Here is a 121,896-nt window from a genome sequence, read left to right as displayed (position 1 = left end):
AGAACATGAAAAATTGAGTTCCTTTTAGGAGGAAAGACTTCCCAGATGGACTCAGGGGAGAAACAAACAAAAAAGCAGGTAGCGTTAAATCGTGAGATGCCATTTTTTAACTTGTCAGATTATGGAAGATCAAAAAGGCTAGTGTTTATGGGCTGAACTGTGTCCTCCCCCAAATTCTTATGTTGAAGTCCTAATGCCCAGGCCCTCAGAATGTGACTGTATTTGGAGATAGGGTCTTTAAGGGGTGATTAAGTTAAAATGAGATTGTTAGGGTGGACCCCGATCCAATAGGACTGGTGTCCTTAAAGAGGAAAAAAAAATTTTTTTTACAGGAGGAAATTTTTTTTTTTTTTTTTTTCAATATATAAATTTATTTATTTTTATTTTTGGCTGTGTTGTGTCTTCGTTGCTGCCGTGGGCTTTCTCTAGCTGTGGCGAGCGGAGGTGCACTCTTCATTGCAGTGCACGGGCCTCTCATTGCGGTGGCTTCTCTTGTTGAGGAGCACAGGCTCCAGGCGTGCAGGCTTCAGCAGCTGTGGCTCGCGGGCTCTAGAGCGCAGGCTCAGCAGTTGTGGCGCACGGGCTTAGTTGCTCCGTGGCATGTGGGATCTTCCCAGACCAGGGCCTGAACCCGTGCCGCCTGCATTGGCATGCAGATTCCTAACCACTGCACCACCAGGGAAGCCCTACAGGAGGAAATTTGGACACGAACCCATGTTACCTGAAAACTGGGTTCACCTCTTGGTGGGTGTCGAGCCAATAGACATAACCAAGCCAAAGATGGGGAGAAGGAGGATTTACTATGACTTTCAGCAAGTAAGGGGAACACCGGGGACCTTTCCCAAAGCAGTGTCTCCTTGAACAGTGAAATTGGGGAAGTTTTAAGCTCAGGGTACATGCATATTCATGAAGGGGCTTGAGCAGAGGAGACTTCAGCATAGAATTGGGGCAAAAGTCCACAGAGTCCAAGCTTTAGTTGACTGAAGTCAAGAGGGTCCACATCATCATTCCACCCTCCACCTGGTTAGGGGCCTTAGTTCCTGCAGAACTCAAAGATACATTATTATAGGGAAAAGAATCTGAAAAACAATATATATATATATGTGTGTGTGTGTGTGTATATATATATATACATATCACTGTGCTGTACACCTGAAACTTACATAATATTGTAAAGCAAACTTTGATTAAAACTTTTTTTTAAAAAGATATCATGTCTATCCCTTGAGGAGGAACTAGGACTCTGCTGAATCACTCTACTACTGTTTGACTGCCTTTTCTCTGTTCCTGAATTCCTTTGTTCCCTTCAGATCATTAATTACTGAGACCTGTTCAAGGGCAAGCATTGCTGCCAGGCTTAGCTCACAAAATGGCTTAGGCCAAAATGGCTTCTCTTATGTCAAGAGAGCCATTCCTGGTTCTCTTTCTCTGGGGACCCCCTAACTTATCTGCTTACACAGGCACAGAGGAAAGACAAGGTGAAGACACACGGAGAAGACAGCCAGCTAGAACTCAAGGACAGACCTGGAACACATCCTTCCCTCGTGACCCTCAGAAGGAACCAAACCTGCCAACACTTTGATTTTCGACCTCTGGTTTCCAACACTGACAAAATTAACATCTGTTGTTTTAAGCCACCCAACCCATGGTACTTTGGTACACTGGCCATAGGAAACTCAGACACTGAGGGCATGTGGTGTAAATGGATAACATCTCTTTGCAGGAGTAGCTGATATCTCTGTTCATCTTTGGATAGATTACCCCAAAAGATGACCCTGTCTCTAGGTCTCAGGGCCTTCGGCCTGAGAGGTGACCTCAGGAAGCCCCTATGAGGGTCGGAACTTGAGACAGGGAGGGAAGGAGCCCTGCAGGGGTTGCCAGCGAGCAGGCGACTTTGGGCAATCTGGGCTGGGTCCTGCTGGGGACCTCAGGGGGGCAAACATAGCGCACAGCCTGAGAGTGGTCTCACCCAGGTGGTGAGGGGCTGCACTACATACCCTCCAGCTGTCCACAGTCATTGGCTCCTGGACTGTGTTCCTGAGGGGAACCCCAGGCTGGGTCCAAGTGGCTTACAGCAAAAAAAACAGTTGGTGCGAATCATGAATTCCAGGCTTGGCACCGGCATCAACTGTACTGTTAATACATCCCTGATCTTTATCCAGCAATTTCATTCCTAGAAACTTATGCCACAGGCACACTAGCTTATGAACCCAAAGAGGTACCTACAAGGAGGTTTGTTTCAGAAAGTGCCAGGAAACTCAACTCTGTCTTAAATAAAGAGGATAAAATGACTCGTGTTGCTGGAAGTTGAGGCAGTTCAGCTTCAGGTAAAGCTGAATCCAGCATCCCAGACAAGGCCACCAAGAATCCAATTTCTCTGCTCACCTCTGCTCTACTTCACCCTGGGGTTGGTTCCTATCTTGCAGTCACAAGACAGTGCCAACGACCACCCAGGGTTGGGGTTTCTTCTCCCGGGGCCAGTGGAAGAGGAAGGGTGCGTCTCAAAGCTCTCCCTCGAAGGGGTTAGCAAACATCTTTACTGTCACAGGCCCAGATGAGATCGTGTCCACCTCTATACATTAGAGGATGCCACAGTGGTGGAGGAGAGTGGGGAGAGGTTGACCTCACCCCTCAGGTTCAGGAGGTGGTGTGAGAAATGGGACCGACCAGAAATTGGGGTGGACGTGGTGGGGGGGTGAGCTCAGGAGCCCCAAGGAGCCACTACCACGTTTTCGTGGCAACAGCTCACTAACAACCTAGCTACCCATCAATAAGGGATGGGTGGATCTCATCACAGACCATCCCCCAGAGGAACACTAAACTGCTGCTAAACAATGAGGCCTGTACACAACAGGGACCGACGTGATAGAAATACAACTGGATGGGGCTTCCCTGGTGGCACAGTGGTTGAGAATCTGCCTGCTAATGCAGGGGACATGGGTTCGAGCCCTGGTCTGGGAAGATCCCACATGCCGCAGAGCAAGTAAGCCTGTGAGCCACAACTACTGAGCCTGCGTGCTGCAACTACTGAAGCCCACGTGCCTAGAGCCCGTGCACCACAACGAAGAGTAACCCCCACTCGCTGCAACTAGGGAAAGCCCACGCGAAGCAACGAAGACCCAACGCAGCCAAAAATAAATAAATTAAATTAATATATTTAAAAAAAATCTGTCGAAATAACTTCAACCCTGTTTTTGGTTCATGGGGGGTGAGGGTCAGAGCCGAAGAAGAGACATGGGCAGGAGAAAAAGTCATTTTAATTTTTATTAAATATACTCTGTCACAAATCTTTAAAATATATAAACATTATATATAAACAAAGTGTCTTCATGGCGTCAAAATGTAACTCTAAATCAGGCCAGGCTATCAGTGAGAGGGGTGACTGCCGAGCGTGCAGGTCCGACTGTGTGCAGGGCTGGGGGGTCGGGGGCGGTGCTGCCGAGGCTCGCTTGGCTGGGGCTGGCAACCCTGGGGGACCCTGCCCGCTCCTGCCCAGCCTGCAGCTCAGAGGAGGGTGCTGCCTAACCACCTACTTGGTCTCACCCGCCTGGGGTGGACCTCCAGTCCCGGCTGTTCTTGCCTGGGGGCCCTCACGTTCCCATCCTGTCTCCCTGTGATGGACGCCCCTGCCTCTCCTGAGCACTGGGCAAGGCTGGGAGAGAAGGTGGGTCGGATGCTTACCCAACAAGACAGCCATCACAGGCTGCTTGGGCCCCCGGGAATGAGAGTCTGGGGACAAGACTGGGGCTGGTTGGTGGAAACATGCAGGAAAGACAGAAAGAGGGGTCTTCACACCCATGGGACTAAGGCAAGAAAAACAGATACAGGACAGAATGAAGGGAGGAAATGAAAATCACAACTGGAAATGCATGTGTGGCAACAAAGATACCCTCTCAGATCCTTTCACACATCATGGCTACTGAGCCCACTGTGAAGACTGACCCTCTGGTGGTCCCGGTCCTGGAACCAGATTGGACTTGTCAGGGTTTACTGTGTCTAGACCCAGGGCCAGCCAAATTGCAAAACAAAACCAAAAAAAATCAAACTCCAAATGTCATTAGGAAACAGGTGTTTCCAAGTCCCTGTGATTCCCGGTGGGCCCTGGGGGGCCTCCTCTGTGAGGCCAGATCTCTGGGCTACCCTGACTCTTCCAAGCCTCCTGCACCCAGGCCAGATGCTGTCTCGGGCTCTCACTTTGGGAGAATCAAGGCGGCCAGCTGCCTCCATGTACTCCATTCACGGGAGATCAGACAACCTCACAGGCCTTAAATTGCCCCACGTCCCAGCCAAATAACTGCTCAGGTGGGGAGCCAGGGATGTGCCAGATGCCATGGGTCCCCCCCATGAGCCCCCATGCCTATGGGCGGAGGGTCAGGGCCTGAGGCCCAGCCTCCATTAGTGCAGCCAGTGGGGCGGGGATGAGAGCTTCCTGGCAGCCCAGGCAGATGCTTCAGGCTGGGGCTCAAACCCAAACACATGGCAATTCCTCAAACCCTGTTGCCCGGAGGAGGCGTGACCCTCCTGAGAACATTACAAACTGGGGCGTGAGGGGGCGCAACAGAGGGGAAGACCCAATCCCAGGGGCCTGGGATAGAGTCTGGGATCGGGGTAACACTCTTAGAAGGCTGTGCCCAGCTGTAGACTCTGGGGACAGACAAGGAGTCGTGTTACCAGGGAAGTGGTGAAGGCAGGAAAGGCGGGGGCAGGCAGGGCGGGGCGAGAGGCTGCATTTGTAGCCACAGCTGAGCAGGAGGCTGGTCTCATGGGGACAGGGCAGGAGGCCAGGCCTCAGCCCCACACTCTCTGGGGCTCCCCCTGCCAGAGGACAGACTCTGAACGGACATAGACTCGGAACAACAGGGGCAGGCGGGGTCTGGCTCTGAGCCCAGGGGGGACCAGGTCACTAGAACCAGGGGCCTGTCCAAGGACACAGAGCACACCAGGAAGCAGTGCTGGCCCCTCGTCACTCAGGGCGTTCATGGTAACACCTCCCGGGGCGGCCCCGGCCCTGCTGAGTCGGGAAGAGGAGAGCACGGGAGCTCCGCCCCGTCCCAACAATGCACTTCGAGGGCCACTGGCTTTCCCCTCAGACCTGTGCGCACTGAGCCCAGGCCCCCCAGCTTGTTCCACAAGGCGCATCCACGCACCTCCTGGGTGGAACCCAGCGCACCCTTGCTCGCTGGGCTCAGAAACAGAAGGGGTCAGCGGTCCACCGCGAACTGAAGCTTGAGAGCAGCCGACCCCACTGGCCCCTAGCTCTGCAGGTGCCGCAGCAGGATCTGCATGAGGTCAAAGGTGGTGAAGCTGATGCCCACAGCGATGGGACCCTTGAGCCAGTTCATGCTCAGGCCTTTGTAGAGGCCGCGCACCACGCCCTCCTCCCGCACGATGGTGTGCATGGTGCGCGCGATGGACGTGCGCTGGTGGCCCGTGACGCCGGCCGTCTGCATGCGCCGCCGCACCACGTCCAGCGGGTAGGAGGCCGACTGCCCGATGAGGCCCGCGCAGGCCCCGAAGATCATGCGCTCAAAGGGGTAGGGCTGCGGGCGGCCGCTGTACTCTGCAGGGGGAGGCGGGGGAGGGGCTGTGAGGGCGATGGTGGGGGGCGCACACCCAACGGCGCACGGGCACCCACCCGTGCACCCCGCGCCCCGCGCTCACATGCGCCGGCAGTGTCACAGCTGCATTTCAGGACCTGACCGGCTCTCCTGGGCCTTCCCACCCGGGCCATAGCTTCCCTACTTCCTCACCTACTGGTCCCTCGTTTTTAATCAAATTTGAGAGAGAAAAGATTTTTACAAGACAGAAAAGCACAAAGAATCATATAACCAAGTCCTAAGACCAAGAACGAGCTCACACCCAGTCACTCTTGTTTCTCGTCTAGTAAAGAAAGAAAACATCACTCAGTGGGAAGCAGCCGAATAGCACAGGGAGATCAGCTCGGTGCTGTGTGTCCACCTAGAGGGGTGGGATAGGGAGGGTGGGAGGGAGACGCAAGAGGGAGGGGATATGGGGATATATGTATGTATAACTGATTCACTTTGTTATACAGCAGAAACTAACACACCATTGTAAAGCAATTATACTCCAATAAAGATGTTAAAAAAAAAACTGGGGAAAAAAAAAAAAGAAAACATCACTCAGGTCTGGAACCCTCTCCACGGCCCAGCCTGTCCGACAGGTGCCCTCCCCTGGGTGCTGTGAGGGCGGGTGAGCTGGAGGGAGGAAGGGGCAGCAAGGGATCACAGGGGTTCTTTAAAAATGTGTTGCAAATTGGAAACTAGGAATTAAAAACAGGGAGACGCCCTATTCACTCAGCAGCACTAGGGGTGAGAAGGGGGAAGGGCGCCAGGGCAAGAGCCGTCACTGGAAGAGCAGAGGGTGGAGAGTAAAACCAAAAAAAATGGGGTCTCACACCCACACAAGGAGAGGAGCTCTTGATGTCAGCTGATCACAGAAAACCCACAAATGGCCTCACGGCGCCCCAGCGGGGGACCCCCCCTACATCCACTGCTAAAAGGATGGGTCAGAGCTGCACTACCCGGAAGTGCAGGAGGTGACTGCTCACTCGCTTCCCATAACCAGGAAACAGCACAAGGCTTGTTCCCCCTACACAAAAGCGCAGGTAGAGGGTTTCCAATGGAGGTGAGGGGTGGAGCCCCACCCCTAATAAGGAGGCTCAGGGGAGTGGGGCTGGGGGTTCTGGACAAGGGATCTCAGCTTTACCTGGACCGTTTTCCTTCTTTAACAAAAAACATCCTGGAGCAAATAAGGCAGTTTGTTAATGACTGATCGGACGGGCGGGGGTGAGGGTGGGGGGGGCAGGTATGGGTGGGGTTACAATGTTCTTTGTACTTTTCTAGTTTCTCAAAATTACCAAAACACACGAGGGCACTTCCCCTCCGTCTAGGTTTTACCCGTAGGCGTGTGTGCGCACCAGGGACCTCCAGCCCTCTGGGTGACACTCTGGACTTCACAAGGTTGCTCTCAAAATGAGGCATTAAAGGTCAGAAGTCCAGCTTCCCCAGGGCTGGCCTGATATGTGTCTTCTGATCCAGACCCTGGGCCCCCGGCCTGCCCCTCCCAGGGGAGTCTAAGTCCTCTAAGTCCTCTGCCTCCACCCGCCTCCAGCTCTGTGTGACCCGCGGAGGTGCTGCCCTGGCTCCACACTCCTGACCTCTGTGCAGGCTCTTGAGTGTCTCGTAGGTGAAGAAGCTCAGGCCGGCGTAGGGAATGACCCCCAGCACGGTGGGAATGAATCCGTGGTAGAGGGTCTTCAGCCCCTCTTCTCGGGAGATGCGGATGAAGACGTGAAAGATGTTGCTATACCTGCAGGACAGAGCGGGGTGCGGGGGGGGTGCGGGGGAGGCCTCAATTCACTAATTCTCGCCTCTTCCCACGTCAGCGGGGACAGGCCTGGATGCTGACCAACAGAACCTCACAGAAGTTCTGGCATTCGAGGGGGCCGTGCATGCCCACGGCCATAGCCACCTTCACCACTGGGATCACGCTGCCGTGCTCAGCGCTTGGCTGTGTCTGACTCCACATGAACACTTCGGGTTGGATGGAAGCAGAAACTGATCCCCAAGCTAAGAGACCCAATTACGGCCTTTCTGGAACAGCTGTGGAGCCGCACACCTGGCCCGCCCTGCGGTACCAGGGGAGGGGGAGGTAGCAGAGCCTCAGCCCAGCTCTGTCTGCAGCTGGATGTGGAGGCCCAGACCCAAACCCCAGGGGCCCAATGGAGGGAGCCCACCCGGGGACCCCACTAGACACAGAGCCCCCGCTGCTGGTGAAAACATCGCCGTGCGTGGTTGGACTCACATTTCCTTTGGGGTCACGGCCATCCGTGCCCTGACCAGGTCCAGGGGGTAGGTCAGCGAAGCGGCCGTCGTTCCAGCCAGTGCACCAGCGAGGAGGCGGGGCCAAGGGGGCAGGGCTCTGAAAGAGGGTCGCGGGGAAGGTCAGAGACCAACGCCCCGGGTGCCCACAGGTCTGGGGGGCAGGAGGGATGGAGGAACGGGCACCGGCTGCAAGGAAGCCAGCCAAGTTGAAGCGGGCGGCGCGGGGGAGAGTCTCTGGGTGGATGCCATTTTGAAGTTCCCTTGGCTGCCTTGCCTTTCCCCCTCCTCGTACGAATGAATGAGCAACGAGCACCTTCCCTACCCGCTCTGGGGCACAGGTAGGATCAGTGGCCGTCCTGGGACTTAGGTTCTGAGGGGAGACCGGATAAACAAGAGAAGTTCTGAAACGGTGAGCAGGTGGAAGACAGGAGAACAGGGTGATGTAATCGCGCTGAGAGGGGTTTTTTTTGGGGGGGGCGGGAGGGAGGGCTCACTCTCCGCGGAAGCCGTAGTAGCTGCCCAGTAGGCGCTTGTACTCCTCGTGCGCGCTGAACTGGATGGCAGCGTAGGGCACCACGCGCACCATGGTGGCCGAGTTTCCGCGCCACAGGCTGAGGAAGCCTTCGTTGAGGTAGGTGAAGTAGAGGACCCGGAAGGCCTCCTGGGGGGAGGGCAGGGGAAAGGGGCAATGTCAGTGCCCTCCACCTCCGCCTGAGCAGTGTCTTTGCTGGCAGAGCGCTAGACCTCCCCGCCCACCTTACGTGGCCCAGCCCTGCGCCTGGGGGGAGCCATCGTCCCCCTCCCCCGCATTCTCTGGGCTCTGCGCTAGGACCCCAGCACGCCCAGCCCCAGTCCTCCGGCCCTGGGAACTGGAAAGCGAGCCAGGGGGAACCAGGCTTGCAAAGCAGGCTCAGAGCCCCACAGAGGGTGTTTTGTTGGCGTCTGGTAGTCTAGCTTTTAAAAATACTCTTCTTTTCCTTTATTAGGAAGGTAACACCTGCTCCGTGTTTAAAAATAAATCAAATATGACAACTGTGAGTTTAGACTGTCAAGTCCCCTCACCGCTACCCCAAGGATAGGGGGGGTCTCCCGTCAATTCCCAGGGTGGGCTGTGTCCAGGCAGAGCTCAGGGTGCAGACGGGAGGCCTTGGTCACCCGGGGGCCCTGGAGCTGGCCTGGGGCGGGGGTGGGGGAGAACCAATGGGAAAAAGCACCTTGAAAAACGTTTCCCCAACCTCTACCACCCTCCTCCTCTGCCACTGCCAGCCCAGCAGGGCGGAGGTGAAGGTCCTAGAGCCGGGGCTCCTGACCTAGTGGCTCACCTTGGCAGAAAATCTTTTTGAGGACACTGGAAAAAAACAAAACAAAACACAACAGAGAGCGTGAGATATGAAGGATGGGACCCTCCCGCCAGTCTGCATGACCCGCTCCGCAAGGGTCTGGTCTGAGCATGGGGAGTGAGAGCCTCCCCTGGGAATGCCTACCCCCCCCGCCCCGACCCCTACAAGGGCTGAGGTGGGGGCCTCCGCAGCAGAGTCAGCCTCCTCCCAGGAGCCTCCTTACCGCCCCCGGCCCACGTCCAGGCCTCTCTGCACACCGGCTTCTCCCCAGGAAGGGGAGCCCAGCTGCCACCTGACCCCCAGGACAGTGAGGATCTCTGTAGGGGCCTGTGGGAGGACGCACCCCTCCGGGGTTGCCACCCAGCAGTCCCCACCCCTGCTGGACCCCAGTTCTGCCAGACCCCTTTGGGGGAGGCATCCCAGCCACCAGCCATGCGGGGGTCAGCCAAGGGGCTCTGGCTCCTGCAGGACAAGGCCACGGGGGTGTCTGACATCTGCAGCCTGCCCTCTCTTCTCCACGGCCTGGCCCAGGAAACCCTAGTGCCCACTCTCCCGCTCTCCTGGGCGGCCTGGCTCACCCCCCCATCCCCCGTTTCCCAAGCATCGGCTGTGTTCCCAGGATAGCCTTGAGCTCCCGTCTGCGTGGACGTATGCACACTACCTGCCTTCGGAGTTACACCCGAGCTCCCTGTAGGGCGCTACGCTGAGCATCTGTTCCAGGAACAACACAGCTGCGTGTGTGTGTGTGTGTGTGTGTGTGTGTGTGTGTGTCTGTGGTGGTGGGGAAGGGACGTGTGCTCAGCTGCAGGCCCGTCCTTTCCCACGTCAGCTCACTCCTCCACCCCCTCCTCCTCAGGGAGGAGGTTGATATCAAGGCTCCTGTTATATGGATGAGGAAACTGAGGCCCAGCAGTCCTCTCCTCCCAAACAGCTGAGGGGTGGGGGTCCCAGATTGTGACCGTCCTCCTTCCCAGCACCCCTCAGGCACTGGCCACCATCTGCAGGACAGAAAGACCTCATCTTCAGGGGACCCTGTGCCTGCTCAACCCTAAGAAGGGAGGGAGATGGATTCTTGAACTGTGTCCTCCCCAGAGATATATCCATGTCCTCACCCCCCGCGCCTGTGAACACGACCTTAGCTGGAAACAGTCTTTGCAGATATAATTAAACTGAGGTCATACTAGAGGAGGGTGGGCCCTAATCCAGTGACATGGGTCCTTATAAGAGGAGAGGACCCAGACACAGAGGGGAAGGCAGAGACTGGGGGGAAGCGGCCACAAGCCAAGGATGCCTGGAGCCACCAGAAGCTGGAAGAGGCAAGGAAAGGTCCACCCTCAGGGCCCCAGCAGGAACCAATCCTAGAGACACCTTGAATTGGGACTTTTGGCCTCCAGAAAGTGGGAGAATAAATTCCTGTTGTTCTAAGCTGCCTGGTTTGTCATACTTTGTGACATCAGTCCTAAACACTAACAGACTTTCTAAGTGGAATCTACAGAGGCGTTTTAAAAACCACTTTGCAGAGCAGCCTGGGGGGCCGTGGAGGAGGAGGAGGATTGCTTGGCAGCTTCTCTATCACATGGGATAGATGGACAGGCAGCGTTTACCTTGGAAGATTATTTTGGTTCGGTCCAGGGGAGCTACCGCCGTTTTGGCAAGAGCGCCAGCCAGGGCCCCTGACAGGAGGGAGTTAAGAACTTGCCTGTGATCACTCTGCAAGAAAACACATGAACACGCGGTCTGTCACCAGAGAGGGAGAGGAGGCGTCTGTTCTGCTCGGGAGTTTCCTGAGCGTCTTCCTTCTCCCCCTGGTCCAGGGCTGACAGACACACAGTGGTCAGAGTGACACAGCCCTGCTAGGCCCTGAGCATGCTGGGCACAGGCTAAGCCATGGTGGGTCCAGCAGCCACAAAGCCTGGTGGGACACAGTGAAAACCTCCTGGGCCACAGGGACCAACCACGAGAGGTCATGCCCTGGCTGGGCTGTCCCGTGAGGTTCCAAGTTCTCGGAGATGGCCTACGACGGGACAAACTCCAAACATAAGCGTCACCCCTGACCTGTCCTACTTTCAAGCCTTGGTTCCACCCACCACCTGTGTGTGAGGGATTCTCCCGTTGCAGTGTTTCAGGGTGAAGGTTCCTGGTGGTCTGGGGAGTGGGTGGGGCATATGAGGCAAGCAGACCCTGACTGTTCAGTGTGTCTCCTTTCCACAACTTTCTATCAGGACTTCAGGGGCTGGCTGGCATCTGTGGCTCTTCATCCAGCCAAGGCAAGGGCGATGGTGACAGATGTGGCTGACCAGCACTGTGCACCCCTGTGGCCAGCCTCAGAGCCAGTGCTTTCCCAAGTCTTCCTGCGGCTCCCCAAGCCCCGGCTCCCACAGCCCTCCTTCCCTAGAGGCCCAGGGAGCCCTGAGTTGTCACACAGGAAGCCGCCTGCTCATCGGGTTGGAGCCTCCATCCCCGCTGCTGACTCAGCCACTGAACTTTCTGGAAGTGCTCTTCTGGACATACCCCACATGTCCTCACTCTGCAGCGTGCAAGGCTGGTGCGGAGCAGGTGGCTCAGTGACCCCAGGAATCTGTGAAGTCCGCTCGGACCAGGTGCCCTCAGGGGCCTGGAGACACATGGAGCGGGGTAGGGGCATGTACAGGCCTTCACCACTCCCCTCACGGGGCTGCCAGTCCACGGGGGGAGCCAGACATGAACTAACTCTTCAGACAAATGTGTGAAGAATCACCAACCTGGGAGGGGCTATGAGGAGGGGGCTCGGGGCTCCAGGAGAATGCGGGGTGAGGGGTAAGGGACCAAGGTTGAAGGATGAGGTACACCTAACTGCAGGGCTTGTGTGTGTGTGTGTGTGTGTGTGCGCGCGTGTGTGACACTCTTAGAGGGGGAGGAACGCAACACTCAGAGGCCCCAGTGAGAAGGAGTGGGGGGCCCTGGGGGACCACAAGGAGGGCAGGGTGGCTGACACAGGGAAAGGGACGGGCACAGGGAAGACAGAAGAGACGAAAGGTGGGTGGGGCTGGACCCCACAGAGTGTGGAGGCCTGACAAGGAGGCTGGTCTTTGCCTAAAGAGAAATGGAGAAGTGTGGAAGGTGAACAGGCTATTTTAAGTGGAACCAGAGAAGAGGCAGCTCCTGTGAAACCCAGGATGGAGATGGCAGAGGATGGGACCAGGGGAGGCTGTGAGAGAGGCCGGATGAAGGGGCATTTGGGGGTACAACTGGTAGCCTGGGTCCGAGTGGGCATGGTGGAGTCCAGGGCTACGCCCCAAGTTTGCTCAGCTCAGCAGCTGGCTCAGGGGGAAGGGCTGGGTCTGTCCACACTCCTGGCCTGAGTCTGGGCCCGGCACTCCCTTCACCAGCCCAGCTGACCTCTCCCTAAAAGAACAGAGTCCCGCAGCAGTGTTTTCCCCTCTCACTTTCTGAGGCCGAGCTTCACCATGGGGTTCCATCTTCTTGCTTCACAGAGGCCTGTCACTGGGGACCCCCGCCCTTTCTGGGTCACACAGCAAGGTTCTCGTCCTTTGGTCCCATTGGCTTTAAGGGTTGTGGACATCTGATGCCAGAAGGCTCAGTGGTGTTCCTGGCACCAGCTCCAAGGCCCTGTGCCTCAGTTTCCTCTCTGTGAATCAGTGTGGTGACAGCTGACCTCAAGCCACCGTGAGCACAGGGAATGCCCTATGGGGAGTCCACGTGCTCTGTGGGCACCAGAAGTGGAGCCGATGTGTCCATCTCCTTCACTGGGTTACTTCCTGTGCAACCTGTGGCGCTTACAATCACAAAGCCAGCTCTGCACATGGGGAACACACATCCTTAAACCTTAGCTCTCAATACGGTGCTCCAGGAACATGCTGTGAGTCCATTTCACATGCTTAGTGGAGGAGGCTGCTGCTGCCTTCGGCAGACGCTCCCAGACTTTTTTTTTTTTTTTTTTAAAGAGGCATCGGGGCAGCACATAGCTTATTTATTTATTTATTTATTTATTTATTTATGGCTGCGTTGGGTCTTCACTGCTGTGCGCAGGCTTTCTCTAGTTGATGACAGTGGGGGCTACTTTTCATTGTGGTGCGTGTGCTTCTCACTGTGGTGGCTTCTCTTGTTGCGGAGCACGGGCCCTAGAGCACGCAGGCTTCAGTAGTTGTGGAGCACGGGCTTAGTTGCTCTGCAGCACGTGGGATCTTCCTGGACCAGGGCTCAAACCCATGTCCCCTGCATTGGCAGGCAGATTCTTAACCACTGCGCCACCGGGGAAGTCTCCACTGACCCTTTTTTTTTTTTTTTAATTTTATTTTTTTGGTTGTGTTGGGTCTTCGTTGTTGCACATGGGTTTTCTCTCGTTGCAGCGAGCGGGGGCTACTCTTCATTGCAGTGCATGGGCTTCTCACTGCGGTGGCTTCTCTTGTTGCAGAGCACGGGCTCTAGGTATGTGGGCTCAGTAGTTGTGGCACACAGGCTTAGTTGATCTGCGGCATGTGAGATCTTCCTGGCCCAGGGCTCAAACCCGTGTCCCCTGCTCCAGCAGGCGGATTCTTAACCACTGCACCACCAGGGAAGCGCCCCCCAACTGACTCTTAAATGACCACAGCTGGCTTATTCTTTAAAGAGCTTGGTTGGCATAGGCATCACTGAATGGTCAAAGTCTCCATACCCATCACATGGAGAGATCCTGCAAATGAAAAAGGAGGCAGGCAGCCCGATGGTGAGGAAACAGGTGATCCACAGATGGGATCCACACCAGCGGTGAACATCACGAGAAGATGCCTGGCTCCTTAACCAAAGAAATGGGACTTTGCAGAGTGAGCTCCCTGCACTGGGCTGGCCAAGCAGGCCAAGACTGACGTGGGTTGTGGCAGCCAGTGCAGAGGAAAACCGGCGCTGTGTGTGCCCCAGTGCACGCCAGGCACGGGGGCCTTTGCTGGGCATGTCCGCTTGGCGGGACCCATTGGGCCAGTGGAGGGAAAGCCATGTCTCCCTCACGCTCTGCCGCAAAGTTCACTAAACTGTGAGGGATGGGTGCCTGCTCTGGGGCTTGCACCCCCCTGCCCCCAGCATGGTGACGGTAGCCCCAAGAATCAGTCCTCCTGCCTGCCTGGCGTTCCACAGGGAGACTTAGAATTTGGGGAAAGGTCAGGAGGGCCAGAGGATGCTGCTGCTTCGGGCTTTGAGTCCATGGACTTTGAGAACTGCCTGAGCCAGCCTGGCAGTGAAGGTGGGTTAGTCCATGTTCTAGGTTCAGCTGAGAGAACTTCTACTAGCTTCTATGGTGAACAAGCACAGGGCCGATCCAATTTCTTTTCTTTTTTCTTTTTCTTAAATATTTATTTATTTGGTCACGCCGGGTCTTAGTTGCAGCGGGTAGGCTCCTGCAGGTGCAGCTCACGGGCTCCTTAGTTGCAGCACATGGGCTCCTGAGTTGTGGCATGTGAACTCTTAGTTGCAGCATGCATGTGGGACCTAGTTCCCTGAATAGGGATCAAACCTGGGTCCCCTTAATTGGGAGCGCACGGAATCTTCACCACCATGCCACCAGGGAAGTCCTTGATCCAATTTCTTTATGAGGGAATAAGGCTTTTGTCTTCAGTTGAAGGGCGTAATCGGAGATGAATTTCAGAGCTGAGGGTAAACTCCTCCCTGGAGTGAGGAGTTCCCCTGCAGCCCACCCCACCTTGGGCTAATTCTTCTGCGTTGGCAAATCTGAGTGAGAAAAGGGGCTCAAGGACACCTTCAACATCCCAGCCAAATTTGGGCGAGGTTTTGGCTTCTTGCCAAGCGGTAGAGCAGCTGGATCCACAGCACAAGTGGGGCTTAAAAATGGAACAGGAGGCGGCCTGCATCACCCCCTCACCCCCCGGCCTCACCCTCGGCGTGTTAGGGGGTGATTTGTAATGGGGTGCGAGTACAGAAGAGGGACTGGGTGAGAATGCCTAATGGGGGGGCCAGGGTACTTGCCTTTGAAGACACATGAGCGGGCAGGACGGGCTCGGCATCCTCACGCAAACGCACCACCCCTTCCTTCACACCATTACCCATTCCAGGCCTGCTCAGGACAGCGGGAGTCTCAGTCCTGGGGAGCAAGAAGGAACGAGGTGAGAATCTGGCCTCTTCCACCAGCCTGGGGCCTCTGATTCATCCTCAAGCGGCCCGATGCCAGCACTGCCCCAGTGGCACGCTTCTCCTAACCTGCCTTCTGTCTCTCTGCAGGATAAAGACACCCGAAACTGCATCTGGATGCCACAGTCCCCTGACCTGACTGCTTAATCATTTACAAAAGCTCTTCTCATCAGCTCTTCTATTTCATCCTCACAAATGGACCTCTGAGTCCTCTGTTTTTTTACCCTAGTACCAACCGCCCAGATTGGCTCAGAGAGGTTAAGCTGACAGCAAGGTCACACAGCAGGAGGCAGGGGCGTGGCAGGGTGTAGGGTGTGGAGGCTGGAGGGCTCCACCTGCCCTGGAGCCCAATGCCCTCTGGGCTTATGCCAGCTTGGACCTGAGACTCCGTCCACAGAAATACTTTTAGCAAATTAATCTTTGTCCTACTGTTTGGCTGCCTGCCCTTTGCGGACAAGTTATAGTAAAGTGTCCTAATACTTGAGGATTCCTCCCTGGAAACCTGTAAGCAGGTAAGTTAGGGGGTCCCCGGAGAAAGAGAACCAGGAATGGCTCTCTTGACATAAGAGAAGCTATTTTGGCCTAAGCCATTTTGTGAGCTAAGCCTGGCAGCAATGCTTGCCCTTGAACAGGTCTCGGTAATTAATGATCTAAAGCAAACAAAGGAATGCAGGAACACAGAAAAGGCAGTCAGACAGTAGTGCAGTGATAAAGCAGAGTCCTAGTTCCTCCTCAAGGGATAGACATAATAATAAATATATCTTTGAGTTCTTTGGGAACTAAGGCCCCCACCCAGGTGGAGGGTGGAATGATGCTGACCCTCTTGACTTCAATCAACTAAAGCTTGGACTCTGTGGACCTTTGCCCCAATTCTATGCTGAAGTCTCCTCTGTTCAAGCCCCTTCATGAATATGCATGCACCCTGAGCTTAAAACTTCCCCAATTTTGCTGTTTGGGGAGACACTGCTTTGGGAAAGGTCCCCGGTGTTCCCCTTACTTGCTGCAAGTAATAATAAACCCTTCCTTCTCCCCTCCCCATCTTTGGCTTGGTTGTGTCTATTGGCTTGACACCCACCAAGAGATGAACCCAGTTTTCAGGTAACACAGGCTCGTGTCCAAATTTCCTCTTATGAAAGAATGTTTTTTCCTCTTGTAAGGACACCAGTCCTGTTGGATCGGGGTCCACCCTAACAACCTCAAGTAATACATCCTTCCTTCTCCCCATCTTCGACTTAGCTGTGTCTATTTGCTTGACACCCACCAAGACGTGAACCCAGTTTTCAGATAACAAACCTACCTTTAACCTCCTAGTACAGGCGCACTCAAAGCTCAGCCAACCACAGGGAGGGGACCAGGAGGAAAAAAGGATGAAGGACTGGTGTCGTGGAGATGCCACTGGGCACCGGTATGCTTGGAGGTATCCCTTGCTTTAAAATCACCCAATGAATCAATATGCTTTCCTGTAAAATGATGCAAATGAGGCAGATGCCCCCAAGCCAGCTCTGGAAGCCCCTCCTGCCCTCCAGGTCCTCCCAGGCACCCGCTGGTATGGAACATCCTAGGAAGCACAAGCAGGATTCTGTTCCAAGTGGCCTCTGCCGCTGTTTCCTACCTAAAATGGTCCCTGGCTCGGGAATGAATAGCTGCTTCTAAGACGGGGCCAGAAACTCAACGATGAGCCTGGACCACCCTGAGGTGTCAGGCAGGAACCAAAGTCAATGGGACTGTGAAAATAGGACACAAAGGCAAATCAAAGAGCTCCTAGTGGCCAAAGCAGGAACACTGTGAGCAACAAAATCAATAAAGCAGTGTTGGGTTTTTGTTTTTTTTTTTGGCTGCACCAAGGCATGAGGGATCTCAGTTCCCCAACCAGGGATCAAACCCGTGCCCCCTGCAGTGGAAGCACGGAGTCTTAACCACTAGACCACCAGGGAAGTCCCAGAAGTGTTGGATTGTAACCAAAGTGTAAGATAAATAGCCAAGAGTCCACATGGATATAAATAAATGATTGAATAAATAAATAAATGAGGGAGAAGAGACAAATCTCCCAGGCAGAAGAATCCCAAATAAGTTACGCAGAGGCTCAGTGCTGGAGGAAGGGAAGCGTAAGCACGACCCCTTAGGTGTGGGCCATGTGGCAACTTCCTTCCAAAGGGCACAGCACAGAAAGGGGGGAAGGGAGTAACGTTACAGTGAGGACACCTGACAGACACCACCTCAGCCACGTGATCAAGGTAACACCACAGTGATAAGTCACACTGACAGCACGTGCCCTGGACACGTGTGTGTGTGTGTGTGTGTGTGTGTGTGTGTGTGTGTGTGTGTGAGAGAGAGAGAGAGAGAGAGAGAGATAGATGAGAAAGGCACTTCCCCTCTGAGGTCCTCCTCTCCAAAGCCCAGTCCAACCATGAGAAAAACACCAGACAAATCCCAACCAAGGGCCAAGGGCCACAGAACACCTGACCAGTTCTCATTAAAACCATCAAGGTCGTCGAAACTAAGAAAGTCTGAGAAACTATCTTAGCCCAGAGAAGCCTAAAGAGATGTGATGACTAAAGGTAACGTGAGGATCCTGGGACAGAAAAAGCACATTAGGGAAACACTAAGGAAATGTGAATGAACGATGGACTTCAGTTAATAATAATGTATCGGGCTTCCCTGGTGGTGCAGTGGTTGAGAGTCCGCCTGCCGATGCAGGGGACGCGGGTTCGTGCCCCGGTCTGGGAAGATCCCACATGCCGCGGAGCGGCTGGGCCCGTGAGCCGTGGCTGCTGAGCCTGCGCGTCTGGAGCCTGTGCTCCGCAACGGCAGAGGCCACAACAGTGAGAGGCCCGCATACGGCAAAAAAAAAAAAATAATAATAATAATGTATCAGGATTTGTACATCAGTTGTGACAAATGTACCATACCAAAGGAAGATGTTATTAATACGGGAAAATGGGTGTGTGCGGTGGAGGGGAACTCTGTATTACTTTTGCAATTTTTCTATAAACCTAAAACTGCTCACAGACAAACAAACAAACAAAGAGAAACTAGGCCTTAGGGATCTTTTCCAGCTGGTGGCTGGGGTGTCAGTCTGTGGAGGACACTGTGACTCTGTCACCCTCCATGCGTCCGGCTGCTGCTCAGTGGCACCCCCAACACTATGGACCCTGGGGGACTGTCCTCACACCTGGGCACCCAGATGCAGATGGTGCAGCCTTTCTTTGTTTCTTCTGGCTGTGCTTCGCAGCATGTGGGATCTCAGTTCCCCGACTAGGGATCGAACCCGTGCCCCTGTGCCCCCTGCAGTGGAAGTGCGGAGTCCTAACCACTAGACCGCCGGGGAATTCCCGGTGCGGCCTTTCTTAGGGCTGGGTCAGGTGTGGTGAATGTGGATGTGTTCTGCAAAACTGCCCTCCTGAGAAAGGATCCAGCCCTTTAGTCCCGGCCTCATACAGTCTAGAGTCTGAGCACTCGCCTCCCTCCCTCCCTCTGACTCCTGCTCTAAGCTCCCCAGGAGGAAACAGAGTTTCCCCAGGCAGGTGGTGCAGGCTCAGGCCCAGGCTGCTCGTGTTGCCCTCTGAACCATTCTGCCACCCCTGGCCCGGGCCCAGGGCCTGCCCTGGGAGCTCTGCAGACGGCTCAGACAGGGCCTCGGTGTGGTGGACGCAAACAGAAACAAAGGCACCACACAAACCAGTGCATACCTACAAGAGCGTGTCACTGCAGGTGACAGAGCACCAAGGCTGTCACGGGAAGGCACCTGCAGGGGGCTGAATGGTGGCCCCACCACCACCCCAAGACATGTCTCCCTGGAATCTGTGAATGTGGCATTATTTGAAAAAAGCCTTCACAGATGTAATTAAGGTAAAGATCTAGAGATTCTTACCCTGGATGAGGGTAGGTCCTAACAACAATGACAAGTGATCTGATAAGAGACAGAAAAACAGACACAGGCAGGGAGGTCGTGTTTAGACAGTGGCAGAAATTGGAATGATACACACAAGCCACAAGCCAAGAAACACACAGAGCATAAAAGCTGGAAGAGACAAGGAAGAATCTTCCCCTAGAGCCTTAGGAGTGGCTCTACAGGAGGATTAATTTGGGATTTCTGACCTCCACAACTGTGAGAGAATAAACTTCTGTTGTCTCAAGACAGTTTGTGGTGATTTGTTACAGCGGCCAAAGGAAACTAAGATCCTTTTTGGAGGAGAAGCTGGGGTGCCTCAGGCCCCCCAACCCCAAGCAGAAGGGGCAGCCAGAGTCTGCAAGCTGCTTCCCAGGGCCCGGTGCCTCCAGGAAGCTCCCCAGGATTGCAGGGCGGAGAGAAGGAGATTCCTGTCCTGGGGCAATGGTGGGGTTGGGGGTGGGGGAGGTCTCAAGTTTTTGCCTCTTAGGCCAAAGGTTATTTTCCTAGGAAGTAAAGAGCTCTTTGCCCTTTCACAACAAAAACAAAAAAAACTCAAGACAAAGGCAAAGAAACAGCTGGGTCACTGGGAAGGAAAAAAAATAACTTAAAAACATGACAGGTACCAGACTGCACTCATAATGAGAAAAGTGGGTTTAACCTTTGGTGGGGGGCTGTTGGCATGTGTGGGGACAGTAATGCAACTGGTAGATGAGACTGAGGCAGGTTGCAGGGAGCATCTCTCTGCAGGTGATTTGGCAGACGCTTTGGAATGTGTGCTGTGCCCCCAGACAGGTGAGCATGAAGCCTCGTGGGCCGGTAAGGCCACAGCCAGGTGCTGGTCCCAGTGAAGGTATGAAGGTCTGGATGGGAAGCTATGGTGGAGCGAGGAGAGGGGGACAGGGAGAATGTGTGACCTAAGCCCTCACAGGAGGACGCCACCCAGCCTGTCACTAATGAGTGAACCTACCTGAACCCAGGTGGGAGGCTGTCCCGATGCAAAGACTGGAAGCAGACCAGGTGTTTATAGAGTGCTGTCAACAGTGATGGAGGGCTTCCCTGGTGGCTCAGTGGTTAAGAATCTGCCTGCCAATGCAGGGGACACGGGTTTGAGCCCTGGTCCGGGAAGATCCCACATGCCTCAGAGCAACTAAGCCCGTGCGCCACAACTACTGAGCCTGCACTCTAGAGCCCATGAGTCACAACTACTGAGCCCATGAGCCACAACTACTGAGCCTGCGAGCCGCAACTACTGAAGCCCGTGTGCCTAGAGCCCATGCTCCGCAACAAAGAGAAGCCACCGCAATGAGAAGCCCGCGCACCGCAACGAAGAGGAGCCCCTGCTCACTGCAACTAGAGAAAGCCCGTGCGCAGCAATGAAGACCCAATGCAGCCAAAAATAAAAATAAATAAATAAATAAATTTATTAAAAAAAAAAAACAACAGTGATGGGGACTCTCCATACAGGGGAGGAGACAAGGGCACGGAGGGAGACTGACTGTGGATGCACATACTTTCCAGCAGTTGGCATTTTGCCTCCCCCCACTCACCTCTTCAAGTACAACAGAGGACACAACCCACGTACGGCTGACCCAACCCCCGCTGTGCCCTTCCCAGGTCAGAGCCCCTCCCCCTGCACTCAGGCACCCCCGCCATGCCCCCTACTGGCTTCCTTCCCCCAAACTGCCACAAGGTTCTGAATTTATCCCCCAACCTGCCCCAAGAGGCCTCCCTCACTGAACTGGGGTTCCCACTGCCCACACAGCATCCATACTCAGGACAGTTGCCAGGCTCCCTCTGCCACCAGTGTGGGGTCACTGTGCCTGGGACTTCTCTGTGCCCAGCCCCCCAGGTCGGGCCCCCTTATCTGTGCCCAAGAACATGGGCTCTTTCGGGTGTTGTCTGGAGTCCATCATTGGTCAGATGGTGACAACAGCCCACGTGGCTGAGGGTGAGGCCCAGAGTATATGGCGGGTGGCCTCAGCTGGCGCTTGAAACTCTGAGGCCGGAGCCCCCTCCCTCCCGACTTCCTCCAGGCCCTGTGGCCCCTGCTGCCTCCCTCTCTCCAGGGCAAGAGGCCTGGGCTCTGCACCAAGGCAGGCATCTGGGCCAGATGGTTTCTTCACATTCTTTTGTTTCTATTGTACCTCGTCCCTTCTGTTGTTGCCAGTAATACCAATTTTTTTAAAATTATTTTTATTTATTTATTATTATTATTTTTTGGCTGCATTGGGTCTTCGTTGCGGCGTGGGTTTTCTCTAGTTGAGGCGAGCGGGGGCTGCTTTTTGCTGCGGTGCGCAGGCTTCTCATTGCAGTGACTTCTCTTGTTGCAAAGCATGGGCTCTAGGCATGTGGGCTTCAGTAGTTGTGGCACGAGGGCTCAGTAGTCGTGGCTCGCGGGCTCTAGCGCACAGGCTCAGTAGTTGTGGTGCACGGGCTTAGTTGCTCCGCGGCATGTGGGATCTTCCTGGACCGGGGCTCGAGCCTGTGTCCCCTGCATTGGCAGGAGGATTCTTAACCACTGCGCCACCGGGGAAGTCCCTCTTGTTCTGTTTTTGTTTTTTTACTCCGCTCTGCAGGGCATGCGATGCAGGATCTTAGTTCCCCAACCAGGGATCGAACCCGTGCCCCCTGCAGTGGAAGCATGGAGTGTTAACCACTGGACCACAAGGGAAGTCCCTGGCACATTTCATCTTGTAAGTTTCAAAACCAATGACAAGGTAGGTCTCCCATTCTGGTCCTCATCTCACAGTCGGGGAGGCATAGGCGGTCAGAGGTTCTAAGCTTGGGTCTACTATCATGGCTTGCCCACAGCAGCCTGGCCTCGATGTGAGGCCCTCTCCTACATTTCTCACCAGCACCACGGACCAGGTCCTTCAACCCAATCCCCTCTCAGGACCCTCTCGTGTTCCCCAGCCCCTCGGCCTTCTCTTGGGTCCCACAAAATCCAGGCTTGTTAGTTGCCTCTGCTCATAATGTTTCGTCACCTAGCTAACTCCTTGCTGGCTTTCAGGTCTCTGGAAGCCTTCCCGGCCCCCTGAATTAGCATCCCCAGCCTCTGCTCAGGACCAATCAATTACAGTGCCCCAATCACTTGGGGAAGGTCTGAGCCCCATCCATGTTCCGTACCCTTCTGAGCCAGTGTTTCTGCCTCCTCCACACCTGTCCCTGACCCTGGCACAGATATTTACAGATTGTAGAAAAATTGTATTGTAAGGCTTCAAGTTTGTTCCATTCCTGGAGGCTGTGCTGGTGCTGGCATTCCAGGATGCTGTAGAAAACGTTCGTGTCTTACAATGGCTGGAAGCACGGTGCTATGGGTGGGTTGTTTGAAGGAGGACAGGGATCTGGATTCAGGACAATCTAGGTCCTAGCTTCCCCATGTTCTCCCTATGTATCTTCGGGCAAAGGTCCCCTGAAGCCTCGGTCACCTTTCTGTAAAACTGGGATGATCTAGGACCAAGCTCACAGCCTGGTAAGCATGTGCCAAAGGATGGCAGAAAGCAAAATGAAGACATAATGTTCACTTCTCTGGGTGCTTGCTAGCTCTGAGCAGATGCCCCCATCTTCCAGCAGGAAGGCAGGTGAGTGAGAGAGCCCACAGGGGCTGCGCATATGGACCATCTGGAGGGGCTGGGAAGTGTGCCCCGACCCTGCTGGCCTTGTCTTGTCTGAAATAGCAGAGGCTGCTGGACAAGCACCTTCCTCAATAATGCCCTGACAAGAATTCTGGCTTCACAGCTGTAGGGGTTACATGAGGTCTTCCGAAGTTCATGTCCACCCAGGACCTCAGGAAGTGACTTTATTTGGAATAGGGTCTTTCAGGTATTATTAGTTTAGGATATCAAGATGAGATCACCTTGGGGACTTCCCTAGTGGTCCAGTGGCTAAGACTCCATGCTCCCAATGCAGGGGGCCCGTGTTCGATCCCTGGTCAGGGAATTAGATCTCACATGCCGCAACTAAAAGACCCTGCATGCCACAGCTAAAAGATCCTGCATGCTGCAACAAAGATCCCATGTGCTGCAACTAAGACTCTGTGCAGCCAAAACAAACAAATTAATTAATTAAAAAGATGAGATCAGGGCTTCCTGGTGGTGCAGTGGTTGAGAGTCCGCCTGCCGATGCAGGGGACAAGGGTTCATGCCCCAGTCCGGGAAGATCCCACGTGCCGCGGAGCGGCTAGGCCCATGAGCCATGGCCACTGAGCCTGCGCGTCTGGAGCCTGTGTTCCACAACGGGAGAGGCCACAGCAGTGAGAGGCCCACGTACCACAAAAAAAAAAAAAAAAAAAAAAGATGAGATCATCTTGGATTTGGTGGACCCTATATCCAATGATGGGTGTCCTTATAAGAGGTCTCACACACACATACACACACAGGGAAGAAGGCCATGTGAAGATGGAGGTGGAGATTAGGGTGATGTGGCCAACAAGCCAAGGAACTCAAGGACTGCCTCTGGCAGCTGCCAGAGACGGGGAAAGATTCTCCTTCAGGAGCCCCAGTAGGAACCAACCCTGCTGTCTTAGTCAGTTCTGGCTGCTGTGACAAAACACCACAGGCTGGGTGGCTTATAAACAATAGAAATATATTTCTCACAGTTCCAGAGGCTGGGAAGTCTAAGGTCAAGGTGCCAGCAGCTTTGGTGTCTGTTCAGAATGCTCTTCCTGATTCACAGATGGTGGCGTCTCTGTCCTCACATAGCACAAGGAGCAAGGGAGTTCTCTTGGGCCTCCTTTGTAAAGCCATTAATCCCATTCATGTGGGCTCCACCCTCATGACTGAATCATCTCCCAAAACCCCACCTCCTAATACCTTCACACTGGGGATTAAGTTTCAACATATGAATTTTAGGGGAGACACAAGCATTCAGTCTATAGCACCGGCCAACACCTTGATTTTGGACTTCTGAACTCCACAACAGGGACAGAATAAACTTCTGTTGTTTTAAGCCACCCAGCTTGGGGTTATTATGGAAGCCTCAGGAAACTAATACAGCAAGAGTCTGAGTCCAAGCCCCCCAAGTGTGTACTGTCCCTTGGTTAGTGACCTGCCCATGACCCTGAGGTCACTGCAACTCTCTCTGGACCTCACAGGTTGCCCAGCTGGCAGAATTTCAACAGAAAACCTGGCTTCTCCTGATCTTTGTTGAGACCCTGGAACCCAAGCACTCAGCTGCAGCAAAAGGTATTCAGTGAAGAAAACAAATGTTGACAAACATATTTTAAAAATAGCACAGGGGGCCTCCCTGGTGGCGCAGTGGTTGAGAGTCCGCCTGCCGATGCAGGGGATACGGGTTCGTGCCCCGGTCTGGGAGGATCCCATATGCCGCGGAGCGGCTGGGCCCGTGAGCCATGGCCGCTGGGCCTGCGCATCCGGAGCCTGTGCTCTGCAACGGGAGAGGCCACAACAGTGAGAGGCCCGCATACCGCAAAAAGAAAAAAAAAAAAAAAAATAGCACAGGGACCAGGGAGGGGCCACTGGGGGAACATTCTACTTCTTAAACTGGGTGGTGGTTTTGTTATTCTTTCTACCGTCTTTCTCTTCATGCACACATTACATACTTTTATTATTAAGAAGTATTTCACACTTCAAATAAAAAATACAATGCATTTTTAAAAGAGCTGGCTTGCAAAACCCAAACAAGCTAATAGCTCTGATCATCTCAATATTCCCCTAATGTCTAATTGCCAAAATAGAAGAGAAGAACCAAAAAACAGGATGACACATGGGAAAAGACCTGCCCTCAGTCTGATGACGCCCTCCACCTGGCACCAATAGTGGGAAATCACCGACAACTTAAGAAAATCTCAAGACAACTTCTTAAATAGATTTAACATCAGACTTGTCTCAATCTCATCTGACACCTTCATTCTTTATCCCGGTGCTTAAAAAAAAAAAAAAAAAAAGAGCAACAGCCAAAATCTCAGACCTCCCCCCCATCCTGGGACTCCAAGTGACGCCTGCATCTCCTTCTCTAGAAGGACCGCCTCCCCTCCACCCCAACCCCCAAGTTTTCCTTCAGAGCTTTGCAGAGGAGGGACTCAAATATTTCTTGGACTGAGCTTTAGACTCTGGAAGAGAAACAGAAATCTAATGTTTAATCACCACCCCCATGGGCCAGAACACCTCAGAGACAAGATAAGAAGACTGGAGAGACCAGAACACTTGATAATAACCATCCTGGCTGCTGGGGGAGGAAACAGGCATTCCAACTTCACAGCTGAGAGAATACTGATGACAGCACAGCCTCCACAGAGGAACATTAACCATTTAAATGGACATGCCCTTTGGCCTGGCCACTCCTAGGAAGTTGCTGCAGTTGGAGGTTAAACTCCATGAAGACAGAAAGGTTTCCACGCGTCTGTGCACTGCTGGAGCCCCACACACGTTTACTACATATTTGCTCATGCAAAATTCTATCTATCCATTGCAGTTCGGTTTGTAAAAGCAAAATACCAGCAACAACTTAAACAGCCATCAGTAAGGGACTTGTTTTAAAATCACTCACCCTTTTGATAAAATTTGATACAAATTTACCAGTGGTTTAAAAGGGGTGGTGAGGGGGAATATGCACATCTTCCCCACAGCCACAGACTATCTCTGGAAGGGAACATTATCATACAGGAGAAACTATTAACAATGAGGGCCTCCAGAGGGGGATGGGGAAGTAGAATGGGGAGGTCTGCCTGTTTTTTTTACTGTTATGCCCTTTTGTACTGTTTGATTTTATTTATTTTTTTACCATGTACATCAATGACCTTGTCAAGGTTTATTCATATATTCACACATGTGTGTGTATATATATATAATATATGCATGTACATACGTATATATAAAATGTGTGCATGTGTATATATGTACATATATATATGCATATACATACACACACATTTTAAATGACTCCTTTTGAATTTGGACAGAAAACTCCAATGGCTTCAGTTTCCACTGAAGCTGAAGGTGACAAGACCCTCCAGAACATTCCAGCACCATCTTTGCAGGGAGAGACAGGATTGGGATAAGAAGTACTATGCAAGCATTACAGGAAACGGCATGTTATTGCTTTTTTAATAGTAAAGCCACCAGCCTCTTTCCACAATGCACACTTGCAAATCACCCTCCAGGGAACTTGAAAAGTTCCAGAAAAATCTTTATCCCCAGCACCATGCCAAGCTCCAGTTTTGCAGTTTGTGTCTAGGCGGCTGAAACATTAGCTCTCTCACTCTGAAGAGTGTTGCCTTACTCTCTCGGTTTATCAGCTTTAAGGCCCCAGGAGCTCTCCCGGGTCAGTGAGGGGCCTCAGTCTGTAAGAGCTGGGCCAGAGGGCGGAAGCCCAGCAAACCCCACCACCACCCCAGGTGACCCTACCAGCTGGGCCGGCGGCACCCTAGGTGTTGAAGTCCAGCGGCAACAGGGCCCCCGTCTCCATTAGCCCCAGGGCTCTGAGACACGTGTTCAGAAAGCGACCGGGGCCGCCCTTTCCAGCTCAGCCTTTCCGGACCCAGTCAAAGACAGGACTCCTGAGGAACAGCTGCAGGGAGGGTGGGGGTCCCCTCCCCTGCCAACCCCTCAGAGATAAACACAACAGATGGGCAAAAGTGGGGGAGGTCCGCACAGAAGGGTCAGCAGCAATGCTCAGGAAGGGGTGGGCAATGTCACCCCAATTCAAATCGCTTTAGGTTTGTTGCTGGTAAAATGGAGATAATTCCGGTTTTGTCTGGCCCATGGGATTATTCTAAGCCCAGAAATCACTTTATAGACCGTCATAAGGGAAAAGATAACATCTGGGTGCGCTTTTCCTTGCGGGGGGGTTGGAGGTTGCAGTGATCCTGAGATAGCAAGGCTTGGGTGAATATTGGAAAACCTGGATTATGGAGGGGGCACAAACACAGGTCCATGTGGAAGAAAGTACGGGTGGGTGCACAGACTGGGGGTGTTCGAGTCAGAGGGGGCTGCCAGGGGTACTGGGCAGGCAAGTGCATGTGTGGAGGGAGTACCTGAGGGCACTGACCCAGATTAGTAAAGGTGGGGGGCAGTGAGAGGGGCCCAGACTTGGCTGTGAGAAAAGCCAGCGAGGGGATAGGAACAAGCACAGATGTGAGTGGGGGACGGTGAGTTTGGGGTCACAGGCTTAGGTGTTGGGTGTGGAGGTGCAGGCCCAGGTGTGGTGGCGCGGGGACCGGGTGTGTGTGTCTGGGCGTGAGGACGCCCTGTGGTGTGGGGCTGTCATAGAGGGAAAGTCTCAAGCGACGTGTCGGTGGGTGTTCATGAGCGGGGGCACGGTGTCAGGTGTGTGAGGGGGAATATAAGTGCGGGCACAGAGTCAGGTGCGTGTAGGGGTGCAGAGTCAACTGCGCGGGGCGCCTGGGGGCGCGGCCCCAGGGGTGTGGGGGATGTCAGCGAGGTGGACAGTCTCAGGTGTATGAGGGGAGATGTCAACGAGAAGGGATGTGGTGTCAGGTATGTGTGGGCTGACGGAGAGAGGCTCCGATCCGGCTGTGGGAGCCCCAAGAGGGCACCAGAATAGCGGTGTTGGGGGCGGGGGGGGGTAGGCTTTAACCTCTCCCAATCCCCGCGATGCTGCTGTCACGCCCCGCCTCGTCCGCCCCCGCCCCGGGCCCATGACAGCAATGGGCCTCGCCCTAGGTCGGCCCGAGGGGCGCGGGCCCCCTCGACCCCTGCGCCGCCCCGCGCCCCGCGTGCCCCCTCACCGACTGGGACGTGTCGCTGCCGCCGCTGCCGCCGCCACCTCCAGCCGCCACAGCCCCGCCTCGCGCACCCTCCGCGCGCGCCGCGGGAGGGGTCCACGCCGTACTCCGATTGGCTGCGTGCTGGCCAACCATCTCTGGAGACAGCTGAGATTGGTAGACATGAAGCGGACGGGCAGCTCCTGGAGCCAATCATTGAGGAGTAGAGGCGGGGCTATCCGGAGACACAGTGTGTCCCCAGGGTGGTCCTGCTGGGCGCGAGGTACTGGGAGGCTAGGGCCTGGAGGCGGGCGAAGATTGGAGCTTTGGAAGAAGACGGGCATCCCTGGTGACCAATCGCTACGGAGTGAGGGCGGGGCTCCGAAGAAGCTGGCGCTACTGGCACAAGAGGAACGGAGGGCGTAACCCGGAGAGCGACGAAGATTGGCTGCGATGCGAAAGACGGGCAGGGCTGACGGCCAATCGTAGAGGCCGTGCGCCCTGGGCAAGACTTGGAGCAAACGAGGTGCAGAGTTTGGCCCTGAGCGCGGTGGCCGGAGGTGGCCTCGGGGGTCGCGCGCAGGGTCCCCTGAGGCTGTGGCAAAGTCAGACCCTCGGGCCACCCAACGCAGAAGCAGGACCTCCAACTTGGGCCCTGAGCTTGGCCATCACGGCTGAAGGACTCGTGGATAATTCTTCATCTCCTCACTACCCGCTGTTCCCCTGCAAATGATACGGAGAGGGCAGAGACTCGCTGGAGGTCACTCAGCTGCAGCTCCGGGTAGTGCGAAGATGTGGAAATAGGTGGAATCCTACTCACCACTCACGCACTTTGTGATTTTCCGGAAATGTTTGACTTCTCCGAGTTCAGGCTTTCTCCTCCACAGGATCAAATGACCTCCCTGTCGGGACCACCTCCCTGCCAAGCCTTTGGTGAATTAACCAAATCCTAACCACAAGTCCATGAGGTCAAAGAGACCACTGGCCCCACTTTACAGAAATCAGAGCACAGAGAGGTCAAGTTCCTTGCCCCTGGTCACAGTGCAGTTCAGCAGGCCCAAAGTAGCCTGCTTTTTTGGAAAAGGGGTAAGGCAGTGTCAGGGCACAGCCACTGGGGCCCTGAGTGACTAGGGTCTGAATACTTGTCCAGCCACTGTCTGACTGCATAACCTTGAGCAAGGCATTTATGAGCCTCAGTTTCCTCATGGGACAATGATTCCTACACCTTCATCTTTCCTCTCTGGGGCTTCACCCCTGGGAGAATTTATATTCCAGCCCTCACCTTGACCTTCTGGTGAAAGTCTTTGACCCTCTGCAGGTCACATCTGGCCTGTGAGCCCCAGCTTTTCTGTGAGGTGCGGGGTCATGGGATTCTTTGCAGATAGGGAGGCAGCTGCTGTCCAGTGCTAGGCTGTGTCATTGGCACCTCCCCCAAGCCCACCCTGTTCTCTGACTCACCAAGTGCTAGGGCAGAGAGGATTACATATGTTCCCAGATACTGGCTCTTATTTCCTCTAGGTGTGGGCTGGGGTTGGTGGAGATCAAGTTCAGAACCAGGGAATCCTGAGAGGGAGCAAGGCTGAGCTAGGCCCCAATATTAGCTCACATTTCAGGGCTGTGCAAGCCCCCTGCTAAGTGCGTAATCTATAACTTCTCAAAGGGCCCCTGTGAGGAAACAATGGGGGGCTCACAAGTGGGAGTCACTAGCCTGCGGCTACCATCTGCCTCCTGATATTCTCAGGATATTCCCACCTGAGCCTCCTCTCAAATATCTCCCAACTTGGTTGGCTTCCCTGCAACTTCCAGGCCCTGGTCTCCATTCTGCCCTCTGGAGAAGAGGAGGAGCTGAGTGCTGAACACCTACTGGGTGTCAGGTTTTTGATAAGCCAGGCACTTCTCAAACACCATCTCATGACCTGACTTCCAGATAGGGGTGATGGTGCCCACTTTGCAAATGGGAAAACTGGGCTTCGTGCAACCACTGTTTCTTGCTGGAAGGGCCTGGGGCTGGGTTTGAATCCCTGCTCTTCCTGACTAGCTGGCCACAGGACCTTCAGCAAGTGACTCAAACTCCCTGCCTCAGTTTCTCCAAGTAGCTCCCAGAGTTGATGGGAGCATTAACGAAATGAATGGAAGCAAACCACAAACATGTTGGTCTACAGCAAGTGCTTGCTGAGTGTTGGTTGGATAAACTGTTCTTTTCGGGGCTTCTGTTTCCCTCTCTGTAAATAGCACTTGATGGAATGTAGACACAGACCAACTATGGGCGTGGTTTGCCACCCAAAGTGGGAGATATTTATACTGGAGGAGTCCCCACCTGCAGCACCCACCTGCCAGGTCCTGTGAGGGAGGCAGTAAGCTCCTGGAAGGTCTCACAGTACCCCCAGGGACAGTGCCAACTGAGGCAAGTGTCAGGCAGTGGCCCAGCACTGGGCTGCCTCTCCTGATGGTGCCAGTGGCGCTGGCTGGGCTCTGGCTTCTGTTCACTCATCAGCAAGCTGGTGCTGGCCAACCTCCCTGCCACGTCCCAACAATGGCAGGCAGTGCCTCTTGGCATCAGCAACTGACATGCCCCACCATGGGCACCTTGGCTGTACCTGGCAAGGGTGCCCAGGGGATCCCAGCTTTTCCCTGTCTGCCTGGCTTCCCCTGGACAGGACACTGACTCTCTGCACCACCAGTTCCCGCTACTTCTCAGGAATCCCAGGAATCATCTGATACGATGGCCATGAGCCAGGCCTGGGCACGGTGACAGGGCTTAATCAACCGAGGCTAGAGAGCCATTTGCCCAAGGTCATGTTAGCAACGCTGGCAACAGAGGAGGGGCACGGAGGCAGGCCGAGCCAGGTTCTCATCCCATGTCGGCCCTTTGAATGCCGACAAGTCTGTTTCTCATCTGGAAAATGGGGTTCACAGGCCCTGCCTCTCAAATGTGTTCACAGTGAAAAAGCAACAGTGTTCCTTTCCCAGGATGCTGGGCCCTTCCCTGGCTGGAGGGACACATCCTTGACAGAGACGACAGTCAAGACTAACTGGTTCAAAGGCAGCCTCGCTCAGCCTCCCAGAGGCTCAGAGAGGTCAGGCCCCTCCTCGAAAAGCACACAACAGTAGAGGCAGAACTGAACGTGCTGACCCCTCCCTTGTAGCGGTTTCCCCCTTAGCCCATGTTTCCGTGTCAAAAACAAGGACAGGACGGCAAGCACTCCTTAAAAGAGTGCTCTGTGCCAGGCATCGCCTGAACCAGGCCTTGCCGTGGCCCTGTGCAGGGACACACTTAGCTCATTTCCAGGTGAGGAGGCAGAGGCTCACCTGAGGTGGCAGAGGAGGGACTGGAACACAGGCCTGGCGGACCTCAGTGAAATGTGGGGTCTTCAGCTGGAGGCGGGGCCTCACCCAGCCTGGGGATGTCCAAACAGGCCCTGACCCACACCCACTAAAGACACCCTCAGGCAAGGTGGGGAGGACTGATAAGCAGGAGCCACCCCTCCTGGAAGAAGCCTGCAGCTGTAGGAAGGCTGGTTGAAAGCCCAGGGGAGGGGACTGGGGCTGCAGGGGCAGAGGCCGTCCCTCCAACCACCCTGCGTACCTATTAATTTATTCAGGTGTACATTCAAAAACCTTCATGGGAAACTGAAGCAGAGCGGGGACCCAGGAGCCTGCCCATATGGAGCTCATGGGTGGGGGGGAGGGGCAGACAAAGGAGAAAAGCCTACAAGTGAGGTGACCTTAGATGGGGTCAGAGGTCAAGGACACAGCACAAGTAGTGATTGGCCGGGGCCTGTGCACGCGCCAGGGCAGAGGAACAATAGGGCATCTCTGAGAAGGCAATGTGTGATCTGGAACCTAGGGCCAGGAAGGAGCTGGCCACGGGGAGGGCTGGGGAAGGATGCTCCATGCAGCGTACATGTGCAAAGGCTCTGAGGTGGGGAGGCTGGAGTGACTGGAACTGTGATTAAATGGGAGCATGGGGAAGATGCGGGTGGGAGGTGGGTAGGGCCTGGAGGACAGTTTGGTTTTATGGAGAGGGCAATGGGGAGCCACAGGCAGGTTGAGAGCAGAGCTAAGGCAGGAATTACAGGGCTGGCACCTCAGACTTCCCCAGAAATGGACTAGTAGCACCCCCACCCCCACGAGACAGATGAAGAAACATGATGCTCACGGGGCCCCAAGGACTGCTCCAAGGTCACAGGAATGACCCAAGGTCACATGGGCGGCCAACCTAGAAGTCAAGTCGGGGCAGCCTGGAGCAGGTGTGGCTGAGTCCCCAGTGAAGAAGGTCAGGGCCGGGTGATGGGGTCAGAGGTTCTCATCAGCCCCACTGAGCTGGCAGCCCCCCGCCCCCCATCCAGGGGTGGAGGAGGTCTGCACACCACAGGAAGGTGGGACCAGGGTGATGCTCCCCCCATAGCTATTCGCATGGGCCAATTTCCATAGAAACCAGAAGCCTTCTGGGCAAGGGCCTGAGTTGATGTCAAGGACTGAACTCAAGACATTCTTCAGCCTAGAGGAGGTGAATGACCAGCAGTGGGGTGAGGACTCTGAGAGGTGAGAGGAGCTCCTAATGTATGAGCTGGAGGTGTCAGGCATGGCGCCTGGAGCCCACCAGGGGGCCTGAGGCTGCCCTGACCCTGACTGGGCCATGCGGGACGCACGAGCTGCCAGGTGACCACAACATGACCCCGAGGGTGAACACAGAGAAGGAGAGCTGGGGTCTGCCAGGCACCGCTGCCTGGCGACCCCTCCAAGACACTTGGGGAGGATGGACACTGGGGGCAGCGACACTGATCCCCACTTTACAGATGGGGAAACTGAGGCTCAGAGAGGGAAGCCAGGCTGCCCAAGCCAACCAGTGAGCGAGGACCTCAACGTGGCCAGGCGGGACAGTGCAGGAGGGTTCTCCTAGGGCAACTCGGGTGCTAAAGCTAGACGATCGGGTGTCTCCCACGTACCCAGCTCTGCTCCAACACCCTTCGGAGGGGGCTCTATCCCCTCCCCTCTCCCTGCTTTACGGAGGAGCAAATCAAGGCTCAGAGAGGTTAGGTCACCAGCTCAAGGCCACAGAGCTGGGTGGGGGCTAGACACTGAGCGCTCCAGCCCCCGAAAGTCAATGCACATTGAGAACAGCAACCTTGGCACCCTTGGACCCCAAGTCTGACAATGACCCCAGCAGCCCACCCCTCTGAGGGTGACAGTGAATCGTACATCCCAGGCTGCTCTCAAAACCCCTTCACTTTCCTCAGTGAACCCATGACCTCCCAGAACATGCACCCCTCTCCCCTGTTCTTTGAGGCCACTGGCTGTGGCTCCCATGCTGCATGGTGCTACGGAAGAGACCCTTCCATTGATCAACCAACAGTCTTTTATTACCAGGCATCACTGGCTGGCCTGGGACACCTGGAGACAAATGAGCCTTGGTCCCTGCCCTCTGTTCAGCACAGCAAGGCATCTGTGATCCATTTTACAGGTGAGAGAAGCAGTAGCAGGGATGAGCATGGACTTGTAGGAACAGAAGTGGGATCCCTGCCCTGCTTTGAGATTGGCCAGTATGGTTTCCAGGTTTCAGACAGACCTCTGGCCCTAAGCAATGCTGAGGGGGCGCTTCTACTAGGAAAGGGCAGTGGGGCTGGGTGGCACAGGACGGATGAAGCTGATGCTGTCAGCCGGTGAGCAGAACAGCATGCGGGGAGGCTGGGACCCAGGGGCTGCTTTCTGCTGTGTAGGCACCTCACTGATGCTCCCTTCCCACCCCCTGGCCAATGCTTGGTACCCATCAGAAAACACCTCCTGTTAAGGGGGGAGGAATCTGGAGGCAGAGTAGTAGGACATGATTCCCGCCCCCACCCTCTCCCCAGCTGTTCCTGAGTCACATGACTCACCCAGTCACAGCTCACACTGAGCCTGGGGTCATGGTGCCAGGTTACCCTTCTGGCCAGTCCACAGCTCTTGGAGCTCGACGTGGCAGCCCAGGTCCCTCAGGGCGGCCTTGGCCACGTCCTCACAGTCGCGATGGGTGGCACGGGCCCGCGAGATGAGTGCCTCAGCCCCTAGGTCCAGAATGGGCTGTGAGAAGGTCTGGCTTCGGGCCACCAGGTTTCGGATCAGCATGCAGGCCTGTTTCTAGAAGGGAGAGCAGAAGGCAAGTGGCTGTGAGCCAGCAGGTAGGAGCTGGGGGTGGGGTCCACTCTGACCTCGGAGTCCTCATCATAAGACAACATGGCTGCAGCCAACATTCAGCAGGTGCCTACGCTATGATTCATCAGGCTAGACTCATGCCTCCACTTCATCCTCTTGGCAGCCCTGGAGGCAGGGCTAATCACCCCAGCTCCCAGGGGAGGAGACTAAAGCTCAGGGTAGCCAAGTGCTTGGCAGGTGGGGCTGGTCCCTCAGGTGCAAGACCCAAAGTCTCAGCGCAACATCCCCTGATGCTGGCAAGAGCCTGGCCGGGCGGCAGGGGAGGAGGGCAGGGAAACAGTGGGAAAAGTGGGGTTGCGTACAGGGTCCATCTGTCAATTATACTGTTACTCATTCAGTCGGCATTTGTGCTCTGTGTCTCTGCTGGGGATGGGTGCTGAGAAGCACCCCAACATGGCATCCACCACCAGTGGGAGAGCAGGTGAGAAGCAGGTGAGGTGTGAGGGCCCGCCCAGCCGGGGTGGTCAGGAGTGGACAAGGTGATGGGCCAGCCAAGGGCACAGCATCCTGGAGGAGGGAGCAAAGGTCCCCAGTGGGACCAAGCCTGGTGTGTCTCAGGACCAACAAGGAGGCCCCTGTGCTGGGAGGGTATGAAAGGTGGGAGGCAGGGAGTGCCCTGGGGGCTGCTGCAGGGAGGAGTGTGGGTTTCTGGCAGGGCTGTGCATTGCCCTGTCTACACTTCACCTCTGCTGACTCCCCAGCAAGGCGTGGACAATGGCCCCACATGCAAAACACAAAGCAGCAGCCTAAGGTGGGGCAGGGAACCTTTCCCAAACCCCAGCAGATCCCCAGCTGCTGGTCCCCCCAACTCCTCCTCCTCCTCCTCAGATCCCTCTAAAGAGACTGTTAGGAAAGGAAAAGAGCAAATGCAAGAAGAGCAAAGAAGACAGCAGCGGGCAGAATTCAGCACATTTCTGGAGGATGGGAAGTAGACACAGGACATCAGGGGCTGAGAAGGAAGGAGACCCTGGAGCCTTGGGTCATGATGGGGATGGGACGGGGACAAAGAGGACCTGCACCCTCCCCCTCCCGCCCCCAGCAACGTGCACGCTGGCCTCTTGCTCCACCTGCCCACCAGGCTCCTGTCCCCTCCTCCCATCCCCCACGCCTACCTGCACGCCAACCTCCTGCGGGTGTGCCTTCATGGCCTGCAGTGCAGCCAGGGCCCCGCCGCCCTCCACGATGACCCGGCTGTTCTCTGGCTTGCGCAGTGCCAGGACACACAGGGCCGCGCAGCTCTGCTCACACACCTGCGGGGTGGGTCACAGGGATGGCTGAGAGGAGGCGGACAGACCCCCGCTGTCACCCGCTCCCCAGGTGAGTGCCCTGCCACCGCACCTGGACAGACCGCTGTCGGTCCACGTGTGTACTAGACCAGAAGTAACAGAAATGACACCAGGTGCATCAGCCAAGCTTAGGGGTGACGGTCACACCCCAGGCCCCTTGCTCGCCCCACCCTGGCCCTCACTCACCCTGCCCCCAGCCTCTTGCTCGCTGACCTCACCCTAGGCCTGGCCCTGCTTCGGGAGACGGGAAAGACCATTATGTAGATACGGATACTGATCTGGGACTCCAGCCATGCAGCCCCACCTTGTGTGTCCCCCTGCCCTGGGGGGGGGTACCTGGGGACTGGCCAGGTGCCGGGTCATGGCAGACACAATGGTCTCTGTCCCGCCAGCACGGACAATGGCATCCTTCACATCATCGTTGCCTGCGATAGCCCTCAGGGCGTTCAGCACTTGCTTCACAAGGTCCTAAGGAGAGGGCAATGCACGGGTCACACCTGGCCACACCCCTCTCCTGAGAGGCACCCAGGCATTAACTGCTTGGTTGCTGGATGGTGGGAGGGGGTCTCGAGGGAGGGTCTGGGGCTGTTTCAATGTCTGCTGTCTGAACACAGGTGGGGCCACCCCGGGGCGTGCAGCTGGCATGGAAGAGCAGGGTTATTCATCACTTGCTGTATAGAGAAGGCAGGGGAGGCTCGGGGAAGTGGACCCTGTGGTTCAGGCCACCTGCGTCCAGGCGAGGCGTCTGGATGATTTCAACCCCTGCCAAAACACACACAGAGGGGCGTGTCGCTGGCTCAGGCCAGCGAGCAGAGCACGGGTGGCCTCACTGAAGCATCACACACCTGAGCTGGGGTCTGGACCAGCCCCCCCCACCAACTAAAGGACAGTGAGAGAGAGTGGGTGGGTTTGTTTTCCCCCTAAATTTGAGGTCCTTCTCATGGGTCATGAGAAGTGAAAACTGATCTTTGGATCTGGGCTCAGCAGACAGGGCCAGAGTGTTCTGACTCAAGCCTGGCTGGCTGATCGGGGCCTAGAGGGGCAGAGTTCACTGGGAGGCCTGGAGCATTCCCCAGGTGTCGAGAGAAATGACAGAGTGAAACTCAAGCGAGGGGACTTCACACCCTAAGACAGCTCTGGACGCCCACCTGGTGGTCACTGCAGTCGGCCAGCAGGGCCACCAGGACGCTGAGGCCCCCGAGGTCGACGATCTCCTGGCAGAACTCGTTTCGGACAGCCAGGCGGGACAGGGTGCTGCAGAGATCACTCAGGATGCTGGGGTTGTCGGGGAACGCTGTAGATGGAGGAGGAGGAACCGCTGGGGTGAGGAGAGAGAAAACCAGCCCACGCTCCGAGCCAGTAGTCCTGGGAGGAATCCCGAATCCCGCTCCACCAGCGAAGCCTGGCCCCTCTGCCTGGCCGGGTAGCCGCCTGTACCAGGAGGGCCCCAGGGACCACAAGGCGCGGGGGTGGGGGCGGGGTGCTGCCTGGGCCTGCAGTGCCCCCTGCTGGCTGCCGGGGAAGACACAGGACTGTGCCCCAGATAAATTCCAGACCAACTGATGATCTCGGCTAAAAAAAGAAAACCATAATAGTGCTATAATAAGACATCCGAGACTATTTTTATGATCTTGGGTAGGGAACGACCTTTCTAACTGCAACAGGACACCTAGAAGCTGCAGAGGGACATATGGATAGAGTTGACCTGAGCAAAATTAAACACAGATGCTGAAGACAAAGCTCAGAGGCACCAGGGAGGAGAGGCATGACTGAGAATGAAGAGGGGAGGAGAGTTAGGGAGTTAGCAGGGGGGCACGGAGAGCCATGACACAGAGCTCAGTGATGGTCATTTATAGGGCCCCCCTGGCCAGGCCACAGTCCCCAGTGACTCCATGAATACTAATCCGGGTGTGCTGTGGAGGCATTCTCTAGATGTGGTACATCCACGACCAGCTGACTTCAAGGAAATGACCCTTGACGGTCTGCGTGGGCCTCATCTAATCAGCCAAAGACCTTAAGAGGGAAACTGAGGTCTCCCTGAAGAGGAAGAAGCTCACTGGCAGAGTACAGTGTTGGTTCCTGCCCAAGCCTCCGGCCCACCTCACAAATTTCAGATTCAAAAGCCCCACGACCACATGAACCAATTCCCTGCAATAAATCTCTCTCTCTCTCTCTATATATATATATACACATATATATGTATACATATATATACAAAAATACACACACACACACACACACACACCCTACTGGTTCTGTCTCTGTGGTAGCACTCTCACTGATAGGAGCTCCTGCAAATAAACAAGGAAGATGCAAAGCACCCCTTGGAAAAGCAGCCCAACTTTGCAGCTGGTTTTCACCCTCTCTGGAGGTGTGAAGGGGAGAATGAGGCAGGCCTCACTCCCCCACAGACAGGGCCAGAGTCGCACACACAGGCCTGGCAAGACAGCCGGAGCCACAGGACAGGCTGGAAAGGGGAACTCATTCTTCTAGCACCTTCTGTGCACCAGACCCCAGTCAGGCCTTTTCCAGTGGGTGCAGTGGACAGAGGTCAGGGGCTTTGGTGCCCAAACGTCACTGTTGTGACCTCCCTTGGCTGCCTCATCAGGGTCACCCCAGAGTCAGGCACATGGACATGCACAAGAATGGGCGGCCAAGTATGAACCAAAGTGTAAACCTCTGCCTGGGAGCGGCCACAGTGAGTGCCAGCAACACTCCCCCATCTTTGGGAAACAGCACCCTTATTTTTCCCTTTGAGGAGCCCTCTTTTCCACTCTCAGTCTGTGTTGCTGGACAGAGCCAAGCCCCCTCCCCAAATGGTTTAGAGATGAGCGTGGGATGTGGTCTGGGCCAATGAGCGCTGGCTTGGAACTCTCTTGGAGCAACTAGGAGTAAGGACACTGTTATGCTAGGGCTGCCATGCAGGTGGGACCAAGCTGACAAATACAAGTGGTGCCCAGAGCCAGCCAGACCTGAAGCAGTCCTAAACCCTGACTCACTCTTGCCACACCTGCTCCTACCTTTGGCGGCCTCAATGAGCACCTTCAAGCCTCCATTCTCCTGCACGATCATCTTGGCATGGTCATGGGCACGGCCGAAGGGCACACGAATGTCATCATCAAAGGTCATGATGCGTAGAGCCCAGCAGGCCTCCCTGACCACGTCGGCACAGCAGCTGTGCCGGGCAATGGCGCCAGTCAGCAGGGGTAGCACACCGGCCTTCACCAGGCTCTGCCGGTTCTGCTCGTGCTTCAGGCAGGCGTGGCGCACACAGCGGATCCCCGAGCAGGTCACGTTGGCCGAGTCAGCATTCTGGGCCAGTGTGGCCACCAGGAGCTGCAGGCCCTGCGTGTCCAAGAGGTCAGGCTGGCCATCAGTCAGGGCTGACAGGGCATTGAGGGCCTGGAGCAGGAGACCCTGGTCACCTGCTGCGGCCAACTTCCAGGTGGCGAGGAGGATGGGGTAGGCCCCCTTCTCCGCTGCCAAGAAGCGGCATGCCTTTTGCTGCTTGCACTGCTCGCAAAAGCGGGCGAGGTGTGCTGACACCTCCTGGGGGTGAGAGCGGGCCATGGACTCCTGCAGGTCATCCAGAGCCTAAGGGACATGGGAGAAACCTCAGTGTCAGCTCAGTCCAAAGACGGTCACAGCGACAGTGCTGCACCCCTGTGGGATTCCCTCGTGTGGGATCTGGGCCTTGGTGGAAGTTCTGTGGGGCTAGTTCCAGCTGTGGCAGCTTCCACACTTGTGCTTGTATTTGTTTATTTTTTAAATATTTATTTATTTGGCTGTGCTGGGTCTTAGTTGCGGCATGCAGGATCTTACAGTTGCAGCATGTGGGATCTTTAGTTGCAGCATGCAAACTCTTAGTTGTGGCATGTGAGATCTAGTTCCCTGACCAGGGATTGAACCCGGGCCCCCCCCGCATTGGGAGCGTGGAGTCTTAGCCCCTGGACCACCAGGGAAGTCCCCACTGAGCTTGAGAGGCCATGGAGGAAGGGAGGGAGGGAGGGAGAGGGAGAGAGAAAGAGAGAGGCCCTGCCATCTCAGTGTCCCTGACAAGGAGCCACACACACGAGTACAGACATTAAACATTCTAGCTCTAGCTGCCATTGCATGAGAGGCCCCCAAGTGAGACCAGCAGAAGAACCATCCAGCTGAGATCAGTCAACCCAGCAAAATCATCAAAAACAATAAAATGGCTATTGTTTTGGGTTGTTTGTTGTTGTTTTTTGGCCATGCCACGTGGCTTGCAGAATCCTAGTTCCCCGACCAGGGATCGAACCCGGGCCCACAAAAGTGAAAGCATAGAGTCCTAACCACTAGACTGCCAGGGAATTCCCCTTGGGTTGTTCATTATGCAGTCATAACTAACTGACATACCCACCAATGGCTAGCTCTCTAAGGAAGGTGAAAGCCACCTTTACCAGTCCTGCCCATATCATATACCTCCCGTTCATCTCTCTCATTCACTCCACAAATATTTACTGAGCACCTGCCAAATGAAACCATGCTGTACACACGGTTGGTTTACCTATGTTCAACTCTAAGCCCTTGGGGAAAAAGCTTATAATGAGAGAAGACAATTTGAATAGGGCACACGAGTCTAGTAGCCACTCAATGCCATGACCTGAGGACCTGTCTCAGCTTGAGCCCAAGATGAATCCATGCCCCTTGAGTTTATGACATCATTTGCATCCAGCCCTGGTGAGGGTGGGTCTACAGATACCATCCGCCCGAAGTGCTTTGATTTGGCCTCAACTGCCATGAAAGTCAAGAATGCCTGTCAGCCAACCCTCGCTGAGCTCTGATTTGTGGACTTAACTAAACATATGCTATGATGAAACAGAATATTAAGAAATAGGTTAGGGCTTCCCTGGTGGCGCAGTGGTTGAGTCAGCCTGCCAATGCAGGGGACACAGGTCTGTGCCCCGGTCCGGGAAGATCCCACATGCCACGGAGCGGCTGGGCCCGTGAGCCACGGCCGCTGAGCCTGCGCGTCCGGAGCCTGTGCTCCGCAACAGGAGAGGCCACAACAGTGAGAGGCCCGCGTACCGCAAAAAAAAAAAACAAAAACAAAAAAAAAAGAAATAGGTTAATTGGCCCAACATTGTAAATCAACTCTACTTCAATAAAAAAGAAAATTTTTTTAAAGGTGAAAGAAATAGGTTAAAACCTATTTGTGTGTGTGACTTGAATAGACATTTCTTCAGAGAAGATACACAAATGGCCACTAAGCACATGAAAAGATGTTCAACATCACGTCATTAGGGAAATGCAAATCAAAACCACAATGAGACACCATCATGCCCATTAAGGTGGCTACTATGAAAAGAAAAACAAACAGAAAATAACAAGTGTTGGTGAGGATGTGGAGAAACTGGAACCCTGTGCACTACTGATGGGAATATAAAATGGTGCAGCTGCTGTGGAAAGCAGTATGGTGGTTCCTCAAAAAATTAAACCAAGAGATCCAGCAATTCTACTTCTGGGTATGTACCTAAAAGAATTCAAAGCAGGGTCTCAAAGAGATATCTGTACACCCATATTCACAGCAGCATTATTTATAGCAGTCAAAAGGCAGAAACAACCCTAGTGTCCATCAATGGACGAATGGATAAACAAAACGTGGTGTAGCCATACAATGGAATATTATTCAACCACAAATACTACAACATGGATGAACGTTGAGGACTTTATGCTAAGTGAAATAAGCCAGTTCCAAAAGGACAGATACTGTATGATTTCCCTTAGGTTCACATCCATGGCTGTCTCCCCCTCCTCCTCCCTTTTTTTTTGGGGGGGGGGTGGTCCGTGCTGTGTGGCTTGTGGGATCATTTCTTCTCTTTGGATCTCAATTTTGCCATCCTTTAAATGGGGATGATAACCCTACCCTCACAGGTGTCTTTGGGTTAATAACTGAAATGGCATGAGGAAAGCACCTGGCACAGAAATGAGTCCACAGCCGGTTCTCAATAAACACTGGAATCTTCTGCTGTTTTACCAACAGTTTACCAGTTTGATGGATGACCTTAAATAAAGGACTAAACCTCTGTGAGCTGTACTTTCCTTGTTTGGGTCCCTGGAGAGCAAGGGCAGGCTCTGGGCCTCCGTTTCCCCATCAGAAAGCCAGAGATGACACCACTTACCTTGCAGGCCAGTGTGAGTGCTAAGGATGGGCTGTAATGTGTCAGTAAAGAGCCGGTGCTCAGTAAGTGACAGCCTTACTATGTATGACTGCACTCTCTTTTCCTGGGATTCCTGTCCAATTTTCTGAGCAAATTCAGTGGTTGGGAGGCCAGAGAGGCTCCTCCAGGGGGGCGTCCACCCCAAGGCTCCCAACACCGAGACAAACATGAATGCTATCCGCCCTTACATCTGGAGTGCTACCCACTCCCTGTCCACTCTAACAGCTCCAACCCCAGAATGTGGCATGTGGGTGGGCGGACAGATCACAGTGGCCCCTGAGAGGCCCTCTGACGTGGACTCAAGGAGCCCTGGTTGCACAGTCAGGCTTGCCTGTGCTTGCTGAGTAGGCTCTGACCTTCTGAATCTGTGTCTGCCATCTGGGGACCAGGGAAAGGGTGCCCCCGACAGAGTTATGAGGTGATGCAGGACCATGCATGTAAGGCCCAAGTGGGCTGCCCTCTCCTACCTGCAGGATGTCATGTGTGGGCTCCTGGGGTCCATCCGCAGAGACTTTCGGCGTCATCTTTACAATGTTGCCCAGATCAACCCCTGCGGGGGATGGGGAAATCAGGAAACAAGTGACAGCCATCATCTCCAGAGGCCTGCTGGAGTCACACCTCATGTCCCTTCAGCTGGGACCACTCTACTCTGGAGGCCTTCAGGGATCTGCCCAGCTCCCCCCCCCCACTCCCTCCCTGCCTGGGCAGGGCCCAGCAGCCACGCCCACACGGTGGTGTGGGGTGTGGGGGTCTTTGTACCTCGGCCCCGTCCAGCCAATGGGAGCAGAGGAGTAGTGAAGCTCCGCACCAGCACCGCAGTGAGGGACACACTCTGCCTGGTGGGCCGAGAAGGGAAGGGAACCCATGGCCTTCTCCCTTGGGGCTCCCATTGTTCTTCACCCTGGCTGCATCCCCAGCCTCATCTGCACCCCCGAAGGAAGCCCTCACTGTGCAGAACCTGTCTAGGTGCCCCACCAGCCCCTGTCCAGTGTCTATACGCTACTCCGTGCCCGGGACACCAGCTTCTGACCTCGAACGCTGGATCCCCAGTCTCCCTTGCCCTCTGGCGTCTGACTGGGTTTGGTCAACGGGAAGCCGGACTCAAGATCAGGGGCACGAGGAGTGGGAGGGCAGGGTGTTCATCCCCAGCTTCCTGCCTCTGCCTCTATCAGACGACCCTCATCCTTTGCCTTGGCCTGTCATGGGAAGGGGGAGGTCCCTGCTGTGGCTAGCAGGGTCTAACCCTGCCCACATTATTGCAAAGAGCTCCCTCTTAACCAGTCTCTTCCACGGCCTGGCTGGAGCATGCCACCTGTTTCCAGAGGCTGGTGACCAACACCCCTTCTGCCTCCATGAACTCAAGCTGGGGTGCAGGTGGGGCAGGGAGACAGGTGGCCCTGTTTCTCGGGAGGTGGTCAAGAAAAGTCTCTTCAAGGAAGCGACAGTTAAAATGAGACCCACCTTGAAGGACCCAGCCCTGCAGATGTCAGGGTAAGGTCCAGGCAAGTAGAGAGTGGGCTCCAGCGAGGTGGGAGTGGGTGGCCAGCGTGCCTGGGGCAGAGTGTAGACAGAAGATAGTGGCCAGGGCTGTCATTGCCAGGAGGGATGTGGTCATGGCAGGATACCACTCTTTTCACATTAAGAGCCATGGACTGGAGGCGACTCTTGGGCAAAGAGCCAGACCAGCGCTGAAACCGAGCCACACTGCCCTACCTTGTGATTCAAACTGCTCCACGGCCTCTTTCACTGCCTCCTCTGGCCCCATCTCAAACTCCTCGATGTTCTCCCGAACGGCTGCATCAAAGGTCTCCTGGGTGATGCGCTTGGAGGCCATCTTCATCTCCTCTGTGTGGGGTCAAGGGCACCCAGTAGTTGCTCCCAAGCTGAGAAGGTGAGAAGTAAGCATCATCAAGGGTCAGAGGGCAAATGAGAACCTGGCTACCACTTAGGGAGCATCTACCAAGGGGCCAGAGCCTATAACCACCCTGGAAAAATTCTTACAACCTGAGTCACAGGAAAGCGTGATCTCCCAACATCCACAGAATATCTAAAAGTACAGACAAGGGCAGGTAGTTCAATATATTTTATCTAAAAAATGGGGAATGTTAATACAATGTATGTCCTTATAGTAAAAAGTAGTAACAGTAAAATAAATATAAAATATCTTGGGCTTCCCTGGTGGCGCAGTGGTTGAGAGTCCGCCTGCCGATGCAGGGGACACGGGTTCGTGCCCCTATCCCGGAAGATCCCACATGCCGCGCAGCGGCTGGGCCCGCGAGCCATGGCCGTGGAGCCTGTGTGTCCGGAGCCTGTGCTCCGCAACGGGAGAGGCCACGACAGTGAGAGGCCCGCGTACAGCAAAAAAAAAAAAAAAAAAAAAAAAAAAAAAAAAAATCTTAATAATATTATGTTGTACGTTGTATGATTATAATATACTATATTATAATATAAACAATATTATTCACATATTACTCTATTATATAGTTATGTACTTCAAATGTACTTATCTAATGAAATACTGTTATGATAGTATACCACTGCACTAATAAAATATAAAATGGTGTTAAATAATTACTTATTTAATTAAATAACAACAATAAGTAATGTTTATTACTGTTACTATAAATATCTATTATTATTACTAAATAATAACAAATAAAAAGAAAAGTAAATCAAAAGCTAATAGAAATAGTTACCTGTAAGGGGAGGTAGAGAAAAGGATGGTGAGAGCAGGAATAGAAGCTGCATTATTCTCTCTTAACATACCTTGTTTTACAGGTTTGAATTTGGAACTCAACTAAATGCTTTATGTGATTAGGAAAAGAAATACGCCAAAATAACCAAAATAAAAATAAAAGCAATCCCTAAAAATCAAGAGCAAAATGAAAGCCACGAACCTACCAGTATTTCTACGTGGATCAGATCATTTCATGCAATTTTAAAACACAGTGATATGACTGTATGTTCTTACTGGGATCTACCCTAAGGATAAAACTGCAAAAGAAAATCTTCAACAGTTTTCAGTAATCATATTATTGGAAACCACATTAGAAATATTATTCAGAAACAATTATAGATGTAGCAAATAAGTAATAATGTTTATATCATTAGGAATGAGCATAAAAGAAGAAAGATTCTAACATAAAATCAAAGAAGTGAAAACTCAGAACTCCTAAATTTGAACTGGAAATATGATATGAACTCATGATGCATTTTCTCTTGAGCAAATAACCAATTTTCTATTAATATGAACTGAAAATGCCTGGAGAAAATGATACCACAGCAGCAATGAGCAGCACCCTGAATACCAACTGTGGTCTCTAACTACCATTTCCCACCAAAGAAGCCAGGGCTCTTGGAGTAAGAGTTGATTCCAGGTCTGGGCAGGAAATGGGCCAGAGAAGCCAGGAGCATCAAGTGAGACCAGAAAGCAAAGAAGCTTCTGAAGACCACTGGGGTCATGCTGTGCGGTATGGCCAAAACTTTAAAAAATGAGAAATACATCACTTTTCAAACTTATAGTAAAGTTGCAAGAATAGTACAAGGAGCACTGTATAAGCGGAAGGATCTCCTAGCTTCACCATCTGTTAACATTTTGCCATATTAACCTCTCTCTATGTGAGGGAGTGTGTGCCTACGAGTGTGTGACATGTACATCATTTGAGAGTGTGTTCCAGTCATGGGACCCCTTCCTCCTACAGATGTCAGCATGAAAAGGACACTCTCTTATACATTCACGCAAAACTGAAATTTAACACTGATACAATGCTATTTTCTAACATATAGCTCACGATGGACTTTCTTGATTGTTGTAATATCGTCTTTTAAAACAGTTTTGTTTTTTTCTGGTCCCGAGTCCATTCCAGAATCATGCACCATAGAAAGTACAGAAAGTGCGTTAGGGGGACAAAGGCACATGGGGGCACTAGGACTGTGGCATGGGAATGTGCAAATTTGGGCTGTGAGGGAAACAAGCCACCCATGCCCTCACTTCTCTTTGTGGAGGCAGCACAGGATGTGACTATTCCATCTGTGTTTGTGCATATGCTTGGGCTGGAGGTCGTGGGGAGGACAGGTTCCAGAGCCAGCCAGGGGGGCTCAAATCCCTAGCCCTACACTTAACCTCACTGTTGGTCAATTCTCATGTGTGACACAGGGACAAACACAATCTACCTAGAGGGCTGCAGTGAAAATTCAACGCATCAATCTCTACAAAGCACTTAGAACAGGATTTGGCACAGAGCTCAATAAACATCACCTAGTTGTTCTTTTCCTTTGTTGCTTAAGAGGTAATTCAGCCAGTTTACTGGGGGGTGGCAGACATAAGGCATCAAACACCTCACCTCACTCCCTTGCAGATATCCCCTTCTTTATTCTCCAGAAGAACAGGGAGCCTGTTTAGGGATTGCTAAGGATTTCCAAATCAAAGGTGGAGGAAAAGAGTAAGGATTTTCTGTTTCAAGATAAAGAATTTCTCACTGGGGAGCCCAGGCTGGTGGTGGTGGGGTGCTCCAGCTCTGAGGGGCTGGATGCTGCTGGAGGGACTCTGCTTCTGGCTCTGCCACCAGACGTTGCTTCCGCTACTCTGGCCACGCTTCAGACTCAAGTGGGCCATTGATGAGTGGCCACTCGGTCATAGAAGCACAGTCCTAAAGGGAAATGTCATTGTGCCTACTTTAAGGATGAGGAATCTGAAGCTCAGAGAGGCAGCAAGAGGCCTGGCCAGGATCCTATCCTGTCTCATTAACACTTTCCCTCCACCTACGTCCTCTGCGGAGCTTTCACCAGCCCTTCCAGGCCGCCTCCTCATGGGAGCCTTCCCTAGCTACTCAGACAGAGCCTGTGTACTCTCGGTACCCCCCCCCACCCTCCCCACCCCAAGAATCTCCCTCTGCTCAGCCCTGAGATCCCTGAGCTGGGGAGGTCAGTGTCTGGCTCTGGAACCACCACTTAGGACAGTCCTTCAGGGTCCCCTGGGTCCAGCACAGACCTGTGGGAGGCAGGGACAGGGATGAAAGTACAGCTCATGAGAAAGATGGTGCCTGGGAATGGTCATCTGGGAGCCACCTGGGGAACAGCCCAGGCCAGGAGAGGAAACAGCATTACCGACCCCCACGCTGCGTCCAAGGTATGCTGAGGGGAAGGGAGTTATCAAGGCTCTCATCTGACAGCCTGCTTCCCTCTCTAAGCCATGGTTCTGCTTATCAAGAAAAGGTGCCCTGACAAACCGGGGACCCTGAATGATTCATCTTCCTCCCCCTGCCACACCCACCCTGGTTTAGGTGGCCTCACCTGCTTCCTCCCTGCCATACCCCGTGTCTCTGTGCTCTACAAGGCAGCCACAGGGAGACTTGAAAGCACAGAGACCGCCTCATTCACCTATTCAAAATCCTGCAGTGGCTTCCCAACCCTCTCAGAACAAAACCCAGTTCCCTTACCAGCCCTTTCCCTACCTACACCTTCTCACCTGGGCTTCCCCGCCTCTTTCTCATTCTTCCCAGCTACCCAAGGGACATCCTTCATAACCACTTTGTTTAAAGCAGCCCCGCTCTCCTACCGCATCACTCTCATTTAGTATTTTAAGACTATCTCAACATGGAGCGAAATGGTTCATCTATTTATTTGCTTTTACTGTCTAGTCTCCTCCCCAATGATATTTAACCTGCATGAGAGCGAGGGCCCGTTTTGTTAAACATTTTCCCTCCCAATGCCTAGGATGGGGCCGGACATGCAGCAGGCAGTCAGTACATACACAGGTGGTGAAAGAATGAATAAATGAAAAAAAGCGAAGGGCAGGGAAGTGGGTGATTTTGTCCCTGGGCGGCTTCCGTAACAGTCTTGCATTACCCAAAACCAAGTCCCAGAAGGGCGCGCCACAATCACTAGTCCGACCCCGTGGCGTCCACTCCCTGCCTCGCGCGCGAGGGGGCTCGGCGGCCACCGCTCCTCACCCGGTCTCTGCGGCCACGTGGGGAAACGGTGAGGTTCGCGGCTGTCACCGGCTGCGCCGCCTCTGGTCCCTTTCGGCCGCCGTACTGCGCAGGCGCTTTGGCGCCGCCTCGCCTCGGCCTCCCTCAGCCCTGTGAACTGCTCCCGGGGTGACCAAGGGTGACCGTAAGTGCATGTAAAGCCGAGGGAGCCAACAGGTGTGCGGCGGTGGCGTCTTTGTCTCCTTTTTCGGGCGGTTCCCGTTGCCGCCGCTCCAAGCAGAAAAATTTTTTGCCTCAGGAGTGTCCGCCCTGAAGACGGGGCAGTGCGCCTGCGCAAGAGGGTTTGGCGGCGGCTGCCTGCGCCTGTGCATCAAGGCTCGGCGGCGGCCTGCGCCTGCGCGGCGCGGCGCTGCGGAGACCGTTGGCTCATTTGCATGTCCCCGCCTCGCGCGGTGGCGGCGGCGGTTGAGGAACCTGAGGCGGCGGTTGGGGGCGGCTCCGCGTGCGGTGGGCTCGGGGTGAGGCCCGGGCCAGGGCGTTGTCGACGGTTGGGCCCCGGGGTGGGGGCTTTGGGCTGGACCCCGGGAATCCCGAGTCTCCACGATGGCGCCGCGGGCTCGGCCCTTGGCTGCGCGGCGGCCGCGTCGCGTCCGGGTCGGCCTGGGGGCTGTCTGCGGCCTGCCGGGCCCGACGCCCCCTTTTCTTCGTCCTCGGAGGCCGGTAGGAGGCAGGCCGTGCCCGAAGGGGTTCATCCGTTCGGTCGTTCATTCATTCAACCTGAGCCGGGAGAGACCCCTCTGGTGGGGCGATAACGGCGGCGGGGCGCTGAATCCGGCTCTTTGCCATTTTTTAACTGGTTCAGTCCCCACAGCAACCCCCATCATGAGCTGCCCATTCCATAGATGGGGAAGCGGAGGCACGGAAAGTTTAGGTCACTTGAATTGATCCCGGGCCACCTGGCCAGGAGACCCTGCCCTTCGGTAGTAGAGAAAAAGGGGGCCCCGGGAAAAGGGCTGAAGGATAGTAAAAGGGGGTGATGGTTATAAGAAATGACTATAAGGCAGGGGCAGACTTGGGTTGTGAGGCTGGAGGTTTCAAGATGGAAGGGAAATCTTGGTGGGTAAGGACACTGCCACTGGATTGCTCAGTGTTGCTTCTCAGTCTTTTTCTACTCAGTCTTCAGGGTTTTGTCCCCACTTCCAGTGCCCTGTTTGCCAGGTTTCAGTCTGGGCTGGCTGACCTTGGATGGGTCACTTAGCCTGAGTCTCCCTTTTGCATTTTGTGTAATTTCATTCATAATAGGACCCACTTCTTTATTGGGTTCTTGCAAGAAGTAACCGGGATTGTGGGAGTCCCTCCCCTGCAACAGGACCTGGCACAGAATAAGCTCTGTCAGTAGGTCATCATCACTGGTTAGGGATTTCTCCACTCACTCGTTGAGACACCTCTCTCAGAGGGAAAGTTAGCTCTCAGAGCCTCTTCGCCATGTCTGTGAAAATAGGAAAATAGAAATGGGAAAGATCACATCTTTCCTAACCACCATTTGCAAGGGTTATGCTCGTACTGCCCTACATTGTTGTGTTTAGTTATGTGTGTTGCTTCATGTAGTCCTTCAGCAACCCCGGAGGTAGGACTCCTTTAATAGAGCTTCTTTTAAAGGACTCTGGGAAAATGGGCTCAGAGATGCAAAAGAAATTGTCCAAGGTCAACATGCTTGTCTTGCTCCTTCTCAGCCAATACACACCTGTGAGGTCATGAGGGCAGAGCTCCCCTTAAAATAATCCGGCCTCCCTCTGAAGTACCGTGCCAGATTATGGATTACTGCCTCGTTACTTTGAGGATTAGGTGAAACAGATCAGGCTCTGTGAGCATTAGTTGTCATTCTTAGTGTCTTTCGTTTCCCCTTCTCACTACAGGTCAGAGAAACATGGCAGCAAGGAGAATTGCACAGGAGACTTTTGATGCTGTATTGCAGGAAAAGGCTAACCGATATCATATGGACCCCAGTGGTGAGGCTGTAGGGGAAGCTCTTCAGTTTAAAGCTCAAGGTAAATTAAAGTGCCTGTTTTTTGGGGGGGGATGGAGCGTGTGTTTAGGGTTGGGACAAGACCCCGACCTGCAACTCCTCAGATCCTACCTTCTTATTTGTTAAGGGGGGAGAAAATTTTCTCTTGGTCCACCTGTCATGTCACATGATTATGTAGAAGGAAGTATTGTCATTATCTCGAGGTTCTTCTCCCTGGGCACCTTCCCCCACCTAAAGACGGTTCTTAAATAAACCTCCTGGCTCCATCCCCACCATCGCTACCCAGGTTTGAGCTCTTATCAGTTCTCACCTGGATTATTGCAATAATCTCCTCCTGAAAGGTCTTTCAGCTTCTGGCTTCATTTCCTCAAATCTGCCTTCCCCACAGATCTCTTAATGCCAACCTTGCTGGGCCAAGTCCCTGCTTGGAACCTTGGGGCTCCCCATTTTGGGTTTACATCCTCAGACAAGTGCAGGAGCAGCCAGGTAACTGGTATGTGCAAGACAGGAGGGCCTGGGGGGCCTGTGGAGCTGCTGAATGTAGGCCCTGCCTGAAAACATTCCTTTTGCAAAGTTTTGAAACATCATGCCAGCAGAATTAAAAACGGTGCCCATGGGGCTTCCCTGGTGGCACAGTGGTTGAGAGTCCGCCTGCCGATGCAGGGGACACGGGTTCGTGCCCTGGTCTGGGAAGATTCCACATGCTGCGGAGCGGCTGGGCCCATGAGCCATGGCCACTGAGCCTGCGCGTCCGGAGCCTGTGCTCCGCAACGGGAGAGGCCACAACAGTGAGAGGCCCGCGTACCGCAAAAAAAAAATGGTGCCCACACAGATTGCGGACAACTTGGAGGTCCTTCACAGCACACGAGGCTCCTAGCCCTCATCCCCTGCTTTGGGCCTGTTGTTTCAGTTATACCGTGTGCCTCTCTGTGTTTTGAATCCCTCATCCCAGCTCTGCATGGTTAATTCCCTCAGGCACTAAGACCCAGCTCACAGGTGCCTTCCCCCAGGAGGCTCTAGTAGGCCTGGAGATTGATTTTTCACTGTGTACTTGCTCCTCTGCCATGGGCTGGCCTCCTCCAGGCCTCCTTTGGGCCTGTGCTGTTTGCTGCTGCACCAGCCCTTGAGCCAGCTGAGGTGTAGAGGAGGCTTTCTCAGTGTTGGCTGGATGCGCCTAAGTGCTTGGGGTAGGGATAACTGTTATTATGTGCTTTGGACCTGGAGAAACAGGCTTAGAGGCTGTCTCCAGATTCTGAGTTTTCAAAAATGAGTAGCAGACAAAACTATTCCTGTTACGAAAGATGGGAAGAATTAAGTAGTTAAGAATAGGATGTAAAAAGCCTCTTTGCTGTTTCCTTATCCTTCAGAAGTAACCATATCTGTGGTGTTTTGTGCATCCTTTAATTCTTTTAGCCATATGTGAATCCTGAATACTTAATGTGTTTTTATATATACATACATATACGTGTGTATATGTATGTGCATATATATGTGTATATACATAAACGTGTGTATGTATATGGGTATTTGAATCTTGGTTTACCTTTATCTAGAGACTCAAACACTAATACATATCTTAAGTTACCTCAGGGAAGGTTGGGGGCAGGGGAGACTGTGAACCCAGTAGGGTGCTAGATGGTTCTGGAACCATCTCTTTTTCACAGAGCTGCATGGTCCATCGGTCAGCCTTTCTCTGTGCGCGTGCTCTACTCTGCACTTTTCCAGTGCCTTGTAAACCAAGTCATTGGAAGATCCTGTTGTGTAGAATCCAGCCACTGCTTTACCTCTAGTGCTACCACCCTCACCAGGCCACCAGTAACCATCACTGTCTGGATTATCTTGGCGGACTCCTTGCTGGAACATCCACATCCACTCTTGTCCCTTGTGGTCTGTTCCCCACAGCAGCCAGTGAGGTCGTCCCTCTGCTCCAACCCTCCCTCACCCTCCACCCCCATGGCTTTCTGTCTCGTTCATAGTAAACCCCAGAGTCCTGTCAAGGGCCTGACTTGATCTGGTACCCACCCCGTTCTGTTTGCATCTCCTGTCATAATAGTTCCCTAATTTTGCTGCACATTAGAATCATTTGGGGGCTTTTTAGAAACCCTAATGCCCAGGTCAAACCTCATTCTAGTTAATTAAGTCAGGATGCCCCAGGGACTTAAGTGTGCAGCAGAGTTTAGGTTCTGCCTTCTTACCACTTTGCCCCTCTTTCCCTCTGTTCCATTCTGGCCACATTTGTCCCCTCCTCGTCTTACCTCAGGGCTTTGTCCTCACACTCCCTGTGCTTGGTAGGCTTTCCCCACAACTGCCGGTTCTGACCCCCACAGCAGGTCTCTGCTACTCAGATACATTGTTTCAGAGTTGCCCACTTTGACCAGCCTGTCTAAAAATGTCCTTCCCTCCTCACAGTTCCCGCCTGTTTATCTCTTATTGGCACTTCCTTACACCTCAAGGGCTTTTTATGTTTGGCTCCCTCAACTGACAGGTCCAGGAAAGTGGGGTCTTTGCTATCTCCTTTCCCTGTTGTAACTTCAGGGCCTATAACAGCGCCCACATGCAGTAGGTGCTTAGAAAGTACTGGTTGGACAAATAAACTTGGATTTATACAAAGCCCTGGCTTCCTGTGGCCTCTTGGCCCATCACTACTTCCTGGCATCTCTCTCTCCCTTTTCTTACATTTGACTTTTTGACTAGGTAATAGATTCTGATTCAAAAGCTAGAAAGTAAGAAAGGCACTCTGTGCAAAGTCTCCCTGAGGCCCACTGTTCCCATATGCCCATAGTTCACTTCTGTTGCTGGCTTCTTACAGTTTCTTTTTTTTTTTTCTTGGCCACACCACGCTTCTTATGGGATATTAGTTCCCCACCAGGGATTAAACCCAGGTCCTTGGCAGTGAAAGCGTGGAATCCTAACCACTACATTGCCAGGGAATTTCTCTTACAGTTTCTTTATGTACAAATGAGCAAATGCAAACATAGTTTCCTATTTTTCTCATTTCTCCACAGAGGAGGACAAAAGTACACAGTGTTTAGTTTCCATTGTGGCCTCTGTTGTTGTGGCTTGTTTAGCTTCTGTCTTCCCTCCTATCTGCTTCAGTCTCTGTTTTTCCAGGAACTGGTTGGCCTAATGGACCTTTCTGAGGGAGCCTATCAGCCAACTTTGGGTCAGATGCTCAGCCAAGGCCCAGCCAGCTGTGGTGGGTGCAGTGTCAGATATGGCTCCTGCCTCAGTGGCACTGTGGGCCAAGAGTTCCTCATAGGAAGCAGGGGAAGCAGACATCCTCTAGAAAACCCATCTGCTGTGTGATAGAAGTAGAAATACACAGGTGTTCTGGTCGCAGTAAAGAAGCCCAGGTTACTTGGGGACCAAATACCCTTCCCTGAGTCTAAAAGAGGGCTTGTAAAACAGAGCCAGGGCAGGAGAACTGAATGAGTGAGAGGCACTCCTGCCCAGCCTCGATGGACTTTCATCAGGGCAAATGCAGGCCCAGTACTTGTAGGTCTTCTGTTTTGTTTTTTTTTTTACTTTTTTTTTTTGCGGTACACGGGCCTCTCACTGCTGTGGCCTTTCCCGCCGCAGAGCACAGGCTCTGGACGCGCAGGCTCAGCGGCCATGGCTCATGGGCCCAGCCGCTCCGCAGCATGTGGGATCCTCCCGGACCGGGGCATGAACCCGCGTCCCCTGCATTGGCAGGCGGACTCTCAACCACTGCGCCACCAGGGAAGCCCGGTCTTCTGTTTTTATAAGTAGTAAATCTATTTTTAAGTGAAACCACACACGTTTTAAATGTTGGCAACAAATATGGGCTTCTAAAATGCACTCTGACTGATAAAGCACCCCTGCTGGCTGGTGGTCTGTGGATCATCCATTTGCAGCCTGTGGTCTAAAGTACGTTTGTGTTTCTTTTTGGATTGTTTATTTCAGATCTTCTAAGGACAGTCCCAAGAGCCAGAGCAGATATGTATGATGACATTCATAGCAACAGCAGATACACTCTGGGCGGATCTGTAACTCATCCTCGAGACACTGGGAGAGAAGGCCTGAGAAGTGATATATTTCCAGGACCTTCCTTCAGATCAAGCAACCCTTCTGTAAGTGACGACAGCTACTTTCGCAAAGAATGTGGTCGGGACCTGGAATTTTCCCACCCTGACTCCCGAGACCAGGTCTTCGGCCACCGTAAATTGGGACATTTCCGTTCTCAGGACTGGAAATTTGCACTCCGTGGCTCTGGGGAACAAGACTTTGGCCATTCAGTTTCTCAAGAATCCTCCTGGTCACAGGAGTATAGTTTTGGTCCTTCTGCATTACTGGGGGACTTTGGCTCCTCCAGGCTGATTGAGAAAGAGAGTTTGGAGAAAGAGAGTCGGGATTATGAAGTGGACCGTCCAGGAGAGGCAGACACTGTGCTCCGGGGCAGCAGCCAAGTCCAGGGCAGAGGCCGAGGTCTAAACATCGTTGACCAGGAGGGTGCCCTCCTAGGAAAGGGGGAGACTCAAGGCCTGCTCACGCCTAAAGGAGGGGTCGGGAAACTTGTCATGCTGAGAAATGTGAGCACAAAAAAGGTACCCACTATAAGTTGTATCACTCCCAAAACTCAGGGCACTAACCAAATTCAGAAAACCACCCCAAGTCCTGATCTGACCCTGGGGACAAACCCAGGGACGGAAGAAGTCCAATTCCCCACTCAGAAAATCCCTTTGGGGCTTAATCTGAAGGATATTCGGCTCCCCAGAAGAAAGATGAGCTTCGATCTGATAGATAAGTCTGATGTTTTTTCGAGGTTTGGGATAGAAATAATCAAATGGGCAGGATTCCACACCATAAAAGATGATGTTAAATTTTCCCAGCTTTTCCAGACTCTCTTTGAACTTGAAACCGAAACCTGTGCTAAAATGCTCGCCTCATTCAAATGCTCCTTAAAACCAGAGCACAGAGATTTTTGCTTTTTTACTATCAAATTTTTAAAGCACTCTGCTTTGAAAACACCCAGAGTTGATAACGAGTTTTTAAACATGCTTTTAGACAAAGGTGCTGTGAAGACCAAAAATTGCTTTTTTGAAATCATAAAGCCCTTTGATAAATACATAATGAGGCTACAAGAGCGGCTGCTGAGGAGTGTCACACCCCTGCTCATGGCCTGCAATGCCTACGAGCTGAGTGTCAAGATGAAGACCCTCAGTAACCCCCTGGACTTGGCTATTGCCCTGGAGACCACCAATTCTCTCTGCCGGAAGTCTTTAGCTCTTTTGGGACAGACGTTCTCCTTGGCCTCTTCTTTCCGGCAAGAGAAAATCTTAGAAGCCGTCGGCCTCCAAGATATAGCTCCCTCTCCTGCCGCATTTCCAAACTTCGAGGACTCTACTCTGTTTGGGAGAGAGTACATCGATCACCTGAAGGCCTGGCTGGTCAGCAGTGGTTGTCCACTCCAGGTCAAGAAAGCCGAACCCGAGCCAACCCGAGATCAGGAGAAAACGGTTCCTCCTACCAAACCTGAAATTCAGGCTAAGGCTCTGAGTGGTCTGAGTGATGGTAAGGAAAGCAGCAAAAGTTTCTATTTGTTGCGATTTGCTTGCTTTTCATGTTTTCTTGTAATGTCTCTCATTCTCTTTGATATTTGTACATAAAACTCTTTTAGCCAGTTGGAAACAAATCAGAATTTTAGTAGTTAACTCACAGTGACCCAGTATACATGCCTGCCATTCATTCTGTAAGCATGTAGGCATGCATTAGGAATCTTTTGTCTGTTACAGAAGTCCTTAGACTTTCTGGGTCACAGACTCCTTTGGGAATCTGATGAAAAGCTGTGGTCCTTGCCAGGGAAAATACATATATGTTTGTACACAGTGTTGCACTTTCTGGGGTGTTTGTGTCATCCTGCAGCCAAGTTTTAAGAAGGCTTGTTCCAACAGCACCCCTTCTCTACCCGCGCCCCCGCCAAGTTATTACTAGAAGGGAGAGTAAATGCTGGGCACAGGCTCTTAAGAATTCCCCAGGCTTCTAAGGGAAAGAAGTCACAAAACCCAGCCCCTCCTTTACTGGGATTAAGGGGGCTATAGGAGAGGCCCCAGCTCAGCTCAGCATGGGGAGTCGGGAAGGCCATGTTTGAGCTGTTTTGAGGGATGCGTGGTGGAGGCACCTTTTCACCTGCTCGCTTTTCTAGACTAGCTAAAGGTTGAGAGATCACTTAGGTATACCTGGTAACCTGCAGTTAACGAGTTGGCTTACTGGGGAGGGGAAAGACCTAGAAGAAGGTAATAGAAATAGAAATGACTGGCTGGTGTCCCTTGTCCCTCCCCCTTTGCTCTCAGGATGGACGTTCTTACAACCCAGACATCCCAGAGGTCATGAGCACACATAGTGGCCATGTGGCCATTTAGGAAGTCCCCTTTCCCTCTGATACAGTTTTCAGCTTCCATTGCCCCAGCCAAGTTGGGAAGTCTCATTTGTCCCTGAGTCTCTTCAATCCTCTCCACCCTCATGGAGCCCTGACTGTGACAGGCACTGGGTAGGTCACTCCACGGATGGACGGCCACACCTACTCCCAGAGAGAGAGCCTTCCAGTAGTGGGCTCAGGGCTGAAGCAGGACCTCTCCCCACATCCCCCAAAGCAGTGGGGTGGAAAGTCAGTATAACAGCGATACTGAAGAACTGTAAGGACAAAAACGTCCCCCATAACCTAAAGTTGCCTGCCACCGTTCCCTGGTTGTGCTGCTATGCAGGCATGCCTGTAGCTGCAGTCTTGCTGTACTGAAAACACTACAATCTGCTCTTTTACAGGATTATCAAAAGCTCTTTTCTGTGTTTCTGTGGCATTTGCAGCATCATGGCTAAATGTGAATTTACCTCACCTCTCCCTTGATGTTGGACTCATGGTGCCTTTTACTAGAGGCTTCTGAGGCTGAGCAGAGCTCGGTTCCCATGAGATTGGCATCTGCAAAGCATTGGCTCCTTTTCTGGTCAGCAGGTAGACAGCACCAGCGCCCACGTCTTATGGGGCGCTGCCCTGCCATTACTTCAGTACTGTTAGAAATGCTGGGATGACATCTTTGGTTGCATTTATTATTGCTGTTATTTTTGTTAAAAATGTTTTTGAATCCTCCCTTAAAGGAGATACTCACAGAATGATTGCTGGGCCAAAAGTAGGACCCACTTTCTGGCCCTTACTATGGTCATCTTCTCTAGAGATGGTTGCAGTGATGCACAAATTTCATTGTCTTTGAAAGCTTCTGACTTTGAATCTCTTATTCTTTTGTAAAATCATATAAAACTAGCAGTTCTATAAAATAAGAGCCAACAACAAAAAAAGGGAAAGTAATTTCAGAGGGGAAATGACAGGACAATTGAAGGATTGACTCATCCTGTGTTAAGAACTGACATTGATGTTTAAAATACCATTCCACAGAGCAAACTGGAAAACCTCTCTAGTTTAGGGGTGATTTTTATTGAATGAATGAACAAATAGACCATTTGTGCTATTAAAACTAGCAAATATCAGAAAACTAAACAATCTTAGTGTGTAAGGACATAATGCTCTTCTGCGTTGCTAGTGGCATTGTAAATTACAAGTCATTGGAGAAAATTCACACTTTAAGAAATCTTTTCTTTTCAAACGTTCAGCAGATATTTTCTGTGAACACCTACCTTGGAACTACTGACTTTTTTTGTTTGCAGTGTGCGGGCCTCTCACTGTTGTGGCCTCTCCCATTGCGGAGCACAGGCTCCGGACGCGCAGGCTCAGCGGCCATGGCTCACGGGCCCAGCCGCTCTGCGGCATGTGGGATCTTCCCGGACCGGGGCACGAACCTGCGTCCCCTGCATCGGCAGGCGGACTCTCAACCACTGCACCACCAGGGAAGCCCTACTGACTTTTTTAATTGGGAAATTTTTCTTTGTAAATTTATGTATATGTTTTATGATTACAAAACACATGTGTGTTTAACTTTTATAGATAAAGCAAACACACAAAATGAAATCCCTGATAAATCTACCACCCATAGATAACCTCTGTTAACTTTCTGGTATATTTCCTTCTAATTTTTTTCTGTGTGTCTGTATTTATGTATCTCTTTTCCTTTTTTTCGTATTGCAACTCACAGTTTAGATATACTTTTTACATATTTTATACCTAGATACATTTTATGTCTTTTGTGCTCCCCTTAATATTGTGAACATTCAAGTTAAGATGTATGCAAAAAGTGGTTTGGAGTTGCTACACACCATTTTCTCCTATAGAATATGTATATATATTGCTCTGTACAGTCATCGTAAGTTTGTGACTATTTCTCTCCTAGCGATTATGCTGTTATAGCTTTTGAGAGGATACTTTGCATATTGGTTTCGAGAATAACAGGCCCCTTTCCTCTTTTCAATGCTGGTCTGTCATGAACGAGGATTTCAGTTCCTGGTGCCTGCTTATGCTCCATCCTAAGCCTTCAGTTCTGTCCTGGTCTTCCCAGGACCCATGTGGTCCAGTGTGTTTCTCAGAAAAGCCCTTCTGTGTGTTCCAGAGGTCCCCCAGCGAGCAGACCACAAGGTGGTGGACACCATTGACCAGCTGGTTACACGTATTGTTGGAGGCAGCCTGTCTCCCAAAGAAAGAACTCTTCTCAAGGAGGACCCTGCTTACTGGTAGGTCTTTAAATGTTGCTCTTCAGAATTCCTCCCATTAAGTACATGGCAATGTTTTTGTTGCTCTGATGATGTCCAGAGAAGAGGGTGAGATGTTTATTTTGTGCTGTGGTGTAGTCAGTGGGAAGAGCATGAGGGTGGGTCAGGTTCATGTGGGTTCAAGCTCCAGCCTGCTGCTTACCTGCCATGTGGCCTTCTCTCATCTGGACATGGAGCACTTTGTCCCTGCTGTGCTGGTTTGAGGATGAGGTGAGAGGTGTATGCAAAGAGTGAGTGTAAGATAAGGAATATATCTCAGCAGTTGTTTGTGATTTATTGCTACTGTTTGTTAAACTTTTTCCTTTTGCCTTATTGCCTCTTCACTTGAATAGAACTTTTTAAAATTAAGGTTTTCACCGTAAATACAGTATTTGCTCATTAGAGAAGGTAAAGAAGAACAGAAAATTGGGCAAAGCCACCTGTGTGCTTACTGGCATTCACTGGCATTTTTGGGTATTTGCTTCCAGTCTTTCTGCTCATTGCAAGCTGTTTGGTTTTTAACACAGTTGTGATTATGCTGTGATATACCCTACTCCTTTTAGATAACACAGGAAAATGCTCGTATTCCCTACTTTTTGTAAACATTTCAGATGGCTATGTTTACCAGTTCGCAGAGTAGGTGGTCAGTTTATCTAGCCATTCCTCTCTTGTTGGATTTTTAGAATATTTTTGATTGTACACTATTTTTAATTTTTTCTGTGAATAGCTTAATGCGTCACATTTTTGTGTGTGTTTAGGATTATCTCTAGATTAGATTGCTGGAAGTGGAAAGGTTTTATACTTCGTTAACTTTTTAAAAAATGATCAAAGTGGCATATGCCCTTTGTAAAAACAGAGAAAAGTAAAGAGGCAAAGATGGAGTTACTCAGAGCTCTCCCACTTTTCCCCCACAGTGTGTGCTCTGTAGTTGTGTCCTGTGTTTTTTTTGTTTTTTTTGCAGTACGTGGGCCTCTTACTGTTGTGGCCTCTCCCGTTGCGGAGCACAGGCTCCGGACACGCAGGCCCAGTGGCCATGGCCCACGGGCCCAGCCGCTCTGCGGCACTTGGGATCCTCCCGGACCGGGGCAGGAACCCGCATCCCCTGCATCGGCAGACGGACCCTCAACCACTGCGCCACCAGGAAAGCCCGTGTCCTGTGTTTTAAACTTAACATAATTGTCCTTATTATCAATGAACGCATACTATTCCTTCTTACACAGTATACTACACTCAACCATTGCCCATTGGTGGATTCTTAGATTCTAATAACGTTATGATGAATGTTGTTTTGCTTTTATTTATGTCTACATTTCTGGCAGTTTATTACGGTAATATCTGGGAGTAAAATTGCTAGTTTAAAAGGAAAGCTCATTTTAGAGGCTTTTGATCTGTGTCAGTGTTTCTCAACTGCAGCATTATTATTATTATTATTTTTTTTTTTTTAAAGAAGATGTTGGGGGTAGGAGTTTACTAATTAATTTATTTATTTTTGCTGTGTTGGGTCTTCATTTCTGTGCGAGGGCTTTCTCTAGTTGTGGCAAGTGGTGACCACTCTTCATCACAGTACGCGGGCCTCTCACTATCGCGGCCTCTCTTGTTGCGGAGCACAGGCTCCAGATGCGCAGGCTCAGTAGTTGTGGCTCACGGGCCTAGTTGCTCCGCGGCATGTGGGATCCTCCCAGACCAGGGCTCGAACCCATGTCCCCTGCATTAGCAGGCAGATTCTCAACCACTGCACCACCAGGGAAGCCCAACTGCAGCATTATTGATGTTTGAAGCTGGATAATTCTCTGCGGGGGGACTGTCCTGGGCATCCTTGGCCTCCACTCACTAGATGCCAGTAGAAGCCTCCATCCCAGCCAAAAATACCTTCAGACATTGCTCAGTGTCCCCTGGAGAACAAGTTGTCCCTGGTGGAGACCACTGATCTTTATCATCAGGTTATTTTCCGTGATTGACACCCTCACTGCTACTCCATACATGTGCCATGCCCTCACATGAGTGTTTTGACTTAAAGATAATTTCATAGTGTGATGTTTTACCTTATATTCTTTTGTTAATTAAAGAGATTATGTGTTTACTCATAGGATTTCTAGTTGTAGTTCCTCTTTTTTGAGTGGTCTGTTCAGGTCTGGTATAGTCAATGTTGTATCCATACCAAACTCTCTATTTTTGCTGTTGTACTTACTAAAGATGCTTGAAAGGTGTAAATTTCTGGGTAATGGCACCAGGGCTTTGGTCCTAACCAGCACGATTTTTCAGGAGAAGAGTTGGAAATTGTTATGGTTTTATTTTTACAGATTTTTTTTTTTTTTTTGGCTGCACTGGGTCTGTGTTGCTGCACTCAGTCTTTCTCTAGTTGTGGCGAGCGGGGCTACTCTTTGTTGTGGTGTGCGGTCTTCTCATTGCGGTGGCTTCTCTTGTTGCAGAGCACGGGCTCTAGGTGCGTGGGCTTCAGTAGTTGCAGCACACAGGCCCTAAAGCGCGCAGGCTTCAGTAGTTGCAGTGCTTGAGCTCAGAAGTTGGGGCTCGTGGGCTGTAGTGTGCATGCTCAGTAGTTGTGGCTCACGGGCTTAGATGCTCCGTGGCATGTGGGATCTTCCCGGACCAGGGCTTGAACCCGTGTTCCCTGCATTGGCAGGTGGATTCTTAACCACTGAGCCACCAGGGAAATCCTTTACAGAATTCTTGAATTCATCTAGATTATGTTCCTGTGTTGAATAAGATAGGCATGTAACTTAAAAGGTAAAAAAAAAAAAAAAGAAAGAAAGAAAAGAAACTCAGTAACCTAATTGCCCCAATATCATTTATTGAATACTTTTTATTTAGCAAATACTTTTGCTTTCTGTGCACTTGGTATCATTCTAAGCACTTTACTGCTTTAAGCATTAGCTGGCCGAACCCTCATAAACCTTTTGAGTTAGGTATGTTGTCATCCTGATTTTACAGACAGAAAACTTGAGGCTCAAAAGAGACCTCTTGCCTCAAGGAGGCACAGCTAGTAAAAGACAGAGCTGAGATTCATATTCTGGCTCTGTGGTCTCAACCAGCGCTCATACTGAAGGAAGGAGGCTAAATAGCCTCAGATTGACAGATGAAAGCAGAGACCAAATCCTCTGGGTAAGATGTCATCTAGACTTGGAAGACCCAGGGGCAATTTCCAGGTGATTGCCGAGGTGATTGGGCTGGAGGGAAGGGGGACCCTGAGAGGACTAGGAGCATGCCTCTCTGCCACATGACCTCTGCGCACTACCCAGCAGGTTCATGATCTCTGACAGTCGGGTGGCGGAAGGAAGCATAGCCAGAGCTGGGCATATGTGTGGCGGTGGGAGGGGGTTGCAAATCAGAAATGAATATTGAGCTCTAAACCAAGTATTTGAGGGAAACTGGCAGCATGAAAGAGGGCCACCCAACCCAGCAGATCTGGCACCTAAGAAGTTACTAGAAGGAAAAGAAGATTGTCTACAAGTACAAATGTGTAATTAATAGTCTTGGGTGGATAATAGCATATTGTATCCATGAAATAGGAACTGCTTGTTATGGAAAAGAACCAATTAAGGATCTTGGAATTGACAAATGTGATTGTTGAAATGATCTCAGTGGTCGGCTGATAGAATTGACCTGGATGAAGAACAGATTAGGGAGCTGGACTCAGAGACTTGATCACCTGTGACTTCCTTCAGAAAGAATTACCCAGAGACTGTAAGAGGAAAGAGTGTGCAAAAAACAGTGTTAAAGAACTAGTAAACACATGAAAGAATGCTCAACATCATTAATCATTAGAGAAATGCAAATCAAAACTACAGTGAGATATCATCTCACACCAGTCAGAATGGCCATCATCAAAAAAATCTAGAAACAATAAATGCTGGAGAGGGTGTGGAAAAAAGGGAACACTCTTGCACTGCTGGTGGGAATGTGAATTGGTACAACCACCATGGAGAACAGTATGGAGGTTCCTTAAAAAACTACAAATAGAACTATCATATGACCCAGCAATCCCACTACTGGGCATATACCCTGAGAAAACCATAATTCAAAAAGAGTCATGTACCAAAATGTTCATTGCAGCTCTATTTACAATAGCCCAGAGATGGAAACAACCTAAGTGTCCATCATCGGATGAATGGATAAAGAAGATGTGGCACATATATACAATGGAATATTACTCAGCCATAAAAAGAAACGAAATTGAGCTATTTGCAATGAGGTGGATGGACCTTGAGTCTGTCATACAGAGTGAAGTAAGTCAGAAGGAGAAAGACAAATACCATATGCTAACACATATATATGGAATTTAAGAAAAAAAAATGTCATGAAGAACCTAGGGGTAATATAGGAATAAAGACACAGACCTACTTGAGAATGGACTTGAGGATATGGGGGGGGAAAGGTAAGCTGTGACAAAGCGAGAGTGGCATGGACATATATACACTACCAAACGTAAAATAGATAGCTAGTGGGAAGCAGCCGCATAGCACAGGGAGATCAGCTTGGTGCTTTGTGACCACCTAGAGGGGTGGGATAGGGAGGGTGGGAGGGAGGGAGACGCAAGAGGGAAGAGATATGGGAACATACGTATATGTATAACTGATTCACTTTTTTATAAAGCAGAAACTAACACACCATTGTAAAGCAATTATACTCCAATAAGATGTTAAAAAAAAAAAACTAGTAAACAGGATTTTGGTGTGTATATTTGAATTCTTAAGTTAAAGTAGTACTTGTATGTGATTTACCAAAAAAATGAAATAAACACAAATGGCAAAATGTTTCTGCCATGATATCGATGGCAGAAACCATGGCTGTGTCTATGTGGCATGCAGGATCTTAGTTCCCTGACCAGGGATTGAACCTGTGCCCCCTACAGTGGAAGTGCAGAGTCTTAACCACTGGATGGCCAGGGAAGTCCCCAGTTCCACTCCTTGGAGACAGTTGCTTTTAGTTCATTAAACTACTTTTAACAGTTACTTCTGTATCTCTAGAGATGATAAGCCTATGTTGCTCTTTTGTTTTGTTTTTTATGACCACACTGCAGGTTTCGTGGGATCTTAGTTCCTCAGCCAGGAATTGAACCCGGGCCCCGAAAGTGAAAGCACCGAGTCCTAACCACTGGACCACCAGGGAATTCCCCAAAGCATTTTCCTTATAATGAAAAGTGTATAATTCAATCCTCACAGCAACATGATGAAGTAGCTTATTATTATCATCTGTCTCATCTTACAGATGGAGAAACTGAGGCACAGAAAGATTCAGTAAATCTCACAGCTAATAAGTGGCTACACTGGGATTTGAACTATGCTCTTGATGTTATGCTCCACTAGAACTAAGGGAGATGGGTTTGTGACATGTCCTCACACAGCATGCACTTGGCATTAGAACCGACCAGGGGAAAGGGACTTACATCTTGGGTATCCAGGTCACCTGGGCACTGACTCCACTTTCTGCCCTGGATTAGGGGCTGCGTTTGACTTGAGAACTGGAGCTTCTGTGTTGGTCAACCTTCCCTTATGTGGCAACCCTTGCTTGTTAGGGTGCAATCTTGCAGGATGCTGCTGTTGGCCCAACAGAGTGTCCAAGGCAGCAGAGGAGCCAGCACACAGGCTGTTTCCTCAGATCCAGCCAGACCTTGACTGTGCAGTGAGCATCAACAGGAGCTTCATATGGAGCTGCCCACCAGGGACATGCCACATCACACGGTGCTGCCAGCGTTCTGCTGTGCGCTGCCACCTCACAGCCAATCAGCTTCTGTTATTGGTAATTGGGAACCTCATCTAATATATGATCTCAATGTCAAGCAGTCCAAAAGCCCCATGAAATATTGCCACACTCACCAAACAGTACTCGTTCTTTAACACAAACTGAGATTGAACGTTCACAAAAGCCTTGTTATGAATGAGGTCGTGGAGAAAATTACAGAATATCCCAGGAAAGGAAAATCACGTGGGCCACATTGTGCAATGCATAGAAGTTGAAACCAGCAACAGCCAAAATAAAACAGGCTTCTAAATAACTTTTGTATGAAAGAGAATTAGAATTGGAATTAGAAACTCTTCAGAAGGAAGTAGCAGGGAGAGCATTGCATATAGAATGCAGCCGTTAACAGCAGTTGGGAGAAAGGTGCGACCTTGTGTGTGTATCAGAAATAGAGTGAAGGTAAGCATTCAACTCATGAAGCAAGAAAGAAATGGTGCAAAAAGCCCAGAGACTACAAGGAAAGGATTAATAGAGATGAAAGAAAGTGCTAATGAAATGGTCAACAAAGTAAATAATGTGACCTTCCCCTCCTAACCCAGTCATTCCCCTTTCTAACCCATTCCTTGAGCAAATCCTTAAGTTTGCTTTATATTCTTTCAACCTATGTGAAAAAAACAAATATACGTGGATGTCATGTACACAAAGCAGTTTCATATGTATCCGTGTTGGTCGTCTTCTCTAGTTTGCTCTCCATGGGCTGTATTACGGATCTCTTTCTATGTCAGTACATGTAACTCAAACTCCTCCTTTCTGTACTGTTCTCATTAAGACTCTGGCACGTGATTTCACAGCAGTGGCACACTGGCCTTAATGATGTAGTTAAAAGGTCGCTGAGTGCCCACCATTTGAAGGGCGTCATCTCCTGAAAGTGATGTCCAGGAGCAACACCTGCCACTCCCTGACAGCAGAGCACTTCCATGGTTTCAGGGTAACTGGTTTGTGTTGTGAGGCCACCAGGAGCTGGGAGCTCCTTCATGGCTGCTGATGACGGAAATTGAGGAGGAATCGACCAGTGTTCGGTCAAAGCTCCTGGTCACCCTGTGGTCACTCTGAGCAGGACAGATGACCAGGGCCCAGCTCTGGGTCTTTGGTGGAGCTGGGCAGAGCCTCTCCAACAGCAGGGAGGCCACCAAGTAGAAAGGGTTTGCAGAAGTGTATTTACAGTGACAATTTGGTTATGCTGGTGTATTCACAAATGTTCTGCTATTCCTGTTTTGTTATATAGGTTTTTATCTGATGACAGTAGTCTGGAGTATAAATATTATAAGCTGAAGCTGGCAGAAATGCAGCGGATGAGCCAGACCTTGCCAGGAGCAGATCAGAAGCCGATGGCGGCAGCGTGTGCAGTCCGGGCCATGCTATATGCCCGGGCGGCCCGGAGCCTCAAGAAGAGGCTCCTACCAGGGCGGCGGCGGGGGCTGCTTCGAGCTCAAGGACTCCGGGGCTGGAAAGTGAGGAGAGTGACCACCGGGACCCAGACCCTCCTCTCCTCAGGCACCAGGCTGAAACACCATGGCCGGCAGGCTCCAGGCTCCTTGCAGCGAAAGCCGCCCCAACCAGATGGAAATGATGCTGCCAAGGACTGCCCACCAGACCCACCCAGACCCTCATCTCGGGACCCCAGCCCAGAAGCCTCAGGCCCATCTCCCAAGCCAGCAGGAGTGGATGTCTCCGAAGCCCCTCAGACCTCTTCTCCCTGCCTGTCTACTGATGGTGGGTGCTCACTCCTGTCCTCCTCCTCTGGGCCCCAGCCCCAATGCTCATCTATCCCCAGGGGTCTCTGCAGAGACAGGTGGCTTCAGTGGGCTGGGCTGGGCAGCAGGCAGCAGCAAAAGGGACCTGGCCAGGATGGCACACACACGGGCACTCTCTCTCTTGCTTCCTCAAGGGGCTGGCCCTAGACTCCTGCTGCACCCTTCCTCTTATCCTGAGTGTGGAGCTGACACGAGGTGCTGCCTGGTGACTCTGTGCTTCCCTGCAAGGTCCTCCTGCTGGCCAGCAGGGTGTGCCATGTGCCCGTGCTTAGGGCTTTGAGCTCCTTGATCCATTTCTCTCTATTCTTGCCCGTTACATGTTCCATGAGGCTGCCCGTGTTCTCGTTCTGCTTCCTCTTTCCCGCTAAGGTCTCTGTTTCCTTCCTTAGAGTTAGTTGAACTGCAGTTTCTTTTGTTTCTCCCAGCCATTACCTTCTCCTGCTGCAACAGGCCTGCCCTCTGGCCAGTGCTTCCCACTCAGCACTAGGTGGGAATGGAGAGGGAAAAAAATCTACACAGCTGCTACATTTCTCTAGCTGTTGCTACATAACAAGCCAATCCAAACTGTGGCTTCAAACAGGAAGCATCCAATGTTGCTTCGAGTCAGCTGGGCTGGGCCTGCAAACTGTCTGCAGGCAGCAGCCAGTTGTCTGGAACTGTCAGCTGAGGTGATAGGGGTAGTGGGCTACATGCCTGTCACCCACCAGCAGTTCACTTGACAGTTGGGTTTGGCTATCCAGGAGAGGCAGAGGAGGTGCTTGAGCCCTCACAGGCCTGGACTCCACATTTCTGTCACATTCTTAGCCAGCAAGAGTTCCAGGGCCAGCCCCAATTCAAGGGGAATAAAGAGAGTCCACCTCTGCTGGACAGAACTGCAGAGTCACATGGCAAAGGGCAAGGGTACAGTGAGGGGCCGTCTTTGTAATCAGTCTCCACAACCCCACGATGTTCACATGGGAATTGGCAGCTCAGAACCAATACATGACAGTTGCTTTATTTTGTAGTTGATATGAAGACAATGGAGACTGCAGAGAAACTGGCCAAATTTGTTGCTCAGGTGGGACCAGAGATTGAACAATTCAGCATAGAAAACAGCATTGACAACCCCGACCTTTGGTATGTACCCATCACACCCCTTTAATCTGAGGCCATGAGTGTCCTGAGAGCCCACAGGAGTTCACCCCATGGGTGTCCTGAGAGCCCACAGTGGGTCGCCCTGGGATAAATCACGACTTCACTTCTGCTGAGCTCAGGGCTGTTAGGGAGCATCTGTTTTGGGTTGTTGGGAGACCTGCCCTCATCTGGGGCATCAGGAAAAGCCTCCCCGGGAGGGAAGTATAAGCTGGATCTGAAGGTTCAGTGGGCGTTGGCCAGGGGAAGGGGGAGAGAATGCCCTGGCCAAGGGACTTATAGTTTCCCCAGGACCTTTGCAGAGGCAAAGAGGAGAGTGTGTCCTCGCCCATGAGTCTGAGGAGGAGGAGGGCACTGTCCCTGGTCATGCTGGCTACTCTGGGCAGGATGAGAATGTGCTGGTCATGTAGCATGTTGGTGGGTTTTGGTCCAGATGTGAGCAGCAAGCACTTTCACGCAGTGATGGCGTGGCACCCTTGTGCCAGGAGGGGGCACCATTATCCTCTCCATTCTTCAGATGGCGTAATCATTCAACACTACACAGCCCAGAGGCCACAGAACCAGAGCCCCACTCTGCCTGCGGGGTGCGGATTCTCCTTCAAGGAGAGGCTGCCTGAGGGCCATGTGTTCCCAGTACTGAGCCGTAACCCGGCTGGGCTCCCCTTGGAGTGTGGGGTTCCCACGCTGTGTGGATCGTGTCCTATTGCCAGCTAGGGGTTCCGGGCCCTCACCCTGCTCCCAACATGCTAGAGAGTCGCGCCTCCGCTTAGTTAAGAATACAGGGCTTCCCTGGTGGCGCAGTGGTTGGGAGTCCGCCTGCCGATGCAGGGGACATGGGTTCGTGCCCCAGTCCGGGAGGATCCCACGTGCCGCAGAGCGGCTGGGCCCGTGAGCCATGGCCGCTGAGCCTGCGCGTCCGGAGCCTGTGCTCTGCAACGGGAGAGGCCACAACATTGAGAGGCCCACGTACCGCAAAAAAAAAAAAAAAAAAAAGAATACAGTTAAGGGCTTCTCTGTTGGCACAGTGGTTGAGAGTCCGCCTGCCGATGCAGGGGACACGGGTTCGCGCCCCGGTCCGGGAAGATCCCACATGCCGCAGAGCGGCTGGGCCCGTGAGCCATGGCCACTGAGCCTGCGCGTACGGAGCCTGTGCTCTGCAACGGGAGAGGCCACAACAGTGAGAGGTCTGCGTAACGCAAAAAAAAAAAGAATACAGTTAAAAACTTTACATTTCCTGGAGCATTTCTGGGACCCAGTAGTGGCTAAGCGCACACTTCTAGTTTGGCCTTACACACAATCTCTTTGTGTTTGTGGTGAGAATTTTTAGGTATCTTCCAGAAGGGGATTGTTGAATCATAGTTCAATGCAAACTAAGTTTTGTTAGTGCAAATTCCCCTCCCTGAGGGCCACTCTCCTAGGAGTGTCATGAGTGCCTGTCCCCACCCCCCACCTTTTGTCATGCCTTTGAGCCAGTGGGATTGGTGAGGAATTTCTAATTTTCTCAGTGAAGTTTTAGTTTGCATTTTTCTTATGAGTGAAATTGAACCTCTTTTCATAAACTTGTGTCCTTTGAATATCTTTCTGTAAACTGTTCATATCATTTGCCCTTTTTTTAAAAAAATGTTTTGTTGAGGTATAATTGACATGCCATAAACTGCACATATTTGTCGAATAAGTTTTTTTTATTAATTAATTTATTTTTGGCTGCATTGGGTCTTTGTTGCTGCGCGCGGGCTTTCTCTAGTTGCAGTGAGCGGGGGCTACCCTTCCATGCAGAGCGCGGGCTTCTCATTGTGGTGGCTTCTCTTGTGGAGCACGGGCTCTAGGCGTGTGGGCTGCAGTAGTTGTGGCACGTGGGCTCAGTAGTTGTGGTACATGGGCTTGGTTGCTCCGCAGCATGTGGGATCTTCCCGGACCAGGGTTCGAACCCTGCGTTGGCAGGTGGATTCTTAACCACTGCGCCACCAGGGAAGTCCCTGTCTATTAAGTTTTTATGCGTGTTTACACTCATGCAGCCATCACCACCATCAAGATGATGAACACATCCATGACTCAAAAGTTTCCTTGTGCCCTTTGTCATACCTTCCTGCAGGCAGCTGCTGATCAGGGCTCTCTCACTGTAAATAGTTTGCATTTTCTATAATTTTGTGTAAATGCAGTTTGTTCTCTGCTTTTGTCTGGCTTCTTACTCCACATAATTATTAGGGTTCATCCATGTAGTGTGTATCCATAGTTCATTCCTGTTTATTGCTGAGTGTATCGCATTGTATGGCTGGACCACAATTATTTACCCGTTTAGCTGTTGATGGCATTGAGATGTTTCCATTCTGGGACGATTTCAGATAAACCGTCTGTGAGTAGTCATGTACAAGTTCTGCTTTTATTTCTCTCCAGTAAAATACTGAGGCAGAGAAAGACTGGCTCACATGGTGGGTCTGTGTTTAACTTTTGAAGAAACTTCCAGACCGTCTTTCTAAGTGGTGGCACAGTTTTGCATTTCCAGCAGCTTGGGTGAGAGTTCTGGTTCCTCCCCATCCTCACCAGCACTTGATAGTGTCAGTCTTCTTCATGTTAGCCCTCTTGGTGCGGGGGAGGGGTGTTTCACTCTGGTTCTCATTTGTGTTTCTTTGAGGACTAACAGTGCTGAGCATCTTTGCATGTGCTTATGTATTTCTTTAGTGAAGTGTCTGCTCGGATCTTTGGTCTGTTGTTTTATTGGGTTGTTTATTTACTTATTAATGAATTTTGAGAGTTTGTTATGTATTCTTGATACAAGTTATTTGTCAAGTGTGTGGTTTGCAGATAATTTCTCCCAGTCTGTGACTTGTTTTCTCATTCTAGCAGTGTCTTTTAGAGGGCAGAAGTTCTTAATCTTTGCCCTTTTCTCGATTGGGCTTTTTGGATTTATTCTTTCTAGTTTCTCTGACCTTTTACCTGTAATGTAATTGTATCTATTTCCTTCATAGTTGGATATTTATCTTTCACTTTACTTATGGTATGTTCTGCAGTGCAGAAACGTTTGATCTAGTAAAATTTCTCAGTTTTATCTCATTGCACCTGGAAACAGTTACAGTTAGAAAGAATCTCCCTACACTCAGATTATAAAGACATTTATGTATTTTCTTTTACAACTTGTATGGCTTGGTTTTTACATTTAGATCTCTGATCGGTGTGGGGTTATTCAGGAGCAGAGAGTACAGCATAGGTCCAATTTAAATATTTTTGTAAAAAGCTGCCCAGTTGTCCCAACACCATTCGTTGAAAAGACTGTTCTTTTTCACAGTGATTTGAGAGGCCACCTTCATCAGATACTGTGTTTCTGGCCTTTCTCTTGGTCTGTCTGTCCATAGACAAGTACGACGCTGTTTTAACTATAGAGGCTTCACACACCTTGTAATACCTGGTGGAACTGGGCCCCTTGTTGATCTTGTTCAGGGGTTTCCTAGATAGTCTTACATACTCATGTTTCTATATGAACTTAAGAATCATGTTCAGATCCAGAAAAAAATGATGCTTTTACTTCTATACATTAATATTTAATTAAGGGAGAATTAACTTCATTATGAGCCTGAGTTGTCCTGTCCAAGAACAAGGGCTGTCTTTCCTTTGGCCCAAGTAAATTTTGTGTGTTTTCGGTTTCTCACACCAGCCGCAGCTCCAAGCTGTGGCTAGGGCCATTGGACTCCGAGGCTCAGAGAGACCTTTTTGCCAGCACATTCACGCAGCTTTGCTGCAGGACATGAGGCAGGAGGTGACACACCTCTCTCCATCTCATGGCTGGAGTATGGGAGGAACCAGAGAGTCACAGTGAGCACACACAGGCCCAGAGTGGCCAGTGACATAATCAGAAAGAGATGAGGTAAGGCCCAGGTCGGATCTCCTGGCTGTAGTGTTAGAGCTCGTTCTAGCATGTTCTCTGGTCGTCCCTGCATACCTTGTTCCTCCAGCTCCCTCCCCGAGAAAGCAATAAGTCCTCTTATGTTCTGGCTCCTTCGTTAAATTACTAATACTCTTCAAGCTTTCTATCTCATTGTAAAGCTGCCCATCAACCACAGCTGGTGGAAAGAGGTCATGTGTTCGCTTCTTTGTCCCACCCCCAGCTTTGTCAGGTCCATTTGGACAGTTTCAGAAAATACGAATGTTTATAGAGAACCCTCTCGTTAACCAATGTATTTCATCTTTATCCCAGGTTTCTACATGACCAAAACAGTTCAGCTTTCAAATTCTATCGAAAGAAGGTATTTGAACTGTGCCCATCGATTTGCTTTACTTCATCTCCACTGAACCTTCATGCCAGCAAGAGCGCCGATTCTCAGGAGAGCCCCCTGGAGCCCATGGAGGAGGAAGGAGGGTTTGAGGATGAGCCCTCTCAGCACGAGGCTGAGCTGGAGAGCCCAGAGGTGATGCCTGAGGAAGACGAGGACGAGGAGGAGGATGAGGAGGAGGACGAGGAAGGGGGTGAGGAGGCCCCCACTCCTGGAGGGGCCTCCAGGCCAGCAGGAGGGTCGACCAAGTCCGAGGGCTCGGAGGGCAGCCCCCCACCTGATGGCCTCCTGAGTGAGGTGGCCGAGGATGGCCCGGCTGGTGCACCTGCCCTGTCACAGTCCTCCTCAGGGGCCTGCTTCCCCCGGAAGAGAGTCAGCAGCAAGTCGCTGAAGGTCGGCATGATTCCGGCTCCCAAGAGGCTGTGTCTCATCCAGGAGCCCAAAGGTAAGTGTCTGGCTATTGACACAGTGCCCCCAGCACGGTCTTCTGTTTAACACCTGAGGAGGAGTCATGGTGCTCGGTTGTGGGCCATGAAAAATTGTGGAGACGTTGTCTGACTGTTTTGAAGAATTTACCTGGCCCTCAGCCCAAGTTCAGGTGCAAGATGACCAGCTGGCCCCCATCACCCTTTCCGCCTCTGATTACTCCAGCTAACCTGGACATTACCTTCCAGAACACTCCCAGGGCCAACACAACATGGGGTTCTTCGGTCTTATGTTTTTAACCTAAAATAGTCCTATTGGTTTTGCACACGGTCCAAAATGTTCATGAGAAACTGACGTTTCCAGTTGGTCTGAGGTTGGCACTCTAAGGAGATGCTGCGTTTGGCTTCTAGCACCCCACATGCTGCTTGTTATTTTCCATTATTGCTCAGCTTCCAACAGGGGAGTCCTGGCTGTGGACGGAACGGGCCTGGGTCATCTTGGCTGTTTCCTGCCTGTGATCTTGAGGCGTGCCCAGCTTTCTGAGTGCCCCCATCTCCCCAAAGACCCCAGAGTAGTGATGACTGCTTAGTGACGATGAGGTAGGAGGACACGGACCGGGACCAGTCTTGGGCACCCGTTAGTGGGAGCTGTGCAATCCATGCTCTGCCAGCCTTGGCCATGGAAGGCCATCTCCTTCCTGCCTGTGGAGAGGGTCAAGGTTCTTGAGGTACAATTTACCAGCAGTAAAGGTGCACCCTTTTCAAGTGGACAGTTCACAGAGTTTTGGCAAAGGTGTATAGGCATGAGCCCCCCAGTACGGCCGAGCTGGAGCTCGTCCCAGAAGTGTCTCTGTGTCCCTCTGCAGTTTCTTCCTCTACCCAGCCTGGGCAACCACTGACCATCTTCTGGCCTTGTGATTTTGCCTTTTCTAGGCTGTCAGTAGGCAAATCATATCATGTCCCGCCTTTTGTTGGGCTGCTCGCTGCCCACCCAGGTCTCCACACAGCCGGGCCTGTGTGGGGCTGATGCTGCGATGCTTGTGTGGCAGGTGGTTTTGGTGAACAGGGCTCCACTGTGTGCGGAGAGCCTGTGTGTTCTACGTTATTGAGACCATCAAGTTCACACCCAGCAGTGTCAGTATAGTTTCTCCTGCTAAAGGAACAGTTCTCGTGGTTTGTGTTTGGAAACCTTGGTGTTGCAATGGATTTCTAACTGTTCTACTAAACTCTTATGTCCTTCAGAACTTATCAGAGTATAGTAGCACATCAGAATGCTTGTTAAGATGGCTTTCATGGGGGGGAAAGTGGAATTCTTTCTACTTTAGAAGCTGATCTCTCCTTTGTCAAATATAATAATAACAATAATAATAACATGATGTGGTGCTGTGTATGAGAAGCATGGTTGTTTTTACTATAAAGTTCTGAGTGGACTTTACTTCTCTATCTATGGAACAGTCGCAGGGACATGAGGAGGGCACAGTGTTGCAAATAGCTCATTTGTTAAGCAAAATGTATTCCTACGGTCATGGAAAATGATCCACGTGTCAGGTCCTTTGTCATAAACATGGGAGTCACGCTTAGGTAGACTCTCCCACAGCAAGGCAGCCCTCAGTTGAGCCTCTGTTCTGCCTCTGCACTCTGTGGGTCACATGATTCCTGAGAGGAGCCAGGGCCAAACGGCTGGCCCTGTGGTGCAGCTCCTAGCCACCTTCTGTCAGCAGAGGGGCTATAAGCCAAAACTGCAGCACCTTCATCCTCTAAATAATTTGGGGAAAGTACATATATGTGTATATATACATTTCTTTTGTCTTCCAGTTCACGAACCAGTTCGAATTGCCTATGACAGGCCTCGGGGTCGTCCCGTGACCAAGAAGAAGGTGAGTGTGGCTGTGAGTCCTCACGTGTGATGTAGTCAGAGTTTGCCAGAGTTCCAAAGGGCACTGGCGTGACTAAGCTATACTCATACTTCAGGCCAGGTGTCAGCATACAAAGCACAACACACAGCCTTTTCTTTCCCGGGACTTCTTAAAAGTGTTTTGCATTGCCCAAAACCACAAGAGGGAGTAATTAGTCTATTTAACGGATGTGTGAGGCCTGATATGTGCAATGGATTGGAGAGATGAACAAGATAATGTCTCAGCCAATGAGAAGTTCAGATTTAGTAGACTATAATTGTGGTTAAAAGAGTGCGCTACTTTGCTAGTAAGCCGAGTGCATGTGCCTGCGCGTGTGTGTTTATTAACTGGTCAGCACCTCTTGTGCTCCCAGCTCCATCTGCCCACCTAGAGGCAACCGTGAGCGGGGCTGGCAGCAATAGAAATGCGCAGGACCGGGAATGGTGGGTGCTGTGGGTGCAGAGAAGCAGGTCAAAGGGAGGCAAGCAATAAGGTGGGTTGGGGGGTACCCTTTAAGCAGGGAGGCCTAGGAGAAGCCCCAGATCAGTCACAGGTCAGCAGGGAGCCCTTTGTGCCTAGAATGGAGTGATGGGGTGAGGAAGTAGAGGTGGCAAGCACCCAGGTCACATAGGGCTTGTAGATGGATGTGAGCACTGTGGCCCCTTCTCTGGGAGAGGCATTGGAGAACCACGGTGGGGATTTGGGTGGAAGACATGGCCACTATGGCTGCTGTGTTGAGAGCAGCCTGTGGGGTGGGGGGCAAGGCAGAGCCGGGGGGCCAGGAGAGGTGAAGGTGGAGTTGGTGGGACTTGCTCACGGATTGGATGTGGAACAGAGAAAGCCAAGAGTCCAGGGTGACTCCAGGGTTGTCGGCCTGGACAGTTAAGAGAATGGAGCTGCCATTGACTGAAATGGGGAGCCCCTGTGGGAGCAGGTCATTGGAAGGAGACGGGGGCACACTCCAGACAGCTGGGCTGACACATGTCGGGGCAGGTGAGGCTAGACAAGCTCACCTGGGATACATGTGGGGACATCACAGGACTCTAGAGGTCAGGGAGGTGAGTGGGGAACCAGGCGAGGTCTCTGCTGTGTCAGGGGGTGAGCAAAGCCCAAGTTGTGGCTCAGACCTGTTCTGAGTGCATTGCGTCAATGTCAATGGCCAAATGAAGCATCAGTGTGACCCCAGTTACAGCTGAGAGCAGGGACCTTCCTGTACCCGAAGCTTGTGGTCTTAACAGCTGTGTTGGGTTTTAAGCTGACCCAGCACCCGGGTACCCATCTGGTGGCCTGGGTGAGGCACAGCCTGGTGAGAAGGCAGCCTTTTCAGGCTCAGCCTGGCCATCTAATCTTGGCATGTGAATCCTGAGGTTCTGTTTGTATATCTGGAAAGTGGGGCAGTTGCACCTATCTTGCAGGTAGGAGATACCTTGAGGATTAAATGAAATGTATGTTAACCCGGTGTGCAGCCAGCTGGTGTCCTGCAAACATGGGTCTCTCTTTGGGGTGACTGCAGGCAGGGAGGAGGTCTCCCCTGCAGCTCTCTGTGCACACCTCAGCCTGGCCTATGGTGCATGGCTTTGCTCCAACCCCAGGAAACCAGGCAAGGTGATTCTTAGACACAGTTGAACACTCACAAAGATCTGTCCAGCTGAGTGGACCCCTGTTCCTCCTGTTGCTCCCACCTGAACAGCTTTCCTGAAGGGGGATGCAAGCCTGCCATTTGGGGACCCGTGGCCAGCCTTCCCTCTGCCTTCCCCATCCTCTTCCCGTCCCACACTTGTCCCCTGCTCAGACCCTCTCCACTAATCCCAGCTGCCTTGATCAGGACAGAGGAACCTTCTCCTTGGGAGCTTGTGAGGCCCTGGGGACAGGCTGTGTTCAGTGTTTAGTAAACGGATTAAAGAAATAGGCTCAGGCGGCAGGGACTCTGAGCCCCCAGCTGCCCAGCGGTTCCAGCACACTGTGGGTGCTAATGAATATTCATGAGTGAATGGAAATCCCCTTTGCTCACACTGGGCAGGCTCCTCCTCCAGAGGCCTCTAGGCTTTTTAATTTGTCTTCCCACAGTTAGCTCTGGAGCCCAGACTTCCTCTAGGGCTTCTTACCTTTCCACCCACAAGGTCTTTCCCAGGCCCCATCCTTCTTCCCAGCTGCACTGGCTCTCAGTGAGGTCTGCTCTGTGCTAGACATGGACCCCAGAGTCCAAGTGAAACCCGGTCCCTGCCCTGGGGAGCTCTCAGAGCTTCAGACCTGGGAAGGACCAGACGGACACATAGGTCAGTCAGGTTTGCTGAGTAATGCCTGAGGGCAGCCAGGGAAGCTTCCAGGATGGGGTCACTGCTCAGAGTTTTGGAAGCCCATGGGAATGAATGAAGCAGTGGGAGAGGAGTGGGGGTCAAATAGGGAGGACCCTTTGAGCCTGTTTTTCTGTACAGCCTCTCTCCACTGCCTTTCTGGATCCCTCCTGCCTTAGCCCTGCTGCCCCTCTGACTCCTGCACTCCAGGGGCCTTCCTGCCTCAAGTCCTCTGCCCTGTGTCCCTCAGCCTGGGATATGCCCTCTGGTCATCACAGGGCCACTCTCTTTATCCAGGTCTCCACTCTGGGCTCTTCCTACTCACCCTTTGGCCCCAGGACCCACCATCCCCTCACGAAGTTTAATTCACAGTCTCAACACTGAAACAAGAGTGGTCATGGTGAAGCCTGAGAGGCCGGTCTGGCGTGGTTCTGTGGGGATACCTCAGGCTGGTGACCTCCAACCTTCAGAGGTCTCAACCCACCCAGGGAATGTTGCCAGGACCATGGCTTGATCTTGAGCATCTGTGGAGTCAGGGAGGCATTAGGGGTGTTAGTACTGGACCATGTCCAGGTATAACCCAGGGCAGACCCTTGCTCCAGGGGCTTTGCTGCACCTCACGTGCCACACTCTTCTCTCTCCTCAGAAACCCCAGGACTTTGATTTCGCCCAGCAGAAACTGACTGACAAGAACCTGGGGTTCCAGATGCTACAGAAGATGGGCTGGAAGGAGGGCCACGGCCTGGGCTCCTGTGGGAAGGGCATCAGGGAGCCCGTCAGCGTGTACGCAGCGGGTGCTCGGGGCCAGGGGTGGGGATGGGCAACCATGCCTGGGGAGATGAGGCTTTCTGTGGGATTCTGGTCCTAAGTCCTTTGACCTTCAGCCTGATTCTTGGTTTCCTTCATGTCGCAAATGGCTTATAGCAGATCATTTACATATGCAGGTGTTATATAGCTCCTTGCTGCACTTGCATAGACTTGGTCCCTGGCATTTGGCCACATTCATTATTATCATAAAAGCCTGAGTGGTAATGCTGGGTAGTTACGCCAAGAGCCACTTCCCTTTTCCAGGAGCCCACATGCAGACTAACCAGGGTAGAGCACGGCCCAGAGTTTATTAAGCCCCATTAGCATCCAGCAAGCATTTTAGTTAAAATTGAGCTTAGCACCTGCTGGGGAGGCTTTCTGCTGTAATCAGGGGCTGGCTTCTGAGCACACTTCTCAGAAAGTTCGCATGCTCGCACGGGTGAGTATCCCTTGTTCCCCACTGTGAATTGTGTCTTTATTTTCCCCCTCCCTTGCTGTCACTGTTGTGTGTCCCTCATACCTCTGTCCCACTCAGATGGCTCAGGCTGTTTTCCATCTCCTGGTGGCCAGGCTCTGGGCTCAGGTGTGGCTAACTCTCCATTTTGCTCCTTAGGGGAACTGCCTCGGAAGGGGAGGGGTTGGGTGCCGACGGGCAGGAGCACAAAGAAGACACGTTTGATGTGTTCCGCCAGAGGATGATGCAGATGTACAGACACAAACGGGCCAACAAATAGGTATGTGTGTGAGCTACTGTGGGGGGCATTCTGCCTAAGCTGATGTTCTGGTACACAGAGAAGCTTCCTCCAGAAAAGTTAACGTGCCCCACTCCTCAAAACCCAAACATCAAAATATCACTCCCCCCAAAAGATCATAAAATTTTGTGAGGGAAACAAAAGGAGTGTTTGGATGTGGGTGTGTCCCACCTCTCACCTTCCAGGCTGAAGGAACGAGCCCCATGCTCGCCAAGCGCCACTGCACGCAGCCCATGGTGCGGCCTCCGCACTGGGCTCCCAGGTGTGACTGTACATGGCCATCTTGTGGAAACAAGCCACCACGGGAGTGGCCTGGTGTCTTACGAGTGTAAGGGTGACCTGGAAGCTGGTGCTGCAGAGGACGCCACTCTGCCTCATCCCTTTCTGAGGATCTTCAAATCCTTTTCCTTCTGAGGGGCCTTTGGCCTATAAATATTCTATCTTTCTCCTCTCCTTTTAGTTGTCCTCCCCACCCATAATTTCCATCTCAGTTTTGAACAAAATCGTTCTCTTCCTGAATAGATGAAAACCATTGGTGAGAAAGATAAGGCTTGAAGCAGCAATTACTCTTAAAACGCCACCTCTGTCCCGGATCTGCCCTGGAACCAGTGCCCAAGTAGGTTTGGTGTGTACACGAAAAACAAACGTTTCTGCAGTTTCTGGTGCGGAGGTTCCACCCGCTGGCTTTTCTTTTTCTTAAAAGAACGCACCATTTCCAATCTGCTTTTGCCTTTCACCCTCTTCCAAATGCTTTTGGCAGCAAGTCTTCTCCAAGTCTCCCCTGGTTCCGCTCAGAAGGTGGGGCTGCCCTTGAAAGCACCAGTGCCCTGTAAGTGCTCAGGAACCAGCCCCTGTCGGTTTTCCTGTCCTGGGACACATTGCTCTCTAAAAGTGATCTGCGTGCAAACTTGATACCGAAACAGTCACAGATCATATCTTCTCAAATTTAAATAGGGAATATAAATCAGTAATAATGAGGTCTGTGCTCTGGTACCACAGCTGTCGGTCGGAGTGCTGAAGCTCTTTAAACAAGTGGAGGTACTGGATTCAATGAACGTGTTATTTATGGAGTCTCATCTCTTAAATGCATCCCAAGAGACTTGACGAAATTTCAGCAATGTATTCAGCAGCTGTATTCAGTGGGGAGTAATCATTACACCGATGAAACTTTCCCCAAATTTACGTGTCTCTTAGAATCCACAAAGCAAACTACAGTTTTTTTTTTTAAACCACATATGGAGTCTCTCCTACAAAGGGGTGGGAGGTGTAAACTCTTCAAGACTCTTCATTTTTTGCATGTGTGGCAGTGTAAAGAATTGTTTTATTAGGGCCTTTGTACAGAGCAGAAAGGATCCTCTTGGGGTGGGCTCTGCAGCTGTTTGCTATTTCAAGGCGTATGATTGCCGCCCCTTCCAGCTTCTCGCACTCTGCCTCTTGCAACGACATGCGAAATTCTCAGGCTGTGGGAATCTCTCAGCCCTTCCTCATAAAAGCAGCAGTGTTGAAGTTTTAAATACATGCTAAAATCTGGAGAACAGGATCCTGCTGATACTATAAGCTTGGGGGACACAGCAGTGAGTTACCCTGTCAGCCACTTGTATTGGCTGTTACGAAATCCTTGCTTTCTCAAAGCCCAAGACCTCCTGGGCTGTAGTCCCAGGCTCCTCTGGATCTGTCTTGTCTGTCTGGCCCACACTCACCAGCACAGCATCACGGGCCTGTGCTGGCGTCTCACGGGCCTGCCTCATGTTGCCCTTCTTCATGCCACAGGTAGTCCCCAGGGCTCTGCTTGCTTCTGGTCACTTTTGTTGCTTTGGCAACTGGCAGATCTTTATGGCCATGGACATGCTGGAGGTTCTTCAGCAGAGTTGAAATAACCTGCAGGGGTGGTGTGGTTTGGGGGCACCACAGCTATGGGGGTTCACCTCCTTTCTTTTCTAATCTTTCCAACAGCCTTCCATGTTGGCTGGGGGTCAGGTAAAGGGATAGAACTCTGAGAACAGGGCCTCGATCCCGCATGGCCTTTCACAGAGCACCCTTTGGTGCTGAGTGAGGTGTACACCCCCCAGCATGGGTCCTGGCTCTTTTTTCAAGCATAGCTTTGACCATCATATTCGCTTTGTCCTAGTATATTCATTCTTGGCTTTCTCTGCTTTTATTTATAAGTAAAATATTTTAGGAATTCCCGGGGTTTGAGCCCTGTTCCCACCGCCTCCTGCCACTCCTCCTCCTGGGGGTGTCCTGCTTTGAGCTGACACTGTGAGCCTTTGGCAGTCGTCAAAGGGAGCACCTACTTCTTGAGCCTGGAAAGTCCTGTAAGCACTCAGGTGGCGCTTCTGTGGAGTTGGCATTGAGGCAGTGAAGGCGTTGCGTGGGTCGGGGAGGAGCGTGGTGGTGCGTCCCTGTGCCAGCTGTCGGCTGGGGACCAGTGCGCTGGCCCTCTGTGCCCGCCCTTGCCCTCTCCAGCAGAGGCCGCTCTGCGGGGAGCACACGTGAGAGCAAGTGCAATGTGCAGTTGCATAGCCTTGTCAAAGTCACAGTGTCTTTTCTGTCATTCTAGTTCCAGGGTCTCTTCCATGAGGACGACAGGCATCCGGAAAGTGCTAACTCACCACTTTGGGTGCTTACTGTCTCTGCCTTGTTTCCATCACTGGAAATCATATAGAGAAATTTAGCGGTTTTGGTCCTTGGTAAAACCTAGAAGACGTTTGTGATGTTACAAAATGGAAGCTTTGGGTTTTTTTTCTTTTTTTTAATCTAAGAAGTTGTGGATGTTGTTAATCATTTAGCTGTTGAAATAAATGTAGAGGAAACCTAATTTTCCATGGTCTCCGTTGATGTGTTTTTAAATCAGACTGGCTGGGGAACACATCGTAGATGTTGTAGGGCCTACGTGGAGCCAGATCGTAAACACTGCTGCCTCCCAGGCATGCCCTCTGCCTGCGGGGCCTTTCTGACTGGCTTGCTGCAGCTGGGGGGCCTGGTAAGTCACTGGGAAAGCCTAGAGGGTGCCAGGAAGCAGATAGTGATCAGGGCCAAACATAGTGGGTGGGTCCACCCTGTTTTCTGTGGAGAGGGGGGTTTATTGCTGGGTACAGAAGTCTGCCTTTGAGAGGGTGTCGGGACATGGGAGCTTTACCTGAGCTGCCCACAATTCACCTGCCCACCTCAAGGCCTTCCCTGATCTCAGGGTCGGGGTTCCAGCTGCCAGAGTTAGACCAAGGCCCACCTGGGCTTCCCCCTGAGTTAGGAGCTGGCCTGTGGGACATGTTCAAAGCTCCCTGCTGTTCCCATATTCTGCACAGCCTGTGTCTGATTCCTCCATCAGCGGCCCCTTGGCCCTTCTGGTGAGGAGGGAGGGTAAAGAGCACATAGGTGGGCAAGCCTGGCACCTACAGGACCTGCAGGGACCTCCACCTGAGCACAGTGTAATGGGCAGGAGCCTGGGATATGGTTGTGCCCGGGGTAACAGGGAGCCCAGGAAGGGTTTGGGGGGCTTTGTCAGCAAGAAAGGTGGGGATGGAGGAGACAGGGCCCCTTAGGAAGCTGGTGTCAGATCCCTGAACCTCTCCTCTCACTGTGTCCCAGAGGACACTCAGGAGTGACGAGGACCCATACGATCATGATGGGAGCTCTTGTCATCCAAGAACCTCCCACATGTTTGCTATCATCTTCACCAGAGCCCTGGAGGTTGGTGTCTGACCATGAGCTTTAGTGCCACTCTCTGAGAAAGTTGCTCAGAACCTACAAGGACCCCACCCATTCTCCTCCTCCCTCTTGGAAGACCCCCTTCCCAGCTCCCCTTTGTCACTGTGCAGGGCTGGGGAAGGTCACTTAGACAAAGGCACACAGACTGAGTTTCTCCAGCCCAGGACACTGTTCAGGCTTTAAGCTCTGGCAGGTCTCTCCACCTCAGGCCTCAGTTTCCCCTCTGCGATTTGGGAAGGATTTCTTCCTCTGCTACCTTGTCACTTAGGGCTAACTGGAACCTGAATATGCTATTGTCAGCCTGGAGGGCCCCTCCCCTCCATGTCCTACCCCCACAGCCTCTCCTCTCCCTGGAAGCCTTCTGGACCAGGACCTTGAGAGGCAGAGGGTGCTGCTGGAGAAGCTCCAGTCTCCAGTGTTAAAGCAGGCCTTTGCTATGCCTGTACACAGACCTACATAACATGCACACGTAATACATGCAAATGTGCCCGTTCAAGCAACATGAGTACATTTTCTTTGTAAAAGATTTTTGAAAATGCAAGACCCAGATACACTCGGAACAAAGCACAGAGGTTTCCCCTCTTTCCCACTCCCATGTAAAAATAACAACAAAAAAATTTAATAATTTAAAGTAAGGCTTACCATGCATGCCGCCTAGAGACCTGCTTCCTCGTCGTCTCAACAGTCTTTCCACGTGAGTTTAATTTCAAGTACTGTTTGTGAATAAGTAATGCCTGGCTAAAGTCAGAAGGTACAGAAGTGTGTTCTGTGGGAAGATAATTTTCCACGACCCACAGCACTCAGGTATCAGATCCCTATGTGTAGATTATTTTATTTTCTTTATTTATTTTTGGCCACGCAGCATGTGGGCTCTTAGTTCCCCAACCAGGGATCAAACCTGTGCCCCCTGCAGTGGAAGCGTGGAGTCTTAACCACTGGACCGCCGGGCAAGTCCCTAGATGATTTTATATATGGGCATATATTAGATACCTTCTTAAAAATGAAAATTATACTTCACATTCTGTTTTGCCTTTTGCTTTTTTCCACTTAACTTTCCAAAAAACATTTAAGTATGTATAACAATGTCTTGGACTGTCATTTATCTCACGAGTTCCCCATCCATAGCCATATGGGTTATCCTGAAACTTTGGCCCCAGTTAGAACACCTTTGTGGATAAAGCCCTGCAAATGGCATTTCTGGGGTCTGCCCACCTCACTGCCTCCCTCCAGTGTTCCTGTCATCCGACTTTGGGGGCAACCCTGGGGGTTCCCCTGTTTCCCCAGCCACGCCTGCCTTTCCAGGGTGTAGTGGGGCTGTGGACCCTGGGAAGTGCTCCACTGCAAACCAGAGCCTGCAGCCCTGACCCCTCCGGACCATGTCCTTGCACTATATTCAGGACACAGGTCCAGCTGCCACCCCTCTCTTCTACCCCCAGATCCCTCTAACCCCGTCACCCACTCCCTCCAATTTTGACCGTTCTGGAGCTAGCACAGCTGCAGCAGTTGACCTTGTTTTCCCAGGGGGCCCATTGGCCTGGGCAGGGGACGCTGCCTCTCCAGGCCTTGACTTCCCCCTCTATCCAGTAATTGGCCAACACCCACCCAAGGGGCATCATGAGGGCTGGATATGCACCACCTGGGAGTTGGGGGGAGGGGAAGGGGAGCCTGCCACAGCAGGTGATGGGACAATGTGCCTGGTTTCCTCCAGTGAAATGGTACAGCCGATTTGCAGGGTAATCCAGGACCACTCCTAGAGAGGGTTTAGAGGGACTGGTTTTGTTACTGATCCTTCCATATCCTGTCCTCTTGGGCCTCAGTTTCCCCACCTGTGAAGTAGGCGTTGTCCCTGAGGATCTGTAACCCCCTTCACTGCGTGCCCTCCTCACCCCTCCCTGGCCAGCCCGAGGGTCGGGTCACACCCCCAAAATGCCCCCTTCCACTGAGGAGGGGCTGAGGCCTAGGGTCCAGCCCCTAGGAGAGGGGTAAATTGTCAAACTCCCATGTGTTTAGGGCATGGGGACAGTCAGAGGGGAGGAGCAGGGGTGACAGTTATTGCTGGGGATGGAGCCAAACTCCTGCCCAGCTACATGACTGCCAGCTGTCCTGTCCTATTGTACAGATGGGGAAACTGAGGCCCAGAAAGGGGAAGAGCCCGGTCTCAGGCTGCACAATGAGTTCTCCAAAGTCTCAGTGCCTGCTTGAGCCTCAGTTTCCCCATCTGGGTAGGGCTGGCACTGTGCTGCAGCAGGCAGCAAACTTTTGAGCCTGTTGTTGGGACTTACGGTTGAGGCCTGGGGTCAAGCATTGGCTCCTACTCCTGGATGTCAAGTGTTAGGAAAACTCCTAAGCTACGCAGCTGGCCATCAGTGGGAGTGACTCTCCACCCTGCCCCCAGGCTCCACTATGCCTGCCGGACCTCAATTCAACCTTCAAGGCCCACTTCCCATGTCTCCTCCTCCAGGCAGCCCGCCCTGCTCTCCCTGACAGAGGCCCTGCTGCCCCTCTGGCTTCCCCAGGTCTGTCCCTTACACCCCTGGCTTGGGGCGTCCAAGTCTGGACCTGTCTCACCTGGGTTGAGAGCTCCTTCACCTGGGCCTTCTTGTCTTTAAACCCCCAGCATTGAATGAGTGTTTCATGAAAGGACAATGAACAAGTGTATTTTGTGCAGTGTCTGAAGGGGACCGCTTTGGGGTGGGACAGGCAGACCCAAGTCAAGTCCTAGACCGGGGGCATGACAGTGGGTGAACTTGAGCAAGCCCCATGACCTCTGGGACTCCATCTCCTTCATCCATAACATCGGATGATGATGTATGAGCTCGGGGAGTCCAAAATGTACCATTAATTGAAAAGCCACTTTTCTCCAGTATTTACATTGCCGTTTTTTTGTTTGTTTGAATTTTTGGCCATGCTGCACGGCTTGTGGGATCTTAGTTCCCCATCCAGAGATCGAACCCAGGCCTGTGGCAGTGAAAGCACTGAGTCCTAACCACTGGACCGACAGGGAATTCCCATACATCGCTGTTTTAATACACTGTTTTGAACTATATGGAAATAGAGATACAAACTCAAAATATATACCTGCACCATGAACTGTCACAGACAAAATCTGGAAAACTCCACACCCACCTATCAACAGGGGTTCCTTGGGAAGTGGGCTGAGCTGCAGGTGGAATTTTTCCTGTTTACCTCATACATTTCTGTGTGGTTTGAAAGCTTTGCTTGCATGATTTTAGAGTGACAAAAATTCATTGTCTATGAAAACGTGGATGATAAACTGAACCTTGGGTTTGCTTTGAGAATCAAAGGAGATCACAGGTGTCAACTTCGCAGCCTGTAGCTCAGACTATATACTGTGACAAACCTTCTGATAGACAGTGGTCTCTCTGGACTCTAATCTTCACATCCAGCGGAAACTGGCCCATTTCCCAGTGGAGAAACTGAGGCCTGGGAGCCTGACTCCAGACTCACACTAAATACCAGGATTTCCAGTTGGTCTCATCTGGTTTTGAAACTCCCCATATATACACACGTGTGCACGTACATGCATACGTACACGCATACAAAGACGTGTGCACGTGCAGGCTCAAAAACACGTATATATACAGACACAGATGCATGCACACACGTGCACAAACACACATGCATGCACACGCACCATTCCTATTTCCCACCAAGCCCATACTCACCGCCCTGAGAACTTTGACACAGGAATTGCAGCTCCACGACGAATCTGACACCAGCTGCTTCCTTCAGGACCCAAGGAGGGGGACCTCATGAGCTGAGCTTTTCTTTGCTTGATTTTTCTCCAGAGATTCCTCTGTTTGGACTTGTGGGAGCACCACCTCCCAGTTCCTGGAATTCCTGGTCCAGGTGTGAGATATGAGGTTTCACCTTCAGGATTTCAGTGTCCACATCTTTATAATTTGCTTTGCCCAGAGGCAGCTCAGAGCAAAGCAGAACTTGAGGGTTTGAGTCCTCAGTCCTGTGCTGTGTCACCTGGGGTGAGTGATCCACCTATCTGAGCCTTATTTTCCTCATTTCTAAAATGGGAGAATGGTAGTATATAATGCCAGGCTTCTGAGAATCAGCACCAGCATGCTTCGAAGCCCACAAACGTTCACTGCACTGTTTCCATTGTTCTGTGCCACTGGGAGTCTGTCATTGAGGTTTCCTGTTGGCCTGTTCCTCCTAAAAATAAAGTCCCAAGTTTGTGATGTGATGGGAGGACCACATGGGTGATCTTACAATATTCACTTCACCCCTTGGGACCTCAATTTCCTCATTTGTAGAATAAGGAGATTACCCCCGTCCTGGAGCATCAACTGAGAAGTGTGTATGAGCAAGGGATCTGGAGGAAAGCAATGCAGGCAGCCAACAGGTACCTGAGAAGGGGCGTCTTTGCTGACCACACGCACAGACAAATGTTAGAATTGCTAATGCCCAGTGGTTACCTGTGTTGGCAGGGACAGCACCTCCCTCCTTGCTGGCTTCCATGAGGATCACCCCAATTTTTTTGTTTTTTATTGATGAAAAATTCACATAACATAAAATTCACCATTTTAAAATGAACAATTCAGTGACATTTAATACATTCACAGTGTTGTGCAAGGACGATCTCTATCTAGTTCCAGAACATACCCATCACCCCAAAAGGAGACCCAATGGTCATTAGCAGTCACTCCCCAGTCCCCCCTCCCCCAGCCCTAATAATGTCTACTCTGCTTTCTGTCTTTGTGGATTTGCCTGTTCTGGATATTTCATAGAAATTGATCATATACTATGTGGACTTTTGTGTCTGGTTTCTTTCACTCAGCCTGATGTTTTCACGGTTCATCCATATTGTAGCATGTGTCAGTGCTTCATTCCTTTTTTTTCTTTCTTTTTTTTTTTTTTTTGCGGTACGCAGGCCTCTCACTGTCGCGGCCTCTCCCGTTGCGGAGCACAGGCTCCGGACGCGCAGGCTCAGCGGCCATGGCTCACGGGCCCAGCCGCTCCGCGGCATGTGGGATCTTCCTGGACCGGGACACGAACCCATGTCCCCTGCATCGGCAGGCGGACTCTCAACTACTGCGCCACCAGGGAAGCCCAGTGCTTCATTCCTTTTTATGGCTGAGTAATATTTCATTGTGTGGCTAGACCATATTTTCCTCATCCATTCATCTGTCAGTGGACATTTGGATTGTTTACTCCTTTTGGTAATTGTGAATAGTGCTGCTCAAAACACTCGTGTATAAGTTTTGGCTTGAACATCTGTTTTCAATTCTTTGGGGTCTATACATAAGAGAGTGGAATTACAGGGTCCTATAGCAACTCTACGTTTAATCTTTTGAGGAACTGCCAAGCTGTTTTCCTCGGGGTTGCTCCATATTCCAGCCTTTTTTGCCAACTGATCTGGGCGTCTTTAAAAGCCATGATTCTCTCCCTCATGGGGCAAACCCACTGAGGTCAACCCAGGGCATGACTCTCAATGTCCACAGATATGAGGCGGAATCCTGGGAACAAAGTAAATAGAGGGAAGGTAGGGAGAAGTTAAGGGGTCTTTGGATGTAAAATATGATGACGTTTTTCACAAAACAGACCCTGGAGGACAAAATCCAAAGCGTGATGTGATTTTTGTAGGATTCTAAAGGATGAAATTGCAAAGTGTGATGTGATTTTTGTAGAAAAAATATAAAATGTAGACAGATTCACCCACGCAGATAGTGAGAGGGGTCTGCTCCAAACTGTCTGAGTCATGGAGAGTGGGCGGGGGGGGCGACGAGGGAGAAACTCTTCCCATCCCTTCCCCAGCCATGCGCCTGGGCACACCAAGAGTGCATGCTTATGCAGTTTGAAAAGAAAACCCATTGAAGAACATTCAAAGGAAGTAAAAATGATGAAGCATGTGCTGGCGGCAATTGTCGGTCTTTGTTTCAGAGGCAGCTGTGGTCTTAGGAGAAAAAAGCCCCAGATGTGAATCTAGACAGTCTCTTCCTGTGTCAAATGGGTGAGTAAACATTGCTTCCTCCAGGACCGCTGTTTGGAGGCTGCCATGAAAGTCCCTCCAGCATCTCCCTGACAGTCTCTCAGTAGCCTCTGTCCATCTATCTGTTGGTTCACTCATTCACTCACTCATTCATTCACTACATATTTGAGAAACACCTAACTGCTCCTTCCGGGTGGAACTTTCCTTCCAAGATCTAAAACCAGTATGAAATTATTGGGTGGGCCAAAAAGTTCATTTTTTTCCCCATAAGATGGCTCTAGTAGCACTTGGTTGTCTTTAACTTCATTCAAAACAATTTTGTTAGATTGTATGTGACAGCTGTCATATCGGCATGCATTTAAAAAAAAGACATCAAAATTTGTGTAGCCATTTTAATATTGAAGATGGAAGATAAAAAGCAACATTTTGGGCATATTATGCTTTATTATTTCAAGAAAGGTAAAAATGCAACTGAGGGCTTCCCTGGTGGTGCAGTGGTTGAGAGTCCACCTGCCGATGCAGGGGACACGGGTTCGTGCCCCGGTCCAGGAAGATCCCACGTGCCATGGAGCGGCTGGGCCCGTGAGCCATGGCCGCTGAGCCTGTGTGTCCGGAGCCTGTGCTCCGCAACGGGAGAGGCCACAACAGTGAGAGGCCCGCGTACCGCAAAAAAAAAAAAAAAAAAAAAGCAACTGAAACACACAAAAAGATTTGTGCAGTGTATGGAAAAGGTGCTGTGACTGATAAGACGTGTCAGAAGTGGTTTGCGAAGTTTCATACCGGAGATTTCTCGCTGGATGATGCTCCACGGTCGGGTAGACTGGTTGAAATTGATAGCGATCGAATCGAAACAATAATTGAGAACAATCAATGTTATACTACACGGGAGACAGCCAACATACTCAAAATATTCAAATCAAGAGATGAAAATCATTTGCACCAGCTTGGTTATGTGACTTCTTTGATGTTTGGGTTCCACATAAGTTAAGTGAAAAAAACCTTCTGACCATATTTCAGCATGCAATCCTCTACTGAAAGGTAATGAAAACGTTCTGTTTTTAAAACAAATTGTAATGGGTGATGAAAAATGGATACTGTATAACAATGTGGAACAGAAGAGATCGTGGGGCAAGAGAAATGAACCACCACCAACCACACCAAAGGCCAGTCTTCATCCAAAGAAGGTGATGTTGCATATATGGTGGGATTGGAAGGGAGTCCTCTATTATGAGCTCCTTCCAGAAAACTAAACAATTAATTCCAACAAGTACTGCTCCCAGTTAGACCAATTGATGTATTTGGTCTAATTGGACGCATTTGATGAAAAGCATCAAGAATTAGTCAACAGAAAACACATAGTCTGGGACTTGCTTGGTGGTCCAGTGGTAAAGAATCCACCCTAAAATGCAGGGGACGCGGGTTCGATCCCTGGTCAGGGAACTAAGATCCCACATGCCACAGGGCAACTAAGCCCGCGTGCCACAGCTACTGAGCTCACGTGCCACAACTACAGAGCTTGCGTGCCTCAACTAGAGCCCGCGTGCCGCAAACTAGAGCCCACATGCCCTGGAGCCCGCGCGTCACAACTAGAGAGAAGCACTCACACCACGAGAGAAGCCCTCACACCACAACGAAGATCCTGCATGCCGCAACTAAGACACGACACAGCCAAAAATAAATAAAATAAATAAAAAATAAATCTTTAAAACAACAAAAAAGAAAACACATAATCTTCCACCAGGGGGCTTCCTTGGTGGTGCAGTGGCTGTGAGTCCACCTGCCAGTGTGGGGGACGCGAGTTTGAGCCCTGGTCCGGGAGGATCCCACGTGCCGGGGAGCAACTGGGCCCATGTGCTGCGGCCGCTGAGCCTGCGCTCTGGAGCCCGTGCGCCACAACTGCTGAGCCTGCGCACCACAGCTGCTGAGGCCCACGCGCCTGGAGCCCGTGCTCTGCAGTGGGGGAGGCCACCACAATGAGAAGCCCACATACAGCTGCGAAGACCCAACACAGCCAAAAATAAAAATAAATAAAATAAAGAATTAAAAAAAAAATCTTCCAGCAGGATAATGCAAGACCACATGTTTCTTTGATGACCAGGCAAAAACTGTTACAGCTTGGCTGGGAAGTTCTGATTCATCCACTGTATTCACCAGACATTGTACATTTGGATTTCCATTTATTTCAGTCTTTACAAGATTCTATTAATGGAAAAAAATTTCATTTTCCTGGAAGACTGTAAAAGGCACCTGGAACAGTTCTTTGCTCAAAAAGATAAAAAGTTTTGGGAATATGGAATTATGAAGTTGCCTGAAAAATGGCAGAAGGTAGTGGAACAAAACGGTGAATACGTTGCTCAATAAGGTTCTTGGTGAAATGAAAAATGTGTCTTTTGTTTTTACTTAAAAAACCAAAGCGGGATTTCCCTGGTGGCTCAGTGGATAAGAGTCCGCCTGCCAATGCAGGGGACGCGGGTTCGATCCCTGGTCTGGGATGATGCCACATGGCGTGGAGCAACTAAGCCCATGCGCCACAACTACTGAGTCTGCACTCTAGAGCCTGTGGACCACAACTACTGAGCCCACATGCCTCAACTACTGATGCCTGCGTGCCCTAGAGCCCACGCTCCACAACAAGAGAAGCCATCACGATGAGAAGCCCACACATCACAAGGAAGAGTAGCCCCTGCTTGCCACAACTAGAGAAAGCCCGCGCACAGCAAGAAAGAACGAACGCAGCCAAAAAACAAACAAACAAAAAAACTGAAGGCACTGTTTGGCCCACCCAATACAAACTGCAGTCAGTGATTTGAAGGAAACATCCAAGGTACAAAGAAAGGCCCATAAGGGAGCCTGGTCTGGGAGATAACATTTCACTGGAGAACTGAAGGATGAATAAGGGCATGCCAGGCAGAGGCAGTGGCATGTGCAAAGGCCCTGAGGTACAAATGATCTCAGCTGTGGGAAGAGGAGTGAGATGAAGAGAGGAGGGTGGGAGACAAGGGTGAGGGGTTTCTGGGGTGGGAGACAAGTACAGATTTTGTCCTAAGGCAATGGGGAATCACGGAAGGCTTCAGAGCACAGAAGGGGCATGGCCCAATTTATCCTTTTTAAAAATTGTGGTAAGGGCTTCGCTGGTGGCGCAGTGGTTGAGAGTCCGCCTGCCGATGCAGGGGACACGGGTTCGTGCCCCGGTCTGGGAGGATCCCACATGCCACGGAGCGGCTGAGCCCGTGAGCCATGGCCGCCGGGCCTGCGTGTCCGGAGCCTGTGCTCCACAACGGGAGGGGCCACAACAGTGAGAGGCCCGCGTACCGCAAAAAAAAAAAAAAAAAAAAAAAAATTGTGGTAAAAGTTACATAACATAGTTACCATTTTAAAGTGTTTAATTCCATGGCAGTTAGCACATTCACAATGTTGTATAACCATCACCTCTATGTAGTTCCAGAACATTTTCATCATCCCAAAAGGAAACCCTGTCCCCATTAGCAGTTACTCCCCATTCTCTGTCCCCCAGCCCCTAGCAACCACTAGTCTGCTTTCTGTCTCTATGGATTTGCCTGTTCTGGACATTTCATGTAAATGGGATCATACAACATGTGGCCTTTTACATCTGACTTCTCCAGTGTATACTTTTTAAAGAGCAACTTAGAAGGACAAGAATGCAAATAGGCACTGTGCTGCTCCATCCACACTCCTCCATCCCGCTCCCTGTTTAACAACAGGCACCTGTGTGATTGCCTGTGATTGCCAGGGGCTCCCCTGGGCTGCTGGAGCACCCGTTGCCTGCATGACCAACAGAAGGCCAGAAGTGCCTTGAGTTGACATCCCCCAGGGCAGCCCTGATCAATAGTATAAGGTGTTTCCAGATCTCCCAGCAGGATAGAGCCAAAGTCACCCTCCAGGGACTCTGCTGGATGCACGCCCCTCACCACTGAATCCCAGTCTCTGCTCTCTCCCCTTTTCTGAGCCTCAGTTTCCTCCTCTGTAAAATGGGTCCTAGGGAGGGAGCATATTGCACTCAGTGAACAGTCAAAAGTCACACTGGGTTTACAAAAAGTAAGATCCACATTAAGAGTGCAAGGAAAGGACTTTTCTGAGTGCTGACGGGGTCCACTTTGGGAGAGGTGTCAGGCTCAGGAGTCAAGACCCAGCAGGGAAGGTGTCAGGTGGTTGGGAGCAGCTGGAGGCACAGCAGAGGCTCAGCATGTGGCTGCTAGCCCAGCCCTGGGAGGTCAGCCTCTGAAGGCTGCATTCATCCTCCCAGGAAAATCACAATTCTCTCTTTCCCCTCAGCCCCTCCCCAGCCCCCTCTTCCGCCCTAGTTTATTATTTACCCATTCAGGGCCACAATTTATTTTTGGACAAGAACATCGTTCCTCCTCACTCTCGTGGCCACCCGCCAGAGCCGCGCGCTGGCCACGCTGCGGGAAGGAAGGCCAGAGGGAATCCAGCCTAGCTGAGAGAAGGCGGGTCCTCGGGGGAGGGTCTTGGTCACACCTGGCTCTTGATTTTTTGTTTATCCTCATAGACAGCAACTAGGAGTGCCGGCGGCTGAATTTTCGGATTTCTCCACACTCCTGACGAACGAGACTGACATGCCAGTTTACAGCACTGTCTTTGCTGTAGACATAAACAACGTCACTTAGAAATTGACATGGGTGAGCCAGGCATGGTTTGGGGTGGGTTGTGAAGTGTCCAAATATACACTCCTTTAGTTCATGCAGACAAATAAGGATGCATTCATTTTCATTTTTAAAATTATGTTTATTTTATTTTGTTTATTAAATTTTACAAAGTTGAATTCACCCTCAGTCCACAACTTCAACTTGGCAAACTCCTATTCATCCATCAAAACCCAACACACAGACTCCTTCCTCCATCCTTCACATGTCCACACAAATGCTACATCTTTCTCCTCTCTGTGCTGTAAGAAAGGAATTCTCCAGTACTATGGTCACCTGTTTATGACTCTGTGTCCCTCTCTGGGCTCTGTTCTAGCACCCAGCGCAGTGCCTGGCATATAGTGGGTGCTCAGTAAATGTGGAGGTTTGGGGGAACATTTTTTTTTTTTTTTTTCTTTTTGCGGTATGCGGGCCTCTCACTGTTGTGGCCTCTCCCGTTGCGGAGCACAGGCTCCGGATGCGCAGGCCCAGCGGCCATGGCTCACGGGCCCAGCCGCTCCGCGGCATATGGGATCCTCCCAGACCGGGGCACGAACCCGTATCCCCTGCATCAGCAGGCGGACTCTCAACCACTGCGCCACCAGGGAGGCCCTGGGGGAACATTTTTAAAAACAGTTCTATTGAGATATAATCCACATATCATTCAATTCGCCCATTTAAAATATATAGTTCAATGGTTTTTAGGATGTTCACAGATGTGTGCAGCCACTACCAAGATCAATTTTAGAATACTTTCACCACCCCCAAAATAAACCCTGTGCCCATTTCAGTCACTGCCACTCCTCCTCCCCCCAACCCCTGTCAACCACTAATCTACTTTCTTTTTTTTTTTTTAGCTTTTTTGTGTGTGTGGTTTGAGAGATGGAAATTATTTATTTATTTGTTTGTTTGTTTGTTTATTTATTGGCGTGTTGGGTCTCTGTTGCTTTGCATGGGCTTTCTCTAGTTGCGGCGAGTGGGGGCTACTTTTCGTTGCGGTGTGCAGGCTTCTCATTGTGGTGGCTTCTCTTGTTGCTGAGCACGGGCTCTAGGCACACGGGCTTCAGTAGTTGTGGCATGAGGGCTCAGTAGTTGTGGCTCGCAGGCTCTAGAGCACAGTCTCAGTAGTTGTGGCGCACAGACTTAGTTGCTCTGCGGCATGTGGGATCTTCCCAGACCAGGAATCAAACCCGTGTCCCCTGCATTGGCAGGCAGATTCTTAACCACTGTGCCACCAGGGAAGTCCCACTAATCTACTTTCTGTCTCTATGGATTTGCTTGTTCTGGACATTTCATATAAATAGGATCATATAAATGGGTTCATACTACATGTGGGCTTTTGTGTCTGGCTTCTCTCCCTAAGCATGTCTTCAAGGTTCCTCCATATTGTAGCATGTATCAGTGCTTCATTCTTTTTGATGGCTGAATAATATTCCATTGTGTGGTTAGACCACATTTCATTTGTCCATTCTTCTGTTGATGGACACTTGAGTTGTTTCCACCTTTTGCCTACTGTGAATAGTGCTGCTGTGAACATGTACGTGGATGTATGTTTTCACTTCTCTTGGGTATGTCCTGAGGACTCACAGTAAATGTTCATGGTTATATTGAACCCTGTTAAACTGCAAAGAGTCACCTGGGTTGGGTAAATGAATGCTCCAACCTCACAGCTTTGAAATCAGGAATGTGGGCTGGAATCTGCCCCCACTGGCTCACCTGTGAAGGGACCCACAGAGACTTCTGGATTCCTCGGATTGCCTTGTAAGAACCTCAGGGCCCCGTGAGTAGAAAATGCCCTTTCATTGTCAGCTGGTGTAATCACTTCCTCTCTCCTGGGTCTCTCCAAAATGAAATTTTTGTTCTTTGAGGCCAACTGGTCCACCCCTCAGGGCTTTTGGGACCAAAGACAACCCTGTCCATGGGACTGGAAACACCTAGATCTGTGATCTGGATCAGACCTCGGGTTTTGGTGGGGGCTGATCTAGAGGCACCCTGCCCTGGGTTTATTTTGATTGAGGGTGGTGGGCTGGGTCAGCACGTTGGGGGTAGCCTGTGCCCAGGACTGTGAAACCTGAGGTCTCGAATGTATGTCCTTGGCCGGCAGGTGTCTTGGGTGGCATCTGAGGCTGAGGGCCTGGCCTGTGTCCAGTCAGGAAAGGCCGAGGTAGGCTGTTCTTGCCTCTGGACACTCTCACTTTGTCAATGAAATCTCATCTTTAAAAAAGCAAGCCCTGGGGCTTCCCTGGTGGTGCAGTCGTTAAGAATCCACCTGCCAATGCAGGAGACACAGGTTTGAGCCCTGGTCCAGGAAGATCCCATATGCCGCAGAGCAACTAAGTTCGTGCGCCACAACTACTGAGCCTGTGCTCTAGAGTTTGCGTACCACAACTACTGAGCCAGCATGCCACAACTACTGAAGCCCGTGCTCCTAGAGCCTGTGCTCTGCAACAAGAGAAGCCACTGCAAGCAGAAGCCCGTGCACCGCAACAAAGAGTAGCCCCCACTTGCCGCAACCAGAGAAAGCCCGTGCACAGCAAGAGACCCAATGCAGCCAAAAGCATTTTTTAAAAAATAATAATAAATTTATAAAAAAATAAATATAAAAAATAAAAAACAAGCCCTGGACTTCCCTGGCAACCCAGTGGTTAAGACTCTGTGCTTGCAGTGCAGGGACATGTGTTCAGTCCCTAGTTGGGGAACTAAGATCCCACATGCTGTGCAGCCAAAAAACTTAAAAAATAAATAAAATAAAAAGCAAGGGGTTTCTCTGGTGGTGCAGTGGTTGAGAATCTGCCTGCTAATGCAGGGGACACGGGTTCGAGCCCTGGTCTGGGAAGATCCCACATGCCGCGGAGCAACTAGGCCCGTGAGCCACAACTACTGAGCCTGAGCTCTAGAGCCCGTGAGCCACAACTACTGAGCCTGCGCGTCTGGAGCCTGTGCTCCGCAACAAGAGAGGCCACGATAGTGAGAGGCCTGCGCATCGCAGTGAAGAGTGGCCCCAGCTTGCCACAACTAGAGAAAGCCCTCGCACAGAAACGAAGACCCAGGACAGAGCAAAATAAATAAATTTAAAAAAAGCAAGCCCTGCCTCCCCGCACTGCCAGGCCTTTGGGTCCATGTATCAGTCAGGGCTTTCCAGAGAAACAGAATCAACATGATATATGTATATTACATATATGAAGATTCTTTATTTAAATAAGGTTTTATTTATTATTTATTTATTTTTTTGGCTGCATTGGGTCTTCGTTGCTGCGTGCGGGCTTTCTCTAGTTGCGGCGAGAAAGGGCTTCTCATTGCTGTGGCTTCTCTTGTTGCGGAGCACGAGCTCTAAGTGTGCGGGCTTCAGTAGTTGTGGCATGCAGGCTCAGTAGTTGTGGCTTGCGGGTTCTGCAGCGCAGGCTCAGTAGTTGTGGCGCACGGGCTTAGTTGCTCTGCAGCACGTGGGATCTTCCCAGACCAGGGCTCGAACCTGTGTCCCCTGCATTGGCAGGCGAATTCTTAACCACTGTGCCACCAGAGAAGTCCAAAGATTTTTTTAAATTTTATTTTTAAATTTAAGTTAATTTTATTTTTTGATTTTATTTTTGACTGCATTGGTGTGCATTGCTGTGCACGGGTTTTCTCTAGTTGTGGCGAGCGGGGGCTACTCTTCATTGCAGTGTGTGGGCTTCTCCTTGCGGTGGCTTCTCTTGATGCAGAGCATGGGCTCTAGGCATGTGGGCTCAGTAGTTGTGGCTCGCGGGCTCTAAAGTGCAGGCTCAGTAGTTGTGGTGTACAGGCTTAGTTGCTCTGAGGCACGTGGGATCTTCCTGAACCAGGGCTTGAACCCGTGTCCCCTGCATTGGCAGGCGGATTCTTAACCACTGCACAACCAGGCAAATTCCATATGAAGAGATTTGTTTCAAGGAATTGGTTTAGGGTTTCTATGTTGCAGTCTTGAGGAGAATTCTTTTTTCCCAGGAGACTCAGTTTTTGCTCTTAATGCCTTCAGTTGATTATATAAGCCCCACCCAGAATCTCGAGGATAACTTCCTTTCCTTAAGGTCAACTGATTGGAGATGTTAACCACATCTAGAAAATACTTTCTCTTTTTTTTTTTTTTTTTGGCTGCACTGCGTGGCATGTGGGATCTTAGTTTCCCAACCAAGGATTGAACCCATGCCCACTGCATTGGAAGTGCGGAGTCTTAACCAGTGGACCACCAGGGAAGTCCCTAGAAAATACTTTCACAGCACCATTTAGACTAAACCGCTGGGCACCATTTCCTGATGAAGTTGACACATAAATTTAAACCATCAGTATGTTTCTGTGTCCCCACCCCACCACAAACCATCCATGAGAACGCCACCTCCTCTGAGAAGACTGCTGTGATGTTCCCTGGCCACAAAGGAGAGAACATGGGGGTATGTTGACTGGCTGCATCTGGACAGAGGGAGCCAGAAGGGAAGCAAGCAGGGCAGGCATGCAGGATATCTATGGGAAGGCAGTGGAGATGTCAGCAAGGGCAAGAGCTCCAAGGCCAGCCAAGGTTTTGGACTGTGCCCCAGGGCCATGGGGAACCATAGTAGATTTTAGGGCAGGAGAGTGATATGGTTGGATACACTAACCATTGAAAAACTTGTCACTGACTGATATGGGTCTCTCAGCACCCCTAGATGGGGCAGTGGGGGTCAAGGCCCCAGTCCAGGCAGGAAATGGCAGGGTCTGGGCCAAGGGCTGTGGGGATGGGGGTGGGGCCAATTTAAGAGTTTCCAGGTACATCAGTCTGGGATGAGCATGAGTTGCTAAACTGTCATGCTGAGCTCTGACCATCGGTTCAGGCCTCTGATCTCTTCCAGGAGTTATTTCAGAAAATACCTCCTTGGGCTGCACAAGGTCAGTGACCTGACTGTGAATGTCTGTGCCACCAAAGCCTCCCACCCACTGTGGGACCACTGGGGAGCTGTTGCATAGAGATGGCTGCCTCCTCTCCCTGCTCCCAGTGGAAAGCCAACCCTTCTCCCCTGGCAGACAGTCTGGCAGGGAAAACGGGCTCCATCTTGCCATTCCCCAAACATGAAAACCTTCTTCCTACCCCAGGGCCTTTGCACTGGCGGTTTCCTCTGACTGGAATGCTTTTCCCACCATTTTATCCATGGCCAGTTTCTCCTCGTCCCTAGGCTCAATTTAACTTTCACTGCCCCCAGGAAGCTCTCTCCACTATTGTCAGCCTCTATGACATCACTTGTTTTACCGCCCAGGATTTGAAACAATTTTATTTTATTTTATGCTTCCCCGTCTGGAGTATGGAGCCATGAAGGTGGGAATTTTTTGCCTTGATTACTGCCTCATCCATGGTTCCCACAACACCTGTCTCTCAGTAACTGCTTGTCGAGTGAATGAATAAAGAGCCACATCCCCTTCTCATCATTCTCTCACCCTTCAAACCATGACTCTGGACTCATGGATTCCTTCCCCTCCTCTCCCCAGAGTTTTGATGTCACCATGGAGACGCTGATCCCACTGCTTTCTTGGTCCTCTCCTATTGCTTGCCTGCAGCCATTCCTGCAGCCTCCACCCTCACTCCATCCATTCCATCCCCCACAGCAGCCTTCAGAGGAATCTTTTAAACATGTAAGTTTGGCTACGGGCCTCTCCTGCTCTCACATTCTTTGTGGCTCCCAATTGTCCTCAAGAGAACATTCCAACCCTTCTGCTCATTTTCCAGAGCCCTTCAGACTGGTCCCTGTCTCATTGCTCACTCTTTTCCAAACGCAAGTTGTTCCCTTGCCTAGTTTGCTCTTCCCCACCTCTCTGTTTGGTGAACTCCTATTCAACCTTCAAGACCCCACTCAAAGGGTCCCTCCTCCGGAAGCACTCCCTACCTTCAAACAGAGCCCTCACTCCCCTCTGAGGATGTCTGCATCCAGTTTTGTCTCCCAAAGGTTGGGGACTTTTGGGGGGCCCCTGATATCACCTGTGAAAGATGGGTCACACCGTCATCATTTATTTAACACAGGTAAGCATGTAGTCAGATATTTGAGTCACATTCTGAGTCACCTCTTCTTGGTTTCCATGTTGGGTCCAGACTGTCAACCACACAGACATACATCTGGCTAGCCTAGCCAAGGAGAACTGGGACAGATGCCGCTTGGATCCCTTCCTGCAGTACAGCTTCATCTTTGTCTATAAGGCGTTTTTACATTTCTACATGAACTTGTGAGGTCAAATCTTTCACCTGCTGCTGCGCAGCCCCCAAGCATCATGTCCCTCCCTTCTACATCTGAGACTGGATTCGATGAGTTGTGATTCTTTTAGAAGTTGGGATTCTTCTCCAGGTTGTTGAGATTTGTCAACTCTCCTTCAAGGAATGTGAAAAAGCTTAAAAGCTGCATGTGAGCCAAGGGGACATGAGACATGCCCTAGAGAATTCAGCTCCTCTCAGGAACGTTCTACCTTTTGACACTTAGTTGCTCTGCAAGACTGGTGAGAATTGGAAAGCCAAACATTCTTGCAAGAGGTTGTATTGATGACGTGAAAGGATCTTGCCTAAGGTGCAGTGCTATAGACCTCACAGCAGCCTCACTGGGGGTTCATCTTAGAGTTGAGAAGTTGGAGGCTTGGGGATACCATCCACCTGATGGTACCCCCTGGGGGAGGCCTGGACTCTGCCCCACCCGCTTGGGACATGGGACATCACTGAGCCTCATGTTCCTCACCTGAGCAATGGGAACCACAGTTAGACTTGGTGAGGAAGTGCTATGTGGGTCCGCACAAGGCAGTGCACAGTAGGACCTCAATCTTCATACTGCTCTTACATTATTACTTTTTTTTAGTTTGTCCATTGGTGGAATATATATAACATAAAATTTACCATCCTAACCATTTTTAAGTGTACAGTTCAGTGGCACTAAGTATATTCACACTCTTATGCAGCCATCACCACCATCCATCTCCAGAACTTCTTAATCTTCTCGAATTGAACCTCTGTCCCCATTAAACATTATAAACTTCCCATCCCCATCCCTCCAGCCCCTGGTAAATTCTCTGCTTTCTCTCTCTATGAATTTGACTACTATAGGTTCCTCACATTAGTGGAATCATAAAGTATTTATCCTTCAAAAATTTTTTTGGCTACTGTATAGCACAGGGAACTCTACTCAATATTCTGTAATAACCTGTATGGGAAAAGAATCTCAAAAAGAATGCATATGTGTATACGTATAACTGAATCACTTTGCTATACACCTGAAACTAACACAATATTGTAAATCAACCATACTCCAATATAAAATTAAAAATTAAATTAAAAAAATTTTTTTGTAAAATACAACATGAAATTTACCATCATAACAATTTTTAAGTTCAGCAGCGTTAAGTACAATATATTCATTTTGTTGTGCAACCATCACCACCATTCACCTCCAGAACTCTTTTCACCATGCAAAACTGAAACCCTGTCCCCATTAAACAACTCTTTAGTGCCACTTCCCTCAGCCCCTGACACCCACCATCCTTTCTGTCTCTATAAATCTGACCATTCTAGGTGCCTCATGTTAAGTGGGATCATGCAGCATTTGTCCTTTTGTGACTGGCTATCGTCACTAAGCATAATGTCTTCAAGGTTCACCCATATCATAGAATGTGTCAAAACTTCATTCCTTTTTAAGGCTAATGTTCTCTTTTTTTTATCCATTCATCCATCAATGAACACTTGGGTTGCTTCCATCTTTTGTCTGTTGCAAAAAAATGCTATAGGGCTTCCCTGGTGGCGCAGGGGTTGAGAGTCCGCCTGCCGATGGAGGGGACACGGGTTCGTGCCCCGGTCCGGGAAGATCCCACATGCTGCGGAGAAGCTGGGCTCGTGAGCCATGGCCGCTGAGCCTGCGCGTCTGGAGCCTGTGCTCCGCAAACGGGAGAGGCCACAACAGTGAGAGGCCCGCGTACTGCAAAAAAAAAAAAAAAAAAAATACTGCTATAAACATGGTGTACAAATATCTCTTCAAGTCCCTGCTGTCAAGTTCTTTGGGTACACCCAGAGGTGGAATTGCTGGATCATGTGGTGATACTATGCTTAATTTTTTGAGGAACATCAACTGTTCTCCACAGTGGCTGTACCATTTTACATTCCCACCAGCAATGCACATGGGTTCCAATTTCTCCACATCCTCAACAATGCATTATTTTCCTTTTGTTTTTATTATAAACATCCCAATGAGTGTGAAGTGATATCTCACTGTGATTTTGATTTGCATTTCCCTGATAACTAATGATGTTGAGCATCTTTTCATGTGCTTATTGGCCATTTGTGTATCATCTTTGAAGACATGTCTATTCAAATTCTTTGCCCCAAAATAGGGTTGTTTGTCTTTTTGTCTTTGAGTTGTAATTCTTCATATATTTTGTGTATTAATCCCTTATCAGATATATGATTTGCAAATCTTTTCTCTCATTCTGCGAGTTGCATTTTTACTCTCTTAATTGTTTCCTTTCATACACAAAAGTTTTTAATTTTTATGAATTTCATTTTATATTTTTTTTCTTTTGTTGGCTGTGTTTTTGGAGTCATATCCACGGAATCATCGCCAAATCCAAAGTCGTGAAGCTTTTGCCCTACGTTTTCTTATTTTTTTCCTCTTACATTCAGGTCTCTGATCCATTTTGAGTTAATTTTTTAAAAGTCTTTATTGAATTTCTTACATATTGCTTCTTTTTGTGTGTGTTTTGGTTTCTTGGCCACGAGGCATGTTGGATCTTAGCTCCCTGGCCAGGGATCGAACCCGCACCCCTGCATTGGAAGGCGAAGTCTTAACCACTGAACCACCAGGGAAGTCCTATTTTGAGTTAATTTTTGCATGTGATGTTAGGTAAAGTTCCAACTTCATTCTTTTGCATGTGGAGATCCAGTTTTTCCAGAACAAGCTGTTTTGTTGAAAACCCTGTCCTTTTCCCCATTGAATGATCTTAGCATCTCTATCAAAACTTGACCATATATTTGAGGGTTTATTTCTGGGCTCTTTATTCCATTGGTCTATTTGTCTGTTTTCATGCCAATGCCACACTATTTTGATTATTGCACCTTTGTAAGAAGTTTTGAAATCAGGAAGTGTGAGTCCTCTAAATTTGTTCTTCTTTTTCAAGATTGTTTTGGCTATTCAGGTTCCCTTGAGATTCCATATAAATGTTACTGATTTTATTTTTTAATTTTTTGGCCATGCCACATGGCATGCAGGATCTTAGTTCCCCTACCAGGGATCGAACCCATGCCCCCTGCAGTGGAAGCATGGAGTCTTAACCACTGAACTGCCAGGGAAGTTCCAAGATTCCATATAAATTTTAGAATAGGTTTTTTTTTTTTTTTTTTTTTGCGGTACGCAGGCCTCTCACTGCTGTGGCCTCTCTCGTTGCAGAGCACAGGCTCCGGACGTGCAGGCTCAGCGGCCATGGCTCACAGGCCCAGCTGCTCCACGGCATGTGGGATCTTCCCGGACCGGGGCATGAACCCATATCCCCTGCATTGGCAGGTGGACTCTCAACCACTGCGTCACCAGGGAAGCCCTAGAATAGGTTTTTTATTTCTGCAAAAAAAATGTCATTGCAATTTTTATAGGAGTAACATTGAATCTATATATGCCTTTGGGTAGTATTGTCATCTTAACAATATAAGTTTTCAATCTATGAACTCAGATATCTTTCCATCTATTTATATCTTCTTTAATTTCTTTCAGCAACATTTTGTAGTTTTCAGTGTACAAGCATTTCCCCTCCTTGGTTAAGTATGTTCCTAAGTATTTTATTCTTTTTGATGCTGTTGTAAGTAGAATTGTTTTCTTAAGTTTCTTTTTGGGTTGTTCATTGTTAGTGTATAGAAACATAACAGATTTCTACATGTTTATTTTGTGTTCTGCTACTTTGCTGAATTTGTTTATTAGTTCCAACAGGGGTTTTTTGTTTGTTTTTTGTTTTGGTGTGTGTGGAGTCTTTATGGGGTTTTCTACATATAAGACCATGTCATCTGTGAAGAGAGATCATTTTACTTCTTCCTTTCCAATTTAGAAGCCTTTTATTTCTTTTTCTTGTCTAATTGCTCTGGCTAGGCATTCTAGTACTAAGTTGAATGGAATTGGTGAAAGCAGACATCCTTGCTGTTATAGACTGAGTGTGCCCAACCCCACATTCATATATTGAAATCCCAACCCACAACGTGATGATATTAGGAGGTAAGGCCTTTGGGAAGTGATTAGGTCATGAGGGTAGAGCCCTCATGAATGAGATTCACGTCTTTATAAAGAGATCCCAGAGAGCTCTCTTACCGTCATTTCACCATGTGAGGACACAACCAGAAGGCAGCTCTTTGCAACCCAGAGGAGGGCCTTCACCAGAGTCTGACCATGCTGGGCACTCTGATCTCAGACTTCCAACCTCCAAACTGTGAGAAATAAATTTTTGTTGTTCATAAGCCACCCAGTCTATGGTACTTTATTATAGCAGCCCAAACTGACTGATACTTGTCTTGTTCCTGATATTAAAAGAAATGCTTTTAGTTTTACACTAAAATATCATGTGAGTGTGATGTGAGTTGTGGGGTTTTCATGCATGGTCTTTATCCTATTGAGGAAATCCCCTTCTATTCCTAGTTTGTTGAATGCTTTTACCATGAAAAGGTGTTGGATTTTGTCAAATGCTTTTTCTGCATCAACGGAGGTGATCATGTGATTTTTGTCCTTTTTTAAAGGTGGTGTGTCATACTGATAAATTTTCGTATGCAGATTAGTTTTGCCTGTGGCAGAATCTCACATAAGTGGAAGTAGAACTGATTCCACAGACGCTGTTGTGGGTTGGCAGTTGGCTCTTTTTCATGGCTGTATAGTATTGCACAGCATGCCTCAAGCACAGAGTCTCCATCCTTCTGTGGATGGGCATTTTGGGTGGCTTCTGGTTGGGGTGACTAGGAATGGTGCTTCTGGAAACATCTGTGTCACATTTCTGTGGGGCAAGTTGCAGGAGTGAAGTTGCTGGCATGGGCATGGGTGCAAGCTAGGGGTGTTTGGATCCCAGCTCTCTCCACATCACACCATGGTTCATCATGTACACGCTCACTTAACCTGGCCTCTTGGGTTGAGTCTGGGGGCCGCTCCCGATTTTCCCCAGTATTAGAAATGTTGGACTTCCCTGGTGGCACAGTGGTTAAGAATCCACCTGTCAATACAGGGGGCACAGATTCAAGCCCTTGTCCGGGAAGATCCCACATGCCGCAGAGCAACTAAGCCCGTGTGCCACAACTACTGAGCCTGTGCTCTACAGCCTGCGAGCCACAACTACTGAAGCCCACGTGCCTAGAGCCTGTGCTCTGCAACAAGAGAAGCCACTGCAATGAGAAGCCCGCTCACTGCAACGACGATTAGCCCCCACTCGCCGCAACTAGAGAAAGCTCACGTGCAGGAGCGAAGACCCAACGCAGCCAAAAATAAATACACAAAATAAATACATGAAAAAAAGAAATGTCACTGAGCTGTGCATTACTGTGCCAAAATTTCACAGCCGCCTCTCGAGGAATGAGAGGGCAGGGGCATTTGAGAGTCCTTGATGTCCATCGCCACCTGGCCTTCCCTCCAGAAGTCCCCAGTGATCAATGTCACAGGGTTCCTGCATGCTGATTTCCCTTCAAACCTTCCACTTATTTTTTTTTTTTTGGCTGCACTACATGGCTTGTGAGATCTTAGTTCCCTGACCAGTCATTGAACCCGGGTCCTTGGCAGTGAAAGTGCAAAGTCCTAACCATTGGACCACCAAGGAGTTCCCCAAACCTCCCACTTCTGACTACAAAATTACTAGCTGCCAGTGCTCTGAACTGAGCCCAAAATGAATGAATATTCTGAACTTCTCCTGAAAGAGAAGGGAGTTCCAGGAAGCTGAGGCCACTATGTTCCTGTCCACATCATTTGTTTACAAATATTATGTTGCCACACTGTGCATGGCCCCACACCAAGTGATGCTGGACTCATGAAATCTCAATCCTCAAGATCCCCCCAGTCTGGGGAGCAAAGGCAAACACAGATTCCTCCAGTCCCATGGGGTCAGGGCTGGGTTGGAGGGAGGAATTGGAGCTGGAGGACCCTAGAACAGGGAGCTGGGCCCTGCCTGGGGGTTTAAAGAAGACTTCCTGGAGGAGGGGACAATGACGCTGGGTGTTGAAGGATGAATAGGAGTTCAGTGGGTGGGGAAGAGATGGCAGTGACCCTGACAGAGGGAATTTGCAAGAGCATGAGTCCGAGGACATTGAGCGAACATGGGAAACTGTGAGCAGGTGGGCACACGGAGGCAGGGGGAACACTGCTTAAGGATCCCCATCTGTAGAGTGACCTCAGAGGGAAGCAGCTCCTGCAGAAGAAGTGGACAGTCTTCCTCAAGGTCAGCCTCATATGCTCCATCCCGAGACTAGCTTCCACGTCAACATCCTGCAAGACTAAAGACTAGAGAGAGGGGCTTCCCTGGGGCTTCCCTGGTGGCACAGTGGTTGAGAGTCCGCCTGCAGATGCGGGGGACACGGGTTCATGACCCGGTCCGGGAGGATCCCACATGCCGTGGAGCGGCTGGGCCTGTGAGCCATGGCCGCTGAGCCTGCATGTCCGGAGCCTGTGCTCCGCAATGGGAGGGGCCACAGCAGTGAGAGGCCCGCGTACCGCAAAAAAAAAAAAAAAAAAAAAAAAAGACTAGAGAGAAACTTTCTCTTACGGGAAACTTACACCGCAGTGTAAGTGGGCATCATCTCTGTGCCTCTGGGAGCAATAATAGGACATCCACTGCATGCTAACTCCTCATGGCCGGAGGCAAAAACAGCAGCTCAGGAAGGTTCAGGGCTTTGGATTTGAACACTCGGCTGCAGGCCTGGGCCAGACAGGGCCATCTCTTCCTTGAATCACTTCATTTCATCTTCATGCCCAACACTTGGGAGGAGAGAGTCTGATCTCCATTTATTGAACCTCCAAGAGAGGATTTCTGCTTGAGGGTTCATAGTGCTGGTGCCTCCAAGGAAATGCAGAACCTGAGACCCCCACCTGCACCCATCTCCCCCTACCCCGAGTTCAAAATGGCAGGAGGCTGAGGCCCACTTTCAAGGCCAGTCCCTTCCAGAGGGAGCACCTGGATTCACCCCAGGGTTTTACATGATCATTTTCCCCTAATTATAAAAATGTTAAGCAATTTCCTGATGGAGAACCAAAAAAACAGAAAAGAAAACAAACAAAGAAAAAAAGACACAACCTGTCCCACAGTCGCTCAGCTCAGAGATAATCTCCCCTGGCATTTCATGTACTGCCTCCCAGCACTTTAAAAATGGCCTTATTATATTTTTATTATCCAAGTAATGTGACTCTCCTGGAGAAGAAGCAACTGACAAGATAAGGAGAAAGAAAACATAAGCAGAAATTACCTATCGTTTCCAAAACAAGAACTCTTACTATTTTTTTTGAATTTTTGAATGTTATTTTATTTATTTTTTAGACAGCAGGTTCTTATTAGTTATCTATTTTATACATATTAGTGTATATATGTCAATCTCCCAATTCATCCCACCACCACCAGCCCCCAGCCACTTTCCCCCAAGAACTCTTTCTATTTTAAAGTATTTATTTTTCTTAGTATGCAGCACCTCATGTCTACTGCAAATGATTTAGAAAATACAGCTAAACCAAAGGCAGAACAATTTCTTTTTATTCCTTCACCCATAGATGAGCCTCGTTAACTCCAGTTCTATGGTTTCTTCACACTATGAATACTCATGAGATGAAGAACAACAAATGCTTATGAGCAAAGACTCTGGACCCAGACAGCTCAGGTTCAAATCCTAGCTCTGCCAGCTGGCTGTGTGACTTTGGACAAGTAACTTCACCTCTCTGGGCCTCAGTTTTCTTATCTATACAACAGGAAGGATGATCATCATGCTTCAAAGGCACAGCGAAGATTGAGATAATGCACTTGCTGTGCTCAGAACATTTTTTACCACTTGATTTTTATACTTCTTTCCTCTGCTTACAAAGTTAAGATGTGCATACCATATACACAAAAATATACACACACACTTTATACACAAAAATACACACACACACACACACACACACACACACATAGCAACAGCTAATAGGAAGGGAAAGGTTGGCAACCCCACCCAGCAAAACCCAGCCTAAAGCAAGTTAGGGCAAGAGACAAGCTGACGTCCAGCCTCAGCCTGATCCCACAGGGAGCCCTGGAGCATGAACAGCACCCCAGAGCTTGTCTCGCTCAGAGGTGAGGGGACTGGGCTAATATATCCAAATCCACCCTCACAGGGGCTATTATTTCTCTCCATTTTACAGAAGAGGAAGCTGGGACCCAGAAAGGGGTAGGTGACTTGTCCAGGGTCCAGACTTGATCCATGACATGGATGAAAGAGTAAAGTGATTAGGAAAAAAGCTAATTCTTAAATTTTTTTCCTTTTGTTATTTTATTTTATTTGTTTATTTATTTATTGGATGAAACCATTTTATAGATTAAAAAATGAAACTCCTAAAAAAATGAAACTCCTGCAATTAGTGAAAGTATATATTGGTCCATCATTTTTGAAGTGAAATTTGACATTATATCCCAAAAACCTTGTAAATATGCATACACTTTTGCTTAGCAATTCTGCACTTAGAAATTTATCTTGAGGAAATAATCACGTAAGTGCTCAGAAAATGTTGTTAATAATAATACAAAACTAGAAACAAAACATTCAGAAATACAGTATTGCTTACAAAACTTATGGTACACTTGTACAGTGAAATGTATTTCAGAAATGAAATATGATTATGCCTGCCTATATTTATTGTTATGGAAAGACATTTATGATATGTTATAATATGAAAATCCAGGTTACCAAATAGAGTATGCTCCTTTTAAGATACGTATAATATGTTATTTTATTTTAAATACAAAAATATTATATGCTCAGTGTGAAAAATTCAAATTTAGAGTCCTGTTGAATACAGAGAGAAGCCCCACTTTGCCCTTTTGAGAGCAATTTGACATGCATCCTTCCAGGTAGTTTACACCTGCCAGGTATAAATATACAGATGCAGACATTATATACATTTTTTTTCTTATTTTTACAGAAATGTGATTCTACTCTACATATTAATCTGCAAATTGTTTTGTTTACATACTGTTCTGTGAATATATGTGCACATCTATATGCATAGATCTACCTCATTTTTTTTCCTTAAATGGACTACTTTAATCCCCCACTGACATTTTTTGTAATGTTTTTAAAAATCTTTGGTAAATGTAAATTTATATTTTTTATTTATTATTGCGGTATGGCTTACACCCAGGAACATGCATAAAGTGCATTAATTTTAGGTGTAGATTTTGGTTAATTTTTTAAAAATTTTTTCTTTAAAATTTATTTATTTTTGGCTGCTTTGGGTCTTCATTGCTGTGCACAGGCTTTCTCTAGGTGTGGTGAGCAGGGGCTACTCTTCGTTGAGGTGTGCGGGCTTCTCATTGCGGTGGCTTCTCTTATTGCGGAGCACGGGCTCTAGGCGCGCGGGCTTCAGTAGTTGTGGCACACGGACTTAGTTGCTCTGCGGCACATGGGATCTTCCCGGACCAGGACTCGAACCCGTGTCCCCTGCATTGGCAGGTAGATTCTTAACCACTGTGCCACCAGGGAAGTCCCTGGTTAATTTTTGATATGGGCACACCCAGGTAACCACCACCCAAGTAAACCTGGCAGGTCCCCTGGTGCCCTTCCCAGTACATCATGTTTCAAATAGCTGTATGCATCTCACTATCTTCATAGAGGTTGTCCCCCACTTTAAAAAATAATTTTATTGTCTTCCATTATTTTCACTATCTGATCTTAATGTCTCAGCATTGCAAGTCTTTTTCTCCCTTTCATTAAACTTTGGTTTTTGTTTTTGCTTTCAAGTTCTTTTTTTTCTTTTTTTTTAAATTTAAGTATAGTTGATTTACAATGTGTTAGTTTCAGATGTACAGCATAGTGATTCAGTATTATATCTATGTATATGATTCAGTTATATATTCTTTTACAGATTCTTTTCCCTTATAGGTTATTACAAAATATTGAGTATAGTTCCCTGTGCTATACAGCAGGTCCTTGTTGGTTATCTTCATTAAACTTTTTATTTTTAAATAATTCTAGATTCATGTGCAGTTGTGAAAATAAGACAGAGACTTGAAAGCATATGTTCATACAAGAACTTGCATGTGAAAATTCGTGGCAGCATTATTCATAATAGTCAAAAATAGGAACAATGCAAATGTCTACCAACTGATGAATGGGTAAATAAAAAGTGAGACATCTGTACCGTGGGAAATCATTCATCCACAAAAAGGAATGAAAATACTGATACATGCCACAGCATGGATGAATCTTAAAAACATTATGCTAAATGAAAGAAGCCAGACATAAAATAAAAGGTCACATATTATATGATTCTATTTATATAAAATGTTTAGAATAGGCAAATCTATATGTAGAGACAGAAAGTAGATCAGCAGCTGACAGGAGCTGGGGGAGGGGAAAATGAGAAGTGATTGCTAATGGGAACAGAGTTTCTTTCTGAGGGTGATGAAAATACTCTGGAATTAGATAGTGGTGATGATTGTACTACTTTGTGAATATACTAAAAACCACTGAGTTGAACACTTTCAAAGGGTGAATTGTATGACATGTGAATTATATCTCAATAAAACTGTTGAAAACAAAGAAAACATACAGAGAGAATTAGGGTACCCTGCATCCCACTTCAACCAGTGGGAACATCCTGTGTGACTACAGTACATTATCACAACCAGGAAATTGACATGGATACAATCGACAGATTTTATTCAGATTTCTCCAGTTTTACATGCACTCATGTGTGCGCCTCATAGAATTTTAAAGAAATAATAATGGCAGTAACTTGAGTGCCAGCTGCACAGCAGGCCTACTGGGACCCAATCCCACCACAGCTCTGCAAGGTGGGGACCATCTCCCAGAAGAGGCTCAGAGTTTAAAAAGGTGAACTTTTGTGTATGGCATGAGGTAGGGATCAATGTTTGTTTTGTCCCACATGGATATTCAGTTGCTACAGAAAAATTTCTTTAAAAGTCCATCCATACCCAAGCTCACACAGGTAACCAGGGATAGGGCAGGGACTCCAACCCAGAAATATCCGACTTAACCCAGAACAGTCTCCAGGTCTCCTGTGGGCCTGTCCCAACGGCTAGCCAGCCAAGCAAGCTTTGCCCTGTCAGCAAAATGGAATGACTTTTTTAGAGCGTTTGCCAGAGGAAGCAGGGTGGGGAGGCACAGGCCAGCTCTAACTCGCTTCCTTCCTGCAGGGATGGCGAAACATCTCACTCTGCCTCCTTCCCACCCCGACCCCACCTTTAAATTTTTTTTTCCTTTTTCTGCCTTCTTCTGAGGGGGAAGGTAGTTGTCTGCACTGTGTGTGCAGTCCCAGTGCGGAAGGTCCAGCATGTCTTTGCCAAGGGGATGTTCAAGTGCATGCCTACATATAGCACTTTTGTCCACTGAGAGAGATGAACGTGAGGCTCCCAGGCCACCCTCAAACTGGCCCAGTTCCCCCCTAGTCTCCCCAAGTCAGGAAGAGGCTCCATCAAGCACCCAAATATCCAGGAGTCTCCCTAGATTTCTTGCCTCCCTCAGCCTCTAGAACATTCCCCCACTGGCCAAATTCTCCCCCTGTTCAGGCAGGCCATCTCTCCCTCAGAAGGTTTGGGGATGGTCAGGAAGCCAGGAGGCCTAGGGGCCACAGTTGGTGTTAACAAATGTTGAATGGAGCCATAGTTATACTCCATGCCTCCTGACACCACTGTCCCTGAGTCCTTTCTCCCTACAGCAGCCACTGGGGGCTTTCCAGAACTTAAAAACCATATCAGGTTACTCCCCAGCTTACCCATGTCTCCCATCATCTTAGAATCCTACTCCCTGCAGCCCCCCAAGGAGGCCCAGTCCCTGCCCATCTCCTTGGCCTCCTCTTTCTCCCTCCCCACCCTTGCTCACCCTGCTCCAGCCTCACCACCCTCCTCAATGTTCCTCAAACACTCCCAGCTCCTTTCTACCTCAGGGCCTTTGCATGTGCTGTGCCCTCCACCTGGGATGACTTTCCTCCTGATCTCAGTGTGCCTGATTCCTTCTACTCTTTCTGCTCTCAATTCAAATGTCACTTCTCCAAATGCACCACCCCCCCATGCTCTCCCAGCCATCTACCCTTTCTTGTCGATTTCATTCTCAGTACCTATTGTCATGTGACCTCTCCTTATTTATATATTTGCCTTCTATGCTTTTTGTACCCCACCCCACTCCCAGCCCAGAGCCCATGACATGGTTAGACCTCAACATATCTTTATGGAATGAATGAATGGATGGATGAATGAATGAATGAATAAATGAAGGGAGAGAAGTGGTTAAGGGAACAGAAGTCACAAGAACCTCTTCTGAGGTCCAGCTATGGGGTAGACTGTTTACACTTTTCCCAATTTGAAGATGACCCCAGCCATGGCCACTGGGCATCTCTGGAAGGGGCCAGGACTGGGGTGGGATGTGAGGATGCAGCCCAGACCTGCACTCACCTGGCTTGGTGCCCTGGGGCAACCCCAGCACTCTGAGCCTCAGTTTCCTTCTCTGGAAAACAGGCATAATAATTTTGACTTCCTCTGCTCTCCTCTACCTGGTTTGGACCAGGGCAGAGTCCAGGAGTATCAGCTGCTGCCATTGCGGGGATGGTTGAGGAGCTGGGAGGCCTGGGTGCCATGGTTACACTCCATGCCCCTTTGGGCTCAGAGTTGGCAGAGCTCCAAGTTCTTCTCTCTGCCTCCCCTTACCCCTGCTCCAGGGGCATATGTCATCTCTGCCCTAATTGAACCCCCAGATTGGGGAGTAGGTGGGGAATTTTGTCCTTGGGGTTCCCACCCCCACCTCATCCCAGTGAGGGAACATCCACGGGACCCTGAACTTCAGGGCAGCCCAGAAGGGGAAACTGAGACCCAGAGAGTCTTCCCTACTTGCCCAGCCTTGAGAAGGGAACTAAAGTGGGGGTCTTCCAAGCAACGCGTCTCTGGACCTCTCCAGTACAGGCTGTGGATGGCACCAGGGGGCCGAAGTTCAGGGAGGTTACCTTGTGCACCCAGAGGTAGAGTGGGGAGGGGCAAAGCCGGGGTTCTCCTGAGACATCAGGGGCCCAGGCTGGCTCTGTGCCCTGCAGGACAATTGCAAAATCAACCCAAACACTCCTGCTTCTGAATGCTGACAAGTGTCAGGTGTATGAGAGTCCAGCTTGTAGAAAAATGAGGTGATTCTGAGCACCTTTCAATGGAGACCCAGGAAATTCTCCCTTCCTTCCTTCCTCCCCCCCCCTTCCTCCCCTCCTTCCTTCCTTCTTTCCTTTCCTTCCTCCTTCCCTCCTTTCCTCCCTCTCTCCCTTCTTCCCTCCTTCCCTCCTTCTCTCTAATATGACCCCGAAGGTCTTTAGAAACATCCTTGCTGGGCTTCCCTGGTGGCGCAGTGGTTGAGAGCCTGCCTGCTGATGCAGGGGACGCAGGTTCGTGCCCTGGTCCGGGAAGATCCCACATGCCGCGGAGTGGCTGGGCCCATGAGCCACGGCTGCTGAGCCTGCATGTCCGGAGCCTGTACTCCGCAACGGGAGAGGCCACAACAGTGAGAGGCCCGCGTACCGCAAAAAAAAAAAAAAAGAAAAGAAAGAAAAAAAGAAACATCCTTGCTTTCTGGCCTCACAAGGTGCTCCTGGATCCTCTGGCCCATTTCCTGCCCAGACCTGGAATCAGCCATTCCTCCAGGAGCCCTGGCTTCTTTCGTGGGAAATGGTATTTAGAGACCACAGTTGGCATCAAGGGTGCTCATTGCTGCACATCTGGTCATGTTTCTAGGCCTTTTCAGTGGACAGAGTGAGAGCATACTTCTTCTGTTTGAGAGACAATACATGCTGTATTCTTACTGATTTTCCAATTCAACTATTTAGGATTGCAGAATTTTACTTAATTTCTTTGCTTTATTTGTACATCTTTCCTCTAACACTGAAAAAAATCTTGTTTTCTAACATTAACAAAATGACTTAGTTGCTTTATCCAAAATATATATATATATATATATATATATAATAGTTACAGGATAGCAACACCAATATTATTACTAATGCTATGATTCCCCACCAGGGAATATGATTTATGTACTGTATACTGTGTTCAAATGACTGTGTTCTAAAGTCATCTGAAATAATTCCTGTTTGTGGGGTTAAGCCAACAGCTCAGAACCACAGTTAGATTCATTTGTCTCTCTCTCTCTCTCTCTCTTGTTTTTTCTTTTTCTGGCCACTCTGCAGGGCTTGTGGGATCTTAGTTTCCCAACCACGTATTGAACCCGGGCCCTCCACAGGGAAAGCACAGAGTCCTAAACAACTGGATGGCCAGGGAATTCCCCATTTGTCTCATTTTTATTTCAAGTTTTTTGTTTCTCTCTCTCTCTTTCATTTAATTTTGTTTTGTAACCGTGCAAAACATTCACATGATCCCAAACTCACATTTACAAAACAAGATAAACTCAGATAAATCAGTTTTTAGCCTGTCCCTTTCATCCTGTTTCTTCCTTTTAAATGTTGAGGTTTATTCTTCCATTTTAAATATAAGTAAGTAAAAATACATTCATAATCCCCCTTAGATAAATGATAGCCTATTACATGCACTTTTCTCTATCTTGCTCTTTGCACTTTATAACATACCTTGGAGATAACTCCGGTAATATAGAGCTTTTACTCATTGCTTTAAAAAAATATATATATATATATCTGTTTGAGCTGCATCAGGTCTTAGTTGTGGCACGCAGGATCTTTTCGTTGGGGCGTGTGGGCTCCTCACTGCAGCGCGTGGGTCTGTCTCTAGTTGTGGTGCACATGCTCACCAGTTGCAGCATGAGAGCTCTCTAGTTGTGGCGTGTAAGCTCAGTAGCCCTGCGGCATGTGGGATCCCAGTTCCCTGACCAGGGATCGAACCAGCATTGCAAGATGGATTCCCAACCACTGGACCACCAGGGAAGTCCCATTACTAATTTCTTTTTACAGTGGTGTATTCCACTGGGTAGATGTATGGATAGTTCATCCCATCATCCCCTCTAGGTCATTTCCAGTCTCTGTTATTATCATGCATTTCCCACACATCTCTTTGGACAAGATTCCTAGAAGTAGGGTTGCTGGTTCAAAGGGCAAATGAACATGCAGATTTGCTGCATACTCCACCATGCCATTATACTATTCTACATTCTTACCAGCGGTGAATAAGAGTGCCTGTTTCTTCACAGCCTCACCAAGAATGAAGGGTCATATTTCTATCTCCATGTATATTTTTCTCCAAACAAAATGGAAGTTTATTTTCTGTCTTGTAAAAGTCCAGAGGTAGATGGTCCAGGGCAGGCATGGTGACTGCTCCACAAAGTCCTCTGGAATTCAGCCTTGTTTTCCCTGGTGGCCTCCATGCCCAATGTCTCACGGTTCAAGATGGCTGCCTCAGCTCCAGCCATCACATCTGCATTCTAGGCATAGGAATGATGAAGAGATAGAGAAGGTAGCAAAGAGAGTGCCCTCCGTGTAGTTTTAATTTCCATTTCTCTTATTAGAGAAAGGTTGAGCATGTTTTCAGGGCTAGTGCACTTATTTAATGTAATCTCTTGTCCATTTTTAAATATAGGGTAGTTGATTTTCTTCTTTATTTTTGGGAACTCTATATTAGTTATATTAACCCTTTGTGATATATATTGCAAATGTTTTGTCAGACTTGGAGGCTGAGGCTTAGAGAGGCCTAGGGGAGTGGGGCTCAGACAGGGGATGGGGATCGCAGTCTCATTTCTCTGCAGAAGAGCTTAGGCCGGCAGCCCCCTCCCTTCCACAGTGGACAACATGGCCCTGCAGCTTCTCGCTGGAGCTGCCAGACACCACAGTTCGAGCACAGCCATGGATGGCTGGCCTGCCTAACCTTGCCCCCAGCATATTCTCAACCTCGTGGCACACTAATGCCCTTCCCCAGCCCCACACACCACGTGTGACTCCACCCCACCTCGCCCACCAAATGGAACAATCCCACCCCCTCACTCCATGGTTCCACCATGAGTAGCCCCGCCCCACCAGCCCCGTTTCAGCCCATCCTCCCAGCTGCACACGACCTCTGCACAGGTGCATTCCAGCTGGCCCCACCTGATGGGGTAGCCCTGCCCCAAACCCTCTGGCAGCCAGATTCAAGTCTTCTCCTCGATGCCCGCATCTATGTGTCCTCTGGCGCCGTGCTGACCTCTGAGCCTCACCTTCCCCTTCTATACACTGCACGCAGGAATAGTGTCACCCCAAAACCTGCTCCGGTACGTCCTTGATGTGTGACCTTAGACGTGTCACTTCACCTCTGTGACTTCAGTTTTCCTCTCTGTACAATGGGTACATTGAGCTCCCGCCTCAAAACCCAGCCCCTCATTTCCCAGCTGTGTCAACTTGGGCAAGGACCTTAACTGCTCTGTGCCTCAGTGTACCCACTCATAATGGGCTGTTGGGAGAACTTTGAGGAGGAAGATTGGACTCTCAGCATACAGCTGGCACTCAATAAATGTTTGGAGTTGTTCGCTTAGTTCCTCCAGGTAAGGAGATGAGGGAACAGGCAGTGGTTGGAGGAGGTGGTGGCTGAGGGAGACGACAGCAAGTGGAGGGGCCCAGGGCCAGCACTGCAGACCCCAGGTGTTCCCATAGAAACCACTGCCCAGGCAAAGACATGGAGGCTGGAATATGCTTGGTACTTTTTTCTTTTTTTTTTTCCTGCTATGGAGATTTTTTTTCCCTAATTTACTTATTTCATTTATTAAAAAAAATTTTTTTGCTGTGTTGGGTCTTTGTTGCTGCATGCGGGCTTTCTCTAGTCGTGGCGAGCAGGAGCTACTCTTCATTGTGGTACGCAGGCTTCTCACTGTGGTGGCTTCTCTTGTTGTGGAGCACGGGCTCTAGGCACATAGGCTTCAGTAGTTGTGGCACACGGGCCCAGTAGTTGTGGCTCGCGGGCTCTACAGCATAGGCTCAGTAGTTGTGGCACGTGCGGGCTTAGTTGCTCCGCGGCATGTGGGATCTTCCCAGACCAGGGCTCAAACCCGTGTCCCCTGCATTGGCATGAGGATTCTTAACCACTGCGCCACCAGGGAAGCCTGGCGCTTTTTTCTTTTTAATATTTTTTTGGCTGTACCGGGTCTTTGTTGTGGCATGTGGGATCTTTTTTTTTTTTTTTTTTTAGTTGCGGCATGCAGGCTCTTAGTTGCGGCATGTGGGATCTAGTTCCCTGACCAGGGATTGAACCCGAGCACCCTGCATTGGAAGTGTGGAGTCTTAACCACTGGACCACCAGGGAAGTCCCTGCTTGGGGCTTTTGAGGACGAGATTGTTGAGGCCAGCTGGAGTGGGGAGAGGGGCAGGTGCTAGGCAGCTAAAAGCCAAAGAGGTGTGTGGGCAGCGGGGAGCTAGCCCTCCCCATGTGGGCCAACCTGAATTGGGTCAGGGAGGAGAAGAATGCATTAAACCTGCAGTTTCATGGGGCACGTGGTGAGGGAGGGGCTGAGAAGCCAAGTCTGGAAGCCGAGTCCTGGCCTGGAGTCTGCCTGGCTCTCCTCACATCTGGCCCCCCAAATACACTTCACGCCAACTCACACCCAAGCCCCATACAAATTAAGCCACTGGGGAGAGTTGGAAGGGTGGGAAGGGAGCCAGGCCCACGTTCAAACCCCTGCACTGTCCCACCCCTCCTGGCCTGTGGGCCTGTGGCCATGGCCATTACAGTCCTTGGGCTCAGTTTCTGTATCTGTGACATGGAGACGGTCATGCTGAGCTTGGGAGGTCCAAATACCTCAGAGATGGGGAGGGTCTGGTCAGGTGTTGGCAGGTGCGGGGCGGGGAGGTCCTCTTTAAATGGCTGTAGAATGAGCAAATCCAGTCCACTCAATCTGGCCACTGTTCATTATCAGTAGTAGTTTGGGGGGTTCCAAAAGCTGACTCCACGATGAAGACTTGAGGGCCCCTGGATTACTTGGGAGGTGACTCCAGGAAGACCTAGTTGGGGGGTAAAGACCTAAGGTCGGGGGAGTTCTGCAGGCAACGCGGTGGGCAACTGGGGCTCCATCCCACTGAGGACCTCGTGAGACAGGATAGCGCACCCCGCAGAGTGGTCTCACCCCAGGGGTGAAGTCACAGTGGTTCGGGCTGCTCTAGTGTCACTGACCTGGCGCTTCCAGCCAGCCCCGCAGGCCCCACTAACATAGCATTTATGTAGTATTAGGTATTATAAGTAATCTAGAGATGATTGAAAGTATACAGGAGGATGTGCATAGCTTATATGCAAATACTATACCATTTTATATAAGGGACTTGAGCATCCACAAATTTTGGTATACAGGGGGGATCCTGGAACCAATTCCCCCCATGGATACCAAGGGACAACTGTAAGACATCTTCTTATCCCAAAGACATCCCTTGTCCTCCCACTTCTCTGCACCCCGATGCTCCCACTCAAGGTGCCCCAGTCTCTTCCCGGAGGTCCCAAGCCCTGCTTCCTCCTCCTCTCCCTACTTTGGCTGCAGCGGGCTTCTCCAAATCCTCCTGTGGCCCCCAGCCCACTAGGAATAAAACCCCAACTCCCCACCAAGACCCTGCTCCATCTTGCCCCTCCCGACGACCCCGCCCCCAAGTGAGTTCAGGCCACTCTCTGCCTGACTCTGGTTACACTGACATCCACCTCTTCCCCACTGCTGGGCTGTTGCACATGCAGCACCCTCTATCAGAAACACCTTCTCCGGGGGACTTCCCTGATGGTCCAGTGGTAAAAAATCCCCCTTCCAATGCAGGGGATGCAGGTTCGATCCCTGGTCGGGGAACTAAGATCCCACATGCCACAGGGCAACTAAGCCAGCATGCCACAACTACTGATCCCACACACCTCAACTAGAGAGCCCACGCACCCTGGAACCCACATGCCACAACTAGAGAGAAGCCCTCACGCCGCAATGAAGAGCCTGCACTCCCGCAATGAAAGATCCTGCATGCTGCAACGAAGACCCAATGCAGCCAAAAAAAAAGAGAAAAGAAATGAAAAGAAACACCTTCTCCAGGACTTCTCTGGTGGTCCAGTGGTTAAGACTCCACGCTCCCAATGCAGGGGCCCAGGTTCTATTCCTGGTCGGGGAACTAAGATCCCACATACCACAACTAAGCCCACGTGCCGCAAGTAGAGAATCTGCACGCTGCAGTGAAGACCCAGCACGGCCAAAATAAATAAACTAATTAAAAACAAAAAAAAGAAACACCTTCTCCTGTGCCTGACCCTTTCACCGAGTTCTCCATCCCTTAGCTCCAGCCATCCTCCCAAAGCCTTCCCCAACTCCCCAACCCAGGTTAGGCCCCCTGATAAAGCTCTCGTAGAACTAATTCCTTTCTTTCCAGATAGCTCCATTTAGAGTTAGACATTTATTTCTCTGACTATATCTTCTGCACTGGATCGTTACTCCATGAGGATAGGCCCAGGTCTCTACCTGCCCCCAGTGGTATCCCAGGCTTAACCCAAGACTGGCACACAATAGGACTCAATGCATGCTGAATAAATCTCCCCCACCCTCCAGGCCTGGACCTCCCTGTGTATACAGCCCTCTCCATTCTTTCTCTCAGTAAATGTTTATTGAGTAGCGACTGTGTGCCCCACATGATCTGCAGGATTGCAGGCTGGGAAAGGATCTGCATCCCAGAATCTCAGGCCAGAAGTTCCCTGAATCCCTCTCTCGATGCCATATGTCCCCAAAGCATCCTTGGTCTCAGACCATCCTCCTCATCCACTCTAGACCCCTGAGACTGAAGCCCCTGATGCCTCTCACTCCCAAACCCACATTCACTCAGACTTCTGGTCCTGACAGTTCTCCCTCCTCAGTTCTCAGCTCCATCCTGCTGGCTGTCCCCACAGCCTCCCCGATTCCTGCCCAGACCCGGCCCAGACTCACCCTGGAGGGTCACGTCTCCCCAACAGCCTCAAGTGCTAGAAGGGGCCTCTGTCTCAGCCCTGCCCACCTCAAGGCTGTGCGCAGGCCAGAAGGCCCAGGACAAGGCCAGAGAAGAGGCTGCAGGTTCCTGTTCCACTTGCCCACCTCATCCTAGGGCTGCTTGGCCACAGAGGGAGCCTGTGTTTGGAGGTCAGAGGCAGGCTGCAGCTCAGTAGCCCCCCAGTCCTGTCCCCCAAGGCCTCCAATTTGTGTCCTTACAGGGTTGAGTGGTGCAGCTTCCATTAGTGGCCTGAGGCTACTACCAGCTCAGCCTTGACTGAGTGCTGGCCCGAGTCCCCTCCCTACTGCTCCAGGGCCCTGCAGTTTGCCCACGGCATCCCCCTGGCCTGGCCCCCTGGCCTGGCCCCCCTCTCTTAGTTCTGGTTGGCCCACTGAGGCAGGGACAAAGGGCATTCCTCTCTCTCATTTCACAGGCAAGGGAATGGAGGCGTCACAGCACACTAGGATTTGAACCCTAAACTCAGGGTCCTCAGCTGTCTTAACCACTCTATAAGCCCATCACGATAATTCACAAGTGTTGAGTGGCCTCAAAGCAAGGGACATCCTGTTTGTTTCAGGAGCAAGCGCTGAGTGTCCTCAAAGGCTGAGCATGGTTTTGCAAGGGGGGAAGGAGTAAAGGCATTCCAAGCAGAGGGCACTGCATGGGCAAAGGTGTGGTCAGGGGAAGGAGCCGGAGGCGTTCTGAGGCCAGTAATTGGCCTGATTTCACTGCACTATAGGGAACGGCAGGAGAGAGATCTGAGGTGGATTACAGAGGACTTCTGATACCTACAGGAACCATAACCGCTACCAAAATCCATTGAGCACCTATACTGCACGAAGGCCGCCTGGCACTCAGTGTTGTGCGTGTGTGATGACTCATCATGCTGCCCTTGGAAGCCTGTGCTCATCCCCACTTTTCACACAGGCAAACTGAGGCTGGGAACACACCATCCTGCAGTTGGCAAGGGAGGGATGGAGATGGGATCCCACCCCTCAGCCTGCTTCCTTCCTGTTTTTGTTTTTTGTTTTCTTTTTGCGGTACGCAGGCCTCTCACTGTTGTGACCTCTCCCGTTGCGGAGCACAGGCTCCACACGCGCAGGCTCAGCGGCCATGGCTCACGGGCCCAGCTGCTCCGCGGCATGTGGGATCTTCCCGGACCAGGGCACGAACCCATGTCCCCTGCATCGGCAGGTGGACTCTCAACCACTGCACCACCAGGGAAGCCCCTCCTGTTTTTTTTTTTTTTTTTTGCTGGGGGGGATGTTAATCCAGAGCATCCAGCAGGGAAGCATGTCTGGCTGTCCCCTGGCTGGTAGAGAGACACACAATGGAGAGACACCTCTGCTACCTCCATGCAAGTCCCACCAGGGGCTTATGTTGGGCTTTTCTTAAAAAAACTTTGTCCAGAGAATGTAAATGCTGACCAGGGACCAGAAAAAATAACCAAGGGACCCCAGGGCTTGGGTTTTGTGTTTAGGGACCACGTGGGTATCATCTCAAGCCATGGGAGAGGGTGACCCTTTTCTCTCTGGCCACTGTCCCCTGCTGAGCCCTGCTGCCCAGCCACTCAAGACCTAGAGGTCCCTCCCTTGGACTGGGGCCCCCAACTTGTTAAGGACACCTTCTTTCCCTCCCCTTTAACTTTGGGGAGCCACTCCTGGAAAAATTTCTGTCCATCTCCCATACTCTGTGTGATTAAATGTGCACAATTCATTTGGCCTTTGGCTTTTCATAAAGATAGATATGAGGAAAATACAGACAATCAAGGAGGGCTGAGAATTGTGTGCTCCATCCCCACTCCCTTGGAGCCCTTACCCCCACCCCTTAGCCGGAATGACTCTTTCTGGGTGGATTTTGCTTTTTCTTGCCTGGCTGGGATTTCTCTGTTGTATATTGTGCCTGACCTTTTTTTTTTTTTTTTTTTTTTTTTTGCGGTACATGGGCCTCTCACTGTTGTGGTCTCTCTCGTTGCGGAGCACAGGCTCCGGACGCGCAGGCTCAGCGACAATGGCTCACGGGCCCAGCGGCTCCGCGGCATATGGGATCTTCCCGGACCGGGGCACGAACCCGCGTCCCCTGCATCGGCAAGTGGACTCTCAACCACTGCGCCACCAGGGAAGCCCGTGCCTGACCTTTTTGCTGGACAGGATAGCAATAATTGGGTTGTGACTATTGTTTCATAAACACTGATTAACAAATCAGTGTTTTTTTGCTGAGGACCTACTGTGTGACCAGCACAGCTAGTGAGTGAATGAATGAATGAATGAATGAATGCCAGGGAGTGATGAGAGCTGTGAAGACAAATAAGAGGACTGATGGAAAGTGCTGGAAGGGGCACAGGGGCTTGGGTGTGGTAGTGAGGAGAGGCTACTGGAGCACATTTGAGCAGAGTTTTGGGGACTTCCTGGAAGTCATAAACCCCAGGTTGGGGCCTTTATTTTGTTTGTTGGTTGGTTGGTTTTTTTTTTTGTTTTTTTTTTAATTTATTTTTGGCTGTGTTGGGTCTTCGTCTCTGTGCGAGGGCTTTCTCCAATTGTGGAGAGCGGGGGCCACTCTTCATCGTGGTGCGCGGACCTCTCACTGTCACGGCCTCTCTCGTTGCGGAGCACAGGCTCCAGACGCGCAGGCTCAGCAGCCGTGGCTCACGGGCCTAGTTGCTCCGTGGCATGTGGGATCTTCCCAGACCAGGGCTCGAACCCACGTCCCCTGCATTGGCAGGCAGACTCTCAACCACTGAGCCACCAGGGAAGCCCTGGTTGGCTGGTTTTGATGTAAAATTCACATAACATCAAATTAACCATTGTAAAATGTACAATCCTCTGGCATTTAGTACATTCACAATGTTGTACAACCATCACCTCTATCTAGTTCCAGAACATTGATGAAAGTATCCCCCAAATGGAAACCCCATACCTATTAAGCAGTCACTCCCCATGCCCCCTTGGGCCCCATTGAGGGCCTCTGATTTTAATCCACATTTTGCAAAGTAAATGTCTCTAATATTTATGTGCAAATGTCAGATGTTCAAAGAAATGGACACACTTACCCACTGCTGCTGGGAGCAGAGTGAGATATGGGTATCCCATATAGAAATATAGAAGCTGGTGTGGCCCTAAGTATACATAAGAAACCCTGAAAACGTGTGATTCCATTTTTGAGGCTATCTCCAAAAAGCATCCCTCAAGGAAGCAACCTAGATGCCCAACCATAGGGGATCAGTTTAATAAATCACGGAAGAGCCCCCAGCTGGACAATGATGAAGTCTTTCAACACAAGAAGATAGAATGGTACTGATCAGTGTGGAAAGTGGGCCTTGACTGACAAATCATGTGTACCGTGTGATTCCATTGTGGCTGAGACAAATAAAGGGAAAAAAAATCTAGAGTGAAATAGACGATCATGTTAGTAACAGTGGTTTCTGGGCATTGATTTTATTTTTAAAATTTCAAGGACTTCCCTGGTGGCACAGTGGTTAAGAATCTGCCTGCCAATGCAGGGGACATGGGTTTGAGCCCTGGTCCGGGAAGGTCCCACTTGCCGCAAAGCAACTAAGCCCGTGCACCACAACTACTGAGCCTGCACTCTAAAGCCCACGAGCCACAACTACTGAGCCCATGTGCCACAAAGCCTGCGCACCTAGAACCCATGCTCTACAACAAGAGAAGCCAATGCGGTGAGAAACCCACGCACTGCAACGAAGGGTAACCCCCCTTCGCCGCAACTAGAGAAAGCCTGCACGCAGCAACGAAGACCCAACGCAGCCAAAAATAAATAAATAATTTAATTAATTAAAAAATCTTTTTCATTCACTCTAGATAGTTACTGAGTGCCTGGTGTGTGCCAGCCCTCCTTTGCCAGTGTTTTTTAACTTAACAGTGAGCACCTGGCACATCATAGGTGCATCATAAAAATTCACCCAGGAAATTAAATGCTGTAACAAAGGACCTTATTTATATTATTTATGTCATGCTTGTTTGTGTTTTCTGAAACTGTTTTTATACTGAGCATATTACTTTGGCAATCAGAAGAGAAAACACATAAAGCTAATTCCATTAGAAAACATATGCATGTATGTTTCATGCCCTCCCCCCGCCCCTCATCATGGCTGTTTATCTTCCCAGCTGCCTCTCCTTTCCTCCAGTCTGGCTCCTCCTGACTTCTCATTGAGAGTGGAGTTGATACATCCCAGTTCCTAGGGTCTGGGGCTGGGCTGGGCTCCTAGAAAGTGTGCAATTAAGATGAGATGGAGAG

General features: G+C 50.5%; 3 protein-coding genes across 9 annotated transcripts; 1 reads left to right on the top strand and 2 right to left on the bottom strand.

Moving 5' to 3' along the window:
• Positions 1-3,246: 3,246 nt before the first annotated feature.
• SLC25A42 (solute carrier family 25 member 42) lies at positions 3,247-27,980 on the bottom strand. Its single transcript, XM_081230704.1, has 8 exons — positions 27,901-27,980; positions 15,140-15,254; positions 10,789-10,894; positions 9,167-9,192; positions 8,339-8,505; positions 7,825-7,941; positions 7,178-7,329; positions 3,247-5,560 (listed from the first exon to the last, which is right to left on the bottom strand). The coding sequence occupies exons 2-8, from the start codon at positions 15,218-15,220 to the stop codon at positions 5,253-5,255; spliced, it is 957 nt and encodes a 318-aa protein (XP_081086830.1). The 5' UTR covers positions 15,221-15,254; positions 27,901-27,980; the 3' UTR covers positions 3,247-5,252.
• A 5,237-nt stretch (positions 27,981-33,217) lies between these two features.
• ARMC6 (armadillo repeat containing 6) lies at positions 33,218-47,575 on the bottom strand. Of its 2 annotated transcripts, none has more exons than XM_081233802.1 (8): positions 47,491-47,575; positions 43,253-43,422; positions 42,007-42,089; positions 38,375-38,948; positions 36,503-36,648; positions 35,691-35,822; positions 35,181-35,318; positions 33,218-33,993 (listed from the first exon to the last, which is right to left on the bottom strand). In XM_081233802.1, the coding sequence occupies exons 2-8, from the start codon at positions 43,377-43,379 to the stop codon at positions 33,781-33,783; spliced, it is 1,413 nt and encodes a 470-aa protein (XP_081089928.1). In that variant the 5' UTR covers positions 43,380-43,422; positions 47,491-47,575; the 3' UTR covers positions 33,218-33,780. The 2 variants fall into 2 exon arrangements, with proteins under 2 accessions (XP_081089928.1, XP_081089929.1); XM_081233803.1 differs by lacking the exon at positions 47,491-47,575 and adding an exon at positions 47,387-47,480.
• SUGP2 (SURP and G-patch domain containing 2) lies at positions 47,539-80,042 on the top strand. 6 transcript variants are annotated; one of them, XR_014015815.1, is made up of 12 exons: positions 47,885-47,987; positions 49,386-49,517; positions 53,420-55,027; positions 58,006-58,126; positions 65,127-65,614; positions 66,660-66,771; positions 70,976-71,496; positions 73,292-73,353; positions 76,312-76,448; positions 77,086-77,206; positions 77,747-77,840; positions 79,785-80,042. XR_014015815.1 is itself a non-coding variant. In XM_081233801.1 (11 exons), the coding sequence occupies exons 2-10, from the start codon at positions 49,397-49,399 to the stop codon at positions 77,204-77,206; spliced, it is 3,291 nt and encodes a 1,096-aa protein (XP_081089927.1). In that variant the 5' UTR covers positions 47,539-47,653; positions 49,386-49,396; the 3' UTR covers positions 77,747-80,042. The 6 variants fall into 6 exon arrangements, 3 of the variants coding, with proteins under 3 accessions (XP_081089927.1, XP_081089926.1, XP_081089925.1); XR_014015816.1 differs by having other exon boundaries at positions 79,391-80,042; XR_014015817.1 differs by having other exon boundaries at positions 77,747-79,539.
• The last annotated feature ends 41,854 nt before the right edge of the window (positions 80,043-121,896 follow it).

This window comes from Mesoplodon bidens (assembly GCF_964165515.1).
Source record: "Mesoplodon bidens genome assembly, chromosome: 4".
Lineage (NCBI taxonomy): Eukaryota > Metazoa > Chordata > Mammalia > Artiodactyla > Ziphiidae > Mesoplodon > Mesoplodon bidens.
This window is presented reverse-complemented; position numbering and strand designations above follow the sequence as displayed.

Excerpts from the sequence above, each read along its gene's own strand:
- SUGP2 (XM_081233801.1), top strand. The coding sequence starts at position 49,397 with ATGGCAGCAAGGAGAATTGCACAGGAGACTTTTGATGCTGTATTGCAG. Across the intron at positions 49,518-53,419 it reads TCTTCAGTTTAAAGCTCAAG|ATCTTCTAAGGACAGTCCCA; the intron begins GTAAATTAAAGT and ends TGTTTATTTCAG. Across the intron at positions 73,354-76,311 it reads GTCCCGTGACCAAGAAGAAG|AAACCCCAGGACTTTGATTT; the intron begins GTGAGTGTGGCT and ends CTCTCTCCTCAG.
- SLC25A42 (XM_081230704.1), bottom strand. The coding sequence starts at position 15,220 with ATGGGTAATGGTGTGAAGGAAGGGGTGGTGCGTTTGCGTGAGGATGCC. Across the intron at positions 9,193-10,788 it reads AACCAAAATAATCTTCCAAG|TGTCCTCAAAAAGATTTTCT; the intron begins GTAAACGCTGCC and ends GTTTTTTTCCAG. Across the intron at positions 8,506-9,166 it reads CAAAAAGATTTTCTGCCAAG|GAGGCCTTCCGGGTCCTCTA; the intron begins GTGAGCCACTAG and ends CCCTCCCCCCAG.
- ARMC6 (XM_081233802.1), bottom strand. The coding sequence starts at position 43,379 with ATGAAGATGGCCTCCAAGCGCATCACCCAGGAGACCTTTGATGCAGCC. Across the intron at positions 35,823-36,502 it reads CCGACTGCAGTGACCACCAG|GACCTTGTGAAGCAAGTGCT; the intron begins GTGGGCGTCCAG and ends CCCTCTCCTTAG. Across the intron at positions 33,994-35,180 it reads CGCAGGAGGTTGGCGTGCAG|AAACAGGCCTGCATGCTGAT; the intron begins GTAGGCGTGGGG and ends TCTCCCTTCTAG.